Source organism: Mauremys mutica, chromosome 4 (assembly GCF_020497125.1).
Source record: "Mauremys mutica isolate MM-2020 ecotype Southern chromosome 4, ASM2049712v1, whole genome shotgun sequence".
In the NCBI taxonomy this organism is placed as follows: Eukaryota; Metazoa; Chordata; order Testudines; family Geoemydidae; genus Mauremys; species Mauremys mutica.
In genome coordinates this window covers 42,705,151-42,818,328 of record NC_059075.1, presented here as the reverse complement: position 1 = coordinate 42,818,328, position 113,178 = coordinate 42,705,151, and the positions used below count along the sequence as shown (strand labels likewise).

At 47.2% G+C, this 113,178-nt stretch overlaps 5 protein-coding genes across 14 annotated transcripts; 2 read left to right on the top strand and 3 right to left on the bottom strand.

The window, feature by feature from the left end:
* Positions 1-18,231: 18,231 nt before the first annotated feature.
* EIF2B2 (eukaryotic translation initiation factor 2B subunit beta) lies at positions 18,232-27,281 on the top strand. 3 transcript variants are annotated; one of them, XM_045013580.1, is made up of 8 exons: positions 18,238-18,704; positions 19,750-19,870; positions 20,866-21,014; positions 22,445-22,608; positions 22,972-23,067; positions 24,068-24,205; positions 24,911-24,977; positions 26,754-27,281. In XM_045013580.1, the coding sequence occupies exons 1-8, from the start codon at positions 18,542-18,544 to the stop codon at positions 26,909-26,911; spliced, it is 1,056 nt and encodes a 351-aa protein (XP_044869515.1). In that variant the 5' UTR covers positions 18,238-18,541; the 3' UTR covers positions 26,912-27,281. The 3 variants fall into 3 exon arrangements, with proteins under 3 accessions (XP_044869517.1, XP_044869515.1, XP_044869516.1); XM_045013581.1 differs by lacking the exon at positions 18,238-18,704 and adding an exon at positions 18,820-18,964; XM_045013582.1 differs by lacking the exon at positions 24,068-24,205 and having other exon boundaries at positions 18,232-18,704.
* Positions 27,282-28,054: 773 nt separating this feature from the next.
* On the bottom strand, positions 28,055-56,098 carry MLH3 (mutL homolog 3). 2 transcript variants are annotated; one of them, XM_045013578.1, is made up of 12 exons: positions 52,713-56,098; positions 49,499-49,597; positions 48,189-48,259; positions 47,152-47,256; positions 45,970-46,042; positions 44,993-45,064; positions 43,169-43,277; positions 38,934-39,093; positions 32,309-32,332; positions 31,992-32,070; positions 30,563-30,714; positions 28,055-28,539 (listed from the first exon to the last, which is right to left on the bottom strand). In XM_045013578.1, exons 1-12 carry the CDS (start codon positions 56,023-56,025, stop codon positions 28,456-28,458), a joined length of 4,341 nt encoding a protein of 1,446 aa, XP_044869513.1. In that variant the 5' UTR covers positions 56,026-56,098; the 3' UTR covers positions 28,055-28,455. The 2 variants fall into 2 exon arrangements, with proteins under 2 accessions (XP_044869513.1, XP_044869514.1); XM_045013579.1 differs by lacking the exon at positions 49,499-49,597.
* Positions 56,099-58,082: 1,984 nt separating this feature from the next.
* Positions 58,083-61,483, bottom strand: ACYP1 (acylphosphatase 1). 4 transcript variants are annotated; one of them, XM_045012318.1, is made up of 4 exons: positions 61,364-61,483; positions 60,988-60,993; positions 60,855-60,953; positions 58,105-59,591 (listed from the first exon to the last, which is right to left on the bottom strand). In XM_045012318.1, the coding sequence occupies exons 3-4, from the start codon at positions 60,936-60,938 to the stop codon at positions 59,376-59,378; spliced, it is 300 nt and encodes a 99-aa protein (XP_044868253.1). In that variant the 5' UTR covers positions 60,939-60,953; positions 60,988-60,993; positions 61,364-61,483; the 3' UTR covers positions 58,105-59,375. The 4 variants fall into 4 exon arrangements, with proteins under 4 accessions (XP_044868252.1, XP_044868251.1, XP_044868254.1 ...); XM_045012317.1 differs by lacking the exons at positions 60,988-60,993; positions 61,364-61,483 and adding an exon at positions 61,112-61,227 and having other exon boundaries at positions 58,083-59,591; positions 60,825-60,950; XM_045012319.1 differs by lacking the exons at positions 60,988-60,993; positions 61,364-61,483 and adding an exon at positions 61,112-61,190 and having other exon boundaries at positions 58,104-59,591; positions 60,855-60,950.
* ZC2HC1C (zinc finger C2HC-type containing 1C) lies at positions 61,474-69,492 on the top strand. 2 transcript variants are annotated; one of them, XM_045012314.1, is made up of 3 exons: positions 61,474-61,604; positions 63,154-64,438; positions 65,822-69,492. In XM_045012314.1, exons 2-3 carry the CDS (start codon positions 63,161-63,163, stop codon positions 66,083-66,085), a joined length of 1,542 nt encoding a protein of 513 aa, XP_044868249.1. In that variant the 5' UTR covers positions 61,474-61,604; positions 63,154-63,160; the 3' UTR covers positions 66,086-69,492. The 2 variants fall into 2 exon arrangements, with proteins under 2 accessions (XP_044868249.1, XP_044868250.1); XM_045012315.1 differs by lacking the exon at positions 61,474-61,604 and adding an exon at positions 61,867-62,084.
* On the bottom strand, positions 69,317-106,073 carry NEK9 (NIMA related kinase 9). 3 transcript variants are annotated; one of them, XM_045012310.1, is made up of 22 exons: positions 105,719-106,073; positions 103,403-103,580; positions 98,990-99,045; positions 98,013-98,083; positions 96,566-96,671; positions 92,928-93,059; positions 91,749-91,859; positions 90,997-91,061; positions 89,700-89,750; positions 87,240-87,432; positions 85,569-85,713; positions 85,012-85,212; positions 84,433-84,479; positions 82,906-83,061; positions 82,347-82,455; positions 81,459-81,620; positions 80,817-80,987; positions 79,394-79,453; positions 77,527-77,717; positions 73,295-73,459; positions 72,337-72,549; positions 69,317-71,851 (listed from the first exon to the last, which is right to left on the bottom strand). In XM_045012310.1, exons 1-22 carry the CDS (start codon positions 105,905-105,907, stop codon positions 71,735-71,737), a joined length of 2,889 nt encoding a protein of 962 aa, XP_044868245.1. In that variant the 5' UTR covers positions 105,908-106,073; the 3' UTR covers positions 69,317-71,734. The 3 variants fall into 3 exon arrangements, with proteins under 3 accessions (XP_044868245.1, XP_044868244.1, XP_044868246.1); XM_045012309.1 differs by having other exon boundaries at positions 69,317-71,857; positions 105,719-106,072; XM_045012311.1 differs by lacking the exons at positions 98,990-99,045; positions 103,403-103,580; positions 105,719-106,073 and adding an exon at positions 97,460-97,616 and having other exon boundaries at positions 69,317-71,857; positions 98,013-98,082.
* Positions 106,074-113,178: the final 7,105 nt, after the last annotated feature.

The window sequence follows — 113,178 nt, the reverse complement described above, 5'->3', positions numbered from 1 at the left end:
ACAAAGGTGTGAATTAAATCTAGTTGTTATTTGGATGCAAACTTGCAAAGAGACCAGCCCTAGGGCTCCTCTCACCCTGGCATCATACTGCCAATCCACTTTGAAGCTGTGCTCATCTTGCCAGCTCAGCTGCCTTGTGAAGACAAAAGCCCTAGAGAGTTTCAGACTCGAGTCACTGCCAATGTATTGCGAATGTCTTGTTTTGCTTCTGAACACACTGGAGGGTGAAATCTCATGAGTGAGGATGTGGTGGCTGTTGGGCTGAGTCAGGGCTTCAGTTATAAAAGTGTAGGAAATTAACTCTCTGGTCATCAGAAATAACAATCCCTGACAACATGAGGAGCCAAACTCCGCTCTCAGTGTGCTGGTGTAAAGAAACAACCAGGACATTTATGTTCTCTCTGTATCCCAGGGTGTCTTGGCAAAGCTGCAGTTATGGTGGGTAGGGCAGATTTGGGCACCTGAAAGCAGCAGGATCCACAATGGGGCATTAGGATCAGCCCCGCACAATGGATTCCACACCCTGGGGCATTAATGCCAGGGTTCAGACATCTCTTGTCCTCCTAGGAAATAGACTTGGCCCTCTACTGTGGCAACAATAGTGCAGATGAAATCCTTATCCTCCTGAGTTTTTGCACGAGGGAGCAAACATGATCCACTTACGCTCTGAGCAGAGCAAGAGGCCCCTGTGATGAGCTGGAATTCCTCAGCACTGAGCTGCATCTGGCTGTTTTGTGGGCTCATGTTCCCAGGGTGTGTGCAACAGGCACTGGAATGTGGCTCCAGCAGACGCGCATTCTTGTCAACAACAGACTGGGGCAGAGTCTGCTCCTCTGGTCTGTTCCATCTCAGCCCTTCCTGAATTTAAGGGACAAGCCTCAAAAAGCACTTTCTAGCCCAAGCCTCCACCTTCACAAGGCCATGCAGGAGGCAGTGGTGGGGAATCATTTATCAGCAGGGCTTACGTGTCATCTGAACCCATCCAACATATTGCAGTTGAGCTCATGAACATGACAAACCTTCCCTTTCTGGCCTGGCAAATTGGCAGAGGATGTGTGTCACAGCCCTAGTCAAGCTCCCCCTTCTGGACACTCACCAGGCTGCTGCATTTGGGTCCCAACACACTGGGCCCATGCACTTAAAGTGTCCCTTGATCTGGGTAGGCTCCAGCACTGTCTCCTTCTTTGGCCTCTCTGGAACAATTCCTGGGCACAGCCTGTTTGTTACCCCTTCATGGAAATGGCACCTTGCTGTATAGCTGCCCTAGGCCACAGGACCAATGCTAACCACCTCCAAGACACCCCAGTAGCTTAAGAACACCCTTGCCCAGGGCACTCTGGTTTACAGTTCGCCCCTGCATGAATATGTGATAGCTGAGGCCCACAACACATGGGATTTGTAAAGGTTTCTAACACAATCTCGTTAGTCAGCTAAATCGAGATACAGACTGAGGTAAAAACAACAACACACCTGCATGCTGTTCCCTGCCTTAGCTTCCTCACCACTTTGGAGTGTTCTTTGGGCTTTGGTCAGAGTCCTCTAAGGAGTCCAGGATCCCCCTCCCGCACATGGCTTCTCCTGCAAATCATGGATGTCTCTCTCCTGCAACTAGCTGCCTTCTTCATCAGCTGGCCCCAGAGTCTAAAAGGACCTCTCTGCTATCAAAGCATGCCAGCCCCTTCATTCTCTCCCCTGCCTCAAACTTCCTTGTCTTTATAAACCCCTGCTCTGTCCACTCTGCTCTCCTGTTCGGGGATTTGCAACTCAGCACTGTGATCGGCTTAGTGGCTTCCTCGCTACTCCCTGTGATAAACTTGGATGAACTGGTTTTCCAGCTCAGGGACCCTCCTTAGCGTACCTATTGTTTGATGAGTGCACAGTCATTAAGGTTAATGACTTCTTTTTTTGGGGCTATAGCTTCTCCCAGACAGGGTGAGGGAAAGAGTCAGGGATCTCAACAACCCATGGCTGACTCATCGAGGAATTCAATGCAGCAATTTCATAGAATAAACCAGAATTCATAAGCTGGACGTAGACAGATTCCCCAAACCATCCCAATGGGAAAATAAGGAAAAATATTAAAAAGCCAACACAGCCTGGATGGGCAAGTGCCCTTGGGCTTTGTCACAATGCAGAACATCATGGTACTCCACACCAGCAGAGTTCAGTCCCCATGACTGCATACACTCCCTAGTGCCTCACAGGCTGGCACAAACCATTGGTGATGGGAAACTGAGCCATCCACCTCCAGGGCAAGAGAGGTATAAGGCTCAGGAGAAAGACTGGGAAATGAAAGAAAGAGGAACATTTCCCCAGGTGCAGGTACAGAGCAAAATCTGCCCAATGTCCAAAGAATGCTACCACAGTGCCTGGAGATGTGTGCAGCTTGAGAAGGATACAGTCTCCCATCCCACCCCACCCCAACCCCCACCCCCTTTGTTTGATATTGCTTCAGTTTGCCCTGGTGAAATCAAGCTGCATAGTTCACATGGACAATTCCCATTCCACTGGCATTCTCCAAGATTGGGGACAGACCCCACAGAGAGGCTCAAAGTACATCAGAATGTCTGCAAAAGGAAGAGAGTCTAAAGAAAACAGCCCATTGCAGGTGTCCCTTCGTGTCACCTGTTTATTATTGTTATATTGGCAGGTGTTAATGGCAGCCATCAAGCAGGTCTTTGATTGCTAGACAATCGCAGACCAAAGCTTCATTTAGGCTAAATGGAAGGAGTAATTAAATGCTCCTTTACATAGTGATAGCTGAAACAATAAAAGTCACCACCCAAATCACTTAGCCCCATGGCAAGGCTTTGGCAAGAACTAGCCTCTGGAAAATAAGAGGGATTTTCCTGGGGCTGATTGCAAATGCAAAAGTTAGGGGATTGATTGGTTACAGCTGTGTGTGAGAGAGGCAGAAAGCAGCAGAAAAGCTGTGGGCTTGGCCCTGGGAGGAAGCAGAGAGACAGTGCTTCTTTAGAGCACAGAACTCGTTGGAAAGGCAGACTTGGATTTCTGAGCAAGGAAACTACCTGCTGTTGATTGTTTCCACTGTGTTCAGGGAAGCAAGATTTTGTGTAGTCTTTGCAAATAAACAGGAATGCACCAAAGAAATAACTGACTTAGCATCAATTTTTCCTCCTAACAAAAACAACCCAGCAAGGCCCCAAATACTGGCTAACCACTTGGACCAAAGGGATAACATAATTTATCAAGAGCCAATAGTGTTCTTGGCCTTGCCTCTACAAAGAGACATGCTCCATAACCCAAAGAATTTACAGTCTAATATGGACAGTGACAACACGGTATATAGAGTCACAGCATGTAGCAGCAGTGATATTTACAAGAGATAGGTGCTGGACAGCTTTTTGGAAGCAGCATGATTTTACATTTAATCGTTATATGGTGCTAACTGCAAGGGAAGCAGCCCCCATCCAATTTCCTTCTTTAGCCAATAACAGGTGTGGAATTAGGTGCACAGACAGAGCTGTGTGGGGAGTCCAGGGCTGGAATAGCAGGAGTGCTGCTGTACAGGAGTGAGGTGTATCATAGCAGGGCCCCTGTATGCTCTGTCTCTGTGTTTCATGAGGACTAAAACTATTCAGTACAGTGTGGAGGGCAAGTACCCTCCAGGCAGCGATATCGCCAGCCCCTGCAATACCAGGGAACGTGTTACTTAGAACATTCCTTAGCCCCTTGCCGCAAATTCCTGTGGCGTCAAAGCTCCCTCCAGGGCCAGGTGCAGAGGATAGGGGGAGACAGGGGAAGGTCTGTTTGCAAAGGAGGAGGCTGACAATTGGGGGAAGTGGGCTGTGTTGTGCATTCTCCCCCCCATGCATTGTGAGCACAGGCTGCTGTTGTTGCTGTCAGCAGCAGCAGGAAGTGGCAGGCGGTTAGTCACCCCTGGCTGCACGTGGCCGGAATGCTGCTGTTTATTTTTGTTGCTGGGAGTGGATTAGGCCTGCCCTGGGGAGTGATAGCCTCACTGTAGGGATGGCCAAAGGGGGAGAAAAAGAACTGCAGGCAGCTTGGTGCTGGCCCACCCAGCTGATAGCAGCTGGGCCTGGCCTCTGAACAGCCTCCCTGCATCCCCCCATACAAATGGCCCATCTGACAGGGAGAGCAGGGTGTGAGGCAGTGGTGGCTCTGACACAGTTGTAGGAGGAGTGAAGTCTTCTTAGGGGAACCTGACACATGGGTCCTGGGAGATGGCAGTGTCAAGGCTGCCCTGTGGACTGCTTGAGCCCCAAGTCCTGGGCGATGGAAAGCGCCTAGTGATGTGTCTGAGGCCCAGGGAAGGGGAGCAGCGAAGAATCCCTCTTTGCAGGCATAAGCCCCAAATGAGCATTTGCCTTATTGCTGCTGCCCCTTCCTTCTCGTTCCCATCCCAGAACGAGAGCCAGTTTTCTCCTTTCTCACGTCTATCCTTCCCACTGTCTCTTCCCTCACCATTTTGTGTTCCCCTTCCCTGGCACTGGGTTTGGTGGCAGCTGCGAGGTGCTAAGCTGAAGAAGGAGGTTCTAGCCTCAGCTCTGGAGATTTATTCCCCTCCTACTCTCCTCTACAATGAGGCCCCAGGCACTGGCCCTCTTACCAAGAGAGCTTAGGTTCCCTGTCTCATGAGTTTTCCCCTCAAGGTTGAGAATGTCATTGTCCATAGCTGCCAGGGAAGGCTGTTGCCATGAAGAGAGGCTCTTAGTGAGATACCTAGGCTCAAAGCCAGGTAGGCCCCTGATGATGGACACAGACTTTGAGTTTGGCCTCATCTACCATGCGGAGTGAGTGGTGCACGAGGGGGGTCCGATCCCTGCAGTTGGTGCTGGTGAAGAGGCAGCTGCTGCAGTCTGTGTTTTCAATTCCAGTACGTGCAGGGCTAGGCTTTTAGCAGCATTTCTGGGCTGGAGACAGGTGGCAGGAGGAGCTGAACTACCCTGAGAGGCCAAAGCTGTGGGCGGATGTTTGTTCTATTTTGTTGAGAAGCAGGAAGAATATACAGAGACACGATCGCTCCCAGCCCAGCCATGACACAGGCGGTACCAGGTAACCGTGGGAGCACAAACACAGAGCTGCCAGTGCATCTGCTGCCCCCAACACGCCCTCTCAGTCAAAGACAGCACATAGGGTTCCTATGCACATCCCACATTGCCCCTCCTGCCTGGATAATAATGAGCTTTAGTTACTAAGACAGATGTTCTCGAGAGTGCAAATCCCAGGGGCAGGTGTAAGTGTGACCATGGAGAAAGGCACTGACAGAATTGTATGGGGGCCAACTGTGTGAGGCAGCTTCTTCTTTCCTGGGCCTCACCACAGGTTCTGGAGGGGAATGGAGCCCAGAAACAAGAGGCCCTCTGGGAATGTCACTCAAACAGCTGCAGAGCACTGTGCTTGGACAAAAATAAACAGCAGGCTCCAGACACCAGCCAGCGGAGCAGGGCTGGAACCATAACAAGCACAGGGTGAGGGGCCTGGAAAGGCCGTGTTTGCGCTGCCCTCTGCCGCTGTTTGGACAGCCCAGGCAGAGCTGAGAACTCCCAAGGCAAGTACAGGAGGACAGCTGTTGTCCTGCATACTGAAGAGCAAGCTGTAGATACCACCTGCAAGTGACACCACACTGTGAGCTGAATTGATCCGCTCCCATGAGAATGGGACTGGGCTGCTAAGGGGAGGGGAGCCCAACACCTGAGCAGATCCTCTAGTCCAGAGGTTCTCAACCTTTCCAGATCCCTTTCAGGAGTCTGAGTTGTCTTGCATACCCCAAGTTTCACCTCATTAAAAACTACTTGCTTACGAAACCAGATGTAAAAATCCAAGTGTCACAGCACACTAGTACTGAAAAACTGCTGACTTTCTCATTTCTACCATATACTTATAAAATCAATCAACTGGAATATAAATATTGTACTTACATTTCAGTGTACAGTACATCGAGCAGTATAAACAAGTTGTCTGTATGAAATTTGAGTTTGTACTGACTTTGCTAGTGCTTTTTCTGTAGCCTGTTGTAAAACTAGGCAAATATCTAGATGAGTTGATGTACCCCCCAGAAGACTGCTGAGTACCCCCCAAGGGTACATGTACCCCTGGTTGAGAACTGCTGCTCTAGTCCCCTTTCCTTAGGGACATGGCTATTATGCTCCTTACGTGAGTTTGGGGTGAGCAGGGGGCAATTATCCATCAATCTGCCCCACCTGTTGCCCCCTCCCACAATCTGTCCTTCCTGATGCTGGGCATTCTCCACTGCCAAACTCAGGCACCATCCACACCCAACTTAGTGTTTCTGGCTGCTTATCATGTGGACGCAGCGCTCTTGGCTTTAGCTGTCATAATATTGACCCAGAATGAAATAATAGGGAAGGCGGAATCCTGCCTTGCTCTGGAGTGAAAACATAGGAGGATCAGGGGAGCAGCAGGCTCCTACATTGTGCAGATAGGGGCAGGATGCTGAGCTGCTTCCAAACACTACACCCTATTGCCACACCTGCTGATAAGAGGGCCCTTCTGAACGACACTGGCAGGGTTTATCCAGATTCATCTTAGTGAGGACGAACGTATGTACCCCAAAGGCTTTATCCTAAAGAACTTTACAGGATGTACAGACAGGGATCGTTAACCCCCAGCCAAATCGGGGTATGACATGCTAGCTGATGAATGGTCCGCACTACCACCACCTAGCACAGGAAGTAAAGGGCAATCCAGTATGGAAAAGATTACAGGGGGCATAGAAGGAGAGTAATTGTGTGGAGCTGGAATCTGACCAGGATGCAGGTCAGGCTATTAGGCAAAAAGTCATTGACTCTTTAGTGACCACAAACGGTCTGAGCCTTGGTTTTATGTCCCATCCAAAAGACAGTACCTCCTCTATCACCATGCTGGTGCCCTGACTCAGTACCTACTCAGAGGGGCCACTCCCCCTACTGAGTCACCCACACCACTTCATGAGCACCCAGGGTTTTACTGGAGGGAGGATCTCCCATGCAAGTACCAACAAGCCCAACACCATTTGACTTATGAGCTCGGACAATTGCGGCTATAGGCCAGAACTGCGCTGATGTGAGTACCTGGTGTCTTCTGACTTCACCCTGCATGATGCTCTCTTTCTCTCACCCCTCTATCAGGCTTGCCTACATGATGTTCGGTCACTTAATCTCTTCCTGTCCTGGCTGGCCCTTGGCCTCCTTCCTGATGATCTGTACGCTGGTGCTGCTGTTCGAGCTGAGTTTATGGCCCAACAACCATTTTTCAGGCCATGTGATAGGTATGAATTGAATCCAAACTGAATTCATTTTGCCCAGGGAGAAATTGTATCAAATGCTTTTCTACATCCAGAGACACTGATTCAGTCCTGTTGCCTTCCCTTTGTCCACGTGCTTTGGGTGATGGAAAAGCAACCAACTCTGTGGAGAGAATCCTTGACAAACCCCACTTGTTTATGATGCTCATGGTTCTATTGTCCTCTAGATGGTTACTGGAGTGTTCTCTCTTCCTAGTGTTTCTATTGTTTTATTAGGGACAACAGTTGGATCTATGGGCTGGTCATTGCCAGGATCACTTTCTTTTTGAAAATTGGCATCACATTCCCGTCTCTGAAGTCTGCCAGTGCTTGTCTAGTTGGCAATTAATTTCAAATGTGCTATAACTGTCGATGCCTCAATAGTTGTGTATATTCCTCAGACCCTCTGATTTGTGTATGTTTGAATTTTCAAAATATTAACTTCCCTGCCTTTGATCACAAGTTAGTTCTCTTCATTTTTCTGGAAGGTTGGACTTTAAAAATGAATTAATTTTAGAACCCTCCTTGATTCCACCCACCCCTTCCTCTTTTATTAACTGACTTGATTTCTTTCCAGCTCTTCTTCCCTCTAATATATGGGGGGAGAGCACTTCAGAGTCTCCTTAGCTTTTTGGCAGCATTAACTGATTCTGCTTTTTTCCTGACATCATCCTCGTCCTGCAGCTTTAACACACTCTCTGGTTTTTGCTGGTTCTTTCATCCTTCTCCATTACATGTTCTTCTTTTCAATTCTCAGATCTTTGAGTTGCTCATCTCCACAGCCACATTGTCCAGCTTTCTCTCAGAGGAAATGTCATCTCTCACCCCTCCATTATGGCATCTTTTAGCCTTCTTCAACCTTCTCCTGTGTTGGTGGATTTTAATACTTCCTCCAGTGCACCATATGCACTAGATTTCCTAACTCCTCCCCAAAATTACTTTTGTAAAGTAAGAGGTTTGGACATATAGTGCTGTCCCTTCACCTCTCCTTCCCTTTCTACCTGTCACAAATTCCTCAACATTGATAGTTCAGGTTGTTATTCCCACTAGACCCAAGCCTCCATCATTAAGCACCCCTTGTGGTTCTTGCTGGCTCCCTATACTCCTGGTGTTTGTGTATAGATAAGTATGCTCCTTCTCTTCATCTCCTGTTGTTGAATGGCTCATTTTTCTCATTGACATTGGATGTTGGAAGCACACGTCTGGTTATTAAAGTTCAGAATCCCCTCTTCAGGACCAGCTCTAGGCACTAGCAAACCAAGCATGTGCTTGGGGCGGCACAATTCCAGGGGCGGCATTCCAGGAGGTTTGTGGGGGTTTTTGGCTTGGGGCGGCAAAAGACCTAGAGCCAGCCCTGCCCTCTCCAGCGTTCCAGCCTAGTTTAGTCACTTTACAATTCCTGCCCACTTGATGGTCCTCGATCAGAGAGAGCTTCTCATCCAAATGGTCTCTCATCATCATCATAGAAGGTCCCACTGCCCCTTGACTTCAAACCCTGCTCTCCAGTCTCCATCTTCTCCTCACTTACCTTGACACTGGAAAGAACTTGGAAAAACTATGTGGATTACATGTAGCTCTCCTGCTTCCATAGAGAATCAGAATCTGCAAAAGCAGAGATCACTATGGCAGTGAGGGCAGGACAGCCTGGCTTTTGGGGCTGCTGAGGACAAGAGATGTCCACTAACCCCTATCCTGGCCTGCACAGTACCCTGCTCTGACAGTGAACAGAAAGAGCAGCTTGCTGCTTCCAAGCTTTCCTCATCTCATCCCTTAGAGACACTGGCTCTGCTTCAAGCCCTAACTGGGGTGTCTGCTCTTATCTCAGCAGATAAGGCCAAACCCAGCTCATTAAATCCTACAGGCAATGGCCCAGGGAATTAGTATTCCAGTCTCCTCTGGCAGCCAAGCAACTACCCCTCTGCTCCTCTCACCGCGCTCCAGTCAGCTGCCCTGTTTGTCTGCCACCCCTGGACTCTTCTTAGAGGCTCCTGTGACTGCCTCCGTTAGGCCTCCACACTGATTCGTGCACAAGGGAGCACACACAGGTGCTGTTGGAGTGCTGGTAGCATGAGGCAACCTCACCAACTTGGCTAATAAGTCTCTTCCTGCCCCCCCCCCCCAATTTAGCAGGACACACCTTAGAGACTGGATGGGAGGGAGGGGAGTTTGAAAGGATCTGGCAGCGGGATGCAGAAAGACGCAGTTGTTATAGAGTCTTAGTCACACTCCAAGCTGTGACTGCCTCCTCACTGGAGCCAGGACGGTTAGCGCTGGCTACATGCCTCAACTCTGCTCTGGAGACTTTGGAGCCCATTTGCAAGCTCTCCAAGCTCCAGGGGCAGTGGGTGCAGAGCAGACACCCTTAGTTGCATTACCTTCCAAATTCATTGCCTGGGCTATCTGTGCAGCTGCTGAGCTGCCAGGAGAGACAGGATTTCAGTCTAGTATAAACTGTGTATTGGAGAAAATGATTTCTTTCTCCATACCCCTCCCCCCCATACCCTGTGTTCCCTGCCCCACCCCATCCTCACATGCCTTCAATCTCCTCCTCCCCCTTTTGATATTCCTGGGCATTTCTTGCCTAACTCTGTCTGGGTCCTGGCAGCAGCTCCTCGCTAATGACAACCAGATGCTACTTGTCTCTCGCACTGTAATCCCTCCAAGCAGCCACAATCCAACACTTCCCTTCAGTTCCCTGAGGGCATCAGGCTCTGGCATGTCCCAGCCACGTCGGGGCCAAGGGGCTAAAAGCTCCTGAAATCCCCATTCACGAGCTCTCCATTCATGAAAATGACACACAACTTCACATGCTGGCTGTGGGGGGAGCTCCGGCAGCAGGGGCTGCAGGGAACAGGGTAGGACCACCGGTGGTCGGTGAGCTCCTGGCTGCCTCAGACCCAGCCACTCGTAGCAGGACTCTGAGACAAAAATGGCCTGTAGTAGCTGTGGGATTGAAGCTGGGGAATGTAAACAACCCAGGATCCACAAGGAGGTCATAACCTCAGAGTCCAGTTTCTCTTCCTCCTGCTCCCGCCTTCCTAATCTCTGAGGCTGCACTGTTTACTAGAGCGAAATGTAAACAAACAAAGGAAAGCACAGAACTGATGATTTTTGGTTGATACCCTATGCCCTGGTCCCAGCTGCATGCACAGACACACATGAGCACACAAACACAAGCATGCACAGACACAGGCATGCCCAGACAGGCACAAAGACAAGCAGAGACAGGTGCGCACAGGCACTCAGGGAGGTGGATGCTCACACAGGGCCTGACTACAAAGCCTTGCCCCTCTTGTTATTTATAGTGCAGTAGGGTGTATGTGTCCCACTGTGCTGGGCACTGTACGAACACAGAACAGAAAGACCATCCTTGCCACAAGGAGCTTACAATCGCAGTATAGGACAAGAGACAGCAGATGGATGCAAGATACAGGGGAAACACTGGGAAAGAATGACATGGTGGGTGAGGTAATATCTCGAATAATACCTTCTGTTGGTGAGAGAGACACGCTTTCGAGCTGCACAGAGTTATTCCCCAGGTCTGGGAAATGTACTGGGAATGAAACAGAACTGATCAGCACAGCTGGGCGTGGTCTCGGCACAGCAGCTGCCAGGGGTGGCTCTAGCTTTTTTGCTGCTCCAAGCACGACAGTCAGGCAGCCTTCTGCGGCTTGCCTGCGGGAGGTCCACCGGTCCCGCAGCTTCGGCGGCTTCGATGTACTCCCCACCGAATTGCTGCCGAATCCGCAGGACCAGTGGACCTCTCGCAGGCAAGCCGCCGAAGCCTGCCTGACTGCCGCCCTCGCAGGGACTGGCAGGGCGCCCCCCGCAGCTTGCCGCCCCAGGCACGCGCTTGGAGTGCTGGTGCCTGGAGCCGCCGCTGGCAGCTGCCCAACCATTGTTAAGGGTTTTTTTGTGTGTGTGTGTGTGTTATTTACTGCTGGGGAAGCAGCATTTTATGCTCACTTTGCACAGCTGTAAATGAAGACACCAGGTACGAGGCACAGGGGCATGCAGCCCACACACAGAGCTAACCAGATGCTCCTGCACAGCAGGACTGGAGTCATGCTGGAATGCTCTGAACACTGTTCCAGCATTGTCTTATTTTGTTGGTGCTCTGGTACTTCCGTATGATAATTTATGAGTAATGGTACCAGGTGTGTGCTGTGGCACATATTTTTAGGAGTCAGTCACTGCTGCACAGACCTGGACACATGCACACACACACATTCATCAATCTGCCAAGTGACTCTCTGATCTTCTGCAGGCTAAAGGTAGCTCCAGCGTCGACCATGCAGTGTATGGGAAGAACTGGGTCCAATAATGCACTGGCCATAACTCTTGCTACAGATGGGACACGGCACAGAATGCGGGGAGTGGGTGAGGTTAGCCATTCTCCATGGACATATGAAGGGAGCTGCCTAGCTGGGCTCAGAATGGGCAGGGGGAGAGGGGGTTGCGGGGAAGGTTCTCTGCAGAGAGATTCAAGATGCCTCCAGGAGAAATCCTTTGGAGGCCAGTCCTTTCCCCGTAAGTCTTTCTCAGACATCACCTGCCCATGCTATAACCCCAGGTATTGTCCGAGCAAGGCTGGCCATGCAGTCACTGCTCCTGCTGAGTAGATCCCATGTACTAAGCTGGGCTCTCCTGGGGTTGCTAACTTCCCTCTTTCTCTGCACAGAACCCCTCCAGACGCATGGGACTCTCTGGGGGAAGGGATCTGCTAGAAAGTGGAGTGGGACTGGGTGCTCAATCTGATTAACCGTCTGGTACCACATTTCTGATACTCCCACAGCCCAACCATGAATTGGTATCATCCTGCCCTGGGCTCGGCCACTCACCAAATGGGAGTGGAGCAAGCCAGAACAGGGTGAGACAGGTGTGGATTGGGCTAATGAACAGCTTGGGCCATGCAGACAGAGTGCCTGTCACAAGCACCCAGCACAGGCCAGTTTGCTTTGGTTTTCACAAGCTGACAGAACAGGGTGCAGGGGAGGGTGCCTGGCAGGTAGAGCAGAGTGGGGATGCGAAATATGCTGCTGCTACTGCTTGAGACATGGACTCTGAGCTCCAGCAACTGGAGACAAAGAGCAACATTCCTGCTTTATTCTAGATAGGTATTGGCTTCGCCAGCAAGAGCGCTCAGGCTTCCAGGAACTGCTGCTTTCCCAGCCCATTTGCTTTGGCTCTCAGTTTCTAGAACATTGAATTGTCCAAAATAAATCCTGTTTTCCTTCTCAGGACAGACGCCTCCTGTTCTGTGGTGCAAACCCTGTGTTCCCTCCATCCACCCTTCCTGCTGCTTGGCACAGACCTCCTATTCTGCTCCAGTACAGGCACCTTGTCCTCTGTGGCACAAATCACGTCTTCCCCCAGTAGGGTGACCAGACAGCAAATGTGAAAAATCAGGACGGGGGTGGGGGGTAATAGGAGCCTGTATAAGAAAAAGACCCAAAAATCAGGACTGTCCCTATAAAATCGGGACATCTGGTCACCCTATCCCACAGGCAGATGCATCCTCCTCCTTTATCAAAACCCAGTCTATTACTTGGGCCCTTTGCCTATTTAGGGCTGAATAACATTGCCTTTCCCCTCCCCAACCCCAGTCACTGCCTGCACCTTGCATTTCAGGTCCCACCTATATTACTGGTCCAGTGGTCCTGCATGTGGGGGGCGTGGGAGCTACTGCACAGGGTGAGGTAATCTGGGGCCCAGCATAGGCCACAATGTGTGGGCTCTACTTCCATGTCCTTCTTCCATTAGCTGCCCCGGCCTGACTCCTCTCAAATATTATCTGAGTTCATATACTTGCATCCACCTCCATGATTCCTTCAGGAATGGGGCCCTGTGTGCCCCCTGCTGGCCAAGGCAGCCTGCGCCACAGGGAGGGTCTGTTGGAAGCGTGGCAGTTTTACTCTTTAACTGGTTGTGATGCTGACAAACCAGGTGCCAGCTTATGCCAAGGGCCCTATGTCTCACTTGGACACTGACAAATACACAGCTGGAATTAGTCAGGCTCAACTGTGTGTTAGTGATGTTAAAATAGATATTAGAGTTATAAACATCTGCTTAATGTTTAGACTTTATTGAACGCTTGTAAGTTGCCGCCTGCATTGATATCACTTGTAACATCTGTATCCAGAGGTGAAAGTAAGCCAGTATGCCCTGGTATGGTGTACCGGCAAGAGCCAGTGCGCTGTACCGGGGTGGCCCGGCTTCCCCAGGTGGCAATTTAAAGGGTCTGGGGCTCCCAGAAGTGGCTGGAGCCCCAGGCCCTTTAAATTGCTGCCAGAGCCCCACTGCCAGAGCCCTGGAGGAGCAGCGGGGCTCCGGGGGTTATTTAAAGGGCCGGGACTTCCGGTGCCTCTACTGCCCTGGGACCTTTAAATAGCCGCCAGAACCCCATTGCTGCTACCCCCGGGGGCTATTTAAAGGGCTGGGATGGAAGAAACAGGGGAGTCCTGGGTCCTTTAAATAGCCCTGGAGCCCTGCTGCCACAGCCCTGGGGTAGCAGCGGCAGCCGGGGGCGCTGGCAGCGGTTTAAAGGGCCCAGGGCAGTAGCGGTGGCCGAGCCCTCGGGCCTTTAAACTGCTGCCGGAGCCCCCAGCTGCCGCTGCTACCCCAGCCAGGGAGGGGAGGGCACTTACCAGTACAGGGCGGGCCGGGGCTGGCTCTGACCCCCCCCATCCCCGCCCCTTCCGCCCAAGGCGCCACCCCTTCCGGGGGCCAGAGCCGGCCCCAACCCAGCCCTGTACCGGTAAGTCCCTATTTCTACTTTCACCCCTGTCTGTATCCCCTACCGTAAGGTCATAGCTGAGTGTTTGCATTGTAATTCTCTGTAACTGTAAATCACCAGATAGGAAAGCATTAATGAGTGTGAAATTCTAGTTTCCAACAGGAGGTGTCATCTCCAGCCCACCAATACCAGATGAACTATTGTGGAACATCAAAGGACAAAACACTTTGTTCATTGCTCTCCCCACCCCATGAAGAGGAGCTCAGAGAGGAAAAGAAGGGAATAAAAATCCCTGACAAGGAGAAACTGTATCTCTGTGCTGCTTGGACTCCGGGAAGAAAAGGTTTTCTAGGCATCAGTAGGAGATCCCCAGCATTTAGCCTGGGACATATAAAGCTTGCTTATTATAGAAGCGTCTATTACATTTTGAAACTTAAGACTGTAACTCATTTGTGTGTGTATGTTTAACTGCTTTAACCTTTTTAATAACTCTGATTGCCTCTTCCTCATTAATACAATCTTTAGATAGTTCATTATAGGCTTGGCTACAAGCGTTATCTTTGGTGTGAGATCTAAGGGCATCTGACCTGAGGTAAGTGACTGGTTCTTTGGGACTAGGAGTAACCTGAATATTGTTGTGATTTTTGGTATAGAGAACCATCTATCACAAAGCCAAGCTTGCCTAGGTGACAAGATAGATGGGAGCAGAGGTGCTGATTTGCTGATTTTCCTGGGGGAGGAGGGTGTACTCAACCCCTGCTCAGCTGCAGGCCCTGCCCCCACTCCACCTCTTCCCCCAAGGCCCCTCCCCTGCCCTTGCTCCACCTCTTCCTGTCCCCCTTCTCCCTTTCCCCACCATAGCACCTCCTGCCCACCGCTGAACAGCTGATCAACAACAGGTGGGAGGCAGAGGAGCTGATTGGTGGGGCCTGCCAGTGGGTGCTCAGCACCCACTACTTTTTTCTGTGGGTGCAGTTGGCGCCTATAGACTGGAGTACCCCAGGGGACTGGCTGTGACTTCATGGTTACGCTGTTATAGTGACTGAGGCGTTTACACTTGACAGTTGGTGAAATTTAAGTATGGAACTCACAACCAATTTGGGGTTTGTGTCCTGCCTCTTAACAGTCTGCCCTGAGGTCGGTATTCATGCTCTTGAGCCACTGCAGGACAGCTTGACACCCACAAACGCTCCCCCTTTCTCCCCACCAATGTAGGCTCCACATCTTTCAGGGGGCCTACCTGGGAATCCCTATTCAATCTTCCTTCCTCTGTGACTACAGCACTTCCAGCCATTGGGATGAGTGCAGTGATAGAAGCAGTGAGACCCCTTCTGCTGTCCCCCTTCCTCTCAGGTTACTGCATCCCACTAGCATGCTGGACTGTCCCTTCCAGTTCCCATTCTAGCTATCTGGCAATTGGGAAGGGCTTTCTGGAAATGGGCTGGCAAAACTGAGAGGGGTGAAGGGGCTGGCTCAGAGCCAGCACAGCCTTGGCTAAGTCATTTCTCATCTGAAAACCAGCGATACTCACCTGCTACCCAGGGACCTCAGGAGGCCCCCCATTAATTAGCGTTAGTAATGTGCTCTGAGCTTCAGTAAGAGAAGCTGGGTCCCTATTATCTCTGTGTGGGGCAGGGATTCTGGGATGAGATGCAGCACCTCCTCCCCTATCCCATTTCTCCTCTCTCTTACTCCTCTACTGAGGGACTTTTGATGCTGAGGCTCCACTTACCCTCCCTGGGAACATTCCAGATGCGTTTTCTCAGGCAGTTTGTACTCTAGCCATTTCTTCCCACTGCTGATCCCGCCCCATCCCAGCTGAAATAACATCTAACAGCCTTAATCCAAAGCCTTGTTATTGCAGCAGAAAGTAGAGATACTGGGACTCAGAATGAATGGAAGGAGCAGCGAACAAGACTGGAAGCGGTTCCAAGTGGCATAGCCTCCAGAGACCCAAGGGAATGGGGCACAAGTCAGGCTGTCCCCACACTATATCTGCACAAGCCTTGCCAGAGACAGGCTGCAAGAACCCATGGGCTGGGAAGACAGCCTCAAGAGGAGATGGGCAGAGAGGGAAGTGACCTCAGGAATGTCTCACTCTGATGCCGCTATTAGGAATCGTGGGATTGTTACTATTTCCATCAGGGGACACCATGGGGATTGTGGGTAAAGAAAACAGAGCTTCTGAGAACTGGCAGGGCTGGACTGTGGGCAGGACATGTGATCCAAGGCCCTTCCTCCCACCTCCTTTTCAAATTAGCCCTGCAGAAGTCTTTGCCCATGGAGGTTCCCACAGGATGGACAATCCCAATCTCTTTCCCACCCCAATTCAGTTGTGGGGCCGGGGAAGGTCAGAATTCTTTTTGGCCAAAATCTGCCTTTGAAATGACAGTGAATGTCATGTGGGCAATGGAAAAGGATAAACTGCTACGAGCAGAATGTCAGCATTAGGCATTAAGGGATTCTAAAAGGGGAGTGAGAGAGCGTACCTAGCTTCCAACATGGCTTCCACCCTCCTCGCCCCAGCCTGTCTCTTCTCTCCTCTGCTGAGCAGACACTACACATCCACTCTGCTGTGCTCACAAGTGCTCTAGGCCGCTCCACCATGTGGAAGTATCCCTCTCCACACTAGTGAGACCCTGGAACTAACCAACAGGTCCTACTCTGTCCCTTCCAAGGCAACCAATGAATTAAACAGCACCTCGGCACCACTTTGACTCGCATTTTGAATGTGTAGATTAAATGGCAGTTTGCCCACAATCACCCACATCTTCAATAGGCTAGCTCAGTCACAGTGTTTCTCAAATGCGGCCACCGTGGCTGCATGCGGCCACCAGGGCCTTTTCTTGCGACCACAGCCTACTGGTCCGGGAGGTGGGGGTACAAAGCAGTGGCCCCTCTCCCAGGGCTACTAACAGCGGTTGGGTCCTGCCCCCCTCTGGAGACAGAAATGCTGGAGGTGCAGGCAGCTGGTGCAACCACAATAGCAAAAGAAACAACAAAAAAGACAAGAACCATGCGAAGCACCTTATTTGTGTGTCTATTCCGTTTATGTTCGGTAAAGAATAGAGACAACTGTAAATTACTTTTATTACTGAGTCTAAAAAACACTACATAAATAAATTATAGTGATTTGGACATCTATATATGCATATTTATTTGTTTTTCCTAAAGTTAATTAAATATTTTAGGAAAAATTGTCAGTATCGCCACCAACCAGAGTTGGTGGCCGCACTCTGAGGCCACCAAAACATTTGTCGTAAGAATCCCTGGTCTAGGGAGATGACAGTGCCCAGTATGTAAGACCCTAACTGTATCTGAGCAGTTACAACTCAGCTCAAGAGTATTTGTTATACTTTGACACCTGCAGACTTTCTGGAGCACTGCTCTACAGAAAGTGCGGTGTGGGGGTCACAATGCCATTTCTTTTATACCAATTAGCTAAGTCTCTCACCCTTCTCTCAGGCTGCAAACATAAGTTAGACAAAAGAGCACCCTGAGTTGTGAATGAGAGCCCTCTTATGGACGACTGGGGTTTACTTCCCCTCTACCTCTTCTGGGCATTTGGGGCTTGCTCCCCTACTCCTTCACCTCAAATCTATGGGCCTTTAGGGCTCATTCCCTTACCGCATCCCTGGGTCTTTGGGTCTTTCTTCCCTTTGTCATGTCCACTATGTTATTTGGTCCTTGACCCCCACATACCTCAGGCACATGGGGCTCACTTTGTGCACCCCCTATGTCCCACACATGTGCAGAATTCCCAACAGTCCCAGGTTCCACAGGACTGTTTCTTTTTCACCCACAACCTTGCCCCATCCCAATGGAAAAGGAACATTTCCCACATTCAGGGCAGCTTGGGGAGCAGAGGTGCAGTTAGCTCTGGGCACTCAAACCAAGTGGTGTTGCAACTTGGGACGCAGAGTCACAGCGCCACTCAGGTTTGGTCTGTCCCTCTGCTGTCTCCGTCAGGGTGGCCAGGCTAAATTTCAGCATCATTGCAACCCCATGTGCAGTTGCAATATCATATTTGGCACAAGGGACAGAAAGGCTGAACCTCAGTGGTGCAGCATCCCACTTTAGCCACTTGAAATGTTGGGAGGTATGCACGTGGGGCTCCCTTCATACTTCCCCAGAATGCTCCCCATATCTCAGGCACGTAGGGGGTCTCTTCGCTCCTCCCCCCGGCACGTGTGTCTCACTTTGCCCCACGTGGACTCCAGGAAGCCTCCCTAGCTCCAGCACCCCGGCAGACTCTACACGGCCAGACTCGGGGGAGGGCCCTGGAATGACGCTAGTCAGAGGTCACAGCCTCTAGACGGAAAACATTGCAACCCACTTCCCCCTTGCGAAATCGGCGCACGAGACACGCCTCGACCTTCTCGGTGATTGGCTTAACGGCCTGGAGTGGACGAGAAGAGAATGGCTCTCGGCCAATAGCAGTAGACACAGGCGGAAGTGGTCCGTGCCTGACCTATGTCCGGGTGGAAGTGGTGCCCTCGATCCCACAGTTCCGACCTCGGTTCGCTCCCGCCGCCAAGATGCCGGGCGCGGTCGAGAAGGAGTCGGAGTTGTCGGAGCGGATCGAGGCCTTCGTGGCGCGGCTGAAGCGGGGCGGGGAGCGGCTCAGCTCGGAGGAGGCGGCGCGGCAGACGGTGGGGCTGCTGCGGAAGATCATCGGCCATGGGCGCTGGGGCAGCGCGGGTGAGGCGGGGCGGGCAGCGGCGGTCCCGCGGGAGCCCTTGGCTGGGAATCCCCCTCCGGGGCGCTGGTGTCCCCGCAGCCTGCGCCAGCTCCCTGCCCTCGAGCGGCGCCCGGGCTCGTTTCCCCAGCGATGGGCGCCCCCGGCCCCATCTCGCTGACAAGGGGCTTCCCTGAGCCGCAGCCGGGATTCTCCCTCTCCGTAGGACTCGGCGCCGCTCGGCCCCCAGATGCTTCCTCCCAGCCACAGGCTCGCGCTCGAGGTTCCTGGCACTCGCAGTGATTATCCCTCCGTCCGCCCTGAAATCACGGCTTGTCCCAGGGGTTAGCTCTTTAATGAGCCCCCCCTCTGGCTTTGATAGGAAACATTCTCTGCAAAATGAATGTCTGCCGCCCACCACGGCCCTGGATTTGGGATACTTCCCTCTGAATACGAGTCTCCTCTCACCCCCGCCTTTCCGTGAGCCCCGCTGGATTTCTCTCTCCCTGCTGGTATTTGCAGATCTTCCCAATTCAGTATGCTCTGTTAAATAAGACCAGAGCTAATGCTGATACATGCAGTACCCAGCAGCTGGATTTCCCTCTCTTCCCAGTGCTTCACTATTTATGATCCTTTGAACAGTTCCTAGAATGTGTGACATCCAAACCACTTTGACTTAGCTTTGTGAGTGGGATTTAGTGATACACTGCATGAAATATTTTAGTAAAAATCCCATCTCATCTATTGTCTTCACCTCATGCACTCATGTAGTAATATTACCTAAAAGCCCGTTAAGTTTGGAATGATCTCTCCTTTATAGGCCACCTGAAACTTTTTAATTTTTTTTTATTTTTTTGCTCATGGCTCTGTTATTTTCTAGATCATGGTACTAAGTTTTCTGTCTAAATATTTGTTCCCGTATGTTAGTAGCAATTGAAACAGGTGCACGGCTGTTGAAGGGTAGATTGGTTTTAAGCTGGTGTAGGGCCACTGGCTGTGGAGTTACTTGAGGCTGTGGCCAGGACCTGCTCTTGGAAGGATAGAGACTAAGCCATCCCCTTGTTTCAGGGGAGCTGATGGCGCTGATTCGGAAGGAGGGCAAGAGGATGACTGCAGCCCAGCCATCTGAGACCACTGTGGGAAACATGGTGCGGCGAGTGCTGAAGATCATTCGCGAGGAGTATGGCAGGTGAAGCTCTCCCTCCCCTTGCTGCCTGTGTGTATCCCTCTCAGTGATCTGGGAGAAGATCTTCCTGACAGGATCATTTGGATCCTGTATGGTGTCTTCTCTTTGCTGCTCCTGTGAGACCTCTTCAGGAGTCTAAAAGAGAGGTCTGTCCTCCCTGTGTCAAAGATTTTCCTTCAAGGTTAAACTCCTTTAATTCCTTTCTAGGAAGATTTGTAGCCCCAATGAGCCTTGTGGTTTCCCTGCTACTGACAATGTTTCCTCTAGTATGTGTTACTGCTGTGTGAACCCTCCCTCTGCTGCAGATCTCTCTGTGTTCTGATCCTGTATTGCACATGCTGTTCTCTCCCCACTTTCCCAGGAGAGTGAGTTCTGTTGGAGCAGCAGCCTTGAGCCAGGTTGTTCCATGTGCCTCCTGCAGCTTTCAAAGTTTACTTACATAGCTTTCAGAAGGTACAGTTATTGGCAAAGCTTCAGGTAGCTTTCTGCCACAAACAGCTCTGGAGCACAATTGTCAACTTTCACACAGTAAATAAGTACTCCGACTTTCACAATAAACCAAAAATCAAGCTAATCCCATTTCAAAACAAGGCCAAAACAAGCCAATCCCTAAGAACCTGCAGCACTTTGTGTCTAGACTGTGGTGGGCCTGTTGTGCACCCCTGACTTTCTCTCCCCCCCCCCCCCGCTTGCCAGGAGCTGATCAAAAAAAGAAGCAACAAGCTACAAGCCAAAAACTAGCCAACAAGCAACTCACAAGCCAATTAAGCCAAAAACAAGCCCAATTTCTGCCTTTTTTTCACAGATTTGGCATGTCCACTCTGGAGGCTGTTTGACAAAGTAGGTTTAGCCCTCTTATCTGACCCCTAATAAGTAAGGCCCCTTATTTCTCTGCTGTGGAAGGACAGTGAAGCCTATGGAAGAGGCTGCTTTTGAGCTACATCAGGTTGTTTACTTGTGCTCCTTTCTTGCTGTGATGGGCTGTGTTCTCTCCATAGGCTCCATGGGCGCAGTGAAGAGAGTGACCAGCAGGAGTCACTGCACAAGCTTCTGACCTCTGGAGGGCTCAGTGAGGACTTCAACACTCCCTATCCCCCACTCAGGGCTAATGTGATTGAAGCTATTAGTGAGCTGCTAATAGAGCTGGGTAGGAGATGAACTAAAACTATTCTATCACCCAGTGGGAGAGCACGCTGCTCATGGGATTAGGGATGGGGAAGAAACAGTTCCCAGTTTGAATGGAAAGGATGGGGAGCTGTGAGACTCAGTCTTGCAGAATGTGTGTACCGGAAGCAGCACACAGGGATCCCTTCCTGTGTGGTCCTGTGAGGAAAGTAGAACAATATCAAGTATGCACCTTCTGGAAACAGGCAAAATTCAGCCCTGTGCTGTTTACACTCAAGGCTTTGAAAGAATCTGAGCAGAGCCCTTCCTCCAACTAACTAAGATGGAGCCATGGTGTGCTCAGGACAGGGATGGACCCTGGAGACAGACTTCTGTCCTGCAGGGAACAGAATTAAATATTTTCCCCTGCACTTCTTCCCTGGTGGATGCATTGCAAGGATTGTCTCTGCAGCCAAGGAGATCTGCATGCAGCACCTGAGACAGCTAGGAGGGTTGCGATGAGCCTCCCAAACTCCACTCTGCACATGGTACAGCATTCTGCTTCAGTTCTCCTTCCGAACAGGTCATCAAGGTGGCCAGAGAGGATGTCTCAGGAGGGGTTTTAATATTTACATATTGTACCCGGCGCAGTCTGAGTGCTACTATACAGACATGTAGAAAGAGAACATCTCATCTGAAAAGCTTACAATTTAAAAAGACTCGGGATGGGGAGAAGGATACAGTGTATATGCAGAGACCAGTGTGACTGTCTTCTACATCTGTCCACAGATCAGCAACCATCTGTCTTGAGGATTAAGTTGCTTGGCAACCCCTCTCCACATTCAGTACTGCAGGCTATAACTTCCTCATGCATCTCCCATTCTGGCACCAAGAGCTAGTCTGTGGGCAGGGTGGCCACCATGGCTGATGCTAGTCCTTTCCTCTCCCATTATGATGAGGATTTTCAATATGCCTTACTTTCCTGGTCAGTTTGGGAGCCTATGGAGGTCAGGGTGTGGTGCCCTTTGTGCTGCCACAAGGTACATACAGCCAGGCTCTAGCTTGATCCCAGCTGGTGCAGGGGCTGGAGAACTGAACTGATGCTCCTCCACCAATGGCCATGTTGCTGCCTGAGCTAAGGGTGATGTGACACAGAGCCTGGTTTGGGGGTGTGTGTGTCAGGTAATAACCTAGTTACCAAATTGGGGTCTCAGTGTTCAGATAAGGAATGGTGTGCCCTTTCATCAAGTTGGAGCTCAAACCCTCAGATGCTCTCCCTTCAAACCCAAAGCTCTAAAAAGTATGTTTTGGGGTTTTTTTGGCCTATGGGATAGCTCCAGGGAGAGGGAATTGCAGTTGTGTGCTGTGGCAGAGGGCTTGTGCCCTTTCCTGTTGGTGCGGTCTGTGGCAGGAATCAGCATGGCAGGTGTTAGGCCTGACTCTCCTCTCACGGCTGGATGGCTTCCCTTGCAGAGGGCACCACTGATAACATTGCGATGCAGGCACTGGAGCACATCCATTCCAATGAGGTGATCATGACCATTGGCTACTCTCGCACCGTCGAGGCTTTTCTGAAGGAGGCAGCACGCAAGCGGAAATTCCATGTCATTGTGGCGGAGTGTGCGCCTTTCTGCCAGGTAGGACCCTGGTTGGCCATGTTCTCCAGGTTGTGCCTGTGGTATCTGTGCAGTGCTTTTATCTGCCTTAGGAGTAGCAGGTGTAGAAATAACAGGTACTTCTGTTCAGCATAAGAGAGTGACCAGGCTGCCCCAAGAAACGTTGAGATTGCTGGCTGAGGCCAAGAAGTTGGGGAAACTTCTTGCCTGTCCCACCAGTGATTTAGAGGATAGCATATGTGCTATATCACTGGCAAATATCTGGCTCAGATAATGTAACTTCTGGCTTGATTTGAGTGTGCCTGGCATTGCATCAAGTCCAGCTCAGGAGCTTCCTTGTCTGGTTCCTCTTAAGGAACTCACCAGAGTCTCTCTCTTCTGTAGGGTCATGAAATGGCCGTCCGTCTGTCCAAAGAGGAGATTGAAACCACTGTCATGAGCGATGCAGCCATCTTTGCTGTCATGTCTCGAGTCAACAAGGTAGGTTTTTTTGGGGGGTGGGGTGGGGGGGCAGTAGTGGGGTTCTGGTGCTCAGGTCTTATAGGGCCATCCATAGGCAGTGTCAAGTGAGTTTGCTTCCCCTATCAAAATCCTCAAAGAGCTTGGAGAGAGGTGGCTAGAGAGGTCTCAGGAGGGGTTTTAATATTTACATATTGTACCCAGCACAATATGAGTGCTACTATACAGACATGTAGAAAGAGAACCCCTCCCCTGAAAAGCTTACAATTTAAAAAGACTGGGGATGGGGAGCAGGATACAATGTACATGCAGAGACCAGTGTGACTGACCACACTGGGACACTTCCACTGGGAGTCTCAACTTACTCCCAGCTGCCCCTCACCTGCGTGGCTAAATTTCCAGGATGCATTAGAACAAACAGTGATGCTGAGTGGAGGCAGAGTTGCTCTGAGACAGACATTTAGAGCCTGGTGAGACAAAGGGTTGACGCCAGCCTTTTTTTTTTTTTTTTAAATACAAAAAAACAAACCCCAAACGTGCCCATCCCCAGAGTGGGAAGCACTGCGTCCCTGCCTGGAGCACAAATCACATGGTAGGCAGCATGCCAGCCCTTGGCAGGGTGTCAGAAAATGGCTGCTGGACATCCTGAGCTCGGACTGCTTTCCTCACTATCATGTGGAGATGAGAATAGGGCCCCACAGCCCTCCAATGAATGCCTGCTAGTCTTCTAACTTCCACTTGGCAGGTCTGACAGTTCTGGGTGCTGTTCTAGTTAGAGGAAAACTTTTGTGCAGAGCCAGTCCCAGATGGAACAGATCCAGCACCCTACTGAGCTAGAATCCCAGCCTTTCACTATCTGTCTAGTCAGTGTAATGCCCTCTTGCTGTGATGTATATAGATGGTGGGAACCTGCATCCCCTAGCCCCAGCATGGTCTGAGCCAGTAGCCCAGGATTTGGAGCTCCATTTCTCTGCCTGTCTGTTCACTGCAGAGTGCTCTAATACTAATTTGTACTTGGAAGGTGATCATTGGTACGAAGACAATCTTGGCCAATGGGGCACTGATCGCTGTAAGTGGGACTCATACCCTGGCACTGGCAGCTAAACACCACTCCACTCCCCTCATTGTCTGTGCACCCATGTTCAAGCTTTCACCGCAGGTAGGTGCAGCAACTTTGATTACAGCATCTGCTCTGTCTCGTGGCAAATAGGGGGACCTATATTGCTCATGAAAGAGAGGAATGGATAGCATTGATTGGCTAGAATACAGGTTGGCAACCCAGAAGGCTTCTACCAACCCTAATGCACCTTGATCCTAACGCAAGGATGCCCCTGCCCCATTGATACACCTCCCCACAACAGCTCTACTGATGCAGATAAGGCCTTTGTTCCAGCACAGATTGCCAGATACGCTGAATGGTGGGCTCTTATGATATAGACCAACATCCACTAGAGACTGAGAGTTACCATATTCATTTCACTTAATCCAGTGGTGATTTGAACTCACATCTTCAGAGGCAGAAGGAGATGTTTTAGGACTTTCCTTCTCTGCTTTTTTGCTATTGTAATATGGATCCTGTCTCAAGTCACTAAAGAGCAGCTCGGGGCACTCATGTCTCTCTCCTCTCTTGACCTACCAGGCTATCCTGCAGAGCAGCCAGAATCTAAGCAGGCATAAAGGAACCAGGAATGTATGCCAAGCATATTCCAGTCTGAGGCTGCAGGCAATTGCTGTACACTCTACAAACCTAAGCTGTGAAGCACTTACTTTCCTCTGCTCAGTCCCTTCCAGCACTTATGCTCCAGCTCCATATGGTATAATGGGGATGGGTGGTCTCTTCTGACGCTATTGCTCTTTCTTCCAGTTCCCTAATGAAGAGGATTCATTCTACAAGTTTGTCTCTCCACAAGAAGTGCTGCCATTCACAGAAGGTACTGGTCCTCTTTAGAGCAGGTTTTTGAAGGGGAACTAGCTGTGTTGACCCCAGGCAGCAGGAACCGGGATCCTGTCTCGCATATTTAAAGATGGAATTACCTTGTAACCAAGGGCAGGAAACCCTGCCCATTGTCTTAAACTCTGAAATGACTCTGACCACTGTCCTAGTTTACATGGTACTTGGCTAATGGGAGGAATGGAACAGGGCTTCTTCTGAACTCCATTCTTGCAGTTGGGTTCCTGCCCTATTAAACGCTTCCTTATACAGGTAGTAATTTAAAAAAATAATTTAAAAAATCAAGGTTCTGATGGTGACTGCCTGCTGGTGGGCGGAACAGACCTAGCACAGTAGCAGAGAAACCAAACTAGTTTCTGTGTAGTGCTCATAAGTAGTGTTACTTCTTGGAACATAAAACTCCAGAAATACTATATGGATTATTACCACTGGCTGACATAGTTTTGTTTCTGCCCTGGAGCTTCTGAGGCCAGGTTACTGTGTGCAATTCTGGTCTCCCATGTTTAAGATGAATTCAAACTGGAACAGGTGCAGAGAACGGCTACTAGGATAATCAGAGGAATGGAGAATCTGCCTTACAAGAAAAGATCATAAAGAGCTTGGCTTGTTTTGCCTAACAAAGGTTGCAGGGAGATATGATTGCTTTCTATAAAATACATCAGAGGACCAAACACCAGGCCGTGAAAGGACTGAAGTTAAATGCCAATGTTGTCACAAGAACAAATGAATATAAACTGGACCTCCACAAGCTTAGGTTTGAAATTAGATTAATGTTTGTAACCATCAGAAGAGTGAAATTCTGGAACAGCCTTCCAAGGGGAGTAGTGGGGGGCAAAAACCCTAACTTGTTCAAGACTGAGCTTGATACGTTTATGGACGGGATGTTATGATGAGGTTGCCTACAATGGCATATGTCCCATCTACGACTACTATTAGCACATATCTCCAATGGCTGGAGATGGGACATGGCACAGAGTTATTCCAGCCAGTTCTTTCCCAGATGTCTGGCTACATGCTCATGGTCTAACTGATAACCATATTGGAGGGCAATGTGTGTCCCATTCTCCCCCCCGATCAGATTGGCAGAGATCGGGGGGCGGGAGAGGGGGGGATTGCCTTCTCCAGCAGTGTGGGGCACTAGTCACTTGCTTGTTTGAACTAGAATGAATGGTGGATTCTGTGTAACTTGAAGTCTTTAAATGAAGATTTGAGGACTTCAATAACTCAGCCAGAGGTTATGAGCATATTGCAGGAAGGGGTGGGTGAAGTTCTGTGGCCTGTGACATGTAGGAGGTAAGACTAGATGATCATGATGGTCCCTTTGGGCCTTAAATTCTGAGATTCCATCTTCAAAAAGATGGCAGCTCTGGTGCCCATTTACATAGCAACCAACCTTCCAAATCCATGTTTCTGTGCAGCAGGACCCCACAAGTGCAGGGCTAAGACAGTTTTGATTAAGGCTTTCATTGTGGCATTTTGCAGATTTTCTATCTGGAGGCTCTTCTGGTTAGCACCAGCAACAGCCATCAGCAGGGGCAAACTCTATCATTCTTATCCAAGACTAGGCTCTATACCCATAATTCAGATAAACCTACCATGGTTGGGGTTGTCTCGAATCTTGTTCTGCTATTTCAGTGCTGACTTTAGAGGTGGTGGGGTGAGGGTCACAACTTGTGCTCCAAGCAGTGTATGGTGAAGCCACACTCCACATCTTGTCCATTGCTCATCTCTAATACCATGACTGTTCCATTTTCAGGGGAGATCCTGTCAAAGATCAATGTTCACTGCCCAGTATTTGACTATGTTCCCCCAGAGCTCATTACTCTCTTCATCTCCAATATTGGGGGTAATGCACCCTCCTACATCTATCGCCTCATGAGTGAGCTCTACCATCCTGACGACCATGAACTCTAAGCTCTACTGGCTTGAAGTGCCTCAGTGTCCAGGCTCTTCCTACCTTGCTCTTTCAGAAGATCCAGCAGCTAAATAAATCCAGGGCTACAGAGATGGGGGTGACTGTCTTCAAAAGGAAACATCTGCATGGAGTATAATGTTTCCACCCTAGCCAAGAGCAGAGATCTACACCTGGCTTTGCTTCTGTCACTTGTATTACAAGGCACATGGAGCAGTTTTTAAACCATTTGATTTTTGGAACCTGTTGTTGCCATTCTTGTATATCTCCACTGAAGTTCTGGTTCAATGATGGACCGGGTATAAATGGAATTCTCTGTTGCCCCTAAGCTGCATTACCTTAGTGTGCTACAATAAAGACTGCTTGTAGTGATCTCTGCTGTTGGCTTATTTTCTACACAAGAATAAAATGCTTATTCTTCAAACAGTAGCAGCACACTGGCCCCAGTAGTGCGCTGCTGTTGTAGCAAGATGGCTGTAGTTCCTTTGGTGGATGCAAACTGAAAAGCCTTCTATTACAAACCAAAGGCCTTAGAGTGAATTCTCTTTAGCTGTCTCTGGCAATATGACAGCTCTTTTAACAGTGCACAGCAACACTACATCACAGTTTAGGGTAAGAAGTGAAATATTTCCCTCCTCTAGTTTTGCTTAGACCGTAAAACCTGCTGGGCCAGGATTCTTGTTTTTAATTTAGGCACTTAAATCCTGTGTGTTATAGTAATGCCTAATAAGGAAATAGAAATTTGTAACATGACCCTCTTACTGGTATAGAAATAAACCCCAGTCTATTTAGAGCTAAAGGGTGAATTGAAGAGTGGAGGCAGAATAAAATTAGAATATGAGCAGGACTTCTTATTGCGAGAAGTGCTCTAAGATCCTTAACTACCTCTTTTCCAGCAACCTCATGTTTCACTGAGAAGATAGCACCTGGCTATATTTTTGAGATCTCCCCTCCACCTGGAGGAAAAGGAGTGATGTGCTGTGAAAGCCACAGGCAAGAAAAGAAACAGCAAGCTGGGATTGCTCTGCTATTAGATGCTTAGTTGAATAAAGTGACACTTTTGGTTCTTTGATGGTCTGACTCTAAGTTTGCCTGCACAACCTTGCAGATGGTCTGTGCTCACTCTAGTGAGACATGAGCCTGAGGAAAGTGGTGTTGGTTTATTAATAAATACTTAGCCATCTACACTTTCAAGCATTGTAAATACATTAAAACCACCCTTCCGCTATGAGGAATCCTGCCATTCTCACAAGAAGGGAATTTAACACTTGCAAGTGTGAGACTCTTTCTATCCTTGAATAGCCAAGTCTGGGCACACAATATAATTTCTGAACATTGAAGCCTCTTCTCTGGACTATAGGAGCCTTCTCCTGCCACATTCCCACGGATTATCTTGACTCCTCAGAAGGTCAGCTGTGAAGGTAGTACTTCTGATACCGTCCTGGCTCAGGAGTTGCATCCAAGCAGCAACATTGGTTTCACGTTGCTGGCTGGAAGTATTAAGGGTTGTGTGACATCAATATTCCTGGAGGGTCTGGTTTTTAGCTCACACTTCCAAGTGCTGTCCTTGTTTCCCAAACAGCTGCCAGGCTCGGGCCATTCTCCGCAGTTTAGACAAATTAGGTTTAGGCTGGTAGGAGAAAAGAGAATTAATGAATTCATACAAAGTTTCATTAAGAGAAAAGGACTTCACTGACCTCCACAGTCCTTTCCCCACACAGAAAGATGCTCAAGTGTTTTATCAAATCTAATTTTAAATGTCCTCCGTGACTTCCAGTTTCACAATCTGATGCAGTTCCTTGGCAGCAGGGTGAATAAAAGTCAAGATTTTATTTTATTAAACATCAGATTTTTTTTTAAAATATACATCTTGCTAGTTCATTGGTTCTCATTTTAGGCTTAGGTGTTTTGTACTTGTTTCTTCCATTAGTTTCCTCACTGTTAGTAGAATTTCAGATTTTACATGTTTTTTCCTTAAGTCTCTCACTTAGAATGCTCATCTTTTCTGAAAATCACAAGCCCAGGGCCTCATTAACACCCTTACTGTAAGAACATAAAACTGATAAGCAAACTGTCCTTCCTATATTTGCAACCAGCACCACATTCTGATATAAACTGGCATGAATGAAGAAAGCTGAAATGCTTTGGTAAGGCTGTGCTCATAAATCACCTAAGTGCCTATATATAGGCATAGAAGTCTAATTTCATGCTCCTGCTTTTGAAATTTTTGGTCTGTGTGTATACAAAAATGGTTCATAATAACTTGTGTATTAAAAGTCTAAGTAACTTTTCATTGTTAACACTGAAGCAATTTTGTTCTGAAGTGAAATATTTTATGCCCCTAAGAGAAAAGTTTAATAAAAATACAATGTTTTAACTGCTGCTGCCGCTACACTTAAGCACGTTTAATTTTAAGCACAAGTGACCCCATTAAAGTAAACGGAGCTTCTCTTGTGAATAAAGTATCAGAGGGGTAGCCGTGTTAGTCTGGATCTGTAAAAGCAGCAAAGAGTCCTGTGCCACCTTATAGACTAACAGACATATTGGAGCATGAGCTGATCAGGATCATACTATTCAATTTATTTTTGTAAAATTCAAATACCCTATTGGAAATGGCATTTAAGAAAAATAATTCATTATATATTTTCATCTAAAGTTGCAATAGTACAAATTTTCAAATTAGTTTTACAAAACCTCAATCTGATTTTAGAAAATCACTCCACCTTGACTGGTCTCCTGATCTTCAGCCTAGATTTTCTTTCTTTATTTCATCCCAGATCTCTTGGTTATAACTCCTCATATCATCCTAAATAATTCCACCTTTCAAATAGATTTACCCATTCAGGCACACAGAGCAAATGTACTATTTCAGGCAGCCATTTCCTAAGAAACTGAATTATGAAAGAAGAGAAAAAGCAAAAGTACTGATCTGCTGTGGGCTATCCCATGTACTCAACATATTTAGGGAACAGCACACTTAGTAGGGAGCTTTAGAAAGGTGCACATTACTAGTTCTTCCCCCACCATTAGTTGTCCCTTAGCCGAACTAGACAGACTTAACTCGTATTCTCTCCTCATAAGTCTCCTGCAGTTCCCTGGCCATTTTTTTGTTGCTCTTCTTTGAATTCCCTCCAGTTTGTCCTTAGATGAGTTTAAAACAGTGTTTCAATTGCAGAGTATTACCAATAGTGTGACTCCCTAAGAAGATACAGGATAGCTGAATAACCATTGCCAGTGGCTGCTTACCAAGTCTGTACGACTTCAGGAAGAAATATGATAGGAAATGGCATGTTAACAGTAGGGTTCTAAAGGCAAATGTGCAATACACCATGTGAGTAGAATCTAAAATAGCATCTGGACATGCACTTTGTGCCCAGTGAGTTGCAGTCTTCATTTATATACAATACTGTGGGGAATAATACAGGAACGGTTAAGGGAGGGACAGGAGCTAGAAGTTTGTTTACATCACATGTGGTCAGTGGTCATTTCAGTCAGGATACCTCTGTTTGTATTAAGTGGTGGATACAGAGTGAGCTGTGTTATTGGTTGGTATGAAACTTGGATGAAAAGGCTTAGCAAGATTAAACGCATCTTTTCAGACAACCCACCCTGTTAGTTGTTTGCCTTTCTCTGCCCAGCACTTCACACTGTACCTGCTTTTCCTGCTTCAGGTGGTCTATGTCTGCAAGTGGCATCATGGAAGGTCTCCCATGAGCACACTGGAAAGGCAGCTGGCAAGAGGACAAAGCTTCAATAAGCTGGCAGCTCTCCTCCTTAGTCAAGCTGTCATTAAACTTAATAGCTCCTGAAAAGAGAAGTGAATTATAGCATGTGCTGGCAAGAGTTCAGCTCAGCTAACAAGCTCCTCTCTGGGAACTTTGGACAGCACAGCAAGTTAATATGGGGCAGCTCCCACTTCCTCCCCAACCCTGAGACCACAAACCAGCAGCACAGTACACTAGACTTCAGATTTAGCTCCACTTAATCAGACTTCCCCCAAGAAGCCTTCCTGGCGCACACAGACTAGCTTCTCCACAGCCTAAGTTGCTTAGTCTGGTCTGAGGCTACTAGATGGCAGGACAACTATTTCCTTGCTTCCTAGATGCTACAGTTGTTGCAGCTCAAGGCACGTGAGCAGCTTCCTCTGGAGCTGAAAACCAGGGCACTCCACAAATGAGGAGCTACCAAAGCAGAGAAAGACTGAATACCCACCCCCACATGCTACTTAGAGATTGAGTACCACCTCAGTAATCACCCGTTCTTTCCCACACCTGGGCATTTAATGCAACCACTGCCAATCCAGGCAGGATAGTAAGATCTCTCTGGTACTTTAACAATCTTTATCTTTCCTAAACACCAGAAGCCATGAGAATCTATGGTCTCATTTACTTCTCACCTTAACAGCTTGTATCCTGCAGTTCAGAGATGGCACTTGTCCTGCTCTTCTAGCTAAAAGAAATCTTGTATGCAGTCTGCCACTTGGAGACTCTAGTGATGTGCCATTGCAACAATGCTACCAATACACATTTGCCCTTTAGCCATGAGGGGAATGTTAATGCAATATGCAACATGTCTGCTGGCATGAAGGAGTTAGAATTACTGTAGCTTGCATTTGTGAGATCTGCTCACCTCCGTGGCTTCTGAAAGCCCAGAAGGTGAGTCAGATGTCCATCATGGATCTAGAGAACAAGCACTTCCAGGGTCTCCAGGACACCCTACACTGGGATTTCTACAACTTACCATTTGGGGCAGCCAAAAACGTGCTCTTTGAGAACAGGGCACTCCTTCTGCTCCCACAGAACTGTTGAATTAAAAGTTCTAGAGCTCATATGAACGATGTACATTAGGGCTCTATTTTGTCAGCATCTCGCATCTGAATAGGAATGTGGATAACAGCCACAAACAATGCAAATAGAGGCAGCATGTTCTGTCCTTGGCAGAGCTCTCCAAAAAGAGGGCAACTGCCTCCTGCCACCTAGTAGACACCCTGTCTCTAAAAGGTCAGACTCCTGCAACCCTTCAAAGTGCCATATTATGCCAGAGCCCCAGAAAGTATACTGTGGAGAAGTTCAGCTCACTTACCATGGCATGCCTGGGAAGCCAGCACCTTTAGAAAGGTTAGTGGGAGTGTCCCTTGTGCGCCTCCTGTGGTCTGCAACAGCTAAAAGTAGAAAGAGAACATGGTCCAACTTTCCAGTGAGTATGAAAAGGAAATAATAGTAACATTAGAGACGGAACAGATGAGGAAGACCTAGTAGGGCCCATCTGGTCCACATCTCCCCACTGTCAATCCATAAGAGCTAAAGGATGGTATTCTCCCAGGTTTTGTCCTGTCTCAAGCAACAAGACTTTCAGTAGAGAGCTACCCTGATCCACTTTAAAAGAAGAGCACTACTTACCTCAACTTGTTCTTGAATCAACTCCTGGAAAGCAAGAGGCAGAACAATCAATCACTTACTGTTTTTTCTGTCCTCACTTTTCCTATCTGCTGTCCCAACCTGGCCATATTTACTGTATCAGTTCCAAGTCACTCACTGTGATAAATAACCAAGAAGGATGGGCCAGTGGTTGGAGCACTAGCCTAGGCAGCGGGAGTCCAGGTTGAAGTCCCCCACTCTGCTATAGACTTCCTGTTTACCTTGGGCAAGTCACCCTCTGTAAAGTGGGGATGATAGCACTTCACAGGAGTGTTGGGAGGCATAGACGCCGACTCCATGGGTGCTCCGGGGCTGGAGCACCCACCGGGAAAAATTAGCGGGTGCTCTGCACCCACCGGCAGCCTCTGCCTAGCTCCCAGCGCTTCCCACCACCTAACAGTTGTTTGGCGGTGCTCTGGACTTTCTGGAAGGGAGGGGGAGGAGCAGAGACACAGCAGCTCAGGGGAGGCGGCCTGTGGGAAGGGGGTGGAATGGGGGCGGGGTGAGGGTGGGGCGGGGTGGGGTGAGGGTGGGGCAGGGTGGGAAGGGTCAGGGGCGGGTAGTGGGGTTGAGCACCCACCAGACAAAGGGGAAGTCGGTAACTATGTTGGGAGGATAAATACATTAAAGATTGAGAGTCTCAGGAAAAAACAAAAGCAAAAAAACCCAACCAACCAACCAACCAAAAAAACCACAAAACAAGAGCCACCGGAGCATAGGAAAAATTGGTGGGGGCTGAGCCCCCACCGGCAGCTCCATGCCCCCCACAGCTCGCCTTCGCTCTGCCTCCACCTCCCCTGAGCTGGCTGCCGCTTCCTGATTCTCCCCCCTCCCTTCAGCGCTTGTGCCGCCATACAGCTGATTAGCACAAGCCTGGGAGGGAGGGGTGAGAAGGAGGAATGAGGTGAGCTTGGCGAAGAGGTGGGGCTAGGGCGGGGATTTGGGGAGGGATCCAATGGGGGAGGGAGGGGCAGAGTTGGGGCGGGGCCAGGGCGGAGTTGGGGCAGGGGCACACAAGCCCCCTCCGCCTGTGTGCCAGAGGGCAAAATATCAGGACAATTTGCATCCTGACCGGACAAACAAGTAAATATTGGGACAGTCCCGATAAAATAGCGATGTCTGGTCACCCTAACCATAGGCGAGCCTGAAGTCACCCCAGCAAACTCCCAAACTCACTACAATTTTTCAAGACTGCAGTAAAGGGGCTAGCAACACACAATTTCCAGAATCTGTTTAAGTCGTAATCTTAAAGCATCTCTCAGCATTTTGTTCAATTACAAGGCTAGTAAGAAAGAATGGTAGCTTACCCAACAGTGACAGTGGTTCTAAGGGATGTGTTGTCCACATTGATTCCACCTCTAGTGAGCCATTGCCCCATGCATGCAAGATTGGAATGTTTTGGCCTGCAGTGTTCACTGGTGCCAGACCTTGGATGTGCTCATGCCCCCTCTCCCCTTCCCATCCAAGGACATAAAGGGCAGAGGCTGTCCAACCATCCCTCAGTTTCTTCGCCAATACAGACCCCAGGTGCTATAGTACTTTGTAGTACTTTGTAGTAACAGGGAAGGAGGGCAGGTTGTGGATGAGTTGCAGAATCCATAGACAACACATTGTGAGGAACCACAGTTACTGTAAGTAAGCAACCATTGTTTCTTCTGGGAGTGATTATCCACATGTATTCCACTTCTGGTGGCTAGCAAGCATTGACCTCATAATCAGGAGGTGGGTGCTAGAAGTCCTATTTAAATAATGATTGCAGGACAGTTCTGCCAAAACAGGAATCAGATCTTCAGGCCTCAACTAAGGAATAATGTGGGATGAAGGAGTGGACAGATCCCCCATATGGCTTCCCTGCAAAGTTCTGCAATTGGTATGCTTTTCAGAGACGCTCCAGAAGCTGCTTAAGCCCTTGTGAAGTGGGCTATAACTTGCATGGGTGGATCTAAGGATGATCACAAACCTCACCACCTTCTGCTTCAAGTGCGAAGCATATTTCTTTAACCTTTTCACTCTAACGTAAATACATAACATGTATATTTAAAAAAATACCCCAAAACCCCTGCAGGTGTTCTTCCTCATCTTCCTGTGCTATACTGTGAGTCTGCACCAGCAGCGCCCCTTGAGCACTCTATGAAGTTTCATAGAGGAATGAGATCTAAGTCTACAAGAGGTAGTGGAGGTAGTTTTCCTTGTGGTTGCATAGGTGCCAATTCCTGTGGGGGAAGAGGCGGGAAGAGGCGGGGCCGGGGAGAGGATTTGGGGAAGGAGTTGGAATAGGGGCAGGGAGGGGCCGGAGTTGGGGCGGGGACTTTGGGGAAGGGGTTGGAATGGGGGCAGGGCGGGGCAAGGGTGGAGTCGGGGCAGGGCCAGGGGCAGATGGGGGTCAAGCACCCACCGGCACAAGTAGAAGTCGGCGCCTATGGCTGGTTGGATACCCCAAAGGGCCCAAGGTTGCACATCGTAGAAGTAAGGGGCTGGGGGCTATGGGGTTGGATATCAAGGTGAATGCTCTCCCTGAGATCCCATAGGTCTACATATACAACTCCTAGATTCCCTGTTAGACCGGTAAAGGTCATATGAATGGGAAAGAGATGAGTGGCTGGGGGAATATCCTTCCTACTATTCTCAGGAGGGGAGAAAGAAAATGAGTACTCCTCCTCTACCCTAACCAGAGTTTTGGGGTGAACTGGAGTCTTCCCCACCAATGCAGCTGAAGAGTTGACTGGTACTGTAGCAATACCGGTAGTCAATACCAAAATACAGAGGGCACTCTTATAGCTGAGAATACTAATGGTGACTCAGGCTTCATGGTCACTGCAAGATCACGTGACACCACAAATAACTTCAGTGCCAAGAAAGTCAGTGCTGGGAGCATCTGTACTGTAGGGGTCAGTACCAGATTCAGAGGTGACAAGTCATTGACATCTCATGCACTGAGAATCAGTACCAGGTGAAATGTGGACCACTGCCTGAGAAAGTACCATGTGTGCTCAACAACTGGGTTTTATCAGGGTGTCAGAGGAACCAAATTTGGGCCATGAACTACCCTTTGTCTTAATAGTCTGAGGACATCTATGCCTCCTTTTACTGGGTCCCAAGAAGGGTGACTGAGGTCTGTGCTTACTGTGGGAAAGATATTCCTTCCTACCCTATTCAGAAAACTGAAGTATTGACTGAGGAAGCCTGTTCAGGCCAGAGAGGCCCTTTTCTCTCTGGTTCTGAGGAGGCTCTACCTGAGAGCTTCAGGAAAAAATGTTTAAGGTGGACCTTTCTCACCTTCTGTGTCCTCCTGGAGAAGAGGCAACAGATTGAGCATCTATCCCCATGAGTGCCAATCATTAAGCAGACTAACTGAATCATAGGAGGAGCAAGTTTTGAACCCTTGGGACTTCCTTTCAGCCATAGAGACTAAATCCTGGTACGGGGGAAGTCTCTAACATTAATAAGAGGATTTTGTTTGTTTGTTTTTTATATATAGCCACTAAGTGTAAAAAAGACACTACGCTAACCATACTAATATTACACTCTCTTTCTCTCTCTCTCTCTCTCTCTATATATCATTACACACATGATCAGTAAAGTCACACAGTGTGCAGAGAAGCAGATGCTGCAGGGGTTCTGTCTTGCAGCCACAGGCAGTAAGAAGGAGCTGAGGGTCAGCTGGGCCTACTCTGTCCTTTATCTCTAGCAGTGGAAAAAGGGGAGAAGAGAGGCATGAGGACATCCAGGGTACAGGTGTGGCCCACATGGGCATTGCTAGCCAAAAGAATCAGACCTCATATACATGTATTCCACTTCCAGTGCTTGTGTGACCCATGTGGACAATCACTCAAAAAAGAATGAACTTGATGTGTCAGAAGATGCTGTTTTCTAACAGGGTGGATTAATTTAAATCAAAGTAATTTAAATCATTGATTTTAATCGCAATTTAAATCAGCAAGCAGAAATCGCTGATTTAAAACATTTAAATCATTAATTTTCCTAAAGAAAAGTTGGTTTCATTGGTTGGTAACCACAAAACCCAGTTGAATTGCAACTAAAGATAGCCTTTACACGAAATTTGGAGCACCTTTTAGTTTTTGCTAACCAGGAAGATACAGTATATCTATACACATTTATTTAAGTTATTATATAGCTTAACTTACATTTGTTAAGATTCTTAACTTTTACATCTTTTACTATGTTAGAAAATGGTGAAGTATGCATTTCTTATTTACTAGATGACTATGTTTTTACTTGTGATTTTTGCCAATCTCTGCTTGGGATGGAAATTAAAATTCATTTAAAAATACAAAAAACAGAATTTTATTTTTAGAATAAAACTATTTTAAATGTGCTGGATACATACAAAAGAAAAATGTTTAGCATAAAGTTTAGCAAAACATGTTTTAAATTTAAAACTAACTGGTTTATTAAACAAAGGAAGTATTATCTGTAGTTAGTGAACTGATCTGATTGTTTCTGGTCATCTTGTCCTTCAAGATTTTATCACTAGTAGACATCCTCTCAGACCTCGTTTTTATTCATAGATTGGAGGAAAAGCTTTCCTGATTTTTCATATTGCTAATATCATTCAGCAGATGACATATAATGGGGAATAAGAACAAACACCATAAAACCAAATATTTGTTCAAAAAAGGGCTCCCTTCAATGAGTCAAATCCAAGCAGGTCTGTATTGGGGTGGTTATGACACTTATTTTGTAAGCTTAAGGTCTCCAAGTTTCCCACATTAAGTACAAGGAAATGGGTCAATTTTTTAAGCCAACAGCATTTCACAACCTGGTTTTTTTTTTTGCCCCAAGAGATCAGCAGTATTACCTCTTGAAAAGGGCACCTTCCCTGTATATAAACTCTCACACATGAACAAAAGAGAAACATTGCAAACAGGAGTAGGATTGGAATGGTTCACAATGGTTCAGCCTGGTGGCTGCATCTTGTTATTATATCTATCTCATAGAACAGGAAGGGACCTTGAAAGGCACTGAGTCCAGTCCCCTGCCTTCACTAGCAAGACCAAGTACTGTCCCTGACATTTCCTCCCCCCCAATCCCTAAATGGTCCCCTCAAGGATTGAATTCACAATGCTGGGTTTAGCAGGCCTGTGCTCAAACCACTGAGCTATCCCTAAGTGTTTTTGGTTTTTTTTAATGTCTCTAATACTTATGGGTGTGAAGAAAATCTTCAAAATGTGAACTGTAAGCAATCGATGCAGCAATTTCTGCCTCAGTTTTCAGAAAGCCTGAAACAATAGCTCTGAGAGGGATGAACTGCCCCTATTTGTTTATAGGAGAAGACAACTCTGACACCAAATGATGGCAATTAAATGTCAGTCTTGTTAACTATGTCACTGTTGATCAAAGCACTCAAGAAAGAGGGGCAGTCAAATTATGAATGATCTGCTATAAGAGGTATATGATTTTGGCATCATGAATGGATGGAGTTTGAGTTGTGAGCAGAATATGAGAGATTACTGCCACTTATATTTTTCAAATCTGATTCCTGATTGCAGGTATTGTTTCATGCCAACAACATTTTCTAAGGAATTTCAAAGTTTAAACTCCTCCCAGGTGCAACTGAAAGCCACACAGATACAACTGGAGCAAGAGAGTCTTTAAAACAATAATGTTTTAATTTGTTCTTATCTTTAAATGCAATCCTCCTTGCAACTCACCCACTATGAATTTTATTTCATCCACTTCCCCAAATCTGCAATAATCTCTAATGGGGATTGGTCCTGCTTTGAGCAGGGAGTTGGACTAGATGAGCTCCTGAGGTCCCTTCCAACCCTGATATTCCATGATTCTAATTATGTCAGTTATAGACTTAGAGTTAGCCTAATTATGGGACTAAAAGAAAACAAACATCGCTACCTAACACTAATTGTGTTCAATAATAAATTATAATCTAGTGCTTTTTTTAGTAGATCTCAAAGCACTTTACAAAGGAACATCATTATTATTACAGGGAAATTGAGGCAGAGAGAGGTGAGGTGACTTGCCCTGGGTCACATGCCAGCAGGCCAGGGCCAAACTGCGAACAGAACTGAGCTCTCCTGAGTCCCAGTCTAGTGTTCTATTAACACTGCCTCTCTGTCAAAGGTACATGAGGTGGTATGTATTATCAATTCTGCTGCCACGCAGATCTAGGGGAGAGAGACTGGTGGCCCACTCCTCTTCACCAGAAATAGCAGGACCCCTCTTAACCAACCTTGTCACCCACACTGCTGAACACTAGCCTCTGTACTAGGGAGTCTCATTTTAGTTGTATTAAACTTAAAATAATAGTCTCTCCATCCATCCATGTAGCCTCTTATGCAATTAATAAGTAAATCTTTGGTGTTTTATCCCACAGGGACAGAAGAGCATTAGTAAGTCATGCTCCTTTCATTTTCAGCAGGAGACTCTCTCACTTAAGATGAAAAGTATACCAGCAAAGAAGCAGTCCTGAGGCCAGCGGACATGGATAAATATTCTATTGAAAGCATAGCAAGGGCTCTCTTTACTTTTCTCACTTAGGAGCCACTCTTCCAACACCCTGCACCATTAATATAGAGCAGAATGACACCATCACAACGTAATTTGCTCAAGTTCCGCATCCAGGACTAACCTCCACAATGCTTTTAGCCACAGGCTGTCTTTTCCGTCGTAATTCATTGGCCTCTCTCTCCATAAAACATAGGGGCACTTTCCCAACTAGAATCTGGGAGCTGTTGTTCTCTGGAAATGATAATTCAAGGCCTATTTCCTCCAGGCTTTTGTGGCAGCACCTGAGAAGAAAACCTCAGAAATGAGAAACTGAAGCACCCTCTTCCACACACCTACAGGATCAGTCCCAGAGCTGGAAACTTCTGCACTCCCCACACAGAAGCTTCCCATCTTCTCCACCCATATAATGACATCTCAGGATTTCCCAGCAATGCTTCTCTTTCAGTTCACATTTTGCTCCATTAAATTTGTGCAGAATGCTGGCTCCATGGTTCTGAGATCCCAGGAGTTCGCTTTATTGCACATTAGGAAGGTGAACACTTTTTCCCTTGTCTACAGTTCTTTTCTTAAGATACACAGAGGAAGTTCAGGTAATAGTGACCACAATATATTATATACATGCAATGCAATATTATGATGGGGTACTCACTCCCACACTAGCCTGGAAAGGGTTAATGAGCCTGAGAAGAGACATTTAACCCGACAGGCCATGCCTGAGGGAAATTAGATTTGCTAAGGCCTGGGCTACACCAGGAAATTAGATCAATATAATTATGTTGCTCAGGAGTGTGAAAAATCCACACCTCTGAATGATATAGTTAAAATGGACCTAACTCCCTGTGTAGACAGTGCTAGGTAGAAAGAAGAATTCTCCCATCGACCTAGGTATCATCTCTCGGGAGCTGAAGTAGATATAGTGATGGCAGAAGCCCTCCAATCGGCATAGGTAACATCTTCACTGGAATGTTACAGCAGCGCTGCTGCAGTGTTTTAAGTGTAGACAAGCCCTAAGCAATGCCTGATTGATGATGGAGCCCTACTAAGAGGGAACAAGTGAGGCTAGTATAAAGGTAGGAAGTTGGCAGCAGAAAAGGGCTGCAGTGAAGAAGTCTGCACTTGCTCCCTAGGCATTAGAGAGGGAAAAGAGGAAACCCAGGGAGACAGTAGAAACCCCAGGGATTCACGCCCTGAAGGAAGAGTTTATCCAGAAGGGTGGTGGCGCAAGCCTGAGAGATGCAGAGTAGGACAAGGCTCAGGGAAATAGTAGCAAGGTGGGATGTTGTAGATCTTGGCTGTTGATTAGAGGGTAGGCCCAGATTCCCCTTCTAGCCACTGGGGAAGTGGTACGCTCCAGGCTGCGAATGGGAAGACTGCCTGAGATAATTTGGATGGAGAGACTTTGATCCCCCAAAAGGGGGAAACACATTGAGCTGGCTGGAGGGCCAAGCCATGGAGAGAGAGCACCCTGAGACGCAGAGAGCAAGAGGCTGCAGGACATGCAGACAAACAATAAATGGGGCATTGGACCCAGAAAGAGCTAATTCCTAGAGTTGCCAGGAGGAAGTGCCCTAGCAGTGAGGTACCCTGTGACAAATAGACAATATCATAAAGTTCAACATCCTCTGAGAGGAATCATACTAAAAACCAGAATTGTGACACAAGTTTAGAAAGGAAAATGTTTTTTAAAAGAGGAAGCTAGTCAAAGAGACCTTAATGTCAAGAATGAAGAAATTAAAATCATTAGACTCTGCATGGAGGCCACTTATGTAACCAGAACAGAATTACAGAAGGAAAGCATAGCCCTAAACAAGCAAGCAGGAAGGTAAAAAATAGTCCACTGTGGTTAAATTATAAGGGACAAGAGGTTATTGAAGCCATATATGTATCTTTCCAAAACAGGCTATCAAATTCTTGTAAAGCCAATAGAAAGGAGTATAAAAAAACAGCAGGTAAGATGGAGATTAGGAAGGATAACGGAATCTGAAGTTCTAAATTAATTGCAACCACTAAGGAAAAAGACCTGGCTGTCATTGTAACAGCTCAATGTGTAGTGGCAGCCAAAAAAGCACACAAAATGTTAGGGTGTAAAAAGTATGAGACAGAAAATAATATGGAAATATTGTAATGTCTGTGACACTCTGTACCCCAAAGCAACACCCTGGCACCCCCATATTTATCATGGTGATATGATTATGATATGCTTTGTACAAAGTATGCCTTGTGAGGTATCATTTAAAAGTCTTGATTTGTTGAACATTAATATCCCGTTGGATTGTATGAGCTATCATTGTATATGAAGTTACGAAGTTTGTTGTATGTGTGTTACTGAAATATGTTGTAAGGTTGGGAACACCCACAACCAGCCTTTCATGTACAACAAAGGAACAGACAGATACTGATGATGACCCATTAAGGGGAATACACACTCACAAGGACTGTCCCAGGAACCGTATACAATGGAGACTTCTCATAGATAGCACACGGACAATGGAGACAGCTTGACTCATTGCAAAGCAAAGGATCTTTCCAGTAAGCTGGAATAAGCTATAAAAGAGGGAAGTGACATCATCACTTGGCCTCACTCCCTCCACAACTCAACACCTGGAAACATGCCTGGAGAACAAAGACTTTGAACTCGGAAAGGAGAATCCCAGCTTGTGTATTAAGGAACTATACCATCAGGGTGAGACACAGCTTTTATTTTTTAGGTGACCAACTTTGATCTGTACACTTACTACTTATAATCACTTAAAATCTATCTTTCTGTAGTTAATAAATCTGTTTTATATTTTACCTAAACCAGTGGGTTTTGCTTGAAGTATTTGTTCCTGCTCAGGAACAAGAGCTGGTGCGTGTCTTCTCCACACTGAGGGACAGACAGACTGGGGAACAGACTTACACTAGTCAGGCTTTTGACCAGGGCAAGACGGTACAGATCTGGGGTCCTAGGCTGGGGAACTGGGGGGAATTGGCTGGAGCCTGTCTATTGTTGATTCATGAGTGACTGGTGAAAGCATTCACGTAACTCAGTTGGGTATGTCCCTGCCTGTGGATGTCTGTACAAGTGCAGCAGGAGGGATTTGCAGCTTGCCACAACATCACAGTGTGAGAGTGAGCCCAGGTTGGTGAGACAGAGGACTCAGTGGTATTTCAGTTCCAGGTTGCACCCCAGGGAACCCGTCACAATGTCATTGTATAAATCAATGGGATATCCTCACCTGGAGTACTATGTTCAGTTCTGGTCACCCTATCTCAAAGAAGATAGAAAAGAAATAGAAGGGATTCAGAGATGGGTGACAAAAATTATTAATGGTCCAGAAAGACTTCCCTATGAAGAAAGATTACGAATATTAGGACTGTTTAGATAGGAGATGGCAGAGGCATACAAAATAATGAACAGGGATAAAGAAGGTAAATCAGGTGCTCCTATTTACCCTCTTTCTTAATGTTCCTCTATGAACAGGTTATTCCATAGTTATCCATTCTGTAATTTCTTGCACCTGCCTCTGAAGCATTTGGCACTGGCCACCGTCAAGGAGAATGCTGAATTAGATGGACTATCAATATGATCTAGTACAGATATTCCTACGTTCCTAATGAGTCCACACAAGAAGGGCAGAAAAGTCCCCATTACCAAACAAGCCTACTCTGAGCACAAAAGGAGAGAACACCTTGTAACTATCAGAGGGGTAGCCATGTTAGTCTGGATCTGTAAAAGCAGCAAAGAGTCTTGTGGCACCTTATAGACTAACAGACGTTTGGGAGCATGAGCTTTCGTGGGTGAATACCCACTTCGTCGCATGCGAAGTGGGTATTCACCCACGAAAGCTCATGCTCCCAAACGTCTGTTAGTCTATAAGGTGCCACAAGACTCTTTGCTGCTTTTACACCTTGTAACTGTAAATACCCACCCCACTTGAGTGCCTGATCAGAGTGAGAGCAGAGATTTCTGAATAAACCTCTAATTAATGCTAGATAAATGTAACTGCTCAAAACCAAATCTGAATCTAATCTAAATTCCTGTATGGGATGGAAGAATTCCTGACAGTAGCCAATCCACTATTCCAAAACATTTGAGAGCCAACGTTCACTTCTTATTCTATGTAGTGATTCTGGTTTCTGTCACCCAAGAGCAGAGAGACTCTTCTTTTCTAACGATTCATCGTACGAACTTCCCATACCCCTCTATTCTCTTCTCCTCACATTATAGCTATTGGAACTCACTCAGTGTGCACCTAAAGCAGAATAAAAGCAACTCCAGCAATGGCTGTGGTATCCAAAACAGCACACAGAAATTACATTCTCCCATTCACTGGAGTCCTATCCAAGATATTGGAGCCATCAACCATTACTAACCGTAAAAGTCTTCTCTGCTCCTCTGTTACCTCAATCTCCAGTGGGGGCCAGATGGTGGAGGACAGCAATTTCTTCTTGCCAGATTCTTCAGGTTGCTTCTCATAGGAATCTGTGGGTAGAAAAATTACAAATACTGTTCTTAAAATGTACATGCAGGCTCTATCCTCAATGGCCCTATGGCTTGGCATGTAGCCCTCTGTGCTTGAATTCCTCCTGGGACTCATGGGGAACAGGGAGAGTCATGGAAGAGACAATCATTGTCTAGGAAGTATGATTAATTCCACACTTGGATCCCCCATCAGTGTTAAAAAGGAGTTATCCTACATAGCAAAGGTTATTACAAGAGTTAGCTCAACTCATGGGATGGCCACTTGTGAATTGAACAATCTACCTATCCTATCTCATAGAACTGGAAGGGATGTTGAAAGGTCATTGAGTCCAGTCACCTGCCTTCACAGCAGGACCAAGTACTGTCCCTGACAGATTTTTGCCCCAGATCCCTAAATGGATTGAACTTGGAACCCTGGGTTTAACAGGCCAATGCTCAAACCACTGAGTTATCCCTCCTCCTAATCTAAAATCAGTGCATTGTGTCATGAGTCTGCAGATCTCAAAACTGGCTGGGTCTGCGGGTTCCCCGGTCAGTTGATACCTCCCTGCTCTCACCCAGTGGCTTGCTACTAACTAACCCAGCAGAGAAATCATGAAACCTGAAGTTATGTCAGGAAGGCCTCCCTTGGGCTCTGACTGGAGGAACACCAGTACTACTGATTGGTCAGGGCTTCTATGTAAATCCAAATAGAGGCACAGGAAGATGTTTGCACAACTGGGCTCTATGTGGCTGCTGTCTGGATCCCTCACCCAGCTTTATAGACTCTGATCTGCCTGATTACGAGTATCCTGACCTTGGCCTGAGTCCTGGTGATCCTAATAGTGTCTGACCGTGTCTGGATTAGTTCAACCTAGTGCCTGTCTGATTCCCCATAACCTGGAACAAGATCCTCCTGAACCAGGCTGCTACCCACTAGATATGGCTACCTATGTCTGGGTCCTGACACACAGTCTCCATTTTAATACCATTCATTAGACATTTCCCTCAATCCCAGAAGGGTTATCAGTCTTTAGCTGTTTTCACCAGTAGGCCAAAAGAAGCAGTGTTTCTTTCCTGGAATCATCTTTGCAGGGACTGCATGGCCCTTTTTAATGAAAGAGAAGGCCAGTGATCTTTTAAGTGCTCAATGGATGTCAATGGCCACTGTGTTTTACAGACCTATAACCAAAATTTAGCTGGGCAAGAGAAAAGACTTTTATCCCTCTGCATACAGTTTCAGATGACTAAATGTGGTGAATTTTAGGTTTCTCTTCTGATCATGGTGTTTAGTTAAACAAAAACAACCCATGCTCTTTACTCCATCATCCCACCCATTAGTCCACACTGCTAAACTTCATAATATTATTGACATTATCACCATTTTCCTGACTTTATTCATCCTGCCTGTCTTGTTAGCCCCCAGATCTATTTCAGTCTGAAAGCTCCTTGGGGCATGGATCATTCTATCTCTTTTGAAAGGCACCTAGTACTCCTTTGGGTGCCAATACTTAGATAATTTTTTCACATCTTAGCTCATAGATGCCTGTATGCCCATTCGGGCCAATGACATGGGAAAGGTCGAGGATCATACTTGATCTCTGGACCCCATGAGGAAATTTATATTTAAAATAATTTTGTTAGCAAGCAGACTCACAGTTTTCCTCCTGGAGACTGCTCCCAGTTGCACTTTGCTGGGGCAGTAAAGAGCTTTCTTTGGACATTTGAATCCTCACCTGCAATAAGTTGCTCCAAGCGGATACGCTCATGGGCTGCATGCTGATCCACCAACACCAGCAGGTTTCCATCTAGAAGTGTAAGGGAGGAGGTTAACAAAAGGCACCTTCATTCCAAACAACTGCACATGTTGGGAGGAAGAAGGAGCATTGCCCATGTCTCACTGAGGTCAGATTTAGCAGCTGGGGATCAGTCTATTTAACAGAGCTAAATTCAGGAGGAAGTTGGTTTAACAGAAAATAAAATAATGGAGAAATTAAATGCGAGGATCCAGATGAGTCATTAAAACCTGGGGTGGCCAGAATGAAGTTAAAGGAGTTGTATGTATGATGATGTCATCAGCCAAATTCCTATTCTCTGTATATTAAAGATGAGGTCAACTACAATCTGTTCTATTTTATTATGCAGATTAGATTAAAAAAGAAGAAGCTACTGGTTTGGAGAACATTTTTGTATTGCTTAAGCTAGTTTCAATACAGAAGATGAAATGCATCCATTAACTGAGAATGAAGTCCAATATGTTTCACATTACCAAAAGGTAAGGTGTTTATCTATAGCAGCATTAATCACCACAGCATCTGAGGAGCATCATGAACAAAGTCCATTAGCAATCTCCAAAACAGAGAGAGAGAAAAATCCAGGAAATTCCAAGTGAAGGCCAGCACTCTCCTTAATTCATAATAACATGCCTTTTTCTCCTGTCCCCCCAAGAGCAGAAGATAAGGACACAATCCTGGCATTTGCTTTTGGTTTCCTGGCTTTTGTCAGATATAAGTTAGAGCCTTAATATTACTGAAAGAGGAATTTTGCATTGTTATTTTGCATTTAGCATCACGGAACTATCAGACCAAAAGAATATACCCCTGAAAAAAATTACATGTTCTGAACATGTTTCAGACTGCCAGGTCAGTGTCCTATCTGACAAACTGTACTTGAGGGCTAGCTCAACCTAATCAATACTAATGGGCATTCTTACCTGCATCTGCATTCACGTCACTCCTAGTGTTGATTAAACAAGCAATAAATTTATTGTCCACTTGGTGAAGAACCTGTAACATATTCAAAATGTTCATTATCCATTGGCAAAACCATTTTTAGAAGGGAAACATACAAAACTTTAGAGAGAAAAACTCCTCTCCTCACCAATAGTTAATATTGGGACCACTGGTTGAGTAACATTGCAATTCCACCAGAAAAAGTTAATGTAAAAATGAAACCTTCAGGTCTCTAGATCTCTTCCCTGGTGTTTCAGACAAACCTGTTGCCATTAGTGACAAATGGTTTTACTCCCATTAACCTTACAGAGGTAACACAACTAAGAGAAAATGGACTGGATTCTAGTATTAATGCACAAGGTGAACTATCTTTTTACTAAGTCCTAACCATTTATAATTCTACAAAACCACAGGAAGCAATGTGACTGCATGGATGTAAATAAGAATATAGTTTGGTCTGCAGAACCTGCATTAGATTAGATGAGAGAGAAGAAAAGAACCCAGATTGGCTCTCAGAGCCCAAAAGTAAAAGTGCAAGGTTGGCAGTTTATTTATATTAATTTTAAAATTTATGGGCAAAACATTTGATACAGAAGCACTAAGATACAACTGGGTTTCATGTTTACTGTGCCATTTTTAGTGTCACTTTTCAGAGCAGAACCACACTTCAAAATAAATGTAAAAGTCCTCTCATGAGATTTGGGATTGCTATTGAAAGTGCTCAGCTGAAGGTCAGAATTTCTTCGGCAAATCTCTTTTGAAAATATATGTCAAAGAATCAGAATTAACCAAATAGCTACACCTACAACTGCCTATCAAAATATTATTTAGTGAAGTGCCAATGATAGTGCTGTAAGTTACAAGGCAGTGATAGCAGGGCTATTTCTTGACTTAACTAGCTTTAAACTCAAGCAAGTTGGGAACCACTGTGTAGGCAACTGTTTACAATCATCCAAGAGATGGATTTGAGATATAACTTGTTATGCATATATCTGTTAGTGTCTCTCTCACAAATCAATAATGCTTTTCTTTGCAAATTAAAAGTATTATCTATTTAATTCACTACATTTTTTTCACCCAGCAGAAACATTAACAAATACTATTTGGCTAGTAGCAGTTGAAACATTGGTGTTTACACAAAGCTGCTATCTGACTTATTGTACCTGCATTGAATTAATCATTTCCTTGGTGAAACGATAGGGATATAAGATATTATGAATTTTCACAGCCAGACTCCCAGCCTGGCCACTGCTCACATCAACAGCAACCTGTGAAAAAGATCAACACAGATAATTTACAGGATGCAGAATTAACTATTGAGTTTAAAGCCACAAAATCAAACTGCCAGCTTTGAATAAGGGTATTCTGGAAAGTGGTCCCTCTGTACCTAGTGCATTGGTTCCTCTAACAAGAACAGAACTAGCTCAAAATACCATCTGGTAATCTCTCTGCTCCTCTCTCAACACTTTCCCACACACTAAGAGCTATTTCATTAGACAATCTGACATTAGTTGTCAGCCAACACGTACACACTCAGTGAGCTGAACATCCAGGAAGATGTATCATCTCAGAATGACTGTTACTACAGCAGATGGTCTAAAGAATTGTTCCCCTTCAGAAACTCACCAGCAGGTGGTTTGCTCCTGCATCTGTATTGTACACAAGTGGAAATATTTTTATACATATTGCACATCCTGACTGAAATTGTACACTTACTCACACTGATTAAAGATATTTCCTTGTGACTATAAAGGAAATTGCTCTAAAAGCTCCATAGACATAGTGTGCAATGTTGTTTCTCCCTCACACATTATGGTCTGCCAATGCTACAAACATATTTAAATGACCCATAACACACATAAGGGGGAGGAGAGTATTGCAAGGGACAGAATTTTATCCTATGTCAAGGTGATTATTTTTGCATTGTAGCCTCAGCCCACACCACCACTTTGGATTCCAAATAACACTAGGTATTCTTTAAGATCAGCTGTAATACCAATCACTTCTAATTTGCATAAACCCACAAATGAACTCACAAATAATCTATAAAAAGGTACCATAGACAAGCTTGGTATATGTACAACAGAATAAATATACACAACAGTTATAGTATTTGCCATTTCAGTTAAAAAAAATCAACATAATAGAAGACAAGATTGAAACGGCTCCCACTGAAACTCTAGAACGTAATAATACCCACCTCTGGGTAGTGAGCAAATACAGGATTATCCCACTCTGAAAACAAGGACTGGAGAGACTCCCCATCAGCATCTAGAAGAGAATTTGTGTATAACATGGAGAGTAAGAAAGCCTAGGAGTGCCAACAGAAGATGTACTCAGATTGTTCATTCCCACCAAGCTGGGACCCTCTAGCTCGCACTGTCTGGGTTTCTTTTTTCTTTTATTTTTTGAATAAAAGGGAGAAAAAGAGACAAGAGAATGCTCCTTCCTATTGTCAGATGGGAGTAGGACTCTGGGCAGCTTCTCTGACTAGAGTATACACTACAGAACAACCCAACAAAATCTGGAAAGGAAAAGATGGATAAACTCAGCTGCCCACTCCCTCTGGACAAAGCCACATACCAAAACACTGATTTCATCGTTTCTTGGGAAAGAGTCCCAAGGACTAAACTAATTTCTACACTCAGACTGGAATGTGAGGACAGACAAGGGGATTATATAATTGCTCTTTAAACTATGAATATGATTTTACAGAGACCTGGAAACGTCATCTTATAAATATAAACACTCCCTAATAGGCTTCAACCCTGCAGGATTTTTTTCCAATTCCACATATGAGATGACTCAGAGTCCATTGTTAACAGACATTGAGTAAGTCTGTGTTCCTGTCAGGACATCTGGCAGAGTTCTTTGCTTTGTTTTTCACTGTACTCGGCGTGAAAGTAATTTAAAGGACTTACTGGTATGCCAGAGTCCTGAGCAGGGGGCATGGCCTCAATCAGAAGAGAGGCGTGGCCTCAACCAGAAGAGGCGGGGCCTTTAAATACCTGAGCCCTTTAAATCAAGATTTAAAGGCCCAGGAGCTCTGGCTGCGGCTGGGAGCCCTGGGGCCTTTAAATCACCCCCGGAGCTACCAGCTGCAGAGGCAGCTGGGAGCCCTGGGGCTCAGGGGCAATTTAAAGGGCCCAGGCCGCTGGCTTCCACTACCAACGGAGCCCTACCGCCGCTACCCCAGGGCTCTGGCAGGGACTCGGGCAGCGCTTTAAAGGGCCCAAGGCCCCCCGCAGTGGCCAGAGCCCCTGGCCCTTTAAATCACCACTGGAGCCCTGCTGCTGCTACCCCAGGGCTCCGGCAGCGGAGCTTGGGAGACGATTTAAAGGGTCCGGGGCTCCGGCCGCTGCAGGGAGCCTCGGGCCCTTTAAATCACCAGCCTGGGGAAGCTGGTCTGGTCCGGCACGGCGTACTGACTCTTGCTGGTACACCATACCGGACTGGATCGGCTTATTTTCACCTCTGCCAGTACTCTCTGTCCTGGCAAAATGACCCTACCTCTGAAATCCTGGCTTGCCAGAATCCTCTCTTCACGAGGTCTAGGAAGGAAGGGTAGAACAAGCTCACTTCTAAAAGGATGGCACCTGCACTGAAACCCTAAACACACAACAAAAATTTACTGCTGCAAATTTAACAAAGTTCCAAACATCTCTAGAGCCCCGTTCTTCATATTTTTATTAAACTAAATCATTATAGTGTGCTCAGTTCTGTACAAACAATGAAGATATTATTCCTGCTCCATAGAACTAGAAGTCTACAATGAAGAAATAATAATACAGTGCTCTGAATGATCAGAAGCTAGTACAGGGAACTTCATTTAAAATAAATTAATATAAGTACCTAATAACCTGACTTCTAATGTGACTCAGAGAATACTGGCTGGCCTGGCAGAAGAGGTGTGTTTTTAATGAAGGATACGAACAAAGACTAAAACATTAAACACAGAAAGAAGCATATTTGTAATACAGTACATTTCTGTGCAAAATGAAGTGAATATGAAACATACACAGTGCATGGTTATATTGTCCTTTACGTGAAATATTAGAAAATGTTTTACTAAGAGAAACTGATAGACACAGAGATGCAGGGCCAGATTTTTAAAGGTATTTAGGTACTGAAAAATGCAGGTAGATGCCTAGTGGGATTTCCAAAACCACCAGATGCCTAACGTCCACTGATTTGCATCTTTAAGCAACTAAATACTAGGGCTGTCAAGCAATTAAAAAAATTAATCATGATTAATCGCATGATTAAAAAAATTAATCGCAATTAATCACACCATTAAACAATAATAGAATACCATTTATTTAAATATTTTTGGATGTTTCTACATTTTCAAATATACTGATTTCAATTACAACAGAGAATACAAAGAATACAGTGATAATATTTATTTTTGATTACAAGTGTTTGCACTGTATACAAACAAAAGAAATAGTATTTTTCAATTCATCTAATACAAGTACTGTAGTGCAATCTCTTTATCATCAAAGTTGAATTTACAAATGTAGAATTATGAACAAAATAAACTACATTCAAAAATAAAACAATGTAAAATTTTAGTGCCTGCAAGTTCACTCAGTCCTACTTCTTGTTCAGCCAATTGCTCAGACAAACAAGTTTGTTTACATTTGCAGGAGATAATGCTGCCCGCTTCTTGTTTATATCACCTGAAAGTGAGAACAGGCGTTCTCATGGCACTGTTGTAGCCGGCATCACAAGATATTTACGTGCCAGATGTGCTAAAGATTCATATGTCCCTTCATGCTTCAACCACCCTTCCAGGGCACATGCGTCCATGCTGATGACGGGTTCTACTCAATAACAATCCAAAGCAGTGTGGACCAACGCATGTTCATTTTCATTATCTGAGCAGATGCCACCAGCAGAAGGTTAATTTTCTTTTTTGGTGGTTCAGGTTCTGTAGTTTCTGCATCGGAATGTTGCTCTTTTAAGACTTCTGAAAGAATGCTCCACAACCCATCCCGATCAGATTTTGCAAGGCACTTCAGATTCTTAAAACTTGGGTCGAGTGCTGTAGCTATCTTTAGAAATCTCACATTGGTACCTTCTTTGCATTTTGTGAAATCTGCAGTGAAAGTGTTTAATGTGAACCACATGTGCTGAGTCATTATCTGAGACAGCTATAACATGAAATAGATGGCAGAATGCAGGTAAAATGGGGTGGGAGGGGGACGACATAAAAGCAGGGGACATGCAATTCTCCCTCAAGGAGTTCACTCTCAAATTTAATTAACTTTTTTTTTTTAAACGAGTGTCATCAGCATGGAAGCATGTCCTCTGGAATGGTGGCCGAAGCACAAAGGGGCAAATGAATGTTTAGCATATCTGGTACCCAAATAACTTGCAATGCCGGCTACAAATGTAGGAGCATTGCCAGATCAAGAGAAGTGATTATTCCCCTCTATTCGGCACTGGTGAGGCCACATCTGGATTATTGCATCCAGTTTTGGGCCCCCCACTACAGAAAGAATGTGGACAAATTGGAGAGAGTCCAGAGGAGGGCAACGAAAATGATTGGGGGCTGGGACACATGACTTATGAGGAGAGGCTGAGGGAACTGGGCTTATTTAGTCAGCTGAAGAGTGAGGGGGGATTTGAAAGCAGCCTTCAACTACCTGAAGGGGAGTTCTAAAGAGGATGGAGCAAGGCTGTTCTCAGTGGTAGCAGATGACAGAACAAGCAGAAATTGTCTCAAGTTGCAGTGGGGAGGTCTAGGTTAGATATTAGGAAAAACTATTTCACTAGGAGGGTGGTGAAGCACTGGAATGGGTTACCTAGGGAGGTGGTGGACTCTCCATCCTTAGAGGTTTTTAAGGCCTGGCTTGGTAAAGCCCTGGCTAGGATGATTTAGTTGAGGTTGGTCCTGCTTTGAGCAGAGGATTGGACTAGATGACCTTTTGAGGTCTCTTCCAACCCTAATCTTCTATGATTCTAAGAAGAGGGCACCATTATCTCCTGTAAATGTAAACAAACTTGTTTGTCTTAGCGATTGGCTGAACAAGGAGGACTGAGTGGACTTGTACGCTCTGAAGTTTTACATTATTTTGTTTTTGTACACTTTTTTATTTCAGTTACAACACAGAATACAATATATATGAAAATGTAAAAAAATCCAAAATATTTAATAAACTTCAATTGGTATTCTATTGTTTAACAGTGCAATTAACTGTTAAACAAAGTTTCTTTGCCACAGAACTGAGACCTCTCCAAGGAAAGGAGGCAACCAGCTTGGCAAATATTAGAATCAGCATGTTCCAGAGATTAATTGCGATTTTTTTGGTTAATCATGTGAGTTAACTGCGATTAATTGACAGCCCTACTAAATACCTTTAAGAATTTGACCCATAGTGTATACACTTCTCAAGCTGGTATAAGATCTCACAAATTAAATGACAAAATGGGTCATGATCATGAGAATTCTCAGAGCATGATGCAGGGTGACACCAGGTGGTTGTCTGCTAAGCAGTATGCTATTTTCATACCTTTTTCAAAATGTGAATCTACTGTACTATTTCCATATTGCCATCAACAATTTCCTGTTTTCTACAGAACTAATTCATGTGATGCAATAGTTATTTCTGTATGGAAATTACAGGCATTGCCATAAAGAGTATTTTAGACTGCCAGGAGGACCCAAACTATCTGCATCACTCTTTCCTTGCAACAAAATTAAACATCATGTACTTACCACTCTGTAAGACAACATTCACAGCCATTGTAGTTATATCTTTAGTACAAGCAGCCTGAAGTTCTTCAGTTGGAGGAGTACTGTAGGTGCTTAGTCCAGTCATTTTATTGACGTATACCATCTTACCCAGTGAAACATCAAAACGTTGCATCCAGACAGGACACAATATTGATTCCTCATTTTTAGACTGAACTGCATTTGTGACATCTCCAGGTACTTCCAAACTACTTGACAAAGTTACATTGGGAAGCTCAGTGGCTTTTGAAGTCTGCTTTGAAGATACATCCACAATATTTCCATCTTTAGAGATGCCCTCAGAATAACTCTTTTCACTGTGTAATGCCAAACCACTGCTTGTGGTGGCCATGTACTCCCCATCTGTGTTGATGAGCAGTGACTGGTTCACGGCATTTTCCATAGTCCCTCCTCTTGTACTATACGTTTTGCAGGGAGCATCCTGCTCATCAGAGGCAGACGCAAGGATGCAATCGTCTACCCCTACTTCTTGTGAGCAGCTTTGACACATTTGATAAGAACTCTGCAAAAAATCATCAGTTTGAGACAAAAGATGCAATGTGTTACCTTTTCTGCTTGAATCTCTTTGGAATTGTTCATCAACTTGTCCCACAACTTCTGTAGCTAAAACTTCCTTGTGGTCACCCTTCATTCTGGACAGTTTAGAAGCTAGAGATCCAAGTGATCTACTGCTACTTAGGTCTTTTCTTCTAATTTGAGAGTAATCAGTCAATGTCAAAGGACTCTCTCTCACACAAGGAGCTTTTCTGTTTAACAAAGTTTCTTTGCCACAGAACTGAGACCTCTCCAAGGAAAGGAGGCAACCAGCTTGGCAAATATTAGAATCAGCATGTTCCAGAACTTGGGTTTCACAAATGTTAACACATTCAAAATTGTTATTCTGATTCTTCAAGGTGTCAAGATCAGCTAGACAACCAAGAACACCTGGAGGTTCAAATTCACTCCTCTTCTCTGGAATAGATACTGATGGTGCACTCCTGACCTTCCCATAATGTCTCCTGAATCGCTCTAAAGACCCCAACTGTATGGCCAAGCTCAGCTTCTTATAGGCTTGGGTTCTGGGCATAACAGATAGCTCAACCATTTGTCTTCTGTTGCTTGGATTATTTTCATTATGAGCAAAACCCAAGGAAGTGACAGGAAGCAACTCTCTAGTGTGTGATGTTACACACTCCCTTCTATCTCTTGCAGTAATGGAAGCTACCTCCTCATTCTTCTGGCCTGATACAGTCTCATTTTCTAACCACTCATATGCATATGCTCTGCATACTTCTCTATTGGGTAGTGTAGTATACTCTTTATTTAAAATACTAGAAATATCCTGAACATTTAGACCCTGAACTGAAAAGCTCATCTTGTTTCCAAATATGTCCTTGGCACTTACAGGACCAGGTTTAGAATGCATGTTTAATGAGCAATTCATTTCAGTTTGTTCATGTGGTGGCTGATTTTGCATCACATGAGTTATAAGGCCTGTGGAACACAACTTCAGTGGTACTGATCTAACAACCCTTCCTCCACCATCATTATTTGGCCCTTTACTTTTTCTACTGTCATCTTTCATTGCATCAGACATTCCCATCAATGCTCTCCCACAAAGAAGTTCTGGTCCATCAGCTGTATCTTCAACTCTCTCATGCTGCCCTTGAGTGACACCATTTCCGAAGGCAATATTGATGCTGCTTTTCTGAGCTGCACTGTCCTCCTGCGTTCTTGCATCTTCCACACAATTCTCAGTACAACATGGCATTTCAGCATAACTGTCTATTTCTACTCTTTCTGACCTGGACTCCCCAGAGAGATTTTCTGAAGACTTGCAGCTCACAAACACCATTTTGGGATTGTTGAATTCTTTTGGCTCTTGTTCTGAGATACCTAATCCTGAGAAATCAGAAGTGGTGCCTTCTTTGTTGAGCAGAGGACTCGCTGTGTCAGCTGGTTCAGCAATGATCAGACCTGAGGAGACTTCCTTTTCTGCATTATCATTTGAACTTATGAGATCTGAAGACTCTTCCTGAATAGTCACTTTTCTTTTGACAGTTTTTGATTGCAAATTAAACATTTCATAGGAATCTACAATATCATCACATGTTTTCTTAAAATTGTCTTGTATGCTCTTTTCTTCAGAGAGTGCAGGCTGCAGTGCTCTGGTCCCGTACAAACTAAAGCCATTGTCTTCATTAAATTCTTTTATGTCTTCACCAGACAGTTCAACAAATAAGTGTTCTCGCTTTAAAAATGTTTTCACTCCTTCCTCAAAGCAAGCTAAAAGAGCATCCCAATTGCGGAATTCTATCAGAGTTTTTGCAGGTTCCAGACATACATCATATTCACAATACTGACACTTCACATTGATAACGAAGATTCCATACAGCTCTGGGCCACGATGCCGAACAGGACTTGAACTCATCTGTCTGTTGGCAAGGCCACCTTTTGCCTTGCAAATAACACTTTCTTTCCTTAATAAAAAGTCCATGAGTTTATGCAATCTTGTTTTTAAAACCAGTCTATTATTCACATACAAAAACTGCATATTCTTATTGTAATGCCCTTCAGAACTGATATAGCCACTTAACTCAAACTCCCCAGATGTATAATTTATTTTTCTTAATTTCTGTGTTCTTCCCAGTCCATAAATCTGACAAAAACGGGAATACATATCTTTTGTCTTGGGGAGCTGAAGCATCATAGAACAGGAAGCATCATTTCTTAAGGAAAATGAGACAGAAGGATGTATGAGCGAAAGAGCCTCTACCTTCTGCCTCACCCTCTCAAATTCCAGCATGGGATCCATGCACTTTTTCCTCACTGGTAACTGGTGGAACAGGTTATACACAGTTACTGTTGTTCCACCACTTGGTCTAGTCAATTCAGCCTCACAGACTTCCAGTGCTTTCCCATTCTGAAAGAGTTTCATAAAGGTTTTCACTGTATTGTTGGTTTTGGATGAAATTTCTACTATGCTGGCCATATTTGCTATGCTGGCCACAGCCTCCCCTCGGAAACCATAGAACTTCAGATTCTCTAAATCCTCCACTGAGTTGCACTTACTAGTGAAATATCGATTACCCACTTTATTTAGATCCTCTCTCCCCATCCCAGAGCCATTGTCCAACACCTGGACCTTGAAGGTTTCCAAATCCACCCGTATGGCCACACATGTTGCTTTAGCATCAATGCTATTGAGGACAAGCTCTTCAACACACTGGGCCAGTGAGTTGATGGCCACTCCGGAGCGTAACCTGGAGCGCACATCTTCAACCAAACATTTGATCATGGCAAAAGCAGAAAGGTGAGGAACCCAAGAAATTTCAGGATCATCATTCCTTTTCCTTCTTTGAAACAGTCCCCTGTAAAAAAACAAAGGGACAAAGAGTAAAAACTCAGAGTTTAAAAATCTCTTACAGTTACTATATAAGTTATTTAAAAAAGTTAATTTTGCCTCCATGAATGCCATAACTTTTTCCTGGTATTCAGAGCATTTTTCTATGCTCACTTTCCCTGCCCTGGCTATGACCAGGCATCAGCCAGTGCCCTAGGCATGAAAGTGTAACAATAAAGAATAAGAGTGCCTGCATTTTCATGATCCTTATTAACACTATACTCCTTTCCCTAATCCTATACTCTCTAAAAGAAAATCCAAACACAAAGAACAAAAACAAGCTATCAATGCCCAGCACAGGGAAAGCACCAATTGCCAGTAACTTCAGCAATATGTACTGAATGCCACCAAGAGTGAGGCTCAGAGCCCTCTTCACATCATTGTTATCCAATAAACTTATTTTGCTGTTCTTCTTTCAAGTGGACTCAGGATATCCATCCTCACCATGGCCAGACAGCATCTATCCTCGGAAACACTCCAACATGTACCCAGCTGGGAAGATGCAGTTGCCATAAAAACCACACTGGCACATGGGCTGGCTCAAAGGTGGTGGTGGGGTGTCTAATAAATTAAGCTTTTCTTTCTATTATAATTATTTTATACCATATGGGTTCATTCATCACCTGTTGGTATTTAGCAGGATGTACACTTTTCCCTTGAACCTCACATCTACATGTTAGAGTGAAGAGGATTGGAGAAGCACAGGTCCCCGTCCTGTGCTAAAAGCAGAGGAAAGCCCCTCTCCTTTCTCTTCCTTGGGAAGCAGCATTCCCACTTAGCTCCCATCCTCTTTTGCAGGTACAGCAAGTGCTCCCCTTCCTATTTCAATCTACTTCAACCATGGCCCAGATCCCAGGATTTAGCCTAGTCACAGGTGTCAGTGCAATCACCTGTCCACACTACAGGCTGCGATCAACCGGCTTTTCAATTTGGGCAGGCCTAGGTCACTCACCCCAGCACCTGCAAAAGGTCCCCACTGAGACCGAGCTGTCACACAGGTGCCCGTGTGAAGCACGTTACAGCTCTGGCTCTCTGCTGGGAGAGTCTGATGCCCAGTTTCGCTAGGGCACTGCCCAGAATGCTGGGCAGGGAAGGAAGGGAAACAGTTCAGCCAGCCAAGGGATGAAGTCTTTCGACTTACAAGCAACAGGCCCTTAAAGGAGCCCGCCCAGATCCCCGGGCGCAGCAGGGTGAGGGAGCTATGCCAGCTCAGCCCTGGCCAATGCCAAACAGGGGCCTCCCAGTCTCTCTACCACCATACCAGCTCAGGGAGGCAGCTGCATTTTGGTGACTGAATTAAAATGTCCCCGCACAGTTCCCCTGACTCCCTCAGAACCCGTTGAGGGGGGAGGGGCCCCCTCCACACTAAGGGCCGGGCGCGAAACAGACCGACCGATCAACCGCCCGCCGCGGCCTCTTTTGCTCGCAAGGTACAAGTCCCAGACTCGGTCCGCGAGAAGGAAGGCGGGGACAGAAAACCCTGTGGCACATGCGCAGTGAAGATATGTGGGGCCGAGGGAAGACCCACTGCAGGCCGGAGGTGACTACAATTCCCAGCATATATTGCAACATGATTCAGTGCATGCTGGGAGTTGTAGTCTTTCTTGAGGGTGGCTCCTTCTGTCGCATTTTGTCAATTGAGTGCCGCCCACTGGCTCCTCTGACATGGGCAAACCACGCACCATATAGTCAGTATTGTTCAGTGGGGCATGGTCAGGGTGTGTGCCCAAGGTTGTCCACTTTGCTTTCCTTACCATCCCCTAAAGTCTCATGGATGCAGCAGCGCCTCTAGGAAAGCTGAGCAGACAGCAGATGGCAGGTGGCATGGGAAATTTGGTTGGGGTTAGAATGGCATGGTGACTGATGCCATATAAATACCTAGTAAGCAATCAGGATGTTCCCTTGAGAGTGCAGATGGGTTGGAGGTCACTAGCCATATAGGGCCAGAGAGGCTCATTCCTTCTGCATTCCTGATTCACTTCTTCCTCTCCCTATGTTAACACTGACTGGAGGCCAGCTGCCTCTATGCTGGTGTGCCTCACATGGTAGTGTACCAAAATCTCAGCGAGAGCAGCATACAGGGTCTACTACACAGCAATCTGGGCTCACACAAAGAAGTAGTGGGCAGGCTAAGTTTACTGAAAATGGGACAAAAAAAATCTTATGTTTCAGAATAACTGGATGAACTAATAACAATAGTATACCATGATTGTACAGGGATGCATGCCAAAAATAATAGTAATATGGTAACCCTAAGAAGCCGGTCCTATTTCAAACCCATTATGGCAGCTCCACCTGCAAAATGAGTTGGTAGGTCTACCTGCTAATAGCCAAGTGCCAACATGACAAAACCACCATCACTGCTACAATTGGTTTTAATCAACCACTTTATTGGCAGTCTCAGTATAGAGCCTAAAGGCTGAATCGGCTACACAGACTAAATTTTCCTCTCCCTCCTAGAGAATTAGCATCAAGGCATTGGGCATACTGTGCTACTACTCTACCACAATCTGAGGGGACAGAGAGAAGACCTCAATTTCTAGGGATTTTGGTCTTGTACCAGCCCTATATTCATTCATATATTGTGAAAAACATCACAAGCAGCAGCAGCAGCAATATCCCCTGCTGGCTGTGTTGCTGCAGTACCACTAAAAGCTTTCCCAGCTTGGCCAACCGTCACCCAAAAACATCAATGATGCTAGTGTGAAGTACACACAAGGCACCCAATAGAATAGAAACTGTCAAATACAGTCATTGCTGGATGGAAGATAAAACAGCTGTTTCTGAGAACTGGAAACTTAATAGAGAGAGGTAAATGATTCTTTAACAGTATTTAATATTAGAAGAAACCAAAATTCCATGGTTCTGCCCTTCAAGGTATCAATTCCAAGGCTGGTTATGTGACTTTTGTGAACTAGATGGGATACTATACTGACTGTGTGTTCTCTTATACACAAAATGAGTTTGAATGGTTGCAAATAAATTCAGATATGAGAGGTTGGGTTTCCAAACAATCTCTTTATTAAAGGCAGTCTCACCCTCCAGTCTGCCTGTTTTCCTGCCCATGGCATTCAGGAAGATTCAGGGTTAAATACTATAACAAACAGACAATAAATTAGAACAGTAACAAGATAAAACTAAGGGCTCTCTGTTTTTGGACACTATCTGACTGAACAAGTAAAGGTTGGTGGGGAAGTTTTTGAGAGCTCAACTCCCTCCTCAGTGCTTTCTGTCTTTCAGTCTAGTTATTTCACAATGCTGAAGTTCCTGTACTCCAGTGCAACAATCTTCTTCTCATTGTGGAATTCTGCTCGGCTGATGTGGGATTTGGGGCTTCCTGTCTTCCTGAGCCATTCCTGCAGCTCCCGTACCTTGACACTGGGACCTTGGATTTGTCCTTGCACAGTGCCATCTTCGGTGTTTTGGACCCAGCCAACCAGCCCCAGCTTCTTACCCTCAGCCTAAAAAGGAAATGTGAGATGAAGATGGGATTAATATGAATTGAACGCAGACCACAGACTGGCATCTTTATATAGGAATCAGTCCCCAGGGAGGACCATGGGAAAGCCATCTATAAGAGAGATCCCATGGAATAGCCATACAGAATGTACTTTGGGATTAATCCAGTTATCCACTGTAACACCTTTACATTGACCAGCACCTGCAATACATCCCTTGAGTTACCCCCCCTAGGGAATACAATCCAGGTGTCACTGGCAACAGGCAGTGTGAAGAGATTCCAAACAAAACACAGCTGTGGGTATAAAAGCCATGATGCTAGTGACTCATCAAAGACTCTCCTGACTCAGTCTCAGCTGAATTACTTACAAATGACCCAGAAGCCTCACAAAAGCCTCTGGGACCTTTGATGGAAAGAGTCTGAGATGGAGACCATTAAGAGATCACAACAGAATGTTGACTGACCAGGAAGAGGGTAAGGTGACTCCCCAGGATGGGAGGTTCCAAAAGGAAAAGACTTCGACTTTGAATGTTAATGTTTTTCATTAAAGTACAAAATGTAACTCAGATTTTGTTCTCTAGGGGAGTCAGCAATACCTAGACCACTCCAGTCCCAAGAAATACTCTTACTCTAGGAGTTGGGATTTAATGGGCTGTATTTATTTAGTGAGACAAGTCCTCAGCAAGTCACAACCCAACACCTAGACCACCCCAGTCCTCTCCCGCAAAAAGTGATGGATCCAGAAGGCAAGACTGGTGACTCCTGCAGCTACCCCAAAAAGAGAAAACATACAAGAGCAGTAGGGGGAAAACAGCAGCAGCTACAAGGCAGATGGGGCCAATGCCAAGTTGGGAGAAGCAGCTCAGGCCCAGCCAGGGGCAGCTCCAGGCCCCAGCACGTCAAGCACGTGCTTGGGGCGGCAAGCCGTGGGGGGCACTCTGTTGGCGCAGCGAGGGCGGCAGGCAGGCTGCCTCCGGCGGTTTGCCTACAGAGGGTCCGCTGGTCCCGCAGCTTCGGCGGACCTACCGCCGCGGGACCAGCGGACCCTCCGCAGGCAAACCGCCGGAGGCAGCCTGCCTGCCGTGCTTGGGGCGGCAAAATCCCTAGAGCCGCCCCTGGGCCCAGCCTGTGCTGAGATTCAAATACAGATGGGAGTTGAGTACAGCCTGGGCCCTGGTAGTGACTAGATCAAGATGCCTGAGCAGCCCCATCGTGGCTGAGCCGCCAGCCTCACCCTCTGCTCCAGCATTTGCAGCAGACACACCTGGGTGTACTTGCGGAAGAACACTCCTTGGACCTTCCCAAAGACTTCATAGTCCACAGAGATGAGGCTGTCGCCCTCAGTCATAGTCACGCCAGCCTGGTACAAAAACAAAGCGGCGACTATTAGCAGAGATCCAGGGGGATGCCGCCACCCTCCTCCCCCACGCAGGGAAGACGGGCTTCCCGCAGGGCCCCACTGCGGCGGCATTGCAGGGCTCGGGAGGTGGGAGTGGGGAGACAGGCAGGCAGGAACCGCGCCTTATATGGTGCCTACTGTCCCAGGACCCGTGCCCAAGGAGGAGCCACTGAGCAGCCACCCGGCGCTTCCAGCAGACAGCGGGAGCTGCCCCCGCTCCCCGCCGTGCCCTGGAGGCGGGGTCACGCCTCCGCCAGCCCCCCGGGCAGGTGTCCCGCCTCCGCCCACGACCTGTCCCCATCAGCAACTTCACGAATAAGCGGCAGGGCGGGGAGACGGGCCCGATCCCTTCGGGCGCGGGTCCGGCCGAGCTCACCCGCAGCCAGAGCGAGAACTCGCGCTGCCCAACGGCTGTGGCGCTCCGGGTTTTACCGCCGTCCGGTCATAGAGCCGGGAACAGAGCCGCCCCAGACCATAGAGCCGAGTGCCAGAGCGGCCGACTCAGCTGGAGGCTAGAGCGGCCCCGGAGACCGCGTTGGCGTGCTGGTTTCCAGGCAACTGTAGTAAACAGGCGGTGCGCAGCGCCCGGGCCGCCCAGCGCGGCCGGAGGCCCAGGTGAGGATGGCGGTGACGGGGCGTTTGTTTCCCCGGGGGTGCGTGACGGCAGCACCTCGCCCGGGGCGGGACGGGACCTTGCCCGTGCCCGGGGCGGGGGGTTGGCTGCCGGGGTGTCGGAGCGTGTCTGGACAGCCTCGCTCGCCGGAGGGCGTTTTCTGTGGTGCCGAGCACCTCCCGACCCCCCTTCGCTGACATGGGGATAACGGGTCCCGAGCGGGGCCGGGCCGGGCCGGGCCGGGCCTTCCCCACGCGGAAAGGAGGCAGGGCGCTTTACTTAAGGGCCTGGTTCAAGTCCCAGCTCAGCAGCCACCTCTCGCGGAGCAAGCCGTGACTGGTCTCCGCTGACAACGCTGCCTGTCTCAGCAGCAGGGGCACGGAAATATCCCACCAAGGAACGTGACCTCATTGATTTTCACTGCCTGGGCTGAGAGAAGGGCAATGAAGGAAACAATCATCAGCATCAACTGCACTTTGCAGGTGCTGTCAAAATTCATTCAGCTTTAGCAACCTCAGGCTGTTGGTTAATATAAGGAAAAGTGTGTGTGTGTTATAACAATAAATGCTGTTTAGTCTGACAGAGTCCCTGCAAACCTGCCCCATTCTCAGCCTTGTTTGCAATGTGCCACTTAGAGAGGGTTTGGTGAGTTCTAATATCAGCAGAAGGCTATAGCCTCAATTTCCTGGTCTCAATGGAATAGACTTCCCTGCTGGCTGAGCATGTTCCTTCTGCTTTCATAGCATGACATTGCACAGGCAGGGATGGTTTTAAACCATCCCTCGAGCTCCTGCTGGGGAGCGGGGTCTTGGTCTTGCCCCACTCCAGGCAGGGAGCAGTCGGAGGCTACTCCACGTGGCTCCCAGAAACAGCCATGTGGCCCTGCTCCGGCACTCTAGCTGGGGTGCAGGGTCAGGGACTGCTCCATGCGGCCCCTGGAAGCTGTGGCTCCTATGCACACCAATGGCCCCGCTCCAGTGGCCCTCTCCGGTGCTTCAATGGGAGCTGCAGAGGCAATGCCTGCAGATGGGGCAGCATGCCTCTCGCACCCCTGAGCCTCTCCCCATGCCCCAATCCCAATCCCAATCCCCCTCATGCCCTCCAAACCCCTCAATCCCTGCCTGGAGTACCCTCCTGCACCCCAAACCCCTCATCCCCAGCCCCACCCCAGAGCCTCCACCCCTTTCCACACCACAACTCCCTGCCCCAGCAATGATCCCCCCTCCTGCCCTCTGAACCCCTTGGTCCCAGCCCAGAGCACCCTCCTATACCCCAAATTCCTCATCCCCAGCCCCACCCTAGAGCCCCCTCCTGCATCCTGAACTTCTCATTTCTGGCCCCACCCTGGAGCCCACACCCCCGACCAGAGCCCCAACCCCAATTTTGTGAGCATTCATGGCCCACCATACCATTTCTATTCCTAGATGTGGCCCTCAGGCCAGAAAGTTTGCCCACCCCTGCTCTAGAGTATAGATTTTGGGAGAGGAAGCCCCAGCTTGGGAACAAACATGTCTGTAATGTCTTTGTTTTTGCCCCAATGTTCTGCTGCAGGCACTGAATGGCTCAGCTGCAACTGGCTGTGTGTCCACCTGTGGATTCTATGGTGGCAGCTCCCAGTCTTCCATTAACAGGGCAGAAGAGATACCATCCCAAGGCCCTTGGGCACCAGTCCCGGCTAGAACACCTGAAGAACAACTTCCAGCAACAACTCTTGCGCGACAAGGAGGAGAAACTGAAGGGTCTTTGCATCTGCAAAAGTCGGAGTTATTCCTGCTCTCTCTCTTCTGGGAGCAGCCAGCAGGACTCTGGACAGGGAGGCTTCTACTCTGCTGGACCCCATAGCCGGTATCTCACCAGCCAGACCAGTACTTTGCCCTCCAAGTGGGCAGCCAGGCGGAGAGAAGGGGTGGATCGATCCTACCCTCTGAAACCAGTCTTTCACCGCAAGGCTGAGAGCGTTCCAGTGGTCAGCACAAGTCAGCTCAGGAGCTCGTCACCCATGGCTGAATCTCCCAGCAATAGCTATAGCTCAAAGAAGAGAGGGAAGTTGCCAGCAGCCAGGGCCCAGCCAGCTGTATTGCCATCTTCTTTGGCAGCAGAGCAGCATAAGCAGTCAGACACCCATCCAAGCAGAGCAGAGTTGGGTTACATCCAAAGGCTGGAGGCAGCTGGGCAGAGCCTGGAGGAGGAGATCCGGAGGAAAGAGGCCCTCCTCAGGGAGAAGCTGAGGAGAACAGAGGAGGAACTCAGGAGGATCCAGAGAGAGAAGCAGCAGGTGGAGGTGGAAGAGAGAAAGGAGAGAGAGGGTCTGAGGATGCAAGAGAAGAAAGCAGCAGGGCTTTCTGGGGGGAACATTTTCAGGGCTACAGCCAGGCCCAGTGAGGGGAACTGTGGTTGGGAGCAGTCTCCAGAGGGTGCCATGCCCGTGCCAAACAATACCCACCTTCCCCATGTGCAGGGCATAGAGAGACTCAAGAAGGGGCGGCTGGTGGCCAGCAACAGCAAAATTCAAGAGCACATGGCTTTGGAGAGCATGGCCTCCTGTTCAAAGTTGGTCATGAAACACAGCCAGGGTCCACCTGCAGCAGCCTCCTCAGAACAAGATCCTGCAGCAGAACTGTTGCATTCACAGGATCCCATTGTCAGGGAGCAGGGGGAGCTAGGAGAGTGTGGCTTCTGTGGGCGTAGGTTTCTCCATCTCCGGCTGGAGAAGCACATGAATGTTTGCAGCAAGAGCCAAGGCTCCAAGAGGAAAGTATTTGACTCAAGCATGGCGAGAGCCAGGGGAACCGAGCTGGAGCAATATCAGCACTGGAAGGGCAAAAACCCCACCCAGGTAACATGCACTTGGAGGCAACTGGCTGGCCTGGGGGAGGGTCAGTCCTTCCTCCTTGGAATTCTCTTTAAGAAGCGTGGATTTATACCTGTTTTAATAATACCTACTCCATTCAGGCCCACTAGAATATCGCCAACTTTAGGGGATAGGCCAGCAATGAGCCCATGCACAGGACCCGGCATTAGAAGGTTTTAGGTGCTTGGTTTAGGACACCGACGCTTCCTGGAGATAGTCACCTGATCTCCAAAATAATGAGGGGGTATGAAAGAACTTGCTCATAGGTAGGGCCCTACTAATTTCACAGCTGTGAAAAATGTGTCATAGGCTCTGAAATAAGCCTTTCCCCATGAAATCCAATCTCAGTGTGCTGTTTGGAGTGCCCCAGCTGGGGGCTGCTAATTCAGGCTGGGCTGGGGAGGGATGGAACTTGTCCTTCTCCTGCACAGCTGCTCTTGGTGGGGAGATCAGACCCATGTCCAGAGGCAGCACAGAAATAAGGGTGGTACACCCTCACTTCTGTACTGCACCTATGGGAGTTGGGCTTGAGGCTCCTGCTAGGGCAACCATGGCTTCTGCTTGGCATACCCCCAAATTGGCCTGGGCTCCTGGGCACAGTTAATCTACCATGGGCCAAGACTAGCAACTAGGAGATCCTGACTGGGGCACTCCCAGAAGCAAGGGGGAGATCAGACCCACCTCCACTTCCCATAGGTGCTGGAACAGGGGTGCTGCACCTGCTGGCTTAAAGTGGTTTCCATCATTTACAGGGTTTACAGTTTTGCTTAATGGCTCTCAGCACCCCCACTATAAAAATTATTCCAACACCTATGCCACTTCCAGGCCTTTTACACTGTGCAAGGGGTAGAATCTCCTCCCACTGAAAGGGGCTCAACCCACTCCCACCAGGCTAGGATGCTCCCATCAGGGGGCAACCTCTTAGTGTTGGGAGGGGAGGGGGATGTCTGCTGTGCTTAGGTTGAGGGAGCTGCAGTATAATTGGAGCTGCTATTGGGGGCAGGCTAGAACCTGATCTAAAAGCCTATTGTTAAAACAAACCAATGGCAATGGGAACATCAGCTTCCCTCAGCCAAGCTCCAGCAGCCCCTGCCTGATGTATCTTGGCCTCACTGCTGCAGGCTCCCTTTAAGTGGCTACTTTCCCCTGCTCCTCCTGGTGACTGATGCCTTCCCTTGGCAACCACCATCTGTCTCGGCTGCCTTAAAGGGGTGGTACCAATCTGGGGGTTTGCTGAACTGGAGGTGGGTTCAGGGCTGAGTATGGGGTTGGGCCCTCTATGAGAAGATGGTGAGTAAAGGTAGAACCTGGAGCCAGCCCAGTTATAGCTCCTGCCATCTATACTAACCACTCTTCCCCCTTGTGCAGAATGAGCCACCCAAGAACAACTGGAGACAAAAGCATGAGTCTTTCATCCGGACCCTGCGCCAGGCCCGTGAGATGCAGCATGTGATCTCCAAAGGGGGGAAGCTTTCAGACCTGCCCCCACTGCCCCCTGTAGAGAACCCAGACTATATCTCCTGCCCCCACTGCAACCGCCGCTTTGCACCCAAGGTGGCTGAGAGACATATTCCCAAGTGCAAAACCATCAAGAACCGACCCCCCCCACCACCACCACAAAGGAGACGTTAAGGATGACACACTGCAGTGAATCCCAGCTCTCTCTCTCTCAAATTGGCTTCCGTCTAGAGCAAGCTTTGTGTTCTCACCATCCCCCAAGCAGGCTGCTAACTTTTAAGATATCCCCATGTAAAGTGAGTAAGGAGCTCAGACCCCATGAAGAGAATACTAAAGTGCTTGTATTTTGAGCTGCAGCCAGTGGTTCCTGAGTGTGTGCAGATAGGTCCGTGAGAGTTTAGGCCACTACCCTACTGCTGCTGGTTCCCATCCCTTCCCCTTCTACAGCTCTTCACAAAGAGTTCAAGTTCTCTTGGTTGAAGAGATTGCTGGGTCTTGGTGTGAGTGGGAGGAGATTACCATGATGTCCCTTGTGTATGGAATGGGGTTGTCGATGGGACAGCAGCAAGGGAAGAACCACCATGGCTGGCTGCTCCTCAGAATCGTGATTAGCTGCTACGGGCAGGTGGTGGGGATGGAAGGTTGAGGGCTCTTTCCTCTGATATGAAGTAATACAGTGTGGGGCAGAGGTCATCCAGAGCTCGCAGATGGAAAGAAGCCCTTTAGTTAGGCACCAACCATGTGCTCAGCCTTGAACCAGCCACACAAAAATACCCCTATGCTGCTGAGCTCAAACTGATATTTGTATGTTAGCACCCTGACTGTGCTGAAGGAAGCACCTGCCTGCAGAACAGCCGGGGAGTGGGCTAGAATTCTACTGCTGTTTAGCTGCAGATGCTGGCACACGAAAGCCCCCAAAGATCAACTCTCCAGCTTCATCTGCCAAGGCTGTGTGGGGCTATATCTAGGAAGAGGGGGTGGGAAGGAAATCTCAGCTCCTGCAGTAGAGAGGCCTTGTGGGGGATGATACAGTAGTTTGGATAAGTCAGGAAAGGTAGTTTCCTTGCAGAGAGTGGGAAGATAAATGACATTAGCAAGTTAGAACATAATGTACAAACTACAACTTTCCTTCCCCCTGTTTCTAACAGCCCCTGGAGGCAGAATCCAGAACTGCTTCCCTCTCTCAGCTGCTTTTTGTGCTCAGTCCTGTATTTTCTGCATTGGTTTTGAGCTGAACAATGAAAACTGAGCAGGCAGGCTCATTCCATGCTTCTCCTGCAATAGCCCACAGGAGGATTTATTTAGCTTGTTTCCACTGGAATTCATGAAAATCCTGGGACTGTTTCTATTGGACTTGGGGTCAGTAACATTTTGCTTTTCAACATCCAAAAACCTTAATTTTGGGCCATGTTTGACATAGCATCTCTAATCAGAAGAGCAGATTGGGGAAGGGGACCCATAAAATGCAGCTTCAGCACAAGAATTCCTTGTGTCAGAAAGCTTGCAGAGGAGCTATGCACGACCAGCCTCTTACTAGTTGGAGAGGCACCTTTCATCCCAAGTGTGCTTGTTCCAGCATCAACTGTGGAATAGTAAAGACTCCTAGAGCTGGGTCAGGGCCTTTAGGTGACAGGGTGACTGTTACAAAGGGATTACTTACCAGGTGCATGAACTTGGACTCAGATGCAAGGTTCTTTCCAGTCTCAGTTTTCCATGGAGAGCATCCAGGCTGGCAGATGTCTTTAGGCCCCATGTAAGTAGCAGGTTGTTCAATACTAACGAAGCCCTAGCAGTTGGGTCACAAGCAGTGTAGGGATACCAATGGAAGAACAAGTAATTAACGAGAGGAGAAAATGAACAAAAAAGCCCAGTAGCTTTTTCTTCAAGGCCCACGGTGATCCTGCCCCAACGCAGCACAGCCTGGGGAAGATACACAGGGGCCAGATTTAACTAGGCTTAGTCAGAGGCTGGATATGTGGAAATAGTCCTTGACTGTGAGGTGTGTAATAGTCTCCCAAGGAAGTAGGAGACCTCCTGTCCTCAAGATAAGTGAGCAAAGCCACCTCCCTTGGGACACTATGGTAGTGCTCAAAGACCCCAATTAGGGTTAAAGCTGCATGGTTCTGGGCACTGTACAAGTATTGAAGAGTTTACAGCCTAGGAAGAAATATTAAAATCCAGACACAGGGTCTGAAATGGGTTCAACACATGCAGAGTGATCATGGGAGGCTGGGCACATGGCTTAGTAACTCCATTTCTGGTTTTATTGTGGGATAGCAGTGACGTCACAGGAAGGCAGGAGAGGAGTAAATAGCAAGAAAATGGGAAAGGGGGGAGAGTGGAAATTCATCTGAACTGATGGATAAATTAATGTTTAAAATGAACTAAACATGAAACGAGTTTAAGAAAATCAGTACAGTAACCCCTGTGATGTGTTTATATTAAATCTAATTTTACACCATCCTCACCCTGTTCTTAATGTGCCAAAGGCTGTTGGTGTCTGCATCACAGAAGTCAGCAGGGGAAGTTGGTAAGGACAATGGAGCTTTTAGCTCTTGGGAAGTTGTGGGAGGCAGTTAGGGATTGTGGGATAAACACATTAACTGCAAATTTCTGCTAAAATTATGAACAGATTAAATAGCTAATGTTGACATTGAAGTTGTAGGCCAAATTGTCTGCTGGGGTTACACCACTGAAGTCAGTGGAATTATGCCAGGAGATAATTGGTTTGCCATCTTTATGTTTCAGAGTCAACAATGGGCAGTTCACTGCTCTTGTTGAGCTATTGTTTCAGTTAATCTGCAGACTCAGGCAGGCACACAGACACCACAGAATACAGGTGGCCCTGATTAAAACCTCCAGAGAAGCAAGGGAGAATCAGAGTTTTTATGTGCTCTGTACAGCACCAAGCACAATGGGACCCTGATCCATGACTCTTAGGTGCTCTGGTAATGCAAATAAATCATCAGAACTGGCAGCAGTGCCGCTTATTAAAACTGCTGACTAAGTGACTCTGGGAGACTTAACACCCAGTAAAAGCTGTTCTAAGAGAACCAGGATTTTGTTCCTTTGGAGCCCATCTCTTCCTGCTGCTCATACCCCACATGGTACCATTGGAGCTGTGGTAAAAATGGTATCCTCATCAGGAAGAGAAGCAGCATCAAGAGACCAGGTCTCTCATGGAACACACAGCGTCTTTTCATGTAGATGTCCCTAGTAATGCAAAACTTGCCACTTTGTCACAGCAATGAACCTTCCCCTAAGCTGAGTGCGTGCACACTTTCCCCACACCTCTTGGTGGAATGAGAACACAGGAGACCCTGCTCCAACAGGAACCTGCCCTGAGCCGAGATTCTGCCTGGAGGAGAGGTGGGAATATGCACAGAGTCAGGACACGCTGGAGAATTAGTTTAAACATTTATTTAAACAAACTACAAACCACTCCACTCTTTATTCTTTCAAAGAAAGACAATGACAAACTAGTTATTCTGCCAGTGTCAGAGCAGGCATAAGTCGTGTTCCACTATAACAACTCAGCAAAACTAGCAAGAGACTGACATATGGAGCTAGCAATACAAAAAGGGGAGAAGTAAAAAGGGTTTTGAAACTGTTCAAAGGCACTTCTGCCCACTTGCCCTTCACTTTCCAGTCCAAAACATGGTGCTGGGTTTAAACTGCTTTTTTGGTTGCATAGCTAGCTGGTGTGAAAATCAGTGGTCTGTAATAGGCACCACTTGGATAGCGTGAATCCTCTAAGGCACATATGAGGTTGTGGAGCACAGGACACTTTCTGCCAGGGATCTGAATCCTCTACTAGATCCAAGGGGAATCCAGTCTTCCCAACTGCAGAGCATTGAGAAATGAGGATAGCAGTGCACTGCAGGAGAGCGACTCCCATCAGCTTGGTGCTTGCTTATTGGACATGGCTTAGGTTTAGCACTTCACTCCTTCTCAAAGCCACTGCTGCAACATGACAGACTCCATCTCCACTGCAGCAACAGAATTCTTATGCTGGGACTCCTAACCTGAGAACTGGCTCCAATACATATGGGAGAAGAGAGGGTACAGTCACCAACAGTAACCAAGCAACCCTTGAACTCCTGGCATTCAAGACCCTATGTTGGGGCTGTCTCCCTCCTTCCCTCCCTACAACAATAAGGACAGCCAGATTGAGGTCTAACTCTGCCCAGGTTGCTGCCCAGAACAGACTGCATTTGATTCAGCTGTACGATACTACAGTGATAGGCACGAGAGAAGATCCTAAAAGAGCACTGATTCCAAGCATGACACTTTGGCATCTGTCCCCAGACAGAGGATTTCATCAAGAAAAATGTTAGCACCCTTAAACAGTCCCCACAAGGGAAGAAAAGTCTAAGGCAGGTGAAACAGCTCTCATTGAAAGATTCAAGGCAACACTAGAGACACCCTGGTGATGGGGACAGTTTTAGGGATAATGAAATCACAGTCCCACCCCACTGCACAGGAGGAGAGGACTCTGCTTCCTAGAAGCCCCACCCTGGGGAAGGGGTGAGGGACTAGCTTCCCCCTAGAGGCCCTTCCCAACCCAAAAATCCACCCCAAGTCAATTAGCTAAACAATTTAGAAAAAATCTATCTCATTCCCTACTAGGATATGGGAAAATCCCAAGTGTCAGGCCACTTCAAGTTCCTTAGGAGAGAACCTGGTGCAGCTAGAGAAGAGGTGAGCTTTAGACCGAGGCCTAACCATATACTGCCCTTGGGAAAGATACATTCTGTGTGCACTGCAGTAGAGACCCATGCTGAGAGGGCAGCTGTGCTCCCACTTTGTCAAAACAATGGGGGGGGGGAGAAATACTGACGAGGCCGACACCAGCATGGAGACTGTGTGCCAGCCTATTGTGAGGGATAAGTAGAAGCAAAGCCAGAAGCAGCAATGGACTCGCTCTGAGAAACCAGACATGACAAGAGGAGCTCTGGCACCCAAAACTAGCTGAACAGATGGAGTAATGAGTGTGCTACAGCCTGAGATCCAGACACACCTTTTCTGGTTAGGAAGCAGCTGGTCTGAACTCAAGAACCCTATCTCAAGCAGTTCCCTCTGCTACAACTGGAAACTACATCCAATCTCCTGTTTGTGCAGTGCTTGGAGGGTGAAAAGCACTAGCTGAGTGCTAGGCCCTCAGAATAAAGCATTTAAACTTCATCTGTAGGACTAGGGCACACAGCTGTATGGCCAAAGGCTGCACCTCAAGTCAAGGGCATGCTTTCTATCACCATCTCCCCACTGCCTCCAGAGTAAAACACATTCAAAGCTTTGTTTGCCCGTAAGCAGTATTGAGCTGTCCCACGGGCTAGGGCCGTCCGTTGCCATAACGGCTAGGAGCAGCTCACAGTTCACCGCTCTAAAGTGAAGGTGGGGAGTTAAGAGTTCAGCCAACTTCCGTTCTCAATGGTTCTCTTTCTCTCACCTAGAGGTGCAGTGACTAATGCTGGGGTCCCAAGGGCAGCTCTCAGGAAGCAGTGAAACAAAAGGGCCACAAGCTGCTACTGGAGCCATCAACATGATGGGTCCAGGATCGTCTTGCCTCAAGGGTAGGATTGATGGATGAGGTACAGAGAAGAGCTGCTGCTGCCATAATCACTGAGCTGACCATGGCCTGGAGCTCAGGGCCTTGCCCCTCTGAAAACTCACTCCTAGACCATATCACCAAACGTACATGGGTGTTGCTCTGGAGCCTCCGCCCTTGCTCCTTATCTGCGAGTGACCTGAAGCCAGGAAAGCCGCTCTCTGCATTCAGTTAGTGTGTTGTGAAGTTGAATGGACCCCAGCAGGCTCAGGAGACTAGAGGCTGGAGCGGCATGAGTCCGTTCCCAACAGACACCAGGAATCTGAATCCAAGTCAGTTTTTGGATCCGTTTCCATCTCTTCTTTGGCTGTCTGGGTTCCTTTGGAATGAGCCTGCAGCTGTCCAAACAAAACAGTCAGTCACTCCCAGAACTCAGCTGCTGGCCATACACAATTTGCTGGCTACTCCAGATGCAAGTTTCTACCATCACAGAGAGAGCTACTATGGCAATCCCAGCCAGGGCACACTACATCTAACTGCTCCCCTCTTCTTGGACAGGAGAAATACAAGTTGCCTAAAGCCCTTTAGGCACTGAAGTGCCTGCTTCATGGCTGTATTACTATTAAATTATTGCCATAGGATAAACTAGAGTGTCTGCAGTTGACAAAGAGCAACAGGCACAAGGAATTTTTACCCTACACCCCTCTGCTCTGTCCCATCTACTCCTGGCTTAAGAGATTTGAGTTTGATTAAAAGCTCCTCCTCTCCTCCCCCAAATCCAGCCAGAGCCAGGATCAAAGTTCTCTACCCCCACACACAACTTCCAACGGGTGTGTGGGTTCTCAGCCTGAATGCCCCACCCAAGGAATGTCCTCACCTGCTGCATTCCCTCCGTCCCCCTGCAGAACCTCTGGAGCTGGGCACTGAGACGACTGGTTTCCTCCTGCAGCTTCTGTTGATCAGCCAGACACTGTAACACCAAGCCCTGCAACCGCTCCACCTCAGTTTGCAAAGTGCTGCACGCACAGGCTGAAGCTGGAGATGCTGCCTTTCCCTCTACACAGGGCAGGGCTGGAGTTGAACACATTTGCTGCAAAGAAAGATGGGGGAGTGAGTCTGTATGTGTGTGGAACATGTGAAACCTCCCAGGCCAGTGGCTGCCTGTGCCATGGTGAGAGAGAACGAGGATGGCACCACAGCTGCTGAAGTTGCAGATGTTCAAGCCCTAAGTTCTGGATCCTTGGGCAACCAGGTGAGCACGATATTAACCCTTATGTTATTCACTGCCAATTCCCCTGACCCCAAACTTGGACACACCTTCCTCCCTCTCCCTCTTTGCAGCTGTTGTCCCTACCCGCTTGTCATTCTGAGATCCTTGTTGATGCCTCCCCACCCCAGCCTGATTTCCCAGGTGAGTCGGGAATTAGCACCTCATCTAGAGATGGCAGCACTGTAAACTCCTGTATAATTTCCTGCCCTGTCCATGCTTCCCAGGTTCCTCCCTCCCACTGGAGTCTCCCAGCATGGGGTTAATATTTCCCCAGATGCGTTAGCTGCATTTTTCCTAAGCTGAAACTCATTTTATTTCCTGCCCATATGTCTACTGTCTCTTGGATTTCTTTCCTCTCACTGGTATTCACAACTCCGCCCAAGTTAGCATCAACTGTGATCATCATTAACATGCCCTTTTCCACTCTCATCCAGACCATCAATTAGCCTGACCCAATGGCCCCCACTAGACCTCCCCACAACTCAAATGTTACCATTTATGCTCCCATCAGCTCTTAGTCAACCATCATTCATTGTGGGAGATGTGGTCTTAAGATATATGTTACCTGGGGCTCTGTCTTGGGCTTGTTGAATTCAGCAGGAGCATCAGAGGCCACTTTGAGTCCTTGCAGTTCCTGATAGGGAAGTGTCTCCTTTTCAGGCTCTGAAGAGTCTGTGCTCATAGGAAAGGGGCTGTCAGGCATGGGGATGAATTCAGCATTCTCCAGTTCCTGGACACACACAGAAGCAACACTGTGTCAGAGATTCCTCATGCTCCCAAACACCCTGCATCTCTTCAGCCAGGACACCAGCACCCTCTTGTGGTGGAAAACAAGACTATGGCTTAAGGGCTCCTCACACAGCAGACCCCTTGCTTGAAGTCAGACTAGCAGCGACACTCTCCACTGGATAGTAGCCTGGCACAGCACTAGGCTCTCAGATCTTCATTGGGGTGAACGCCACACCATTTCCTGGTGTGGGCTGGTTGGCAGACAGGTCCTGTTTGTGTGACCATTTAGGTGTGCAACAATTCTCCAAAAAGGGCCATACTAATGTACTCACCCTACACACACCCACACCATATAACTTGAAAGCTTATTTTATGTATGTTTAGATGAGGCATAAAATGGAGTAGTCAAGTGGTGCCGTAAGCCTGTAGACAAGGTAATACACTGGTACCTTAAAACAAAAAAGTGTAATTTTCTGCACAGTTCCAGAAACACTGCAACAGGACCATGAGTACAGTTTTTACTGTTTAACTTAATTTCAGCACCTTAGTGTAGTACTTATTGGTCAAAGCTACCAAACAACAATGTATTAAAAGATTTTTTAGTTTCGCATGGGCAAGTATTTTTTTCAGAAATGAAGCTGTTTAGAATGTGGCAAAAAAGGTGAATATCAATATCAAAGTATCTTACAAGTGATAATAGTTTTCTATACCTTCAATTGAAATTTGCAGACCAGATCAGTCTCATACTGAAGGTTTTGCACCGGTAGAAGCAGATTGCATGCCTACAGTTTGTGCTGCATAGTGGGTACATATAAATGTATGTGAATTCCTAATATTATGCTTCTCCATCTGTAAGCTATTGTACATATAATGTAGCATCTAGTCTGCCTGGTAAAATATTTAAATTTGTAATTATCTATGCATGCAGTACTTGCATTTGAAATATTCTAGAAACTGGCTTTTTAATTATGCAGGGCTCAGTGTTAGAGATGATAATACATAGCGCCATAATATAAATATGCAAACGCTATGGGAGAAAGAAGTGGCCTAATGAGAAGTAATGAAGACTTCTGCACTGAGCATGTTACAACTCTTATCAACATCATCAACTATATGACAAACCCATTTGACCTGAATCACATCCAGAGGAGTTTATCAACATATTTGCTAGACTGCATGTAAAATCAGGTGTACAAGAGTCTACTGAAAACAGCAGATGTTGGTGAAAAACAAATAGAGAGACGTATGAGAGGGGCACTTGATTCTGACAGGACATATCTTCTTCAGCTCAGTCAAGAAATCTGGCATCAAAACATTTGCTGACATGGCCAAGACCACCACATTTATGTCAGGCAAAGGAGGGAAACTTGAAAGCAGCTATTAGTCCTGAAATTGTTTTCTGCAGAGCCCAGTCCTTAGCAAGATGCAGAGATGATGTTTCAATGGCAACTCTTCTTGGTCACCCAATAGGACCTGTGCCTGTGCCCCTCTTCCATGCTGATGAAACAATGAAAAGAACAGATAAAACTGAATTAAAGCATCACCTGGAAGCTCAAGATGAAAGACTCTATGAGCAAAGAGCATACAACAAAGAAGCCAGAGATGCCATAGCTGTCATACAACTGATGGCTGGAGACTAATTCTACGCATTCGATGAATTACCTGCTGAGTACTTAAGGCAGGTCCTAAAAGGATTTGACAAAGCCAATTCTGTAATCAAAGTCTTTGACAGATATGGCAGGAACTTTGTGAAAACTGCTGACAGACAGTGTTGGACAGGATCTAAGGTTGGATGCAAGAAATACCAGGTGATTGGTGGATCCCCTGTGCCTCCACGGAAAATTTTTCTAAATATGATATCCAACAGGCAGTCACTTTTAAAATTCCTCTATGAATATAGGGTTAAAAATGCACCTGAGCATGTAGGAGCACACCCAACACAAACATTCCTTTTTGCGGGAGGCCTTTCTGATGGTGAAATAAGCAAAGTCCATCACCAGTAGAGGGTTTTGAAGTAGACCAAGACTTATACAGTACTCAAGAGAAAGAAGACACAGATACTTTTGCATGCTGTATGTACCAATATAGATTTTGGTTCTCTGTATGTCAAAGGAACCATAATAAGGTCACCTGATACACAAGTTTTGATCCTTGCTGTTCATTGCTTTCCAAAACTGGAACACATAGGTAACATGTAGGTACCATTACCATTATCAGCACAACGGACAAGCACTGCTTCATATCTGTGCATGCAATTTGTGATGCATTCACCCTGACTTCTGCAACACACTTCCTGCTGTACATGTATTAACAGGATGTGACTCTGTATCAGCCCTGTTTAGTATTTAGAAAAAATTGGTACCGTACCACTTCAGATATAATGCCAAATTGGGAAACAGTGACGGAGAAGCTGCAATTTCTGCACCAAAGAAGTTGGTAGCAGTGCTGTCTGACCAGCATAAGAAAGAAAAAGAGACCCATAGAGACCCGAATTGCTTACGCCTCAATCTAGGCCTGAGGACAGTTCTGAAAAGCACATCAAAAGAGCACCTTGGCAAACAAATATTTGAATGTCTCCACAAATCGGTAAACCAGCTATTGGATCACTATTGCAATGCAGAGGATGAACTACTGCCTGTACTTTTCAAGGACCCAATAGCAGCTGAGCTTCTACAAGACCTTATTTGTGCCTGTACCAGTAAAGGTTGTTGCACAATCTACTGTGTCTGTAGTCAGAACAATCTTCCCTGCACAGAACTGTGTATAAGCCAAGGCAACAAAGACTATGTTATCCCATGCACTGTTGACAGAGATCATAATGATGAACAAGATGTTGACTAGAGATGTTACCAGCGCTATTACATTTCAATACCACCTGTCAAAATGTGTTGTTAGATTTTGTTTCACCTTTAGATTGATGTTGTGATGCTTTGGGTCCCAAAGAAATTGAATTTTATGTCTTGCAATAATACCTAGAGTCATTAAACTAACAAATGTATGCAAATATTTCAAAGTGGTCTGTAGCAGGGTGGTCACCTGCTTCCTGGTCTGGAAAGGGTTACAGCCAATCCTGGGAGAGGGCTGGGAGCTAAAAGCTAGGCTGATTAGGGAAGCAGCCACAGCTGGGCCAGGGCCCAATCAGACCTCAGCTGACCCTGATAAAAGGGCTATGAGCCAGGCACTCTCCCTCCAGCTGGGGAAGGACCTAGCTGCCTGGGAGCTGAGGGTGCAGGCAACAGAGCAGGGCTGGGGAAAGGTGAGAAGAGTCCTGCCTGGCAACTCCCCAGGCTGCAGGCCCTGTGCAAGGCCAAACCTGGTACTGGGGTTGCAGGAGGCAGCCCGGGGTTAGGCAAAGGCAGCAGGTCCAAACCCCCTCTTTGCCAATGATGAATGGCTTGTACACTGCAGTCTGCCCCAGTGAGCGGGGGCTAGATGGAGACTGGCAGTAGCCATAGACTGAGGCGAGGTGGGGATAGAGGATTAGGGGTTCCCCAGGGAGGGGAGACCCAGATCTGTGGCAGCAGTACCCAAGGTAAAGGGGCACTGAGGTCTGGGAGGGACACGGGGGCCAGCAACAGGTGGGACACCAGCCAGCAGAAGGCGCTCCAAGGCTGGAAAAGCTAATTTCCTGGACAACCAGCAGGAGGTGCCGCACCGGTGAGTCGTCGCATTGCTACATGGTCATTTTGGTGTCATTGTTTATCCCATTTCTATAGTAATGGCACCACTTGACAGCTCCACATTGTACCTCATCTTAAAGCAGACGTGATAAGCTTTCAAATAATGTATGAGGTGTGTGGATGTACATAGGGTACATTAAGTTGACCAAACCAGTCCATGTGTCTAATTCCAGCTACTACCACAGAACAAGAAGTGCAGAGAAATGGCAATCTGGTGAAGAGGAGATCTCCTATGCCCTCTGGTGGGGAAGAAGAAAGGCTGCAGACAGTTTAGAGAGAAGCCTCTTGGAGCTTCTCTTGCTGGCCCCTTTGAGGAAGAAGGGGCAGCTTGTTCTCCCTTAACCGTGATCCCTGGGATTTTAGATAGATTAATGAGGCAGTTTGTTACCTTACGCAGCCAGCCAGGGCAGGAGCTGCTGTCGGCATTGCTGTCCCCCATGGCCTCTGTTGCACTGATCCAGCCCCCCATTCCACGGTCTGCTTCCATGGTTCCCCGAAAGCCTCCACTTGGATCAGGGGTTTCAAATTCCCGTTCATTTTCCTCCTCCTCTCCTCCACCAGTTGTGGAGCTCTGAGCCACTGGCAGACAAGAAAGAGAAGCAGCAACCTTACACATTTCACTGGCTCTATCTGTTCAGGGAATGCAGCAGGTGCTGGATCCCAGATGAGCCAGATAAAAGAGAAGGGGAGGTTATCCCCCTAGAAGCTACTTTAACTGCAGAATCCTGAGGGTGAGTATTTGCCTGGACTGTGTCTCCTTCCAGCTATGTAATTCATAAAATACCATGCCACCCTCCCCAAAAGTGACCCTCTACCACCCAGTCTTGCTTCCTGGCCCCATCTCTCCCAACCCAAAGTTCCTGGAGTGACTCTAAGATAGGTAACCACTTCCTCATCCATCAAACTGCCTCCTGTTACATAAAGGGACACTGACGACAAATGCCTGGACAGATCAGACAGAAGAGTTGACTGCTTCACCCCCTCTCCCCTCCACTATCTCCTTGTCTCCATCTCTGTAGATACTCATCCAGTCCCACCACCTCCACAAGCATCCAGTCCAATCCTATCAGCCTGCCCTGCCTTCCTAACCCTTCTAACACAGTCTGTTTGAAAGTTAATGAGGTCATTGCCACTTTGCGAGTTACTGAACCACTGGCACCCCAGGCTAAGCTAACTAGACACAGACCTCACACTGTCCAGCTCCCCCACCAACAAGCCTCTGATCTTGCCCTCCTTCAGTCCATCCAAAATGTTTCTGCCAGACGTTTCCCCTCCAGCAGCTGTCACCATATCACCTCCCCACTCACTTCCCTCTATTGATCTCCTCTTGCCTTTCACATCAAGTTCAAGCATCTCATGTTAAAGGCCCCACACAGTTCAGCTCCTGCCTCCATCTCTTCCTACTCCTCTCCCATGCTGTTCAGATCCTTCCCCTTAGGCTTGGCCCTTCCTCATCTTGTGCACTAGTTGGCCTCCCTCTCTTTATTCAAAGCCCCTCACATTCTTCTTTGAGGCCTTTCAAAGATAGAACTGAAACCCTGTGACAGGACCAACTGCATCCACTCTCACAGTGCATTGGTGCAAGGGCCATGTCTGAAAAAATACAGAGGCCTGAGCCAGTTGGACACAGATACCATAATTCATACCTAGATACCACAGTGACTGGATAAAATAATAGAACCACCCTGCACAGACCATGCGCCTTCTTGTCTGCACTCAGTCTAACTCAATCTGAAAGCCCCCTACTGGGCGGGGACTTCAACATGGAGTATACAGACGTTTACATTTCTGCTGCTTGGCTCTCACATTTGTTATCTCCAGGGCCTCCTGCAAGGACCTGAGGTCTTTGCTCCTCAGAAATTTCAGCTGCTCTAGTTTTCTCAGATCTCTCACTTCTAGAGGGTTTGAGTGGGCTGAAACCTGGTTTGGTTAATAAGGACTGGTTTTGCTTGCACCTAAGCAGACGTGTCGCACTGTGCTAATTGAGGCAAGTAACCTCCTATAATCATGCTCCTCACAGGTACTACAATACTGGAGAGGGAGGCAGTCAGCTGGCCCCAGTAGGGAAGGAGACCAGGAAGCCCAGTAAAGACAGGAAGCAGTGACGGTGGGATGGGTAATGACTGGCTCTGAAAGCCCTTTGAAATGACCCTGCACATGTCTGAACCTTTCCAGTGTGCATCAAAGCTGCTGCTGCCCAGGAACCCCAGCTGTGGAGTGACCTACATGGCTTTTACCCAGGGCTGATTACTCACCAGTACCGATGGACAAGCCACTACTGTTGGATCGGATGGTTTTGGAATTCAGCACCTTTTCTATGGAAAGAAAGAATATCCCTTCGGTAAAGGGGCTCAGTAGTGAGGCGGCCTGGCTCCCAGCCGCACCTGAGACGGCCGAGCCAGAACAGCCGCCGCAGCAGTGGGCGGAGCCACTGCTGCCTGTCCCTGCCCCCCGGAAGTCCAGGGGCGGGACAGGAAGTATAAAGGCCCGGCCCCAGCGCTCAGTTGCTGCCTGGCGGCCGGAGAGGACAGACGCTCCTGACCGAGCTCCTGCTGGACCGAGCCTTCCCCGAGCCCGGTTCCCTGAGGAGGACTGGCCGAGCCTTCCCCGAGCCCAGTACCCCGAGGAGCGGTTCGAGCGTCCCCCCGACCCGAGTCCTGAGGAGCAGCCCGAGCTAGCCGGCCCTCAGCACGTCGAGGAGCCCATGGTGTGGGACCCAGCGCCGGACACCAGAGATGAGCCGGTACCCATGGAGGGGGAGATGGAAAGTAGCCCGGGGGTAGCTGACCCCAGTCTGGCTACAGCAGACTGTGAGCCAATGTTGGTGTGTTGCGGTCAGGACCCCACCAGCACAGCAGCAGACTAACTGCCACTGTTAGGGCCCCGGGCTGGGACACAGTGGAGTGGGTGGGCCTGTGTCCCCCCTGCCACCCCACTCATGGGTGGCAGTCTCCCCCTCACACCAGCGCTCAGACATAGAAGTCTGGACTTACCTGCTGTTTGCTCAGCTCCTGACTGAGGGTCTGAGCCCCTGAACTATTGTGGTTGCTCAGCTCCTGACTGAGGATCTGAGCCCCTTGAACTACTGTCTGTTGCCCTGACCTGACCTAGGGCTGGGCTTCACTAACTGCTTGTTTTGCTCAGCTCCTGCCTGAGGACCTGAGCCCTTGAACTACTGCTTGTTGCCCCGCCCTGCCTAGGGCTAGGGCTTTACTGACTCTGTTTGCTCAGCCCCTGCCTGAGGGTCTGAACCTAGAACTGCTGTCTGTTGCCCCGCCCTGACTGAGGGCTTGGGCTTAAATTACTGTTTATTTTTGCTCAGCCCCTGCCTGAGGGTCTGAGCCCTTGGACTATTGTTTGTTGCCCGCCCTGACATAGGGCTTGGACCTTCGGAGACTGAACTACTGATTTAGGCCGTGTAGTGAGGCAGCCTGGCTCCCGGCCGCACCTGAGACGGCCGAGCCCCCCACACCAGACTCTTACAGGCTCTCACAAAGGTGGTACAAATCAAAACAGGACAAAAACCAGTGTTTCAGTACTGGGACTGACATGAACTCGCCAGTGATCTTGATCCTCAGAATGATCTTGACCCTCTCTCCCAGTAAGCCCATGTTAGTGAGTATTGAGTTATCACAACAAATGTCCTTGGAACAGCCCCTGTCCCTGAATCACACTCACCAACAATGAGAATGGTGTGCCAGCCACGGCAGGACAGATCTGGAACGTGATGCAGGGACCCAAAAATGGGCCGAGGCCATGAAGTACAAATATCGGAGCCATGAGCTCTCTCTGTCGGTGTCATTGCCAGACGTCCATTCCCACCATTGCCCCAGGCAAAGATATGGTTATCTAGGAAAAAACTGATCCATCAGCCTGAACTTAGAAACACCTCATTACCCTTCCAGGGGCCCCACCACCCCTCACTTCTTTACCATAGCTACTCCGGTTCAAGATAGACAGGGCGTCTAGTCCACCTGCTACCAACTAGCCATTGGAAGGCTAAAATTATGTGTAGTGAAGTCTAGCAGCTAGTCTCCAGCCCACCACTTGGTACCCTATGGACAGCATTAGCTAAAGCTTTGTGCTGCCCTACCCCACTGATATGGCACCAATCTGGGAAAATTTCCTTGTTCCAGTCACAGCCTTTCAGAGCCTGACTGTGCCAGTGCTAACTGCAAAGATGGCAGCCTTTCTGTGCTGCCCTGAATGGCAGAAGATACAGGAAATGCTTCCATTGCTAGATGGGAGCCAAATGTCAAACTATTCTGCAGACCCAGCCTACAGGAGGAGTCCACTGCAGCCCCACAAATGCCCACTCACCGTCAGTAGCAGCTATGGTGAATTCATCTCCACATGAAACCCTGATCACCTGCTTACCCCCAAGGGGGCCTCCTAGCAGGTTAATTCCCAGATGCTTCTTATAGTCGCCAACACCCAGCTGTCCACACTTGTTGGAGCCGAAGGTCAGCAAGCGTCCCCGCTCTGAGAGGAGGAATGAGGAGAGTCATGGTAGGTACCCAAGACAGGAAGCAGCCATGCAGGCAGAGAGAATTACTAGCAACAGCCCATGACCAAAAAGGACTCAGCTAAGAACTTGGTCATGCTGGAAGGGGGCTATTAGCCAGTGATAATTGCTTCAACCCAAGAAAATCCCCCAGCCATTCAAATATCTCTTTGCCTCCCACCTTTGACTCTGGATCCCGTGACTCCTCCCAGTCCCTTAACTGAGGTGCTCTGGCAGGGGGATCCAAGGTGCCTGATCAGGTTCTAAAGCTGAACGTCAGCCTTTCCCAGGGTATTATCCTTTCCATGCACAAGCCTCTCCTCCCTTTAGGGGGGCTGAACCGAGCACTGATATTGCTTCTGCTGACCAATGTGAAATTCATGCCTGCTCCAGGAACTGACAGCCAGTGGCAAAGGGAGCTGAGACCCTATCTAAAACCTTCAGTGCCCAGGGGTCAGCACTCGGCTCGCAATCACTGGATGGGGCTTCATGAGCTTCTACTTTGCTCAGTGGAGCTGAAATGAAATGGAATAAAGCTGATTTAAAGGACCAGCACAAATGGTATCCTATTAACTCCGAACACAGCATACAAGCCAGTGACATGTACAGTGAAAGCCTATCCCTGGGGACAACTAGCTCCTCTAACTGGGAGTGGGGAAGTGGAGCCATTCCCCAATACCACTTGCACTGTGAGTAGGTCTCACCATCTATGGAAGCTGTGTGCGTCTTTCCTGGGGCAATGGTGCGGATCTTGTAGAAGGAGAGCTGCTTGGCCAGAGTAAGGGAAGTGGTGTAGGGAACTTCATAGTAGGTCTGAAGGAAGAGACCAGACATAATCAGGTAAAGCCCAGAGCCAGCACTCCAGGGGCACACACATCACGCACATTCACCAGCCAAGATCTATCTATGCAAGTCTTGGGTAGAGGACAGTGCTGGGTCTGCCAGCCCTGCAAGAAGGCAGGCAATTCCTGCCAGGTTCAGATTCCACTTACGTTGTATGAGTGCCCCAGATGCAGCTAACATGCTGTTTTACCACCACAGAAGTGAACTGAACCCACTGGCAGATGTGAGGCTGGGGAATGATTTGCCTCTCATCATACTAGCAGGTGCGTTAGGATTTCCCTTCCCCCTGCAGTTCTGAGCTGGGATCCAGTAGATGGACGTATCCCATGTGATGGATTCCTTGCCATTGTTGGGGGACCTCTGCTTCCCCATCTTCTAGGAAACCCTGGGAGCAGGCACAGGAGCACCAGATGCACTCACATCATGGTTGATGATCCCAGACGTGCATTGGTTCAGGCCCAGTTTGTTGAACTCGTTGAGTCCACATGCCAGCACTTTGCCCGTCTGGGTCAGCAGGAAAGTCCCATCACAGCCACACTGGACTGAGACAATGTTCAAGGTCTTTGGAACATCCACCTAGATTGAAAACATAATTGCCAGGAATCAAGACCTGACAGATACAGAGCAGAAGCCAAGGACGAAACCGAGAACACAGGAAACACCTGACTGGATCAAAGCAGTGGTTCATCTAGTCTAGGTCCTATTCCTGACAATGGCCAATACAAGCTACTTCAGATGAATGTGTAAGAAACTTCATAACAGAATAAACTGCCCACCGGGAAGTTACATCTTCCTGACAATTAGTTTGGTTTTATGACCTGAAGCCCATCCATATCAACATATGATCCTACAGTGAATCCTACCAAGCTTGTGACCTTAATGGTATTTTGCATTAGTAACTGTTATTACTCCATAAGGGAAGTCACTTCTTAAGCACTATCAGAATTTGGCTTTTATCCCCAAAGCATGTGTTTTTCTTCCTTCTGCATCTTCTTTCCTATTTAATGTAAACATCTGATCCTTACTGAATTAGAACAACAGACAGCATAGGGGAAGTAAGAACAAGTGTGATAAAGATCAGGGGATTGTTTATCTACACAACATCTTTTTGGTAAAGAAAAGATGGTGAGGAGCGATCTTTGTAGTGAGTGGGGGAAAATGATCACAGTAAACATTTTAGCCATGCAAACTTGCTGGTTCCATGTGAGGTTCCAGAGTGCCTCACAGTCTTCTCTCCTATTGACTAATCTACATAATTTTGTGTAATCTGCAAAATTTAACCCCCCTCTGTTTATCCACCTGTTCTGATCATTAATAAATACATCAAGTAACACTTGGAGCCTCCAAGTAAACTTCTTGCCATGAAGAAAATTGATCCTTTCTTTTCCCTCTCTTAGCTGGTTTCTAACCCATGATAGAACTTCACCTCCCACTCCTTTTGGGAGGGATTTTATATGGATTTCCAATAATTTCTGACAAGTTATATCAACTCATTTTCCTTTTGCCACTATTTTGTGAAATACTCAAAGAATTCCAGTAGGTTAGAGAAGTGCAATTTTTCTCTGTAGATCTGGGGCATGGAATTTGGTACTGACTAATAGTTCAGGAAGCTCCTCTCCTACGGGACTTTCTTGTCAAGTTCAGCACTTGCCATTATATGTCTCTGCAAGGAGGTCTCAGAGCAGTGAAGTTGGAAGTCACAAGGCACGGGGAGCACCCTAGCTTGGCCATTTTGAGAGCTATATTTCCCATCTCAGACAGACTGATAGCTGCCATAAGATCTACTGCCAGTGATTGGTGAAGGGAATAAGTGAATATGGAATCCTCAAAGCTCTGCAGTGTCTTGGGAAAAACAAACTCAGGCAGCAAATTTTCAAGAACAGTGACTCATTTGGGCCCAGATTAATGCCTGAGAGCTGTTTCAGAAGGAGGCAGCTGGAGTTTTACCTTCTGAGGGGTGTAGTGATCCTCTTCCGAATCCAAACCCAGGCGCCCTATGTCAGACAGACAGACTATGGTGAGAAACAGGAATGCACAATCTTCCCATGGCTGAGAGGCCTGTCCTTGGGATATGCCCCTGTCCTTCCCCACTCCTAGCAGAATCCCCCAACGCCAGGAGCCCTGCTTCTGGGAAAACAGTGCTGCTTTCTATTCATCAAGGACAAAGTGCACTGCTGCAGTTCATAGGGAACTCTCTGTCCCAAAAGTGGAGTACCTATTCCTGGGGAAACCACCCTGCCTCCCAACTTCCTAGTAAAATCCCAAAGGTTCATTCCTCATCTCTCAATCTAATTTGGAAAGAAAACCCCATGAACGACTAGATGATTTTTTGGCCTCCAAGATGCCCTAGACAGCCCTCATCCATTCCCTGCTTTATATAACTGCATCGTAGCCACCATCCTGCCAGTTGCGAGTAAAAGTGGATGTGTTTCCATTCCCTCTCAGGGTCATACTGTGTCTGACGTCCCTAGGCCTCCAAAGCTTGGAACAGGTCCCAGAAAGAGGACGTGACATGACTGCACATACCATACTCCCCACAGCCCCACGAGTAGACCTCTCTGTTTCTGGTCAGAACAGCCACGTGATTATCTCCACAGGAGACCTGCTCCACAGGGTTGCTGAGGAAGAAGTCCAGCTGCAGAGGGTCCAGGACCTCAGAGCCAAATGCCTTGTCAACACCCATGCAGCCATAATAGTCCGAGCCAAAGGCATACATCTGGCCTTCATCTGCATGGAAGAAGGAGCAAACTCAGTCAGCACACGGAGCTTGCATCAGGCTGCCTATTAGCCTCCCGTGGAGTGGCCAAAGGAGCCTGATCCCTGTGGTCACCCTCATCTTTAATACAAAGGAGTGGCCCCAGGAGACTATAAAGTCTTTGCTTGAAATGTAACCTAGTTGTTCATATTAAGATGGATCATTGCATGCTGGGACCAGCAAGGCCTCTTGTTTGAGAAGCTCAGAGAAAGCCAAAGTGTAGCCTTTCCCCTGGTAAAGTTGCTCTGCTGATCTGGTCTTGGAGGCTGACTGATCCACTGTGCAGCAGACCAGGGTCTCCCCTCATGCCAGCCAATCAGACTCTCACCTGTGATGCAAACAGTAAAGTCATCCCCACAGGACACCTGGTGGATAGCCTTCCCCTGCAACTTCTCCACACGCTTTGGCTGCCGGTATGAAGCTTTGTCTCCATGCCCCAGCTGGCCATGCAGCTTTGTGCCCCCCTGCATATTCTGTAATACATAGAAGCCTGGTAAGGATGCACGTCCGGAGCTCAGGAGGATACTGTCAGTACCCTTGAAGCCTGAGAATGAGGAGGTAAGGAGAAAACAGCAAGGGAAAGCGTTTTAGCTACCCTATCCTAGGGAAAGGGCTGGTCTCTCAGTGGGGTATGATACAAATGCCACTTAAATGCCACCCTGGGCTTTCAGGTAGCTTTAATTATGCCCTTAGGAGGAGCAATCAGGTTTCAAGCCATCAGCTGATGGCCACAGGAGTTAAGGAGGAACACCTCTCCTTTCCCATGCCTATTCAAATGGACAGGTGCATTATATGGCTACGGCCCTGTGTAATCTGTAATGCTGCAGGATATGCTCATTGGTGCAGAACTGTGCTCAAGGATCTCAGCTTTCATTATTACATACACTGCTAATGCTTATGGGTGCAAAGAAATCCTTAAGCGTGTGAAACAGGTGTCACTGGTGCAGCAACATCTGCCTGAGTCTGCAGACAGACTGAAACAACAGCTCTGAGAATTTTAAACTTCCCCTTTTATCTTGATGGGTTGTTGATGCTGAAACCTAAATATGACAATTAGAGTGTCAACAATGTTAATGATCTCACTGATGGTTTTAGTAGTGAATGTGTTTGTCCCATAATCACCAACTGCCTCCCTCCCCAAGAGACCTATCCCCTACTCAATTATCAACATTTCCTGCTCCTCCCCTTCCCCTCTGAACAGGTTCAATGCTGCAGTTGTGTACTGTCAATACAAAAATCTGCAGAATGCTGAAAATGTAGGTGTAGGATACATTTGTTTAGTTTAATACCAAAGCAACAGGGGAAACAAAAGTGAATTATTTTAAAATTCACTATAAAACAATTTTTCCATTTACCTTAAGCTGCTGCAGTCTCCAGCTTGGTCACTGAAAGAAGAGGCCCTTGCTGCAGAATTTGGAACCAGCTTGCGGCAGAGTACTCAAGAGTCCTACCTATATGCAGTCAGGCCACGGTTCCTGCACTCAGCACATGACTCCTGCATTCTAATGGACCCCCCCACCCATTCCATGTGGTCTCTGAAAACCCTTCTCCAAAAATAGATACAGGCCAATGGAACAGTACAAGACTGACACTGCACTTTGAGATTAGGGAGAGAAAGAAAGGATACTTGGCTCAGGGCATCATGCCACAGTCCCTAACTTACCACCCTTTGGTGTGCTGCAATTCTGGGTAACATCAGCAGCACTTCAACACCTGACTCCACAGCAGAACTTTCGCCCCACCCCCACCCCCTGCCCACCATAAAAAAATATTATATTTGAGAGGTTTAGGTTAGCACCCTTAGGGGCTGCCTCCAACCATTTTCGCTACTTCATCCAATCCCCAAACCTGTCTACATTTAATCTCTTTCCTTCCTCAGCTGCTATTCTCCTGTTTCTAACAGACTGATAAACTGATCTATGGCTGGATACTCTAACTTTTAAATCTTCTATCCCTGGCCTCCTTGCCTTCCCAAGTTCTTTCTGCTTGGCTCACTTACCACCCAAGTGTAGAGCTCCTTCTCCACTGTCACCACAGCAAAGTGAGTGTTTCCGGCACACACCTGGCGCGCACTGCAGCCACTTTTGATGACATCCAGCTTCTGGGGGGTGGACTTCCCACCCCCCCAGACATACACCTCACTAGTGCGCGAAGTCACCACTGCAATTGGTGTCTCACTGACGGTGCTCGACCTGTGTAACATCCCCCAGAACACAAATGATCTTAGTATGAAGCTATGACTACTGTCAACACTGTTCAATCCAAATCCTTTCTTGTGGTCCCCACACAGAGGAGAAGCTAAAAGAGAATTGGACTGCTTGCGTCTGAGCTGCAGCTCTTCACAAATATTAGTGGGTTTTTCTTTACAAAAACTCTTCTCTCCTCAGAGACTGTGATGTTAGGAGTGTTCTAAATATGTTTAGGAGCACAGCTGGGTGAGTACTGCAGAAAAAGGAGCCTCCAACAATCATTCAAATAAAAACCAGAATCCAATCTAATGACATTTAGAACACTGACATGACAGTTGCTATTTGTCAAATGTGAAGGTCTCATGAGTACTCACGAAAAAGTGCTCAGAAAGTGAAAGATTCACAAATAATCACGCAAACATACACAAAGGAACACATGGCCACCTCAATCTCCAGTTTCCCTTTAACAGAATTTCAGACATCCAATCAAGGAACAAAAACACGCTACATAACTTAGGTGACCAATCACTCCACAAACAACAGATCACAAAATGGAAGCCACAGTCAAAGCGAATAGTTTGTGAACAACACATGGCCTGAAACAAGATCAAACACAGAGCTGAGCCAATGCTTTCAAATAATCAATGTATGAAAATCAAACTGTTTGATAATTCGCCAGCAGAAAAACAGCTAAATTTATTGCAGAAATTGTTTGCTACAGATTAGCTCATTAGCTGGGATTAAGGGAGAATTTATGCACATACCCTGTTTTATGAAAAACTGTCACAAAATTAAAATGAATAGCCCAATTCCTCACTGGCAGCCTGGTACCTGTGGGCCATGATTATTATGTCCTGGAGTGCTCGATGACTGTTATGAATACCACCACACCTCACCTCATTTTAAAAAAAATCTAATCGTCCTCATTTTCAAAAGCCTCAAAGTGGAAACTAGTCTCTAGGAATGTGAGTCTGCCATGGGATTTAACTTAAAAACTATGCTTTATTTGTTGTAATTTTCACTGTTCCACCACACCTCAATTAATTGTGCTCATCTCCGCACCACAACCATAGCTAACTTGAGTTACCGCTCCAGTACTGTTTTTGAGTTATCTGAGTATAAGACACTCTCTTTCACTCAAACTTAACACACACACAAAGGAATTATCCAACAAAAACTTCATTAGGACTGAGTTAGGGTTCAGAATGTATCACCCTCAAAAGGCTGCTAACAGAACTTTTATAGAAAGTTGCACACTTTAAAGATCAGAAAATACCAATGTTAGCTTTGCCCCCTCATCAACACTCACCCTATTCCATTTACATTACTAAAATGGGCCACAGACCCACTATTTCCCTTACACCACAAACTGATGAATCACAACCCACCCACCACATATGGGCCAGTGACCTGACCATTCTGCAGTTCATCCAACCATCCACAGTGCCACAGAGCTCAACATCTCACATCTGACCCTCAACACAGTGTAGACCCAGCATCTCCCCCATTTCACTATGACCTGAAGAGCGCAGTCTATACTGACTACCCTCCCTATCTGGCCTAGAAACCCACTGTAACTACCTCATTTGCCCTCCCAATACCAGTCAGAGATCACACCCTCCAGATACAGGCCAGAGCCAACTCTCACACTGTCCACGGACCCCAGACTACCACAAACAGCCAAGTATGTGGGGACATCACCACACCTTCTCTCCACGGAAAAGGATGGGTAGCTGACAGATATAGGCTGTGCTTGGCAGCCTCCTCAGAGTCCAAGCAGTGCCTCCTCCACACCCCATCCCTTTCCCCGAGGCCACTCAGCAAGCCAAGTGACATAACAATGTACACTGAGGGAACTGAGATGCACACAGGACACCTCCTGCTCTTCTGAACTGGGTCCCACTGGTTGCTTCATCAGCATCAGTTAGCTGCATGTTATCTGCCAATAATTATGGGGCCCCTTCAAGCAAATGACGACCCTCCCTATTTGGCCTAGAGACGGAATGATCCACCTAACACTCTCCCCACATGTAGTAGAAACTTCCACCTTTGCACTTGAGACGAGCCTAAAAAGAGGGAGTCGGATTACAGCCTCATACACTGATGAGCATACAATTGCACCCTCCCTGAGTTTCTTGCATTTAAAGTTTTTTTAACGATAACACTCCATTAAGAATATGTCAGCCTCATCTCTAACATTCTCAGCAAAATTTCTAGGTAGGGAGCTATTCGCTACAAATCTCTCTTTAAATACATGCTCAAATCATTACCTTGGTCGTTTGGTTGGCCCATTAAGCAGAGTGACTTTCTCTTCCATCTCCCTGCCACAGGGGAAAAAAAAAAGAAAAACATTATAGAAAATAATAACTACATATTACTATATCCCAAACACTTTACAGACTCCACAAACTGACAAGCCATACGGAGGGATTCAGGGATTACTTTCTCTTCAAATTAAATGCTGCTCCTTTCGGGGTGGACCGCAGCAGCTATTTACACATCCTACAGCAATACACATGATTAGGGCAGAAGTAACGCACCACAGAGCTGACAAACTCTCATGGGAATTAAGGGAGGCAAAAAGTATATACCAGAGCCAGAATTTGGCCACGATGATGAAGCTTACAACAGCCCAACTTTTGTGAAAAGTACCACTGGATCTTTAATGACCATAAGTGAACAGGATGTGGATTTTAAATCTCATCCTAAAGATGGAATGTTCAGCAAGACAACAGCCTGGAGCATCATTCTGGGGGTTGCATACCAACAAAAAGCACCTTCAAGCAAGGAAATAGGTCTACTATCACCAGGGTGGCCAAAGGGTAACTCAAACAGTCCAACAGCATGGCCCACAGCCACCCTCATCTTACATGAAGGGTAGGTTACGTCTCAGCCAGGCCATTTAGAACACCAAGAAGCAGCACATCTTGGGACTTGACTTGCGGTCTCTGTGGGCTGCCCCTCTGCACTGAAGATGAGGGTGGGCAAATACTCAAGCACAGTCCTCAGGCTTCTGGTAAGTTGCCAACATGGTCTTTAGTGCAGCTAAGTGTGGGCACCCACTGAAATGGGGCATTTCCATCACAACTCTGCAGGGAGGGCTAAGGGGAAAGTGCTGGACTGGGCTTATTACATGAGATACAGGAGATAAAAGGGCTTTTACAATGACCTTACAAGTCCCTGAGCACTGCTATGTGTTCCCAAAGGTCTAACTTGAATGTCAGTAGCTAGGGTCCCTCTAAGGAGTCTCAGAGAAACACACCAAAGTTCTCAGCATATCAGCTGTTAGGCCGAAGACGGCAGATGGACACTCCCCAGACCCCCATGCTCCCATCGGTACACAGGTTAATTAAAAGACACCAGCAAGGTTTTCTCTTGCCTGAATAGCAGCAATCCACCCCCTCTCTTGAAAAGGGTAGAGTCTATTTCAGGTGTCTCTCCTACCAGCCAGAAATCAATCAAAGGGCTGAATTCAGGAAGCATCAGAATTATTAGTTTGCACAAAGCTCCAAGGTCCCTCCTGACCCCTACAGCCCATCTGCGTCCAAGGTGAGAACATTTGGCTACCTCCTGCGTTTGCTGAGAAGAACATGTTCAAGCAGCTCATCGGCAGTTGGCCTCTTCTCAGGATCCTGAAAGAGGTGAGCAACAGGTCACTCCTAAGGAAAGGGTCAGTGTCTACAGTGAAATTTTGGGATAGAATAGCTCATTCCAACCCCCACTGGTGGTCTCCTCTCATGGCCTGCTTGCCTTCAGAAAGGCAAGCGGTCAAACAGAAATGAACCAAAGGGCCATCACGTTTCTGGACAGCACAGGGTTAAACGCCAGATATTCAAATTGTGGACTCCCAACACTCCAAAGATGTGGGCAATTTAACTGCCTCCAAGAAGCACGTGCTCTGAGGGCAACAAGAACATTAAGCCAAGAGCCACAGCCCAGAGAGCTGGACCCAGAGGTGGAGCCAGGATAGATCATGCTGGGAAGATGCTTCCATATCTATCATGCTGATAGGCCTGCTGATGAATGTGAAAACCTCAGCCTCTAACCATCCCCCAACATACAGCATCAGAGAAAATCCAGCAGCCCCCCAAATCCCATGGAGCTGGAAAGGCATCCAGACAGGAAGTTTTCAGAGAACAAGAGGAAGCAGAAGTCACTCTCACTGACACACCAGGCTGCACAGGCAGCTGCATGTGGGAATCTGTCTGCACCTACATACCCCACTCTGAAATACCCATCTCAGCAGTCACCCACTGCTCTGGAGCTGCAGGACTTAGGCAATGGGCAGAAGATCTGAAGAAAAAAATAATCTTCCCAACCTGATCGAGGCAGGAGTGCACCATCTGGATCAGCTCCAGGGAATAGACACTGGAATCAACCTCCATGGCCCGATTTCCCTGTACGATCTTCACACACAGGTTTAGGGGATTCTAGGGAGGAAACAATGACCAGTTGTAACGGAGGTGAGCTGAGTTGGACAGTGTGCCCAATGGGGAGGGATGCTGCAGGCCTCTGATATTTATCATGTCTTTCTCTGACTGTCCCGCTTCAACATGTCCCCTCTCCTCTCAGCTGCTACTAGGTGCTGCAGCAACCTAGTCACCTCCCCTGCAGAAATGCTACCTCTTCCAGACAGCCTTTCCAAGCTAGGGCTTGGTGGCAACACCAAGCTTCTCTCCAAATGAGGCAATGAGGGAGGGGAGGGTGGGCTCCTCCCTGTTTGTCAGGCTCCATCAGTGTACAGAAGCTCCCCAGCTCTGAAGATACCATGCAGGCACTCATGTACTGGAGTCTTGGCACCACTGACAATGAAAAGTCAGAAAAGGACAGTGATTTGAAATGGCCCCATAGCTGGTACAAGAACATATCACAGCCATACCATGCCAGCTGGCTGCATTCCCCACATGGCCACACTATACTAGCTAGCAGCTTTATTCACCCACCCAGCCAGCCAGCCATGCTCCCCACATAGCTGAGTGGTAACTCCCAGCTGTGCCAGTCAGCCACACTCCTCATACAATCAAGCTGTGGAACAAGACAACATGATTAAATCCTAAGAGGTTCAGAAATTACAAACTCTCACAACAGGATGCTGTATTGTGAAACTCTCAGCTACCAGCATAAGACTTCTAGGGGGGGAGGGGAGGGGAGAATGGGACTTGGTTGCATAGCCAATTAATGAAGTCCTGCTTTGGTCAAAAGGGAACATTTCCCTTCAAACATTAGTACAAATCAGGACCATCTACACTCCCTGCGTGTGCGCGACGTCTCAGGCTGCGGGGAGGATCAAAGAGTATCAGCAAAGCCGGGCAGGAAAAGTTTGCCCATATTACTTTCAGCTCTCGGCTGTGCTCTCAGACCCTCATGTTCATAAACACTAAAATTACCAACAGCCATGAAGGAATAAAAATAAAAGTTAGAAAAACTACAGGACAAGCAGAGACACTGTGACAATAACAAACAGCATATTCAATTTATCCCCCAGTCTATGGACTTACTGTAGCATCAAAGGTTCTCTTCAGGGTGAGAAGCTCAAAGACAACACAGCCCACAGCCCAGATATCAGATTTGAAGTTGTATTTCACCCCCTGGCAGAGCTCTGGGGACATGTAGTATGGAGTTCCCACCAACTAGACAACAAAAGCAGAAAATCTTCATACACATTCCACCCAGACCCACCATAATTACTATGGGCCCATCAGTGTTTCCATTGCAAACCTTAATTTTCTAATGTTTACAGAAAAGCCAAGGTACCCAAGCTGCTCAGACTCTGATGTAGCAATAGTGGAAGTTAGGACTTCAGGAGAGGGACCTATAGCCCTACCTCACCATTCACCACCTTGCAGGTGAGAGCAAACAGGACTACAAAGCAGGCGATGACAACATAGGCTCAGCCATCCATTTCTCCTCACCCTCCCTCCGAGTAGTCTTGGGAAGGTGAGGGGCAAGGAATCTGACAAAGCATGTGAAAGCAGCTGCCAGCTCACAGCTGGTGAGCAGTTCTGTCTGACCGTGGGGTGTTAGCAGACAAAAGCTGCTCTGTTTCAGAATAAAGAGGGAAGTTTTCAGGATCAGGAAGCCAAAAAGCTGGCCCAAATCCCATCTGGAAGACTTCCGCTGCAGGACTGGACTTTCCTCAACAGTGAAACCTATATTTTGGTTAATTGCAGAAGCCATCATGAACACCACATCAAAGATGAACAGCTCAAAATCACAATGAGAAACTGAGAACGAACATGACAAGTGGTGTAAGTGGGAAGAAGCTTCCAGCTGAATAGGCTCTTCCCCTTAGCAATGAGTCAGACTAACCACTGTGGAATGAAATTGAGAGAGAAATGAGAATAGATCATGTCTTTAGGAAGAGGGGGATATTTATAATCCTCTTTATGCAAACTGTCTCAGTACCAGACCCTGGGACTGCTAGGCTAGGCTGGGAGAATGGGCAGTTATGTCACAAATGAGGTAAGCTTTCATTAGTCTTTGCTAGAATCTTACCAGAACATTCACAGGGCTATTTCAATCCCTTCTTACTCTATCATCCACTATCCATTTTCCCTTAAGCTGGGTGGTAGTTATACAACTCCATGAACTCTAGTCACACAGTCAAATACCAACTTCAGCATGTATTTATTGTCACCCTCAGAGAACTCAAAAGTGTCAGAATGAATTTTGCTCAAATTATCCACCAGCCAAAAAGGAGAGGGCAAAAAAAAGACACACACACTCCTTTGAGCAAAAATCAAGCATGGAAATTCTCAGCACAAAAGGTGAATTTCTAAATGTTATGAATGTGAGGAAAATGGGTTACAACTGAAATGGTTTTGCTATAGCAGGAGCTACTAGGGCATACTACAGTAACCCTAAGTTCCGATTTGTTATGGAGCTGTGTAATAGTGCTGATGTTCTGGAAGGAAGTTTTTAAAGGAAGGAAGCATCCTAGCAAAACACCAACAGCTGCATTAAATTTAACAATCAAGCCTTAGGGGGAAAAAGTGTGTGTTGGCAGGTGTCCTAGCCTATAAAATCCTTTACAGGTTGGGATTGAGAGCAGTCTCCAATTGCAAGCCTACTAATCACCACAGGAACAATGGAGCTGGGAGATCAGATACTGGAGGGAGAAGAGGAGAGCTCCTTCAACAGAACTGTATTGGATGTTCCAGGACAATGTGCTCCAAACACCTGTGCTACATCAAAGTCTGAGCAGCTTGGTGCTTTGAGTTTTGTGAGCGAAGACTGATGTGTGTCTCTCCTCCCGACCACCCCCACTATTCCCTGCAACACATAGCTCCCATTCCCACCCATCACCACCACTTCTAGTTCACCCTCCCCCTCCTGTCCCATTAAACCATTAGTATTGCAGAAGCCCAGTGTGCCCCAAAAATGCTGGAAGAATCTGTGAACTTTAAAGAAAAGCTTTTTTCCAGGGGGGGGAGGGTCATATCTAGGGAACCCCTTGGTCAAATGACCCCAAATGTGGATCACAAACCCTACCCTGCACCCCCGTAAGACACAGCAAATTTCAAGACAATATGGACAGCCATGCAGATTTTGGAACACATAGGAAAATCATCCTTTAAACAGAAAAATCTTCTCAATCCTAACTCTAGCAGAGCTGCTGTCCACTATAATATTTATGAAATTAATCATCAGCAACTGCTTTTCTACATGCAGATCCCCAACCCAGGATAATCCTAAAAGCACAGGAGGCTCAGAGAGGTGTGATGATCTCTGATGAATAAGAACACCCTATGGATATTAACACAGCCTGAAACAATAACTCAGAGATGTGTTAACTGCTCCATTCATCAGTGGGTGTTTCCATCTCCCTGCCTTAGCACTGGAGAGCCTGTGATACGCATCAAGCATGACTGTTCTCAATGCCTCACCTGTGTCAGCAGAGTGTTCTTAGTTCTGTTCCCAGCTTCCCCAAGAAGCGTAGGGCTTTCTCCAGATCCTGGCTCACATAGGATATGTCTACACAGCAAAGAAAAAGCTGCAGCTGGCCTGTGCCAGCTGACTCAGGCTCATGGGGCTCGGGCTGTTTCATTGCTGTGCAGAATTCCAGGCTCAAGTTAGAGCCCGGGCTCTAGGACCCTCCAGAGCCTGAAAACCTACACAGCAATGAAACAGCCTTGCAGCCCATGTTGGCTGGCATAGGCCAGCCGAGGATTTGTCTTTGCTATGTAGACATATCCATTGGCATCAGAGAGATGGACTCAGATTCGCTCCCCCACTAGAGGAGCGGGCACCTCCAGCTCACATGAAAAGGTAGGGAGAGGGGCTCAGGGACTGCCAGACAGGCAAGCCCCCTCCAGAACCTGACTCAAGAAGGGATCAGGGAAGCAGGATCAGACCCAAAAGGTGGGCAGAGTCCTCCCAGGACCCTGGCACATCCCCAGAGGCAAAGCCCTCCATATCCTATCTCCCATGAAGGGTGCATACATACAGAAGAGGAGAATGTAGCATAGGCGCTGACTCCATGGGTACTCCGGGGCTGAAGCGCCCACTGGGAAAAATTGGTGAGTGCTCTGCACCCACCTCACCTCCTCCTCCTCCCAAGCACATCACGTCCCCACTTCTCCTCCCAGTGCTTGCTGCAAGCTCTGGGAGGGAGGAGAGAGGAGAAGGAACACAGCGCATTCAGGGGAGGAGGCGGGGAGAGGGCAGGGATTTGGGGAAGGGGTTGGAATAGGGGCAGGGAGGAGGCGGAGTTGGGGTGGGGACTTTGGGAAAGGGGTTGAAATGGGGGCAGGGCAGAGTTAGGGCAGGGGCAGGTCGAGTACCCACCGGTGCCAGCAGAAGTCGGTGCCTATGGAATGTAGGACTGACCAGAGTTGCTGACCAGCGCCCCTGCCTCAGTTCTCCTCTAGTCCTCCTGCCACTTATCCCCATGTCTCTTTCCCAGAATCCCTCCCCCTCACCTGAGCACTCAAGTCCCTCTTACCTCCCCTACCACCCAGCTTCATGTATCCCTTCTCCATAATCCCCTTCCATTTGATGCAGCCTCACATCCCTATTCCTCCACCCACTAAAAAGCACTTCCCCTACCAGCAAGCATTCACGTCTAATTTTTTATTTAAAAACAAAAATTCTTTGATTACATTGCCCCAAAATTGCTCTGCTACAATATACTCACAGTCTCAGCCATGGAGTACTCAGAGTTCAGCTTCTTTGCCAACCCATAGTCTCCCAACTTAATCAGGTTTGCCTTGGTGAGGAAGATATTTAATGTCTTTATATCTCTGGTGAGAAAAAGAGAGAGAAGTGTCACTATGAAGCTGGGGTACTTGAGTGTTTTTCTGCTCATCAGGATTTGGAGTGAACTTGTTGCCTTCCTTTTTCTGTTAGCCGTGAATGGTGTCTCTCACTGTATCAGACTTGATTAGCATTTCTTCAGACATGGAAAGCCCACTGTTGCAATCACTGACAGAGCTTCTCTTCCCATAGTCCCAGGGCAGTAATCACCTTAGCTGTGTTTTATCATATATGCACAAACAGAAATAGTCTAGAACATTCATCCTTCAGAGCCCAATGTACAGACTATGGTTCTTTCTCCTGTGAACCACAGTGAAGACCACTAAAGACAGTTTTATTTTTCCATTTTCAGAAATGGGCCAATCCCAGGCATATGAACCCATGGAAAATTCTTAACAAAATAAAACACAGTGTAAAAGCAACCCAATCTTAGAACTTAGCTGTTAAACATAACAGCCATCTGCCTCACCCTTAGGCATAGGTGCTGGAACTAGGGGTGCTGCCACATCCCCTGGCTTGAAGTGGTTTCCATTATATACAAGGTTTACAGTTTGGTTCAATGGCTCCCAGCACCCGCACTATACAAATTGTTCCAGCACCTCTGGCCTTAGGCAAAGGCCTTCGGGAAGAGATGAGCTTTACACTAAGCTCTTAAGGTTAGGAGACTGTTAAGTATGAAAGAATGTGAATCCAGAGCTTTAAGCCCCTCACTGAAAACATAGTCCCCCCAGACACACTATTTTATATTTAGAGTTCTACAGATCAACATCAGCACCTGGAATTGTGAAGAAGCCGCCACTGCAGTCCATGGAGCACTGGTGTGATGTGGTTAGCCCACATGAGTAATGATGCAGATTCACACACTGATCTGATGCTGGGATATTATTGCAGATGGGGACAGTGTTCTCCACTAGTGATTACCTCCAACCTGCCTGATTTAGGAAATAAATTTGTTTTGTGCTTCAAGTCAGAGGCTGGTTTATTCCCTTATTGATATTTACCTTTTTACTCAACAATCAATAGGTTCCAATGGCTGCAGCATGGGCTATATAGAGCAATTATTTTCTAGTTCATTGTGCAAAATCAGCAATGCAGTTTCTAACCTAAACTTGTGAGGTGAGCTGGCATTTAATGCCAAAGCACCCAGATAAGCCCTGAGCAGGGAAGCTTCCCAAAGGAACATCACACAAGTATGACAGATTTCCCATGCCTCCTGCTAGCCTGGGGTATGCCGCTTCATAAGTAGGAGCGCAGAGATTTTCAAATGGGTTAGGCCCTCAGACACATGAATCCACTTTCACCCAAGCTTTGTTACATTAGACACCTACCTGTGAAGGATTCCAGCTCTATGGATACAGCTCACAGCTGATGCAATCTGAAATAGGTACCACACTACCATCTGTAGAGGCAGGAACAAAGGTCACATGAGGTCCAAAAATTACGCACACCGTTGTCCTGGCAAGCTACAGCAAGAGAACCTGGTGACCATCAGCAAGGAATATCCTGGCTGGAGGCTCCTTTAGGGAGAGGTCTTCTTCATTCCCCTGGAAATATCTCAATTTGGGGATCCTTATAAGAGGGAACCTCCATAAGATAATTTTGTGTCAGTGATCTTCAAAGTGCACTGTGACACATGCTATAGAAATTGGTACCTTACCAGTAAAAATAATTAGGAGTGGCAGCTAATGATCTTCTGAAGGAATTTGGTGTGGGGTGGGTCTTTGCAACCCCCAACTTGGACCATTTTATCTTTACAAGACTCACAAATTCTTCAAGTTTATTTTATGAGCTGCGCAAATGTGAGAATCTTAATACAAAATGGGAGAAGGAAGCAGTGAGAATGTGGGAGCTAATGAGAAAAGAAGAGTACACATTAACAAGTATAGCCCAGAAAAAAGGTCCAGTCAGACAGGTTCATTAAGTAGTCAGTGAACGAGCCGTATTTGGAATAGATCCCATGGAAGGCCAAAACAGAGAAATGAGCAGAGTGATAGTCAGATGGGAATGCAGAAAGGGAGATCTTAGAGCAAAATCTCAGCTGAGACCGTAAAGCAGCCACAGCCACTGATTCTCCCTCCATTATTCCATTTGCGATATAAAAGGCTTCCTGATACTTCATAACTGCTTATGATGTCCAAAAGAAGAGGCAGGACTACAGCCCAAAGGATACAAGGTAAGACCCCTGACAAGAATAGAGGTGAGCTAATGCTACGGGAAGGAGCATGGTATAAACACACAGATAACTATATATGTTCAAGTAGCGCTGAAACCAGCACCACTGCTATCCTCAAACAGCCCAAATTACCTCTTCCTCAAACAATTTGTCTTTCTGCCGCAGGATCTTATCGTAGAGGTTCCCCCCTGCAATTAAAAGTGAGAGAGAGAAGCACATCTTAGTGATAGTAAATGTTCTGCTGATGTACCATCAGGAATCCAGTTAGGAATCTGCTGGACTGTTGCAGCCTATTCAGAAGTAGCTCTCCCTCTGTAATCTTCACTTAGAATCTGCAGTGTCTCACACAAAAAAGTTCTTCAGAATGCAAACCCCTTTCCTCTAACAGGGAAATTGGCACATCTAAAGTGAGAAAGGGATTATTCTCTCTCAGCACCACCTTCAATTTGTTCTAAAAGATGTATATGAAAGAACAGCCAATCCCTTATGTAACAGTGTTTCTTAGAATGGGCAGGAATCAGACTAGACTGCCCAGCAGAGCACAGCAAAAAATTCAACACAAAATAAAAAGAATTACAACCATTGCAGAAAAATCCCCAAGAGCAGCAGTGATTACATCCCCATCTTCTCTGTCCATGCAAGCCCCATTATCTAGGTTTGTGACCATCAAATGCCCTGATGAAAGGTATACCATGTGAAACGGACAATCCAACAAGAGCAGAAGCCTTAATCAGTAATCAGAGTCTCTCTCTTCAGGCTGCCTAGCAATTCCAGGAGGGTGAGTTGAAGATCAAGGAAAGCTAAAAGGAATGATCAACAAATGGACTGCAGCAAACAGTAAGCAAGAAAATACTCCCTACCAAGCCAGCATTTTACCGGCAAGTCCCAAGTCTCCTCTGATTACATCCTGCACCATTTTAGTCCTCAACAATCATCTACTTATGTTTCAGTGGTGATTATCATAGATGTAAGGGATGAAGGGACCCATTAGGCCCTCTTTTTCATTCCCATGGGGACAGCACAGCACATCCTGCAGTACATTCTCCAAGGCTTTGTCAAATCTTAGGTGTTCCAAGTGCTGGTGACGGAATTCCTTTATATCCCTTGAGAGAGTGTTCCACAGATCTCCCTATAAGGAAGATTTTCCTGATATTCAATCTAAATTTCCCTTTGCTTAATTTCTTCCCATTCTTCCTAGTCATATGCAGGCTGCACGCAAACCTTTCCTCACTTTGCATTCACTCCTTCTAAAATATTTTAAAACAATGCATCTTCCCCTTTAGTAATTTAAAAGCCAAGCTTTTATATTTAGCTCTTTTCTTTCTTCACAAATCAAACTCCCTTTCCCCCCATCCCGCCTACCCCAAGCCCTTTAATCATTTTTGTTGGTTTTCTCTGAACTCCTTCCAGTGTACCTGCATCTTTTTGGCACAGAACTGCCCAAGTATGAATGCTGTATCTCAGGTACAATATCTCCACGGTCATATGTAGGGAGACACTTTACCTCCCCACTTGGTTATGTGATGCCTGTGTGTGTATGCGAGCCAAAAATCACATTCGCTTTTTTCTTTTCATATCAAATCATTGCAAACTCATGTCTAACTTGCTGCCAACTAACACACTGGGGTCTTTCTTGTTCATTCTTGCTTCCCAGGTTTTTCACTCTCCCATCAATTATGCTTCAGGTTATTTTCAACAAACGTATTAATTGGCATTCTTCCATGATGAATCTGGGTCTAGTTCCAGCTCTGCCACGATTGCTGTGTGACCTTATGCAAGTCACAACTTCCATGTGTGTCAGCATCCTCATCTGTAAAATGGGGATAATATTTAACTACATTTGTAGATCCCTGGAAGAGAGGGGTTATATACTAATATTTTCTGTCCATATGGTTTTGGATCTCCACAGTATATTTGATAATGTCTAGTTAAATCTTGCTTGAAAAATGAATAAAAATTATTTTGGACTGAAACCTGGCTGAAGAACTGCAAACACAGAGCAACAATAAACTTCAAAAGCATCCCATTGTCAGGAGATGTCTAGTAGGGTTGTGAGTAACTGAGGTAGGCATGGTCTTATCTAACATATTCATCTGGAAGGAGGCAATGCATAAACATTTATTTACTGAAATTTACAGTTTATACTAAACTGGAACCCATTCCCAACACCAGAAATAAAACAAAGGGGTCTAGAGAAATGAGCAACATCTGGTGCATTTCATTGCCCCACTATTGCTGTCTTCAGGGCTTATAATATTTTCCCAACACTGACTAGCTCAAACACTAAGCCCATTTGTTAGGCCAAAATACAGCTGTGTCTTAAACCACACACCCTCCTCCTGGTCACCCCTAGTTGGCCCCTAATACTCCTGTCTACTGCAGGTTGAATTCTGAGCTCTCAACTCATACTGCCCCTTCCTACACCAAATAAGTCAATTAATGCTGGTCTGCCCTCAAATAAAACAATTTAGAGAGAAAGAGTGCGTGTGTGCATATGCGCACATTCATGTACGTGGGGGGATGTAACCATTAATACTGGCCAGCCCTTATCTGCCCCCTCAAATCAATTTATACTGGCCCCAAATCAGAGCCTTTGTCAGAGCGGCAAGAGGACTCACACACAGTGGTGTAAGGGGCTGTTTCCCTCCTCCTAGACCAGGGGTGGGCAAACTTTTTGGCCTGAGGGCCACATCAGGGTTCCGAAACTGTATGGAGGGCCGGGTAGGGAAGGCTGTGCCTCCTCAAACAACCTTGCCCCCGCCCCCTATCCTTCCCCTCCCACTTCCCACCCCTCTCAGAACCCTCGACCCATTCAACTGCCCCCGTTCCTTGTCCCCTGACAGCCCCCTCCCGCGACCACCTGCCCCTAACTGCCCCCTCAGGACCCCCCGCCTATCCAACCCCCCCTGCTCCCTGTCCCCTGACTACCCCGACCCCTATCCACCCCCCACCCCCGACAGGCCCCCAGGACTCCCACGCCTGTCCAACCCGCCTTGTTCCCTGTCCTCTGACCACCCCCCCACCCAGAACCTCCACCCCCATCCAACCGCCCCCTGCTCCCTGGGATCCCCTGCCCCTTATCCAACCCCCCCGCTCCCTGCCCTCTTACTATGTCGCTCAGAGCGCCAGGACTGGCAGCTGCACCGCCTGGCCAGAGCCAGCCATGCCACCGCGCAGTCTAGAAAACCAGGGCAGGCCGGCGGCTCTCGCAGCCCTGCCTCCCAGAGCGCTGGCGGCACAGCAAGCTGATGCTATGGGCGGGGGGGGGAGAGGGGGGGAGGGGGTTTGGACAGCAGGGGAGGGGCCGGGGGCTAGCCTCCCCAGCTAGGAGCTCAAGAACCGGGCAGGATGGTCCCGCGGGCCACAGTTTGCCCACCTGTCCTAGACTGACACCTCATCTCACCTAAAAACAAGGGCAGTGGACCTGAGGAGCAGCGAGGCACTGGCCAGCATGAGAGCCAATTATTATAGGCCCTCTGCCTGCCACCCTAGCAAAGGGCTCTTGTGGGGATATTGGCAGGAGGAGGCACTTGTACAAGCAGAGAGCCCTGTGTGTGAGGCACCTTCAAAAAGCTGTGCATGTGTGGAGTCCTCACCCTTCCTGTGGTGGTGGTGGCAACATGAGGGACCTTGCTCCCATACAGAATAATCTTCTGCTTGAGTGGCAGGTAGTGTTAGTGGAAGGCCCCAAGCTCACATAGTCATCTGCTGGGGTGATTGGACTCCCCCACCACAGTGCCCCCTATTTCAGAGAGTGGAGGTAGTAGCTCCATCCAGAGCTCTCTGCTCTTAACAGTAGCAGCTGCACATTCTCTCTTCTCCCAACTGCCTTACCAGCAATAATAGTCTGGCCCCTCCCCTCTCCCAACAGTGGTATCTGCTGACCACCGCACCCCCAAAATGGGATCAATCTCTTTTCAGACTTTGGAAGTTATCATTGCATTGGTTTAAACTTGGCTCATGTTTGAAAGGTTCTCTCCACAACCATAATGGCTAGAAACGTTTTTTTTTCCAATGGAAGATTTAGATTCTACAAAAGCTGATGGCACTTGCCCAGGAAAGATTCCTGCTTACCCTGGACAGGAGGATTTTCAAGCCCTGGTTGTAACTCTAGCTAAAGAAATGACTCATTTAAAAAGGTGCTGTGTCTTCTGGCCATATCCCTAAAACAGAGACATGCCCTGTACTGGCAAGAAGATGGAGCAGATGACCTGATAGGAGGACAGTGTAGAAAGACCTATGTACATGCTCAAATGTAGGAGATATATTTAGAGCTCTGTATTAATAATACCTCCACTTCTTTCAATGCTCCATCTGCTCACAATCACTAGTCAGTCTCTGGAACGACCTAGATTGATCACTTAGCTTCTTTTTTTGGCACCCTGCAATAGACCCACAATATCCCCTTCTCTAGCTGCACTACAAGATTTGGCTTTATTCCTCTTCCCTCTAGAAGATACTAAGAAATACAGTTAATGCTCCAGCAGATTCTGCTCCAGAGCTGCACAGCACCTTCCCTTTTGCAGGTGGGACTGGGGATCTCACCATTACAGTATTCCAGCTCGATCAGCAGTGTGGTGTTATCCATGAAATGATTGTAGTAGGCAATGATGTTGTCATGCTGCAACAGAGCAAGGATAACTATTTCATTCAAAGCATCACGACGCTCTTTTTCTGATAGTCGGGTCAGATCCACCTCTTTCCACACCACAAGCGAGTCATCCTGAAACACAAAGACTCTTAATTAAAACATATTGCTGGGAAGAGTAAAGAACAACATGTACCCTTGAGTCAGGAAATTAAACCTCCATGAAAGATAAACACACTTTCTCCCACTTACAGATTTCAGTGAGGGGGAGGGATAGCTCAGTGGTTTGAGCACTGGCCTGCTAAACCCAGGGTTGTGAGCTCAATCCTTGAGGGGGCCATTTAGGGATCTGGGGCAAAAATCTGTCTGGGGATTAGTCCTGCTTTGAGCAGGGGGTTGGACTAGATGACCTCCTGAGGTCCTGTCCAAACCCTGATATTCTATGATCAGGCCAAGCTTTTGCACAGAATTAATTTAAAGTTTCTCTATTTCTGAGGCTAAAAATCACTATATGTAGCTGTTTTTTCTAACTGACTAGTGCTCTCTTGTTTTAAAATAAATTAGGAACTTATCAAGGAAAGTGTTATAGTGAAATGGGAGGTTTTTATTGTCTTTTGGTGGTTGTTTTTTCTTGCACAAACTCAAAAACATTGTGCATTCCCCAGTAAAACAACAATTCTGCTATAATCCATTCTTTTCCCAACAAGCATTAATTTAGGGTCTGGTGAAAGAGCATTGGCCCTCAGAAGCTCCTCGCTACTCCAGAGCCAGTTTATCCAAACAGAGACTTGAGGAGCTACAGAGAATTGTTACAGTCTGCCCTTATACACCCACCCAATTGTAGAATTATACTGTCCATTCATTGGGTCATTCTGTCAATGCCTTGGTGAAACATCATTGTTTGTCCCCAGCCACCCATGCTACAATACCTAGTTGTATTAGGTAATAAATCCTAAAGACAATCCTAGCAGAAGTAATAAATCCTAAAGACAATTTGATAACTGGAGTCAAGTATTTCTCTCTGCCAGCAGCAGCAAAAAAAGGAATCTGGATGTATTTAATTGAAAGGGGAGAAGAGAGAGCTTTGGCTTCTGTGGCTGAGTTTCCTCTGTTTTTACTGAGATTGTGAACATACTAAGAGAGCTTCAGTCAGCTCTGCAGGATGGCCTCGTATTTGTTATAACTGGTGAAAGCAGCAGAAAAGTTTGAGGTACGTTAGTGGCAGGGATTCTTAATGCCTCACTTTGAAAATCTGAAAGGCCAAAAGGCCAACAATCCTCTAAGCAGCACTAGCCAGACTTCAGCTCAAAAAAACATCGCTTGACATTAACATCTTCAGTCATCACTTGGGCCCTAACCTCCTATTTTTGGGGGAAAAATTGAACAGGTTATTATAGGGCATGCTGCCAGCATCTCAATTCCTCTGCTTTCCTGTTCCAAACAATCAGCTTTCAGGCCTGGGTATGGCACAGAAACTGTACTGATATCTATGACTGAAGATATCTGCCTTACAATGGTACACATCCATAATAAGTAGATCTATGATACCACTGACCAGCCGATGTTGCTGATGTGCATGCAGGCCCCTGTGGAGGCATATGGCATAACTTTGCAGTGGTTTAGCTCCTCTCTCTCAGCGATAACTCAGAGGCCATTGTTAAAGAACAACTATTTTCCCAAGGTCTCTCTCTGCGGCTCCTCCTGTTCAATGCCTATAGGAGACTTCTGCAGGAGTTGGATACTTTGGGCGGTGATATCACACATTATGCTGAAAATGCTCAGTTCTATGGCTATTTCAGCATACACCAGGCCACAGTTTCTCTGCTGTCCCAGCGCCCTACAGAGATTGGAAGGGAGCTGGAAGTGAACTGGCCGAGGCTCACTGCGATGCCAGTTAGCAGAAGGGGTGTGGCCAGGGCCCATGCTGGTCCCCTGTCTAGGAAGCAGGCCCTGACTTGGGCAAGACGGTTTGCAGTAGCGGGGCTTTATCAGAGGAGGCAGGGCGCGCAGGATCCCTATTTCCAGCCACAGCTGATGGAGAGACCGAAACCTCTCCCACCGGTAGGAGCCTGTGCCAAGCCAGCCATGCCCGCGTCGCCTCCACAGCGCAACGGGCTGGCCTGGGCCGCCGCTGAACACAACCGGCCGCCTGCTGCCCGCGGGCTCAGGGCCGCACCGGGGGAGCGCCCAGGGGCAACCGGGGCCGGTTACGCCCTCAGGCCTGGGACCCTCGCGCCAGGGAGCCGCGGTCCGGGCGCAGCCGCTGACGGTACCTCGGTCCGGCGGTAGAGAGTGGCCTCCCCGAAGGCGCCGCGGCCCAGGATGCGGATGGGGACGTAGTGCAGCTCCTCCTGCTCGGCGCCCAGGCTGGGGCCCGCGCGGGGCCCGCCCCGGCCCGAGGACTCGCTGCCGAAGTCGGAGTTGATGGAGTCGCAGTGCCGCTCGTACTCGCCCAGGGACATGGTCCGGGCGGCTCCGCCCGCCACAGGGCCGGGCACTCGCAGGAGAGACCGGGAGCGTCCCTGGCTCCGCGCCCGCTCTGTGTCGGACCCCTCCCTCACCGGCCTCCCCCAGGTCCCGCAGCCCCGACAGGCTCCATGTTGGCTCCCGCACGTCCCGGAACCGCTTCCGGCCGCCGCCGTGACCTGCGCGCTCCCGCTGCCCCGCGGGCACCCGCACGAAGGGGAGCCTGCGGGGGGGCGGGCCGCCCCGGGCAGTGCTCTGAGGGCGAGGGGCTGGGTAGGCCTCCGAAGGGGGTTGTGGGGGGAAGCGCTCAGAGGGCGCTCTGTGAGGGAGGGCCTGTGGGGGGAGCAGTCGGGGGCACTGGGGAGTGCTCAGGGCTCTGTGAGGGAGGAGCTGTGGGGGGAGCAGTCGGGGGCACTGGGGAGTGCTCAGGGCTCTGTGAGGGAGGAGCTGTGGGGGGAGCAGTCGGGGGCACTGGGGAGTGCTCAGGGCTCTGTGAGGGAGGAGCTGTGGGGGGAGCAGTCGGGGGCACTGGGGAGTGCTCAGGGCTCTGTGAGGGAGGAGCTGTGGGGGGAGCGCTCAAAGGGGCGCTCTGTGTGGAGCACTCGGGGTGACGGGAGTGCTCAGGGCTCTCTGGGGGGAACTGGGGAGTGTTCAGGGCTCTGTGGGGGAGCAGTCGCAGGGATTGGAGGGTGTTCAGGGCTCTGTGAGGGAGGGAGGGGCTCTGGAGGCAGCATTTGGGAGCTGGGAAGCGCTCAGAGGGAGCTCTGTGGGCTGGGCTGGGGGAGCACTCGAGGGACTCTGTGAGGGAGAGGCTGTGGGGTGAGCGCTCAGAGGGGGCTGTGGGGGGAGCACTCGGGGGCACTGGGGAGTGCTCAGGGCTCTGTGAGGGAGGAGCTGCGGGGGGAGCACTCGGGAGGACTGGGGAGTGTTCAGGGCTCTGTGAGGGAGAGGCTGTGGAGGCAGCATTCAGGAGCTGGGGAGCACAAAGAGGGAGCATCGAGGGGGACTCTGGGGGGGAGCATTCGGGGGGCTCTGTGAGGGAGAGGCTGTGGGGGCAGCATTCGGGGGCTGCGGAGCGCTCAGAGGAGGCTTTGTGGGGCTGGGGGAGCACTCCGGGGGGCTCTGTGATTGGGAAGCGAAGACGGCTGTGGTGGGGGAGGGAATCTCTGTGGCCCATGGGTAGTTTGGGGGCAGAGGGTTGCTGGAGTCCGGCTCCATTAGCCCCTCTAGCTAGGGCTGTTCCTTTCCCCATCGTTGCTTGTTCCTAGGCCCCGGGGGTTCTCGTTGGCTGTGTTCGCCCGTCTCAATGAGGAGCCGCCTTCTTGCAAGGGAGCCTGGCCAGGCCTCCCCACAGCACCACTGGTGCCTGGCCAGGAACGTGCTTCTCCACAAATCTTCTGCCACGTGGTTAAATAAGCCTCCACCAGGCCCGAATGTCAGTAGTGGCCTGAATGCCAGAAACAACCAGCTTCAAGCTCTTGCTAGAGAGAGGGCCAGTGATCGGATAGGCTGCAGGGAAGCCTAGATGAAGAGGCGGCCTTTAAAGGTAACTTGGATCAAAGGTATTCAGGGTTTTGCAAATAGCGACCAGCAGAGGGAGCCAGTGCAGAAGCACAGCGCAGTTCAATATGCTTCTGCCAGACCACTCCAATCAGAAATACATGGCTGCATTCTGGACTAGCTAGAGCTTCTGAGTGACTTTCCTGGTTAGTGAAAATTAAAACTGGTTGCAAAGAATGGAAGAAGGGAGGACCGAGAGGGGAGGACTGTATCTGAGAGGAGAGGGCATAGCATTATTTCTGATTAGGTGATTTGTGATGGGCTTAATGTAATTTAAACAGATCAAACATGATTTAATAATAAACAATGTGTTACACTATTTTGTGCCACTTGATCCAATATCCATGTCAAATCTTTTTCTACCCAAGACAAAGTAAACTTACTGTGAGCAACCCCATAAATAATATTTAGACCTAGGGCTGCAATAGCCCCTCTGTCATAAGAAGTACTAATGACTTTAACCCTAGAGCAGCGTTTCCCAATCTTTTTTTGGCCACTGAACACTTTTTAGCCTTATAATATTATTTTGTAGTTGTTTGGTTCTCAAGTAAAAAATTGCGTTATTTATGCTCAAATATATTTTATTTTATAAAACAACTTGAACTAACAATTTCTAACTGGAAAGTGTGTATAAAGTAGTACAAAAATCAAGTGCAAGAGTCTTTCATGGAACACCTATTTACATCATGCAGAACACTAGTGTTCCATGGAACACAGTTTGGGAAACGCTGCCCTAGAGTTTATCTGCCCATAAAAATGTAAACAATCTATCATACTGATACTTTGTTCTGAGATAATTGTAGTTAAATATAAGAAAATATGGATTAATGCCAGGAATATGTTCATTTTTAGGCTATTTGACCTTAACCACACAAAAGACTTTGGGAGTTCAAATATAAATCTCCCCAAAATAAATGAGGCAACTAAAGTCTGGTCAGTATTGTCTCTGTCACTCAGCTTGAAAATAGAGAGGCTTTTTTTTTGCGCATTAGAATGTGACATGATTATGGTGCTGGCTAATGCAGCTAGGGCTAAAGAGCTACTCAGCATTTCCATTATAAACACTTTTTTAAAGAGCAATAATTTGCCCATCAAAATTCATTTGCTGTGTGACATAACTTTTTCCACATGAAGTTCTTCTCTTCTGTCTGTCCTGTCTTTCAAAGCTAGGGTCTTCTAGAAAGAAAAAATGGTAGTGCCACATTCTCAACTTCATAAATAAAGGATTTTGACAGGAGTGTGTAAAAGCTCAGATACACAGTACTCTGTTGAATAGGTCACTATCCTGCACTCCTTGTCCCTGCATCATGAAGAAGGGATCTGGCAAAATGAAGACATAAGTGAGAGTAATAGTTCTGGAGTGAGGAGCAGGATACTGGAAGACAAGTGGAAAATCAATGTACCCCTTTTCACACAAAAAAAGAGTAATCCTGTCCAATATTGTCCTGTAAATTTAACTTCTGTCCATAAAATGATGAACAAATAGAGAATAAAATCACAAAACATCTACCACCCTTACATTGAGCATTGCCCTACTCCACAAGTAGTCCTACTCAAATCAGTGGGACCACTTGCATAGTAAGATATTAATGCATGTAAGAATGGCAGAATCTGAAGACTGGAGAGTAATGGAACTATGATTAATAAGAAGCATTGGCAGTGAATACAGAATAAGTCTTGTCAGACAGACCTGTTTGCTTTAAAATAAAAGTGAATAACAAATTATTTACATTAGAATATGTTTGGAGTTTGGTGAAGAATAGTATTCTATGCTATGTCCCACAAAATCTTAATTGAAAGATTAATTCAAATTGATTTGGATAGGAAGACTCATATGGATGGATCCACTGATAGAAATAGTATTATTTAATGTCTTCATTTATGATCTTCAAAAGGGACAAGACACCATGTTAATGAAGTTTATAAATGTTACTAAATTGAGGGAACTGCAGACAGTACCAATGACAGAGAAATGAAAAGTATCTAGAAATACAGAAACAGAATGAAATTCAACTTAGGAAAGTGTAGCTAATATAATGCACCTGACGGAAAATTATCCTTAAATGAGACACTGAATGGGAAGAAGAAATCTGGGAAGCAGGAATGGGTGAAAGAGACCAAAATGGTGAGGGTTTACAGAAAAGCAGACAGGAGCTACAGTGTGATATGGCAGCAAAGGTTTTGTGCTGCACCTATTGAGGTACCACATCCCAAAGCAGGGAGCGATTAGTTCCTCTCTATAAAGCTGTAATGCAACATGAAATCTCCCCTGATGCTGTTTATACAAAATCACACAGGTTAGTTTGTACATGATTCAACAGCTCAAGGGCAAAGATACCTCAAGGTGATGAACTATAGAAAGAAAATAAGAGAGAAAAAACTATCAAGGAGATGAGATTACATTTTGTGAGAACTGTTCAGTAGCAGCTCTTTTTGTGTAACAATTCCCAGGAGGAAGTTATTCAACATCTAAATCACTAGTATGAGAAAATGAAATAATACAAATCAAATGAGGCCTCAAGGAAACAACAGCTCTTGCAGGCATCAGCTGTGCGTGTGACCCTAGCAGCCATGAGCATTGGGAATGCTACCCAGCTACCATCAATCCCATGACAGAGACTGTTTGGGCAACATTGAAAATACAGGGGTAAGGCAATGAACAGTTTAAGATGAATGATGACAGACTATGCTGACCACTTGCAACACAAATGAATACAACCATTTTATTATTGCAACAAAATCTCAGGATCAGCTGTTTCAAAGGTCATGGAACGGGCCAACAGAGAGCATAAGACAAAACACCACTCATTTGTCATTTGAGAGCCACACAGCTCATCTGTTATAAACTGAATTAAAAACATTCTTTACAAAGTAATAATTCACTCCGATGCAAACTCTCATAATCCTGTAAAACACTTAAGTGTTTAAAATGACAAAATGTAACAGACATCTATCCACCTCAGATGGCAAAAGGAGATGCACCAAAAGATAAGCAAAAAGCTGTGCAAGCCTTAGGCCTGGTCTACACTTAAAAATTAAACCAAACAAGCTGTGTCACTGAGTTCTGTGAAAATTTTTGCACCCTGTCTGTTGTAGTTAAATCAACCTATTTTCCCCTGTAGATGTGGATAGGTCAATAGGAGAATTCTTCTGTCAGCCTAGCTACTGCCTCTCAGAGAGGTGGATTAATTATTTTGACAGAAAACCCCCTTCTGTCAATGTAGGAAGTGTCTACACTACAGCAGCACAGCTGCAGTACCATAGCTGTGCTGCTTTAGCAGTTGTATTGTAGACATACCCTCTGTGTGGCTCGAGGGCTTGTCTCTCTCACCAACAGAAGTTGGTCCAATAAAAGATATTACTTCACCCACCTTGTCTTTTTAATATTCTCAAGAGTCAGATAACCCCAGCTACTGTGCAATCCTCAGAGGCTATGTCTTCACTACAGAAAGCTGTGGTTTTGTATTGGGAATAGCTGTTGTGATGTAAAATCCTAGCGCAGGCAAGTAGAGTTATACCTTGATATAGCTAATGCAGGTTAACTCCATGCCCCTCTCCCTGCCTGGGCTTGATCTCCACTAGCTACATCAAGGCAAAAACTACAGTGCTTTATCTTCACTAGGATTTAACATTGAGATGGCTATGTGAATGGATGAGCATCATGGTACCTAACTTTTAGGTGCCTAGAAAATCACAGGCAGACTACTGGGATCCACAAAGCCTGAATTAGGCACCTAGGTTTCTGTACAATGAATGGGGAGATAGGTGCCTTAGAATGTGATCCACAAAGCCACCACAGTAGGCAGGGAGTTGCTTAAGCTAACCAATGGGAGACGCTGACAAGTAGAGTATGCTAAGCCCTGACCCTCTCTCAGAGGGGGGTGCTTAAGTACAGGTTGCAGGGAAGTGCTCTCTGTGATCCATGAACCAGGGGAAGATAGGTGTTTGGCTCCCTAAATTGTATTCTGGGGCATGATAGAGTAGGTGTACTGGGAGGCCATTTACTGGATTGGGCCCTTCAGGCAAGTTCATATACAAGTGGGGAGGGAGATCCCATCTCTTATAACATTTAGTCAAGTGAAGAAGGTATTCATTCTGAATGTGGGAGGCCCCTCATTCAACTACCACCACCACCACCCCCCTCCAGAGCAGGAGAAAGGATTTGAACAGGGATCTGCCCCCTGTCAGATGAATACCATAACCACTAGGCTATGGAGTCATTCTAACTCTTTGGCCCAGTTAATGTGTCACACTGGCTGGAGTGTCTCATGACCATGAGTGCCAATCTCAGGGCAGACTATCAAAAGGCAGGGCAGAAACCCCAGACTGGTTGGTTGTTCTATAATTGTTTCACCAATCCAATAAAAAATGTGAACTCCAAAAGCACTATAGCAGTTTTATCATGGAATCACAGACAGTCTCCTTGGACATTCCAGTTTATCTTGCCACCCGGGTAAGCTGGACTACGTGATAGATGGTCACTTTACATCAAAAATCACATACATTTTTATAGTTACAGAGCAATCATTTATAACATGGGATACAGACATTGTAAGTGGGATTAGTACATGAAGCATCCCACAAGTGTTCCATAAAATCTAGACATTGTTTTAACTCTAATATCTGTTTTAATAACCCTAACACACAGGTAAGCAACACTGGTTTCCAGCTATGTATCTGTAAGGGTTCAGTGAGGCCTAAGGACCGTGGCCTGAGCTGGCACTGAGTCTGCCAGCATCACATAATTATAATTATTCTATTATTTAAATAAAGTTGAACTTAAATAAGAGCAATTGAGGGAGACCCACAGCAGAATATGCCATAGCAAAGAGCTCTGGACACACCAGCTGGCCGGGTCCTAGAGTGTACTTAGAGCTCAAAGATGCTCCACATCAGGGCTGAGGTCCAGGCTCCATTAACACTTCTGAAAGTTGGGAGGCGGGGATGACTTGTGTTGAGAGTTTCATGGTGTAGTTTTTCAACAGAAAACTCCATTCCCTTATACTGTGGCTCCCATCCTCCACCCCAGCACTGGGATTTGTGGAGAGGCTGGGGGACAAATCTCCCAAAATGCATGAGACTGCCTTAGGTGTGTAAATAGCTCATTGTGCATGTGCTTGAGCAAACTGCAATATATGCACACATCAGGGTTAGTGTATGAACTCTGGAGGGCTCCTGGCCCCAGTGACATCGCCTGTGTATTTCGTAGGGCCAGGATTTCACTTTTGGCCTTTAGTCTCTTCATAGTTAACGTTCTAGTCTAGGCCTCATTTTCACGTATTGACCTAGAACTCTGGAAACATTCTTGGCCTTAACATTTTTGCCACCACTCACAGATTATAGTAAAGATTATTTCCCTTTTTCCTTTTAATTTATTTCATTATTATTTGTTTTAAATTACAGGACTTTAAAAATTAGCCTTTTAAAAAATCTGGGTATGTTACTAATGTTTTATGTCCAACATAAATGGCATTTTCACACAAACATTCTGTACATTTCTATCTATAAAAACAAAAATAGTCAACTTTTAATAAGAAAATGTTAAAAACAAGTTTATTAGCATCCTTAATCAGTACAATTAAAAAAAAAAAGAGAAGTGAACAAGTGAAACTAAAGAATCACCAACAGGCCTTTAATGATCCTTGATATCTATATCTATCTCTCTGTCTATCTACATACACACTCCAAATTGTAAACTTAAGTAAGT

Excerpts from the sequence above, each read along its gene's own strand:
- NEK9 (XM_045012309.1), bottom strand. The coding sequence starts at position 105,907 with ATGTCCCTGGGCGAGTACGAGCGGCACTGCGACTCCATCAACTCCGAC. Across the intron at positions 81,621-82,346 it reads GCACACAGCTTCCATAGATG|AGCGGGGACGCTTGCTGACC; the intron begins GTGAGACCTACT and ends TCCTCCTCTCAG. Across the intron at positions 77,718-79,393 it reads TGGCTTGTCCATCGGTACTG|TGGCTCAGAGCTCCACAACT; the intron begins GTGAGTAATCAG and ends CTTGTCTGCCAG.
- ZC2HC1C (XM_045012314.1), top strand. The coding sequence starts at position 63,161 with ATGGCTCAGCTGCAACTGGCTGTGTGTCCACCTGTGGATTCTATGGTG. Across the intron at positions 64,439-65,821 it reads AGGGCAAAAACCCCACCCAG|AATGAGCCACCCAAGAACAA; the intron begins GTAACATGCACT and ends CCCCTTGTGCAG.
- MLH3 (XM_045013578.1), bottom strand. The coding sequence starts at position 56,025 with ATGATCAAATGTTTGGTTGAAGATGTGCGCTCCAGGTTACGCTCCGGA. Across the intron at positions 49,598-52,712 it reads GAATGTTGTCTTACAGAGTG|GGTTTCAGTGCAGGTGCCAT; the intron begins GTAAGTACATGA and ends TTGTGTGTTTAG. Across the intron at positions 45,065-45,969 it reads TGACGTGAATGCAGATGCAG|ATGGAAACCTGCTGGTGTTG; the intron begins GTAAGAATGCCC and ends TTACACTTCTAG.
- ACYP1 (XM_045012316.1), bottom strand. The coding sequence starts at position 61,061 with ATGCCGCCGCAGTGGGGCCCTGCGGGAAGCCCGTCTTCCCTGCGTGGG. Across the intron at positions 59,592-60,854 it reads TCTTCCGCAAGTACACCCAG|GCTGAGGGTAAGAAGCTGGG; the intron begins GTGTGTCTGCTG and ends TTTCCTTTTTAG.
- EIF2B2 (XM_045013580.1), top strand. The coding sequence starts at position 18,542 with ATGCCGGGCGCGGTCGAGAAGGAGTCGGAGTTGTCGGAGCGGATCGAG. Across the intron at positions 21,015-22,444 it reads TGAGCTGCTAATAGAGCTGG|AGGGCACCACTGATAACATT; the intron begins GTAGGAGATGAA and ends CTTCCCTTGCAG. Across the intron at positions 23,068-24,067 it reads TCATGTCTCGAGTCAACAAG|GTGATCATTGGTACGAAGAC; the intron begins GTAGGTTTTTTT and ends TGTACTTGGAAG.